The sequence below is a fragment of the Photinus pyralis genome, unplaced genomic scaffold (assembly GCF_008802855.1).
Source record: "Photinus pyralis isolate 1611_PpyrPB1 unplaced genomic scaffold, Ppyr1.3 Ppyr1.4_LG6, whole genome shotgun sequence".
In the NCBI taxonomy this organism is placed as follows: Eukaryota; Metazoa; Arthropoda; class Insecta; order Coleoptera; family Lampyridae; genus Photinus; species Photinus pyralis.
The window spans coordinates 3047842-3169737 of NW_022170663.1; the positions used below are offsets into that span (position 1 = coordinate 3047842).

Consider the following 121896-nt stretch of genomic DNA (forward strand, 5'->3'; position numbering starts at 1 on the left):
AAACTTGTTCACCTCGCGAAGGTAGAGCACCGTTCCGTTGTTGAGCTTGATCAGACTAGAGCTTTGCTCGTCGAAGGCCGTCGTCTCCTGCTCGTCCCGAACGCTGTACCTGGAACGTTGGTAAGACATACGGTGATGGAACGAACGTGTGAAGGTTACCCGTAAATCCACGAGACGTCGATGACGACGTCGATCATGTCGCAGCACAGCTCGTAGCTTTGCATGTCGACGGGCGTCGAGTCCGTGGCGATGTAGATTTTCGAGACGACGTCGAATAGGAACGATTTTTCGATTGCCGAGTTCTAGAACGATTAGTAAACAATTACCACCCCCCTACCCCCTTCCATCAACTCACCGTATTGAGTATGTTGAGAAGATTCTCTAAGGCGGGGAGTTGCGGGATGAGCTTCTGAACGACCTTCGAAAAGGCCTCGAAGATCGAATGATCGTAAATCGAGGTCAAATGGAAACTGAGATGGATCTTATCGTAACCGGCGTCCGACAGATCGTCGTTCGCCCTCTGATGAATATCCCTTTGAGATTCCATCTTAAAATCGTCGCCCAAACCGTCCACCTTGTGGATGAAGACCTCGAACTTGATGTTCTGGTTCACCTTGTACGCCTTCGTGACGGTTATGTTGAGTTTATTTAACGCGTCCATGTAGTCATCCTGCGCGTCGATGACGAAGACCAGCGCCCCGCAACCGCCGAAGATCATGTCCGAGTCGAACGTCGAATCGAAGAAGTCTATCTGTCCGGGAAAGTCCCATATTTGAAATTGCACGAAGCTCGAGTTGTTTATGTCGTCTTTTACTATTTTATTTGTACTTTCTAGGAACAGCGTTTCGTTCGGCGACATCTTGTGAAAGACCACCTTTTGTATTGACGATTTGCCGGATCTGCAAAAGGCAAAAAGGCGATTACAGGGCGACGTTTCGGAGCTGTTTACCTTCGTAAGCCCATCAGGAGAATTCGCGGCTTCTGCTCGTTGTTAGACGACAGCGTAACGTCGTGGTCGCCATCGAATGCTCCGTAACCGAACTCCTTGGGGAAGGAACCGGCGTGACCGTCGAACGGCACAACTTCCTCGTCGTCCGGATACGACGACTGCAAGTAAAAGTTAGTTGTTATCAAGAAGGATACTTGGAGTTAACCTCAAAATCGTTTTCATTTACCATTCTATTTAAACTGCCTTAGAATTACAATGAGTAATGTTTTTGTAAACTAAGCCCTTGTTTTATCGCTTCCCATGTTATCGCGACAGTTTTTTGCTGTTTTTATCATATGATAAGGATTTAGTTTTGATGGACCACTCAGTATATCAATGCGACGTTGCCACGTGCGACGTGATAAATCAAGACATCCACATAAATAGTTGCCATCTATCGAAAAAAATAAGTACTGAACCTTGACAGTATACAAGGTGCTTCAAAGATAATTTGTACTCCCTTAGGGCTCGGCAGAACATGTGTATATTTTACTCATGTGAAGTGATAGGTTAGTGCTCGAAGCTTATCGTTAGTTCTGCTACATGACATGAGAAAAATAAAAAAAACCGGGGCGGGGCGAACTTCACACTCAACTTTAATTTATCGAAATAACGAACGCACACAGCGTTAGTGCTATGTTAGTGGTGTTAAATGCCAGACAAACAGTATCTCAACATTTTTAATTAGATGTGTGTGTTTGTGTGTGTGAAAATGTTCCCTCGTGTAAATTCTATCGCTCGTAAAATTTAAATGTAAAAATTAACTTCGTGACCCATTTAAATACAAAGAGCTTCGGCGCGTTCTTAGATGCGCGATCGATAAAAATAAATGAAAGCGTCGTCCTTGGTCGCAATTTCCCACTCAAAATAAAACCACTTTATTGCGGCTAGGGAATGCAATCCCGCAGCAAAATCTCAATCCCGGTATTTGCGGGATCGTTAGAAGTTAGTCCCGCCGAATCCCGGTATTTGCGGGATCCCGCAAAATTTTAAATAAATTGGCAAATAAGCAATTTTGTGCGGTTAATTTCTGTATTAAAATAAATCGCTAATTATCACAATATTCAACAAAAAAGTGAACTTCGAATTTTTGGTCGAAAATCTGACAGCGCTAATCGATAGCGCTGGTCGTGACCTTTCCAACGAGGGGTCGAAATCTACGACGCACCGTTCTCGAGATATTACGGTTTGAAATTTTGACCAAAAATTCTGACAAACCGTAATATCTCGAGAACGGTACGTCGTAGATATTCCTGCTGAACCCTCGTTGGAAAGGTCTCGACCAGCGCTATCGATTGGCGCTGTCAGAATGTTTGGTCGAAATTTCAAACCGTAATATCTCGACACTTAAATTCCTCCATAATTTCAAACAGTTCCAAGATCGGACTACTAGATCAAAAGTTACAGCCCTTTGCATTTTTTGCCGAAATTGGTTCTTTGCCCATAACTTTTGATTGAGACGTCTAATCGAAAAAGTACGAATCGTTTTGGATTCTACGCACCAAAATTAATAAGAAAAAGTTTTTTCCCGAGAAATTTTGGTGCAGTCGATTTTTGGTAAAAAGGAAGGTTATACACTGCCTTTTTTTTGGCCCGAAAAAAAATTGTCAGATCGACCGGGAAAAATATTTTCTTATAGAATGTGGCCTGTAGAATCCATAATTTCAAACAGTTCCAAGATCGGGCGACTAGATCAAAAGTTACAGCCCTTTGAATTTTTTGTCGAAATTGGTTTTTTGATCGAAATTCTGACAGCGCTAATCGATAGCGCTGGTCGAGACCTTTCCAACGAGGGGTCGGAAGGCATATCTACGACGCACCGTTCTCAAGGTAGTACGGTTTGAAATTTCGACCAAACATTCTGACAGCGGATTGCGGCTTGTTTAAATTGTTTTCAACAAACATTTGGCACAACTGTTTGCAAATTTAGTTCATCTCTCTGGCGGTTCCTGAATTTTAAGCACTAAACTTTTCGCCATTACACGGAATGACCACCTTTTTAACACTCAAGGAGTACGTTCAACCTCGTCCCGCGTACATGGTCGCGATCCTCGCTCATCTCAGATAAGCCAGACACCTTTTACTGAAAATACACGCGTTGTTATCGCCTATTCTTTCCAGACATACTTTCGTTTCTGTTCGTTATAAAGCGGTACATGTGTAAATTTTCCAATGGTTACTAAAATATAAATTCGAAAAATTACTGTATTGCAACGAAATCGAAAGTGGCGAAGCCTGTGTTCATTTATCAGGATACAAACGAATGCAAGCCTGCTTGATAAATTAATTTTAATTAATTAATTGTTATTTAGTTATCCATTAAATTGATGCAACTTTCTTTGAAATAAATGACATGTTTACAAATGTTTCGTTTGGCGGAAATCATTTTGATTCGCGCACGTCTACCGTAAAATAAAGTTCGCAAATTCACAGAAGTATGAAAGGTCGTGTTTCCAATTTTTCATTGTGAGCGATGTATCATTATTACCCTGTTATTACGAGTGCGGTTTAAGTATTTCACTGTGTTTATAGGTGCAGGTGGCCAAACATGAAATTATATACTGTGTAGGTTCCCACAAAGACACGAACATGATAAATGACTACTGCAATCAATAATCAATATGTATGAAAAAGTTCTAGCTCCAGTTTTACTTTACCTTGCGTTATTTGTGAACGTTTTCGAAGTAAGGTCGGGTCCGTGTAATGAAACGCGGTGTTCTGCTTTGTGTTCTTCTCGCAATGTTTCTGCGTTCAGTTCACAATTTGCAAATTGGAATTAGAGCGTCGTCGCGGGTGGTAGAGGTATGTGGCGCTAAGGTTATTGAAACGCTTTTTGGAAAAGCACCCGTTTATTTCGTAAAGCATGAAATATTTACTCTACAGTCGTCAGGATATACGTAATGGACGGTTTCTAGTGATAACAGACCAAAATAATTTAGCGGAGGAGGTCTTCGAGTGGTATTGGGAGGAGGAGAAGGTCGTCTACGTCGCAGTGTTGGCGATCGACATCAACAGCACCACGAAGTCGCTTTTAATTACGGGAGATCCAAACGACGCGTTGAATTGTTGCGGACGCCAGTTAAACGTGTTCCACAATCAGAGTTGTGCAGGTTCAATCACGGACACGATTCCTAAGACCACCAGGAACTATAATGGGCGCCCTGTAACTGTCAACATCTTAAAAAAATTGCGTTACGAGTTTGATCCAAGACTGTATACCTTGAATATTGCGCGGGAAATGTTGAACATTTCTTTCGTCTTTCTTTACAGGGCCAAAGAATTTCAAGCGGCGGATATTTACGCCGATATATCACTGACGCCTGCTACTTTTCGATTTTATCGTACCAGTCATGTGTATGCAAGAGGCAATGTTGTATTCGTAGTCCCTCCAGCAACTAAAATATCGTATATCGAGGCTCTGATAGTTGGAGGAGAGAAGTTTGGTTAGCAATTCTTCTGGCTTTTGTGTCATTCGCCCTAACTTGGTACGTTATTTGTCGATTTAAGGTGAGCTTGTGTGCTATCATACTAAACACCGTCAGAATCACATTTTCTGGCAGCTCCAATTGCATTCCCAACTGTTCAATTGCAAGATTCTTAATCATGTGTTACATCGTATACAGTATACACATGCAAACCGCGTACCTTGCGGAATTGATGCTGTTGTTGGTGTCGCTACCGACGGGAGAACACATTGGCAACATGGACGAGCTGATGGGAAAGAATCTTTCTATTTGGTTAGATCTGGAGTCCATGATTATGTTTGATCAGTTTCTGATTTTTGACAGTACAATAATTCCAAGGTTGAAAAAACGATGTCACCTAGACGGTGACGCGGACAACTTAACAAAGAGCTGGTATGCTGATAAGAGTTTCTCCTTCTCCATACTTCTCAAGACATTGCAATCGATTGAAACGAGGCTGCAAATACCAACTCCACCTTATTTTGTTGTTGAAAATAAAATGTTGCCGTCTATCATGAATGTATTTGCAACTGGTTTGAGCGCTTACCTGATTGATAGTATGGACGAGATTATTGACAGGCTGACTGACAGTGGATTGTACGACAAGTTGGATAAAGATAGAAAGTTCTACACAGAGATGAAGAAGCGAGAGTTCATTTCTGAGGAGAGGGTGAGGGCTTTTTCTTTCGAGCAGCTCAGTGGTGTCTTTGTGGTATTCGGTTGTGGTTTGTTATTATCTATCGTGGCGTTTTTTGGAGAGTTAGTTGTGCATCGTTTTACGAAGTGATCTACTGTGCAATGCAATTTAAATTGTATTTTGTTCACTACTGAGTGTAAAGGCACAAACTGTTAATAAATAAAAATTTAAAAGTTCCCCAATTACCCAGAATTTGTTTGATTGGGAAATAAATGAACGTTAGGGAAACATAATTACAGAATCTGTATAGAAACTATGATTTTTCACTTGAAAACTCGCCAGCCTACGCACTTTCCAATACCTCGTTACGTTAGATCTCTCTGGGAAATTTTCTTGGCTTTCTAAAGCCTACCAAAACGGGTTTGACCATTTTTGAAACTTTCTAGAGTCAATTGGCTCCGGTAAGTGTTTAGAGTCCGGAAGAAGGGAGAAGGTTAGAAACACCATAAAGCCTCCTCATCATGTTCCAGAGCATTACATCTGCATTACCCAGCGAGGTCTGCCCCGTTGTTAAATCTCCTACTGTTAGATAGTCTCAAGGTATCTGTGATTAACCGAGACAATTTTTTTTTACTTCCACATTTTAATTTGAGTGTGTTCTATTGTCTTCAGTACAGTGACTCTATAGAAGACAGTGGTGACAATTGAACCCGTCCGCCATGTTGTCGCCAATTCAAACACGGAAACCTTGATCATACGGTGTGTATAATCAATGCACTTAGACAAGGAAAGACATAGGACAGATAATACTTTCAATAAAACTGTTACCATTTGTCACAAAGGCACGCCGCCAGTGTCGTAACATACAAATAGCACTGTTGGAAGATAAAAATTATTCCTTTTATACGACGAGTGTAAATAAAATTTATTAAAACAGTATAGAATTAATTATTTTGCTAAATATAATAGTTGAGAATTATACAGGGTGGTGCACGGTAAGTAGGAACATAGGAATTTAACATGGGAAATTAGTTTTATGCAAAATCCTGCCCTCCTGTACATTTTACAAAAAAACTGTAGAGTATAAAGTTGTTCAGAACTAAAAGATGCATACAAAACTGTTTTTACATGTTTTATTAAGCTTTTCGTATACCCGCAAATTTAAAAATAAATTTCAACATTTCTGTTATTAATGGCAATTGGCATGTTAATTCATAAAACAACAAATCAGTCATGGCTATTGCTACTAATAACAGAAATGTTGAAACTTATTTTTAAATTTGCGGGTATACGAAAAGCTTAATAAAACAATGTAAAAACAGTTTTGTATGCATCTTTTAATTATGAACAACTTTAGACTCTACAGTTTTTTCTGTAAAATGGACAGGAGAGCAAGATTTCGCATAAAACTAATTTCCCATGTTAAATCTCTATGTTCCTACTTACCGTGTACCACCCTGTATATGTCACCGAAAAATATGTGAACTACTTTCAAAATAATTCAAATTGGCAAATAGAAAGCATTTAGAACAACGCGGTACACTCCCAGTATTCTAAACTGAGCTATAATGGTACGATTTCAAATGATGAAAACAATATTTTGCTATACAGGGTGTAGCATGTAAGGACCCCTCGGATCATAATTCTTTTACCATAAAAGATAGCGAAAAAAGTCTTAGAGCAAAATTATACGCAATTACCGCAGGCATGTTTCTAAAATATTTTTGATCACCAGGGACGTGCGGTATTCCAGTGGCGTAGCAAACTTGCATTGTATTAAATGGAACACCCCATATTTTATTACTGATTTGAAGAGTACTCGAAAAATACTTATTTTTTTATACAACATGTTATACCCCTAACTTTAACGATTTCGCTGTTATAACCATTTCTCGTGAAAATTTGTCAGTTCTTTTTTGAGAGAAACTAAATCGCGTAGGTGGCTAACTTTTGGACTGAGGCGCCTCTTCCACAGTCACATATTTTTTTAGGTACTTTCTCGAAAAAATAAAATTTTTGATTGACCTCTGCCAAATGTTATATTTTTTGAAAATTTCAAGTGGCACCTGGATACCCAAAACTATAAATTTTCGACTGATATAAACAAAACCACACATTCCATAAGAAAATTGCAGAGAAAATCCAAGTCGAAACGCCCATTTGTAAAAAAAAGTTCTTTTCCGAACCCAAGTGTGCCATGATGAAACAAAAGAGGTTCAATTCTCACAATTAAGAGTACAGTGGCGGCAGTGTATAATTGTTTTTTAATCAGCGTTTCGAAAATGTTCCAAACTCAAGCAGAACTGGTTGATATGGTGTTTATTGTTGAAGATGGTTACTGGAATTGTTTCTTGGCATCAGAAGAGTACGCTGACCTGAGAGATATCCTGGCAGTACACATCCAGATCTACATGCGTTTCACGCACACTAATACTGTTAATTATGAGAATTGAACCTCTTTTGTTACATCATGGCGCACTTGGATTCGGAAAATAAGGTTTCGCCTTGGTTTTTCTCTGAAATTTTCTTATGGAATGAGTAGTTTTCTTTGTATCAGTGGAAAATTTGTAGTTTTGGCTACTCAGAGGTATAATTTGTTTAGGGAGGTGCCATTTGAAAGTTTTAAAAAGTATGACATTTAACGAAAGATTTAATTAATTAAAGATTTTTTTTTTCGATAAAGTACCTAAAAAAATTAGCTGACTGTGGAAGAGGTGTCTTAGTTCAAAAATTAACCGCCTATGCGATTTAGGTTCTCTCAAAAAAAATTTCGAAAAACTGCCAATTTTTGACGAAAGAAGGTTATAACAGCGGAAATGGTTAAAGTTAGGGGTATAACATATTACCTAAAAAATTATGTACTTTTCAAGTACTCTCCAAATCAATAGTAAAATATGGGGTGTTCCATATTAAAAAATGCAAGTTTGCTACGCCACTGGAATACAGCACGCCCCTGGTGTTCAAAAATATTTTAGAAACATGCCGGCGGTATTTGCGTACAATTTTGTTCTAAGACTTTTTCCGGTATCTTTTATAGTAATAATAATCCGAGGGGTCTTAGATGCTACACCCTGTATATTGTGGAAAGCCCCTTCAAGGTGTTGTAAGGCTTTCTATACTGCGTTCGTACCTCCAGATGCAGTATGGAGTCTTTTATAGACTAAATACCTCTCTTACTAATTTGTGTAATTCTTCGATCTTTGTTCCTCACCGCAATGATGCCAAACTGACATGTGATTGAACAATGCGCCATCTTGTGCTACTGTCATTACGTCACGTTGTTGTGCGTTTCTTTAATAAGTTTGGCAAGCATGTATACTGTATGTCCATAAGCATCTGGAGGTGCGAATGCGCTATAGGCATTTCTATACCTTAAATCTTAAGGTAAACACTCGTATGTGCTATGGTTTTGGAATAGAACAAGATGTGCTTCCGCTGTTTTTCCTCGAGTTGATGATGTCTTGACACAAAAATATTCTCTTCTTTTCAGAACATGTTAGCTCGAGGAGGGGAGGGGGCGGAGGGGGGCACAAAATTATAGAATCACTAATGTTAGCTCGAGGAGGGGAGGGGGCGGAGGGGGACACAAAATTATAGAATCACTATAGAAACTCCTTTAGTTCTTCCAGCGTCACTTAATAGATCCCTCCCAATACTTTGTAAGCTCTTCTTAAAGATAAATGCTCTGGGAAATATCTAAGCATCCGGAAAGCTTTGGACAACGCCTATAGATAATATTGAGGAAAGAAATTTTAGAAGTCTTCAGAATTTTCGCCCTTTTTCGCCTTACCGGAGTCCTCGTGTGCTATTTTAGGAGTTTGAGATTTCTCTCAAAACCTTCTGTGTGCTCTACAGAACTTTCTAGAGTTTTGTAGAACCTGTCAGAGCTTTGAAGTCCATTTTTAGAGCATTTCCACCCGTTTTTTTACATGTTACATAATTTTACACTTTTGCCGTTTGTTAACGATCCTAGAGATCGTTTATAATTTTGTATTGCTGTCTGTCGTCCGTCTGTTCCTTTGTCTGTCTGTCCATCTATCTGTCCGTGTGAACCATAACTTTGTTTAGAAATGTCCGATCGCTTTAACATCTCCGTTAGTTATTAGCGGAAACACAGCTTAAATTGTAAGTAAGCTGTGAAATTTGCCGCAAAATGGCGGCCGATCTCAACGACCAATAAAAAATTAGACACTCTATTATCGCCACTGCCACTGTAATGTTTCGAGAGTTTAAGGCCATCTATATATTTCCAGTCAAGTAAAACACAGAAAACTGCTACAAACTTTTATTAAAGATACAAACCTTTTTTTGACATTTAATACAATTTCAGTGAGTAAAGTGCAATTTGCAGATTAAGCTACACAAAAAAACGATATGCAATCAGCTCTCCAATAAACGCCAATGCAGATAATACCACACCAAAACAGTATATAATAAAAATTCCATTCAAATGCGCCAAGGATAGCGCCACCACTTCTTCCTCTTGCGGTAATTCCCTCTTTTTGGAGTCTTCGTAAAATATTCGATCTCTGTCAACTTTATCGTACATCCCGCTTTCAGTCAATCGGTCGATGATGACGTTTAAACTGTCGATAATGGAATTACTTTTCCCGGCTGCAAATGTCTGCATCAAGGGAGGTAAAATGTGATTATCAATGAAGTAATGTGGGGTACGCATTCGTAAACCCAGTGCCTGTAAGTGTAGTGTTTTCAATGGGAGGGCGATTGAGAAATTGGGACGTGCAGACCAAGCCTCCAGTAATACACGAGGATCGCGAGATTTGATGGGACACGACCTTAAATTAATCTCGATATATACTTCCTCAAGTTCTCGCAACATGTTTGAATTCGTCACGTATATGGCACTAGAATCTAAACAAATTGGAATATCGGCCGCCAACAGCTCCTTTAGGTTGCGAATAGGTTGCCTTATTGGAGGTGAAGTAATCATGCGCATTAAGTTTGAGACGTACGCTGTTTGTATGTGTACACTGTAAATAATGTAGCACACAATTAGAAATCTAAGTCTTGAAGAGTTGGTAATGCGACTCGTGCTTCCAGATAGCGTGATCCTAAGACTCTTCAGAACAATTTCGCCCAAATTTGTTTGGAATTTGTCCAAAACGTACCAAGCTAAGGAAAACAATGCGAAAATCACCGAGACTAGTATCCAAACTTCCCTATCAAAATTAACTGCTAAAATTTCCAATGCCGAAATGGCATTTGTTGGCGGAACTACCCACACCATGACGTCCCGTGTATACACGTGACTCAAACGAGAACTTTTTTTCGTAGAGGAAACTAGTCCATCATGTACATTAATCTTGGCGGGATCCTTTTGAGGTTGGTTTAAAGAGACATTCAGCATTTCAACCGCGATTGTAATTGTAAAAGTCTTGCGATTAAATTCATCCAAATACTCCGTAAGGGCAGTAGAATGAAATTGTATGGAACATCCATGGTAATTACTTATAGGATATGAAATTCTGTCAGCGATCGCTTGATCACAACTTTGCACATGAATTGTGTTCGGGACTTTGCCGCAGTAGTTCTGAACATCATGGGAATTTGCCATAAATAACAACGATCTTGCATTTTCATCTTTGTTGATCACCAAAATTGCTGCAGATGTAATGTCATGGCGCCATAGCATATGGAAAATCATTTCAACTCGCCATACGTGATCAGTTATAACAAGTAATTTTGCCTGGATGGGTCGATATGTAGTCCATATGTATGCTGATGTCAAATATGTAATACATTTTTCTAAATCGACCAAATTTATGATTTGGATTATAAAATTGTTGGAAATCATCTTTATGGGACTGCCGGGTTGACTGATGTTCATAATAATCCTTGGGTTTCTTATGTTGAACGATAATGGACTTTGGTTGAAAACGTAGTAAAGAGTTTCGTCTCAAAAAATCGCTTGGATTACTTTTTCTGTACATACCTTCCACGATGTTTGGTTATTTTTCACTAAAATGGCACTTGTGATACTTAAGAAAGAGAAAAAAATGACACATGATGCAAACGCTGTAACTTTCATCGTCGTGTTACTTCTATTACAACACTCAAACTGAATCGTTATAGGTATCTGGGTCAGAATTGAACCTACCTACTTATTTGATGTCCGGGGTAAACATGTATTCTACTTCTTACTGTATAGATACAAGGGCGGTACTTTACGGCTTAATAATAGATCACTACGTCTGATATGTATAAGTAGGTACTTTTTGTTCAGTAAAACGGTATTTTCGACAAACAATAGACATGACCTTAGTAACACGATCGATGGTTACCCGAGCGATTCGAAAATAAAGCGTAGGTATACAGTTCAACAATCCTGCTGGTCCATATTTCAAATTATGTACCGGGTGACCCAATAACACAGTTCCTCGACCATATCTCGACAACCTTTCGTCATATGACTTAGGGGTAAAAAAAATTATTGGGTAAATCGGTCATGAAGAATCGCTGGAAAATATTTTCAAGTTCTAAAAATGACCACCAGAGGGCGTAACTGCCATCTTAAATTTTAAAATTGCATTTTCTTTAAATTTCGCATTATGACTCCTTCAGTCTAACCGTTAAGGAGCAAATCAATCAAACTATGTTCAGCAACAATATAAACGAAGCTGTCAGTCAATTTACCGACTGTATAATCTCTTCCGCTAACTTGCACATAGGCAAATTCTACGTTACCTCGACAAAAAAATCCGTCCCGTGGTGGAATGAATCATGCAAACTTGCAGTTAGAAAATGTAAAACAGCACTTAATAAATATAGAAGAACCAGAAACGACCAGGATTTAATTAATTTTAAAAAACTAAGGGCACAGTCAAGACGAGTTCTCAAAACTAGCAAACAAAGAATCGTGGAACCAATATGTTAGCACAATAGCCACAGATACACCGCCAGCTCAAGTGTGGGCGAAAATGAAACAAATGAAAGGAAAAAACACAACCCACTCAATCCCGGCATTAATATATGAAGGCAAACTTATTAAAGATGATCAGCAAATAGCCAATACCCTCGCTGAACAGTTCCATGAGAAATCTGTAAATAACAACTCCCCACCCGATCATCAACGTAACATAACCAACATTCCTCAATTTAGATCTCCCGACAACACCTCAATCAACCTTCCTTTCAATCAAAATGAACTGAATTCTGCCCTCGCAACGCTAAAAAACTCAGCCCCTGGACCAGATGACATACCATCCATCTTTCTAAAACATCTACTTCCAAAATCTTTAAATAAATTACTGGAACTCTATAATAAGATATGGATCACAGAGAACTTGTTCCTTCAGACCTATCTCTTTGACATGTACATTATGCAAATTACTGGAAAAAATGATTAATAATCGACTACTCTGGTATCTCGAAAAACATCAACTTTTGGACGAAACACAATCAGGATTTAGGCCGAACCGATCTACAATCGACAACCTCGTCATCCTACAAACGGAAATTTCTCAAGCTTTTGCAAACAAGAACGTTGTCATAGCAGTATCCCTCGATATTCGCAGTGCCTTTGATGTCGTGTGGAGGCCCGCTATTTTGGAAAAGCTGAAAGGATTCGGTCTATCCGGACACTTGTACTCATTTATACAACATTTTCTCAACGATAGATCTTTTAAAGTAACTATAAATGGCAAAACCTCTGCAAGGCAATTTCCAAAAAACGGAGTCCCACAAGGATCCGTGTTAAGCCCCACTCTCTTTCTCCTCTGTATCAACAACATATGTTCTAGTGTACTACCTCCTGTAAAACATGTAATTTACGCAGATGATCTCATACTCTACTGCCAAGGCAAAATTTCAAGCACTACATCTACGTTACTGCAAAAGGCTCTAGATACAGTCCACACTTGGTCACGAAGCGCGGGCTTTAACTTTTCTCCACTGAAATCCAAAGTTATCGAATTCAGCAGAAGACACAACTCCCAACAAGCCAAATTATATCTGAATGAAATCCAACTAGAATCAGTTGACCACCTTAAACTCTTAGGAATAACATTTGATAAACGCCTCACTTGGAAACACCAGATACAGAATACAAAGGGTGAATGTCTAAAGCGAATAAATCTAATCAAGTCTCTAGCACACCACCAATGGGGGGGGCGGAAGAAGGGATGCTACTAAGAATATACAGAGCTTTGATCCGTTCGAAATTAGACTATGGAAGTATATTGTACACGTCAGCCAGCCCATCTCAACTAAAATCTACTGATACTGTGCAAAATACAGCCCTGCGAATTTGCCTCGGCGCATTCAAATCCAGTCCCTCTGAAAGCATATATGTAGAATCCTCTGAACCCCCCCTATTTATTAGAAGACAGCGTCTTCTACAATCATACTTCGCTCGAATCTCTGCACATCCTACCCATCCCGTTTATAAATTAATACATTCCACTGAACTAGTACCCACAAACAGACCGAGAACACCGCAGTCCATTATCCAAATCCTGCAAACTATACCAAATAACAATATCCATCTCACAAATACAACTCCCATCAAACTCTCAAATACTCCGCCATGGGTAAAATTGCTACCCAACTTAGACACCAGGTTAACTGTCCATAACAAGGAAACACCTGCTCCGTGCCTTAAAGCTCTCTTCAACGAAATAATAAACAGACATTCCTTTGACAAAACTCTTTATACTGATGCGTCCAAGGAAGAACATGGCGTCAGCAGTGCAATCACCACAACTAACACAATCGTGTCAACACACCGACTTCCCGAAACCTGCAGCATTTACACTGCCGAACTATACGGCATCCTAAAAGCACTACAAACCTTAACGCACACCAACAAATCCGCAAGCATATGTACCGACTCACTCTCATCTCTCCAATCCATAAAGAACATCTACACACAAAACCCAATTGTCCAAGATATTCACGAGGTATGCCATCGACTGACGTCCAATGGAACTGCGGTCACTATAATCTGGCTTCCGTCACATACCGGCATAAATGGTAACGAAAATGCAGACAAAGCCGCAAAACAAGCTCGATCATCTGACATACCCATCGAAAAATTGCAGTTGGCGTACGATCTAAAATCTCTCATCAGACGAGACAGCCTAAAAACATGGCAGCAGCACTGGAATAGGCTAAACACGAAACTGCACCAAATCCAAGTCAACGTAACTCCTACCAAAATACCACCAATGTCAAGAAGAGACAAAATCGTCATAAGAAGACTCAGAATATGCCACTCGCACCTCTCGCATGATTACCTAATGGCATCCGAAAATCCTCCAGTCTGCGAACACTGCAACACCAGATTAACAATAAGCCATGTCCTGTTAGAATGTCGCCGTTACAGTACCGCTCGACTGGACTACCACCTTAGTGAATCACTCCAGAACATCCTAAGCAACCAGATCTACGATGTAATAAACTTTCTGAAATCAACAAACTTGTACAAGTGCATCTAATGTAAATCCCTGTATTTACCTGCACCCGCTATATACGTGTCAATGGCCTTGCTGTCGAGACACAATAATAAATTAAAAAAAAAAAAAAACTAAACGTTCTTTTTTCGCATTTTTAAAGTGAATCAGTTTATCCATCATTTTCCTAAAAACAAAAACTCAGTTATTTCAAAAACAAAGATGGTTTGGGGCGTTCAATTGTTTTTGCAATGGCCTGCTTTAACTTCTTATCCGATTTTAACAAATTTGGTATGGTTGAAAAGAGCATTCCTTGGACAATGAGAATCAACCAAAACATAGTTAATTTAGTGGAATCCTTCTTAGTCAGGTGGTTAGTTTTGACACTATGACCCAAAATCCTAAAAAAATCAAATGGAAATATGATTTTCTTTATGAAAAAGTAGCCAAATAACATCCAAAGAGGACAGTGAAAACCGTTCCGTTCCTAACCTCAATTATTGGGAAAATTAGATTAATTAATTAATTAATAAAAATGCTTAAATTGTATCTTAAATTTACTTTTAATGTATTTCCGATATTTGTCGATGGCGCGAAAGAAAAGCACCCTACACTTTTAGGTAGGCCTTGGAAAATTAAACAAATGAAACACGATGTATTATAAAATAATAACAGCCGTATTTTGTAAAGTATTCTGCTGGGTTTACATTCAGAAAGTGCAGTTTCTTAAATTTGTAATCTTTTCTAAAATGCCGATTTAACCAAGAAGCATTTAATATGCTGGCGATATATTTTGAGTATTTTCAAAATGCGACCATCGCTGCCCGCATCTTCTATTTGCGTTATCCGAATCGACCACGAACCATCGCCACCAGCATATTAAATGCTTCTTGGTTAGAAATCGGCATTTTAGAAAAGATTACAAATTCAAAAAACTGCACTTTCTGAATGTAAACACAGTAGAATAATTTACAAATTACGGCTGTTATAATGCATCGTGTTTCATTTGTTTAATTTTCCAAGGCCTACCTAAAAGTGTAGGGTGGTTTTCCAAACAATCTTTCGCGCCATCGACAAAAACTGGAAATACGTAAGAAGTAAATTTAAGATACAATTTAAGCATTTTAATTTTAATTAATTAATCTAATTTTTCCAATATTTGAGGTTAGGAACGAGATTTTGAAAAACGGTTTTCATTGGCCTCTTTGGATGTGATTTGGCTACTTTTTCATGAAAAAAAAAGTCATATCATTCCATTTGATTTTTTTAGGATTTTGGATGATAGTGACAAAACTAGTTCCCTGGTGGAGAAGGGTTCAACTAAATTAACTATATGTTGCCCTATGAATGCCTTTTTCAACGATACCAAATTTGTTAAAGTCGGTCAAACGGTTAAGAAGTTAAAGCAGGTTATTGTAAAAACAATTGAAAGCCCCACGCCATCTTTGTTTTTGAAATAACTGAGTTTTTGTTTTTTTTACGAAAATGATAGATAAACTGGTTCTCTTTAAAAATGTGAAAAAAGAATGTTTAGTTTATTATTCAAAGAAAATGCAATTTTAAAATTTAAGAAGGCAAGATGACGAACGGTTCCCGAGATGTGGCCGAGGAACTGTCTTATTGGGTCACCCGGTACCTATACTGTTTTATATGTGCGCATGTCTCGCAGTGACCAGAACACGACCCAGAGGAAAAGTTTTGCATGAATAAAGTTCAGTCAGTAACGTCAGCGAGGACAATTATAGATATTTAAACTTCCTGACAAAAATCGCAACATTTATTGGTCCTTCGGGCCGGATTCTGCAGTGAATCAAATTATTTATCGAAATGTTTTAGAAATACCTACATAAGTTTGAAAATCGTTACGAAGTATGTACTTGACTGCACCCATAACCCCGAGTCAAGATTGTGCCGTTAATACCTACGATCTATTATAAGTGGTCGAAGTGGCAAATATTTTTTACCGGTATGGCTGAACTGATAAAATCTTAGTATTGTATGTATGCGTATATTATCATAAAAAAAACGGTCGTCATGCCTATGTGGATAAATTTTTTACCGGTATGTTTCACAAAAACTAAAAATCTATCGGTATGCCATACCGCCGCATACCGCCTCACTTCGACCACTGATTAACCGGTTAATCTAAATTCCATGCAATTTATGGATATTTGATTGATACCTGTGGGTTCGTTCCATCTATAAATTATTTATTTTTTATTGATCATTTACATGGTGGTTAAAATACTAGTCTACAGCCACATAAACAGACCCATAATTCCCGCTGTCATAACAACGGAAGTTATAAAATCTAATTCCCTGTCAGAACAATAGGACTACTTTGACAATTAATTGACATTTACGGTAAAGTCAAACACAATGGTTAGCTGTCAATCATGTAATATAAGTCAAAACCTACAGAAGGAACGAGAATGACATTTCATAGGTGGTAACCATGTTATATTTCTAACAATGGTCTTCTTTTACGATACTTAACTTCATTCATTTTGTAGGTTGTGATACAGATCCATTGTCGTAGCAATTGTGTGTAAAACAACATTTTGAACTACATCTAGGTACTTTTCAGATTTCCCTCAGACAGTGAATGGCGAATCTTAACTTGGAGTATTCGTTTTCATAAATGTTTTTGAAGCCGCCGGCATCACTAACTCCTTAAGAGCCTTCTTTTATTCCCCCCATGGGAACATCATCATCTTCCCTTCCAACATTTTCCGTTCTTGAACAAAGCCAAACGACACAAAAATTGCTTTCAAAATGACAGACGCAGCATTTTTTGTTGTTTATATACATAACTAGGTAACCATGGCAGTCGCAGCCAACTCCATACGCAACAACGCGAATCAGATGTGAAATTTTTATTTGCAAATTAATTTACTTTTCAACCGCAATTCTACTATTAGCAATAAAAAATAAAACGTAGAATGTACCACGGGATAAAACAGAGTATAATTCCCCTCGGGAAACGCAATACCCTCGCGACTACGTCGCTCGGAGTATTACTGTTCCCTCAGGGAATTATACTATTGTTTTATCCCTTAATACATTATCTACTATAATTTCCAGTTACCTAGTTAACACAAACCTATAACCCGTTAAGTCATTCCTTTAATATCTAATATTTAACAGAGACGGGATAAAATAACTAAAGGAGTCCTTCCATCCGCTTTCGTTCCTTATAGCTGGTGAGTAATCTTTTCTCGCGCCTCGACGGCGGCTGCTGGCGCCCCGACGCCTGATGGGATACTCGCTAGATGATAACGGAACTAGTGGGTTTAGTTTGTACGTAGGCTTCTATTGCAATTCATATCACGCAGCTCCAACAAGTTCGTGAAGTTTGCGCAATTTTAATCATGGAAGGAATTATAGAACTTCAAATTTGATTAAATGACAGCAGAATTGTTGCAATTGCAACGCTTTATTTTCTTATTACCCCGACAACCATCGATCGCATTATACTATTTCCATATCCATTACGTTATGAAAAATAGCAATTTACTAAACAAGCAGGGTAGATACCTAGGTACTACTTATAAGACGTAGTTACATATTATGCTTTCAAGTACTGCCAGTGTATACAGAACACATATTACCGTACATGTTTATCCCCACACAGCAAATAAGTAGGTAGGTAGGTACCTATGTTCAATTGTCCCTCAGCACCTAACGATTTAGTTTAAGTATTGGAATAGAAGTAGGTACTACGACAATGAAAGTTACAGCGTTTGCATCATGTGCCATTTTGCTATCTTTCGTAAGTACTACCAGTTAGTATTCAACTAAGAAATAGTCAGACATCCTGGAAGGTATGTACCGAAAAAGTAATCCAAACTATTTTTCAAGACGGAACTCTTCACTATTTGTTCAATGAAAGTAGTGACCTGTTACAGTTCAACGTACGAAATCCAAGGGTTGTTTCCAACATCGGTGATCATAATAATCGTGAGATAAAGAGGTTGGTTTCCGACAATCTCATATTCGAAGTCAGAAATTTTCATTTTATAAAAAAATGTATTGTGTATTTGAAATCAATACATAGATATAATTTCGTAAAGGGAAGGATACTTGTTATAACCGATCACGTATGGCGCGTTGAACTAATTTTCCGTACGCTATGGCGTCACGACGTTACATATTTGGCGATTTTAGTGATCAATAGGGATGAAGGTAAAGGACCGTTGCTATTTACGGCAAATCCTCATGATGGTCAGAACCAATGCGGCAAAGTCCCGAACACATTGCATGTACAAAGCTGTGATGATGCGATCGCTGACACAATTCCACGTCCTATAAGAGATCACCACGGATGTCCCATAGAATTCACTACTTCTGCCCTTACGGAGTATTTGCATAAATTTAATCGCAGAGATTTAACAATTACCATCGCGCTTGAAATGTTAAATGTCTCTTTAAAAAAACCTGAAAAGTATCAGGCCAAGATTGGTGTTAGTGATCATTTACAAATTACCTCTTTGAAGGGAAGTCTTCGTATAAGTGACGTGTATACAAGGGACGTCATGGTGTGGGTAGTCCCACCAACAAATGCCCTTTCGGCATTGGAAATTTTGGCGGTGGATTTTGATAAAGAAGTTTGGATATCAGTTTTGGTGGTGTTTGTATTATTCACCCTAGCTTGGTACGTTTTGGAGAGATTCAAAACGAGCTTCGGTGAAATTGTTCTGCAGACTTTTGGGATCACGCTATTTGGAAGCACCAGTCGCATTAACGAATCCTCAAGATTAAGATTCGTAATTCTGTGCTACATTATATACAGCGTGCACATACAAACAGCGTACCTCTCAAACCTGATGCGCCTGATGAGTTCACCCCCAACAAGGGAACCCATTCGCAATCTACAGGAATTGCTAGACGCCAACATTTCAATTTGTTTGGATTATAGCGCCCTAGGCGTGATAAATGGATACAGGCTGAAAAAATTTGACGAAACATTCAACAAGATAAGATCAAGGTCATGTCCCGTAAAATCCTACGATCCTCGTTTGTTAATGAAGAGCTGGTCTGCACATTCAAATTTTTCTATCGCTATTCCACTGCTACACGCACAGGCACTGAGTTTACGATTGCGTACTCCAAATTACTTCATTGACAATTCAACTCATGTATAAAAAATCACATAAGCCGCAGTGTAATTGTCACTTTGACAGCGGCAAAAGTTACCTGCAACTTTTCCAGCGACAAATGCACTAGTGGTTTTTTCACTTACCTATTCATTTTCGAACCAATTATCGCATTATCCTTTCCCATATGACTAGTTTGACGTCTGTCAGTAATTGATTAGTTATGTGAATTTCTTGTTCGTTAAATTGTCCTGCCGAATTACACTCGAGGTTTGTATTTAAACCGAGTAAATTTGGGTTGTGGCAATTCAAATCTGTTTCCTTTTAGCAATTGGATTCGAAAAACTGTCAACCTAAAAATGCTCCACCTGCGGTGTCGCATTTTTATTAGTTGACAGTTTTTCTCGTCTAATTACTAGGCAACAGATTTTCATTACCTAAACAACCCAAATTTACTCGGTAAAATACAAACCTCTTGTGCAATTATAAGTGATAATTACATGACACCTCCCATGATGCTGACATTTGGAGCTGGGGGAAGTACAAGTTCTATTATTGACAGTTTAAACATAATCATCGACAGATTGACCGAAAGCGGATTGTACGATAAAGTGGACCAAGATCTGAAAAATTACGAGGAGTACAAAAAGAGCGAATTGCCGGAAGAAGAAGAGGCGGTGGCGCTATCTTTTGAACATTTGAATGGAATTTTTATTATCTACTGTTTTGGTATGATATTATCTGTAATGGCGTTTGCTACAGAACTGATTGTACATCGTTTTTTGAAATAGTTTAATCTGCAAATTGCACTTTACTCACTGAAAATGCATTAAAATGTTATTGTCAAAAAGAGAGGTTTGTAATCTATAATAAAAGTTCTTAAATTTACTTAGACATCCTCTACATGGCCCCCACATCTGTTCTGGGGCCCTGTCGCTAGAAATGAGGCGGACCCCTATTTATATGTTCTTTAATAATCCACTTTTTATCGTCCAAAATTTTCGTCATCAATATAGTAGACCCCCATAACTTTGATGTACTCCAAACTTATTTAATAATACCTTCACGAAAATTTTCAATAGCAAATAGCAGGCGATCTTTAAAAAAAACTATTTCGTAAAACTTAAAATAAAAAGGTTTTCCATATGACGCCAACTTTAGTAGACCCACTGTATATAACAACATTTTTACCGACAAAGTTAATGATTTTATCAAAAGTAATTTATTTTAACAAATTTAGATCAGAATGGGCCAATCAGGGTTTATACACTGCCTTTTTTGAGCCCCGAAAAAAAATTGTCTCAGATCGACCCGGGGAAAAAATTTTCTTATAAGAATGTGGCCTTTCAAACAGTTCCAAGATTGGGCTACTAGTTCAAAAGTTACAGCCCTTTGAATTTTTTTTCGAAATTGGTTTCTAGTCTATAACTTTTGATTAAGAGGTCTGATCGAAAAAGTAAGAATTGATTTGGATTCTACGCACCAAAATTAATAAGAAAAAGTGTTTTCCCGAGAAATTTTGGTGCAGTCGATTTTTGGCAAAAAAGGAAGGTGATTTTCCCCCTACTTCCTTGATGAGATTTCAACATTTCTTTTAAAAAACCATTAATAGATCCATTTATAGTTTTCGCGTGGACACCTTGCAATGTATTCCTACCACCCAATTTGGAAATTGACAAACTGTAGTACACTTGTACTTCAATGTTAAATATTTTAGAACAATTTCGGAATGAGCTATGTCCCATCATACATGCAGATCATCAGTAGTAATTGTGAATATGATTTCAATAAGTCAATCTATTGCTTGATTATTTGTGACTATAGTTCTAATAAGTAAAATTTTGTTTAAGTGCGGCAAAAAACTAAAACATTTACCCTACTTCTGTAAGGGATGCGCATCGACACAACAATTTATTTGGTAAATACAAATCATTCTTTGCCGGCCGCCCTTCCCATAATATAATTTAGATTATTTAACGCGGTATGCATTCACTAAGCTTCATCCTTTTACGAGAAACAAAAAATATACTCGTATCGCCATAAGGAACGGAGAGAAATGAATGGAATGTGTACTCCTCGGTAACAAAAATGCAGTTTTTAGCGCCTAAAAATGTCATTATAAAACATTTGTGCCTTGTTATAGCGTTTCTATGGACGTCTTCCAACCGCAGACTGTTTCCCACACTTGATGCTAATTTGCATGGAGAAGATTTTGTTGGAGGTTAATCAATTTTTGCCTTTCCTTAAACGAAATGCAGGAAACTTGAATTTGAAGCATTTTAGAAAATGTAAATTGCGGTGGTGCATTAGTAAAGTTTTGCCAGTGCCAAAGCCATGTTATTAAGGTATTAATCTAATTAAGTACAACGGCTTTAAGCGCGAGATGCATGGAATTTCACGCTCGTTCCTGTTTTCGAGGTTTAATAATCGGGCGTATTTCAAGTTTTAAGTGACACATTTTAATGCCCCATGAATAATTCAGGACGCAATTTTTTTTATATAAATAAATCGATTCATATAGCATCACCGGGTAGATATACGATTTGAGAAAACTCGAATGTAGGTCCCATTTTAGGTAAATTTATTCCCATATAAATAAATTGACGAGACAACTTGGGCGAGCGGTTTAAAAATCTAACAAAAACAGTGACGACTTTCAGACACTCAACTGAATGTATTGTTATGAAACGCGGTGTGACAATAAAAATCCAATTTCTGCATTCTTCCAAGTCGACTTCTCGGTCTTGATGACACTCAGAATTCAGAAACCGCCGCTTACGGCGATTTCCAACTCATTGTTTTCTCGTTTTTCACCTCCGAGTCTGACTGCCTTTTACAACAAATATAATTAGTTGCTTCATCCATTATTTTATTCCACGCGACAAGGGTATATATGACTACAACGTTGCTTACAACAAACGCTACATACACTGCAAGAAACATTATATGAGATATACTCGCTTTTTACTGTTTGTTGTTTGTTGTCCTGATGCATTTATGCATGCACCACGTTGTGTTGCGCTTTTTTGTCGGTTACGATCCTTTATCTATACATTCACTGTTTTCACTACATTTTTCAAACGTTATTTATGGACGGTAAAATGGAGGGAGAGATTGTCTTAGTTATTCAAGGTAGACCATTAGCTTTACCCACTCTTTTTTTATATCACAAGCCACATTTTACCTAATACGGATTTTATTTTCGTTTTACGAGATAAAACTTTTCATAACTTAAAATAAAAATGCATCGTAAAAACCGCGGTGTATAAATGAGATTTTAAAGAGATAATACACAGCGCGCACTTGGAACTTAATTAAATTAAACCCCCTGTAAGTTAACCACTATTATTTTGTGGTATTTGGTGAGGAGAGGGTGAGAGTCGAGCGCGTTTTTCGGCCATATTCAGCGTGGGTTGTAAATCAAGGCGAGGGTCCATCGATAACGACACCTTTTTCGGTTTGAATTTTAAACGTAGACGGTTTTTTTCATGCGCCTGTTGCGGCGAAGTTGACTAATTACCTTTTGTCGTGCGAATCGCTGAATTTCGATAAAATGCAAAATATTTGCGACATGGGTCTTTGCGCACATTCTTCGCTTCCCGATGCCTATTAAGGATTCTTCCATTCGAGATTTCCTTGTTTTCAATTTATTACTTGTACAAAATTGGCTCACAGCCATAGAAATTAGGCATCATATTGTACAGCTTTAGAGTTACCTATCCATTCTGATGGGGGTTACTTATTTTCAAGAGATCCGTGTGAAAGCCCCATTTCACAGAATATGAAATTGGAATATGACGCATTCAGCGATATGGAGATCTAATCGTGCTACCGAAAACCTTTTCCATTCATTGCAAATGGGAAAAAATCGATTTTCATTGATACCTTATTGGGGAAATACTGAAAATAAGGTTTTCCGAACCTACTTACACGTGATGAATAAGAATGGGAGTCCCACATGAACTTTAATTTTAAAACGGTGTGGGTTTCTATTAGAAAGTGTTGTTCTCATAAACTAATACCCTAACTACCCCTAAATTTTCATATTTTGGGAAACGGTTTTTCATTGACATCATAAAATGATAAATTGTACATTATTTATTAAAAAAAGGTATACTTTTACGTATTAACAAAATACTAAGAAACCATTTTAGGCTCTTTCTAATGATGCAAGTGATGCAATTTTATATTTTGAGGTAAAATGGAAGAGTACAGGGAGTTGAGTTGGTAGCGAGGGTGGTAGTATTCCGTACGTTTATAGAGTGGCGCTTTCCTTCATACTATAATATTTTAACTTTAGTATTTTTTTTATAAAAATGCAATGGCGGTATATGGCTACGTTCACGTAGCAATAACAATCCCTTGAGGAAATAACGGTTCCTAATATATATCCGCAAGTTATCCATAACATTTCTAACATTAAAAACAAATTTATCTTTCAGATAGAAGAGGCCGTAAGGTTACCTTAAAGTGTTAGGTTTATCCATTTATCACACAGTTGTAGCGATTTCACCAATATTTGATATAATTAATGGCCATATTAATTCTAACGATTTTTTAAAATCTCACTATAATAAGTGGCGAGATTTGTCATCGGTTTCCAAGTCGATTCCTAAAACTAAAATGGTTTCAGCCCTTGGAACCATAATTTGCTAAAGGGGTTTGTTATTATATATTATAATGAAGTTAAAAGTCATTACGCCATTTTTAATGGGGTGGAAAATCAGTGCCTAGCGATAGGGAAAAAGAACTATCATCAAATCTCCACCTAAACATGTTTCAGAGGCGAAATAATGTTGTTTATCAAAACAGTTAATTAAAAGTTGACACTAACCTAAAATTTTAATTGAAAGAGGAAAACAAATTACCGTTAACACTAATTTTCCCCACTGCAGACGAATAAAACTAATCTCAAATTACCAATCTTTGAAAGCTTCCAGAGCTTTTAATTACAATATTGAAGGCGTAACATTCAAACCTGGGTATCAATTATAAATTACTTTTCAACAACATTGTTTCCACGTATAATTTGCAATACGAACTTAGTGGCTCGCTAATTACTTACTCAATCAATTTTGAAGTATTTATAGCGTGTAATTTAATGGTAGACGTGGTGTCTAGCTTTTCCCCCGTCGACCGTCTAGAAAAAAGGAGAGGCACACATAACTGTATCGGCGATTTAAAAAAACTCAAAAGTCGATTATTGTTAACAAACCGTAAATATCTTCACGCTTGTTTATTTTATCATTCGGTGTAAAGTTCAATTATACCTAAATTCCCCCATGGCGTAGGTAATCATTACAAAGGCCGTGGGGGCGGTCCCCATCTTCGAATTGAAATCGACCAGATTGCGAGGTTTAATCTAATAATCTAAATTCCTGCGTAAACGAGGCCGTATTTAAAGTATGATCGATTTGTTATTAAGTTAGATAATTGAATCTTATCTGAATATGAATAGGGAACGCCTTCGTTATATTGGATGTGGGAGTTCATTTTACTAATAATAGTTAGGCAATTTTAAAAAAAAGGTGCTACGGAGATGCAATCGGTAATTTTGTTAATAATCAAATTACGAAACCTCCGACAATCCACGTGTATAAGTGGCTAGAAAAAGCGCTCAGATTATGATTAGTTTCATGAGGCGATTTTCACTAGAAAAACTGTACCACCGTAAACCCCTCAACCCTTATGCTGGTTTTAATGAGATGAGAAATCGTCATGAATCTTGTTTACACTAGCTCGCTGGCATCATTAGCTCGCTCCTTGCTCGCGTTACAAAAGTGCTACTTTTTTTACTCGAAGCAATTTTGGCAAGACGGAAGAAAGTCATGTTATTATTTTATTTTTATTTATTATATTATCTACATATCCATAAATGATCCAAGATCTTGTATTCTTAATTAAACGATACCAAACAAGTAAAGATGTGTCGAGTGCAAAATAATAATCTAATGCAAAATTATTCCCCTTGCTTATTTAGCGAGACAAACCTAGACAGGTGATTTACATCATCAAAATAAATTAAACAAATTGATCGACAGCGATGCGTTAAAGACACTCGTTTAATTCCGTTAATACAGTCGAATACCTTAAAGGTAGTTATTCAAATCGTGGAAAATTAAGTTACCTCCAATGGCCGTAGCTTGACTGCTTGGATCATTAAGGTTCTTCCAAGTGTAATATTATCTTTTTATGCAAATTGGGTCTACTTTGGGTTAGGTTATGCGAAGTTGCACACACGTGCGTTTACTGCCGATTATTATCTTGAAAGTAACAGTTCTCGAGTTCGTCGATCAGTTTTCAAAAATATTCTACTATGGCGCAACGTTCTGATCGGAATCCCAATTTCATGCGTGGTAGGTGTCGGTTCTGAAAATGTCCAAACTCTTAACGAATTATCAGGTCGGAAATCTTTGACGGAAGTCAAATTTCGTGCTTCTGTATTCCTTATGTGGTTATAAACTTCTCTTTTTAAAAAAAGAGTTTATTGCTGGCCACAATCGACAACATCGGTTTCAATTCCAGAATGGAAGTAATGGAATGGAAGTGACTATGAGTGCTTTTAAAGAAACCTAACGATCGCGTTTTTTGGATATTCCATACTTGCAATTGCTCATGCAATTAAAGAATACTTAATTTTTTGATCGAGGTACCAAAATGACCGTTTTTTTTAAATGTTTATTTAGCAACCGTAACGCATCCAGACATGCAAGTAAGGGTTAGGTACCTATGGGTTTTTGGATAATATGTTCTTTTTGATTTAATAAAAAATATCTACCGTAAAATGGTATAAATGGGGGTGGGGGCAAAAGTCTAATCTCAACTAAATTTTGTACCTGGGAGTTTTTGGACATGAACATTGCGAATCCTATTTTTTAAAAATTAAGTCTAACAGCACCCATTAAACTAAAAAAAATACCAAGACATTTCATTTGCTTCACATGGGGAATTAAAAAAATTAATACCATAAATAAATTTCGAATCATAAACATAATTTTGCGGTTATAATTCTCAGTGTGAGTTTGTAGTTTTTTTTAAACATTACGTCATCTAGTTCATTGAATATTATAGTGGAGTGATTTAGACCGATCAGTTATAAATAATGTGCATGCAGTTTTTGTAGGAAATTCTATAACAGAAAAAAAGCCATTCTTTCAATTCTTCACATTCGTCCGATTTTTAGTTCTAGTATATTCTTCCATTTCTTCTGATTGTTACTTTATGATGACTGTTCGGGGTGTTTTTTTTTCGGTTTCTTCCATTTTCCAGGTTCTTTATATTCTTCGCATCCTGCGACTGTTTGGCATGCTTTGTTTTTGCTGATTCAGTGTTTTAAGTTCCAAATTTTGTCTACTCAAATGCTTCAAAATTCATCTCTGCAAATTTTGGATTCTTCAGGTTCGCCAATCTCGACGACAAACGACTTCTTTAGTCCTTTAAAGATCCTTAGTTTCCCTAGACTCCTCGCGCCCTGCGAGTATTTTGGATGCTGTCTGATTTTTCAGTGTTTTCAAGTTTATAATTCTTTCCGCAATCCATAAGGATTTTAGAAATTTCAAATTCTCCTAATTTTTCAAAATATTTTATCCTACCTAATTCTCCAGTTTCAGATGTCACAGATTATTAAATTTGTATCCCAAATCTAGATTCTTCGGATTCTGCAAACAGCTTTTTTGAGTTTTTAAAGTTCTGTAATTTCCCTCTCTTCACACTCTACGACTATTTCAGATACCTACTAGAATCTTTCATACTATTCACTGTTCCAAATTCCTTCGATTTGTAAATATGTTGGAAATTAAGATCTATTAGATTAGATTCTTCAGATTTTTCCATTACCTTAAATTCTATGGATTCTTTAAATTTCTCAGATCCATGAGATTCCTTAGGATTTTTAGTTTTGGCGAATCCTATTTTGAAGGTTGTTCAAATTCTTCAAATTCTGATAATATGAAACGCGAAAATGTATAATAATTCACCGTTTCTACAATACTAGACGAATGAATATACAAAGAAACTCCTCAATTTACTAAGTTCTGTATGTTCTTAAAGTTCTTCAGATTGTCCAGTTTCTTTAATTTCGCTAAACTCCAACTCCAAGTAGCTTCTTAGGATTTTAAGATTCTTTATATTCATTTTGTTCATTCTGTCACTGTTTCGGACACTTTTAATTGTTCTTAATTAATTCAGTATTCTTCATTCATTTCTTCGGAATTCTACAAATTCATGATTGATTAGATTCCTCAGATATTCCGATTATTCGAATCCTTCCAATTCTTTAAATTTTTAGATCCATGCGATTCTTGAGATTTTTCCGTTTCTTCGAATTCTTCATATACCTATCATCTGGATTATGAAAATTTCATTTGTTTCCCTCCCGTTTGACGGTTTTGCGATCTTAGAGTAAAGGAAATTCAAGGAAAATCATGATAACATTCAATTTACCTTGCGTCATTTTTATTAAAACTTTTGCAGGGTGGGTCAAATTCGTGGCTTACAATTGAGATCTCAGTAACGATGAGAGATACAGTGTAGGTTAAAGAGCCTTTTTGTGACTAAAAAATTGTATCTGCAATTTTTGAAAATAACTGAGATATCACCGAAAGTCTGAAAATGTCAAATTTGGTTTTCATTTTCTCTAGCTTAAACGATCGGCAATGGATGGTTCCCGTTTTGAAGTATCTGAATTTCCATAACGTTTCCATAACACACTAGACGTAGAAGCTACACCCTTCTTATTTTTTATAGGCGCCATATTGGATGACACTTTTACATAAATTTACATGAAAAATCAAATGTTTTACATTCATTTCTTAACAAATCATCCGCGGATAACTAGATGTTGCTGAATCAACATGGCTATGTTGGCGATGCATTCAGATAAATTTCTTTTTTTGTCCTTTCTTTCCGTAAAAATCCAATATGGGGCCCATAAAAATAAGATCAAGCGTGTTATGGAAATGCTGATAGGAGATTCAGATTCGAAAATAGTGCCTATAGAAGGTACTAACGGGAACCGCCCATTTCCGACCGTTCAAGCTAGGGGAAATTTTCATTTTTTCGGTAATATCTCGGTTATTTTTAAAGATATTTCAAAAAGTGCAAAAGCGTTTTTTTAGTCACAAAAAGGACAATTTTGCCCACAATTAACATACACTGTATCTCTCACAGTTACGGAGATCCCAATGGTGAGTCACGAGTTTGAATCGCCCTGTACATTGTCCTGGAAAGTTTCTCTGGTTCTTCAAATTCTTACATTTGGTACCACGTTTCGTCGATATCAGGATTTTGTCGCCCCCCCGCCACTTTTTAATCAAAAATTACAAATTCTCTGGTAGGTATGCGCTATGCTTGCAGATAAAAATTATGTGACTAAATTTGGTGTGCGTGAGGAGAGGAGACTATTTTCTGATGAGATAATCTTCATTTCGTTTCTTTGCATGTACCTTGCCACTAGTTCCGACGCTTTGAATGTTTCTTAATTTAGTGTTCTCACTTTCATCTCTTTCGTTTAATCGAATTCTTCATATTCTTATGATCTGAATTGCGAAAATTTATCAAGTTTATTTAACAGGGAGGGGGGTAAACATGCGTTCTGCTCTTTATGGTATTCTAATGAAAGGTCTCATCGAAATAAATTGGTTTGTACAAACTATAACTTTCTTGCGCGGATCCTTTTCGAGATCAGTGGATGACCCATGTTATTCTAATTGAAGATCTGAACAAAAGGAATTGTTTTCTAGCAATTACCGCTCTTCTTTCTGACCCCTTTTCAAAAGGGGGATCTGGTTTTATCCTTCACGTCGAAGGAGAGTACTCACAAAGGGAGGGAAGAACGCCTAGAGGAGACACATCTACTGGCCATGTATAAACTTAATTGTGAATATCTCGAAAATACTGGAGGAAGGTACCTACAAAGGGAAAATGCAATATTTCCGAGAATTTTTCCAAGAGGTTGATTCCTCCATCCATAGATTTTGAATGTAAGCCCGGCGGACTTTAAATGTTTATGTGTATCGACTGTAAAGAGGGCCTTCCCCATTAATCATCTGCCATCGATAAATATAGCATGCTACTACCTTATAACCCAACCATTTACTAAGCTATTTCGGTAAAAATGCGCTTTATCTGCACAAGAATTGTACAATAATTATGCTTGTTTCTAATTCTTCAGATTCCTATTGAAAATTTATAATTCAACTGGTTTTCCATTTCGGCGATCTTAGAAAAAAAGAAGTTCAAGGAAACTCACGATGTTTGTCCATTTTCAGCGAGAAAAACTTCTCTTAGGGTTCTTCATATTCTAACATTTCGTTCAATTGTTCTTTTTCATCTAATATCAGTTTAGTTCTTTCGATACTTCTGAAGAAAGAACTGTTTGTTGAAGGAAGTAATCAAGGGAAATGTTCAGGGAGAAAGGCAAAAAGGAAAAAGCAGAGGGTTGGTTGACGACCTGAAGGAGGGAGAAGAAGGTTATGAAGGAGTAAAGAAAAGAGCAGGGGATAGAGAATCGTGGAGAAGAGGCATTAGCAGAAAACTAATGATGATGAACTGTCATTCGAAAGATTTTTGTTAAATTTTAAGTTTCTGACTATAGCATTTACCATTCCTATGTTTTTTCGTTCTCGACAGACGGATAGACAGATGGACAGAACCATCACATAAGGGGAATTTTTTTTCTTTCCAAAAATTCCCCTAAAAAGGTAAAATAAATAAAATACTTAGATATTGAAACTTTTAAATTCATGAACAGTCGAATCCAATGTCTTCTTAGAGCCTTGAAAGTAATTGAGCATCCCTTAAGTCTCGGCAGAGTACATTCGCTATAACAGCCTGTGAGGCGAGCGTCGAACATTGTCTTAAAGACGCTTTTTTTATTGAAAGCTATGGAAGAACTCGTGTTAAAATAATTTAGAATGGACCAATCTTGTTTTACCTAATTTAATTAGGATCCTTAATAAAAACTATAAATTGAACTGCTGCACTTTGCAAACAAGTAATATAAAGACCGTCTTAAGAGAAGGAAACAAATTAAGCTCCCGCAACGAATCCTTCCAAATACACTTACCGTGAAAGTGAAATTTTTTAGAGAACAACACGCGGAAATAATAAATGGTTATTTATGACTGTGAAATAGTACTTGACATTTACTGATATTGCTGCTCGTTTTTCACATACCAACGTAAAAGCTCGGAATCTCATTTGAACTATTTTGAAATTACGTATTTGGAAGTTTACCTATTGCGATTTGGTAGAACCGCGTCCAATAGAAATGACAGTAGTACCTAGCTCTTTATGGCGTTAAAACCATTCAGAGACGGTTCATTTATCTTTCGATCACACGATAATCGTACACATTTTTCGAAAGATCGCAAGGTTAAACCGAATCGTGGCGGCTTTAAATAACAAGGGAAAAACAAACTCAGAAGCTTATTACGTTCGAGGCAAAATCGAGTGCTTTTAACGACAGATGCAATATCGTAAATCTAAGTACCCTTATTGTCTTTTGTCTTGATATCGTGCAGATCGGTAGAAGTACATTATATATACGCGCAGTGGTAATCAGTGGTAATCACCAAAGTGGTAATCAAGCGGCCCCGAGTGGTAATTACGATGTGGCCACCCAGGATCGGCATGCGCCAAACGCTTTCAACCTTATTAAACAATCATTTACAACTTCGCCACATTTACCAGTCAATTAAGAGAAACTGTGGCTTAGATTTTATCGGCGCGTGTGAAATTTCCATATTCGAATTTTTTCTTGGTACAATATCGCGAACAACGACGACCCCCGCGATAAACTTTGGAATCATTAATTATATGGAGAAATCGAATAGGAGGTGATTGTTAATGAAGCAATTTGCCAACTAATTCCGTAATTTAAAATCACAGTAGGCGATTAAGATTGCTTATGTGTTTTAGCATTGTTATCGTCGAGCGGGGGCAAACAATGTAACTACTTATGGAGTTTGTCTTGGAGCTTAATGTGGAGCACGCGCCAAGTCGCTGTTGTTATTAGTTTCATAAACACGATTGATACCATGCCGGTTTTAATTAATTTTTGCACAAACACGAATGGGGGAATTAATGTGGTCAACGGACGGTAGAGAGCTTGCGATCTTAATTAAATGTGACTGTAGCGTAACTGATTGTAAAGTACTCACCAAAGGAGAATAAAAGGCCGAGCTGTCTACTCCTATGCTAGGGTAAGGGTTTTGATCTGTCGAAGGATAAGGGGTACCGTAAACGCCTACGCTTCTCGGGTACTGTAGAGCTGCTAGGCGCGCCGAGTCATATTGGCACGAACATACACTTTGTCCTGTTACTGGATCTGTCACTAAAGGTCTTCCCGATTCGCAACATTGCGTTGGTCCCGAATTCGACGTACCTCCGGGCGAAAGGGCGCCCCCGGGACCACCGGCCGAACCACCTGGACTAAGCGAGCCACCTCCAGACGCAGGTGAGGACGCGGAGTTTGTCGTCGTTTGACCCGAGACTAATAACTGAAACAGAAATAGAGCCGATTTAGTGCTTCCGTGATGAAATTGATTTAAATCACGGGAAGTAAGGGCGATTAAAAGGCGATATTTATATATTATATACTTATTTTAATTGAAAAAATCTTGTGGTACATCTGAAGGATGCCCGATGCTAATTTGACAGGATCTGACTTTGCAAATCGCTCATATAAATTCCCGTTTAATTACAACCTCTTTGTGAAAATATCCTGTCAATTACACTAAATTTATATTAACAACGGCACCGAGGCCATGAATTCGCTTTGACTCCAATAAAAACAGAACAAATTGTGAAATTCCAGATTTATGGTTTATAGGTATTTTGTTACATTCGTGAGGAGGCGTCTTTGACACGGCAGAAGAATGTAGTTGTTACCTATAGATGGGAAGTGAACCGAATTGGTCAGAACTCATTGCGTTCTCTACGTTCCAAAAGAACTATGCATCTAATCAATTTGCACCTGAATTTCGATCAAAATAGCTGTTTATGACCTGCCCGTAGGAGATCCTTAGAAAGGAAGTCATAAAACGGGGGAAAATACCAGGAAAATTTAACTAATGACAAAGAAGGCGAAGAGTATGGAGCAGTACACAACGCCACTGCCATTTTTAGACAAAAACCGATCAAACTGTCCATTTCTTAAGCAATGTTGTAAGCTTCAATTATTGTCTACATTTATTTTCCTTATACATTATAGATAACCATTTTTGGCAAAACGATAATTAGTTTACTTAATTAGCTATAGGTCAGGACCACAAAATTCACAGTTCGCCCCTGAATTTCTGATAATATACAACAAAGAGTGTCCCAGATCGAGTGGGTAGTAAGTAGCGTTGGGCAAAAAAATCGATTAATCGATTATAATCAAACGATAATCGATAATCGGGTTTGATTATTCTATTAAATTAATCGATTAATCGATTATTTGATTGATCGATTATGTGATTAATCGATTATTTGATTAATCAATTATTTGATTAATGGATTATTTGATTAATCGATTGTTTGATTAATCGATTATTTGATTAATCGGTTATTTGATTAATCCATTATTAAGTAAATTTTAATTGATTATTATTAGCTGGATTATCAGTTTACGCAAAAAGGAGCACTCACAGCTCACAAGTATTATTTTATTTTATAGCGGATGTTAAAACGTCACTTTAAGCAGCTAAAATGAATTAAGATTGTATCATCAAAACTAAAGCACACCTCATCGGAGAGTAAGCTGCCTAATCATTTATTTTTATTTATTTATTTTTATTTTTGACCTTCATTTTCAAATGGGCAGGGTTTCAGCCAAGGCTGTTCTACCCACCAACCCACTATGCATTTGCAAATATCCATTCCCGAACCCGGATTCGAACCAGGGACACTTTGTTGATTATTGATTAATCGATCTGCCTAATAATGAACGATTTGATGAAAAGAGTAATGGAATTATTTTTTATTTTTATTATTAAATAATTAACGTATTAATGCATACAAACAGATATTTATCACTCCTTGTATGTGACAATCGACTTTTGATTAAACGATTAGGCGATTAATCGATTATTTGATTAATCGATTAATCAGTGTAATCGATTATTTTTCATAATCGATTATCGATTATTCAAACCCGTAATCGCCCAGCCCTAGTAGTAAGTTATTGTTAAAAATACGGAGTTAGGCTAAATCTCGGGTTAAATTGACAAAGTCTCAGCTGAGCAAAATTATCCCCATTATCATAAAAAACAAAAATACGTTCAAATCACATCTAAAGAGCTTTCTGTCTGGGAAAATTTTAGTGTGTAAGATTATCCTAGGACTAAAGCCATTCTATTAAAGAAATTCTTGGAGTATTTTGGGGAGTTTCAGAGTGGCGGTTTGTCAAAAACTCTTGAACTAATTACTGGTGTAATTCAAGGGGAGATTTTTATTATTTCTACGAAGAACGCTCTAAAAAAATGTTTGTTCAATTTAAAGAGATTTCAAATAAAATTTGTGTCCTTATGCAGGGAAATTTTGAAGGAGATTCCTAATAAGGCAATGAGGAAGAATGCGGTTAAGAGAATTGTTAGGAGGATTACCATAGAAGTACTAAAAAGTAATTGTTTTAAAGTGCCGCCTTGATTTACTTCTAAATTCCTTAAACAAATTTCCAAGGATGTTTCAACGGAAGTGATTTGTTAAAGAAACTTACATGTGTGGACATAATACAGTTTTCAGTGCGTTAATGTTGTGTAGAAGTGCACGTGTGCTTACAGCCCTTTGAATTTTCTTTCGAAATTGGTTTCTAGTCTATAACTTTTGATTGAGAAGTCTGATCGAAAAAGTACGAATTGTTTTGGATTCTACGCACCGAAATTAATAAGAAAAAGTGTTTTCCTGAGAAATTTTGGTGCAGTCGATTTTTGGTAAAAAAGGAAGGTTATACACTGCCTTTTTTTGAGCCTCGAAAAAAATTGTCTCAGATTGACCCGAAAAAAAATTTTCTTATAGAATGTAGCCTGTAGAATCCATAATTTCAAACAGTTCCAAGATTGGGCTACTGGTTCAAAAGTTACAGTCCGTGTGTTGTTTACTCTGCGAAAAAATGGCAAATAGGTCAAGAAAAATATTGGAAGTCGCTTTTTTATACACCGTGCAATCATTAAAAATAATAAAAAAATCATTTCAGAATACATTAGTATTTTATTGTCCATATTAACTCCATTTTCATTTTTCAAAAAAGTATTTAATACAGTTTGTAATTCGAAGTATTAGGGCCAAATGGTATTAACTCCGTTTAATTGACTTTTTAATAACTTTTTTGGCAAAAATAATGAAAATTTTTGAAAATTAGAAAAGGGAAAATTTAAGGACATCCATATTTTATTTTTTAGTTTAATTTTTTTTTTTAATAGTTATTAAATAAATATTTTGTATTAATTTTAATGTCTTATAAATTTTCAAATCGCTCTGCTGTAAAATTTAATTTTTTTGAGTTAATACAGTTTGGCTCTCAGGTACAGACATAGCTAATCAAGTTCTTTATGAAAATCTCCGAACATTCCAAAGGTACCCTTAAGAAAATTTTCCAGGAAGATTTCCAAGAAAACATCGAAGACGAAAATTTATAAAATGATTCCGAATAGAATTTCTAATTTAACACATTGTCAAGGAGATTTTCTGCAAATTGCTCAGATAAACTTCTACGGTGTGTCTTAAAGTAGGTGCCGAAATGGGTAAAATAGGTGTATTTCAGAGCGTTTGTTAATACGCTACGAATCCGACGCAGTTTTTCTTTAGTGCGGAATGAGGAATTCGCTCGAATTTGCTTCCGTAGTCAAATTAAGTGTTTATTAATTTAGAGCTGCAACTTGACAACTTTCAGGTTCACGTACGCACAGACAGATATGTTAAGTAATACTAATTCTTCGTATAGGTATATTAGAACGTAACTTCTCAGATTAACACCTTTTTGGAAAATTTTGCACAGGAAATTTCTCTTTTCCTGAACCACCCTGACGATTCGAAACGATCGTTCGAAAAACAGAACTAATTCCAATTTTGCACACCGAAAAATCTAAATTCCCTATTCGGTAAAATCTTGCGATCTCTCCTCTGCGGCTGAGAGACTTCATCTATAATATCTAAGCTAAGCGAAGGGCCAGTCAAAATCGACAATAAATCAACAAAGTATAATGTAACTCTGATTTTTTAGTATATTATTGGACCCATTAGGGTAGGTGTTTGCTCTATATCTCCTAAATGCTCTAAACTATGCATTTTTTGACGAACGCCATTATATACGTTTTTGATTAAATGTGTGACTAGTTATGCTCAATCTGAGCTCTGTAGTTAGTTACCGAATTACTGCACTTAGAAAATATCCCATTTTTTTTCCAAAAAGTGAAAATTATAGCTAAACCATTGATTCTTGTTGTATGCACTTTAATTTGCTTCAAATTAAGCGCAAAGTGGGGTATGTAGGCCTATCAAATAAGGTAAAATTTCTCCAGAAATGTTCCAAATCCTTTCTATCTTTTTTTTTGGCGTGGTAATGAAAAAGAAGGCATATTTAAAAAACGGTGAAATGTATTTTAATATGCAGTGATATTTATTAAGAACTAGACATAGGGATTTATGTGTATTGTTTTTCCTTATGTGTACTTTTAAAAGACAAAATCTCTTCTAAAGGGCGTCTAATTTTATGCAACCAAAATAAGAGATAAAGATCTGGCTGTCATATTAATTAATTTGTTACTTTGGCTTCACAGAAAATAATCTCTTACGCTCCTTAAACTGTTACCGGCACTATACCAATTGATAATATCAACTTTTTCTTCAGTTGAATAAATCGCATACGAAGGAATATAAAGATACGGAAGCCAAAGCAACAATATTTAAATTAATTAATGTAACAGCCAGATCTTTATTTATTTTAAGAAGTTATTTTTGTTGCATAAAATTAGGAACCCTTCAGAACAGATTTTGTCATTTAAAAGTAGGCATAGGGAAGAACAATACACATCCTATGTCTACTTCTTAATAAATCGCACTGGATACATAAGTTATGAAAATTGCAAAAATCAATCCTCTTCAAAGATGAATAAGGGCAGCGTTCTGGCACGGTTCCTCAGAGAATATTTGAGCCCTACTTTCAGGGAAGTGTAGCCACCTTTGCATCGCTTCTTGCCGGCCAGATTCTCAGCACGAAAGCGTAAATCGTTGAGGGTGTTTCGTCTTCATCATATAGGGCAACTAGGCACGTGTCGCCGCGGCTGCCGTGACTTGGTGCGTGGCATCTGGGTCGAGAAAAGCGATTGCTTGGTCCACTAGGGCTTGATTCTGTCTTAAGTGGTACCACATTTTCATCTTCCTATTCCAGAAGAGGGCAGAGGTAGTGTCGCATCCAGTAAATGCGTGGACGATCAGTTCAAATCCAGGTGGGACCTCCAGATTCGAGTTTCAAGAGGCCACAGAAATCAAACGCACCCACAAGTGATCCGACAGTTTAAACTTAAAATTGTGGCATTCCAAGGATATTTTGCCCAAGCTCTTCGTTAGAATACATCCAATAAGGTTTTAAAGGAAATCTAAAGTTTTTAATCTCAAGAGGGAACTTTAGATGGTTCTCAAGAAAATGTTCCAGGGAGGTTAAGGTACCTATGAAACAGTGTTTTAAGAAGTTTCTTAAGAAGCTGTTCAATTAAATGTCTACTAAGGGTTTACAGAATACTTCGTAGGGCTTTTCTGAACACAACAAATTCCTGAGATTATAATTAAGTGCAATATTTCCAAGAGGATTATAATTAAATTTTCCTTTAACAGAGATCTAATGAGATCTTATGAAGGTTTTCAAGAAGTTTCTAGTTTACGCTTTTAATCACAATTATATCTAAAATAGTAAAATAGATCCTTTAGAAAATGTTTTAGAAAATCTTAATTCAAATTGTATTCCAAATTTCAAAAACATTGCTAAAGAAATGTTTAAAGGAATGCGAAAGGATTTCTCTAAACGAGACTAAAAAAGATACCCGCATTCAAAGAATATTCCTCGACAGATTTTAAAAAAGAATTCCAGGAATACTTCAAGATTTTTAGAAGGGTTTTTCTAGAGGAATTCTTATTAAATTCATAGAGTGATTCAGGGGGACTTTTAAGAAGAATCCTTGAACACATTTCTTTATACCTCACCACGTAAAGCACGGAAGGCAATTTTTTTTCAGTTACTGACTCTAAGTCAGGTACAGTGGAGGAAATGAAAATAGAATTGAAAAATCTCTGTTGCGTGCATCCAACTTTATTATTTGTTTTAAAATTGGGTTCGCACTGATTTCAACAAAAGTGATACAGTTTTAATAAATCAATATCTTACAGGTAGAATATTTATTAAAAATAGTTTCGGCAAAAAAAGCTATCATCATTACGAAACAGTTGATTGTTCACTGCTGCACACCTGCTCAATTTGTTGTTACAATGGCAGTTTCGCGAGAAGGTGTTAATTTTTAAGATTGGCGAATTCAGGAAATTTCCAGATGAACTAGAATACTTTCAATATGATGGCGCTTTCAGCTTCCACTGAATCAACTTTGGCTTTTAGGCGGATCGTTACATTTTTGTTGGTGCTGTGTTTCCACTTCTCGTTCTTTTAGTCCGCTACTTATTTCCGTTGAAGTCCTTCTTTTAAAGGAGAAATTGAACGAAGCTCCGTTTCTTTAGTACGATCATGGACTATTAATCTATGGTACGATTATGCACATCTTAGATCTTCCGGAAGTGAAGCAGGTATTTTGAGCTACAGAAAAAAATATTTCTAAAGCGAGGTAGCGCAGGATATGAATCCGTAACCTTTTTCCTTGGCGACGGGCCAAATACTGGTGAAATCCACGAATTTTTGGCGAAATACTTTTCCTGTTGCTATAACATTATACTGATATTTTTCTTTGAATTGACTGAAGCTTTGTGTACGTATACAGCAAAGGACTAAAGGATCCATCCACCTAATAGAAACAAAGAGGTGGATGAAAAGAATAAAGTTTCCAGCCCTAAAAACCTAAAAATCATGTGGGTAATAAGAACAATGGTGTAACAAACTAGTCACCCGATTTTATAGTAACATCCAGAATAGTTAGGTACCTAACGCAATTCATACGAGCGCCGAGTATAGCCCAAATATTAATTCGCTCTAATGTACTTAGATAATTATAACTGCATTAGCCATTCCCGCACAAGCATTGACCATTAACTTTGGATCATAATTACATGGCCGGCAGTAAATTAAGTGCTGTTTTGGCGCAATTTTAACATCGCTTGTGAATGCCTTGAATTCAGAATGAACACGAATAATTACATATGTACATAAGTTCGATTGTATGTATATTTAAAGGTCGAAAATTGACTCTTTTGACCGTATTATAAAATGTATATACTATTATTAACATAATGGAAGCATCTAACAATGAGAAAATCCAATCAAATTCAATGACGCGAGAATAACATTATAAAACCTTCCTGGGCGTGGATTTTGCTTTTTGCGAATTTCGTGAAGACATTTTCTGACGCAGTATTGTGGGGGTGACGAATATTTTAGGGGAATTATACCTAGTACAAATTTTCCTCGGCGTTGGTTTTTGCGGACGATATTACGGTGGTTAATTTTCTTACAACCGTTCTTACTAGTAGGTACTCTGCTCCCTTTTGAAGCATCAGGTCGACAGATGTCGCGAAAGGGTGCTGTTTTTTTTGGTTACTTGGTTCAAAATGTTAGCTGTGCGATCAAAAAAGCAACACCATAGTCCATGTATTTACCAAGTAAAATGTTCTCACAGTTCTAATTTCCAAAAAAATGGTCGCCATTAATTTACCAGAAAAGACCTCTTATGCATTGATTAATGATTCCTGTTTTGAGGGAGGGTCCCCTCAGTCACGCAAATAATAACTGATATTGCTTGCCTAAGCGTCCAAATCGAGGTCCAAATGCTCCCGAGAAGTTTCTTTCCTCTGCAGTTTGTACTTTGGTGTAAGGAAACGAGGGAGCAGATACTTTTTTGATGCTCAAATCTGTGTATAGTCTTGAAAATAGTGCACCTACAGACACTCCGGCTTATTTTGCAAGTACTTCCATTTTCATCCGTCGATTAGACAGCAGTAAATATTCAACAAGTTACGGTTTCCTTAATTCTTACCCCAACCGATCTCCATTAAGTGATTCGCTACCAATATTTTACTTGAAAATAGGGCCGTTAGTACCGTACACCTGGGTCATTCCTTCGTGGATAAGTGTCACAGCATTTATAATAGCTAGATATAGATAATTCAAAAAACACCCTCGGATATTGATTTTTCCTTTAACAGAAAATTTAAAAGAACGTACGAAAAACGTTAGGCTTCTGCAATAACTAAAATTAAGGCCTCGATTGATGCTATTAAGTGCAATAGAATATTAGAATCTTTGTAAATTTGGTCGTATTATTTCTGGAAATACTAAATCTCCTTTCATACGTTTTTTAACGCACAAATTGGGATGGGATGGGACTATGTGCAATAAGATGTTTATAATGAATAAATGGATTATACACATATAGAACGCATTTGCAAATGAGTACCAAAATATATACCTACTGTTGGCGCTTGTCCGCCTGTGTGCGAAAAGGCGTATGTTGTCTGAGGTCGAACCATAACATAACAGAAATAAATAAAAACTGTTTGAATCTCAATTCACTTCATTTTTCCAATAAGCAATCACTCAAACATTTATGGAGTCCTTCATCAACAAAGTAAAGTTATGTGAGTTTGGACCCCAGTGCTGTTATCCTTAAATCCAATCTTCCAATTTGAAGAAAAATGACATTATGACCTGCGAAGCTTTCAAATTCGGGTGGGGGAAACGAGTTCGATGAGTCATCATAAAAACTGCCCAGTTTTAAAATCAAGTACCATTTAGAAAAATTTGGAAAGTGATACTGATCATTTGATCATTGTTTAGATTATTTTTTGATTAGGTATACCTAATTTGCATAGTGAAATAACTCGTAGGTACATATGAGTTTGTAATTTAATGTCATTTTGCACGTAATTTTCAGTTAGTAGTACCAATTCTGCACAAAAATTGAATCTATAATAACAAGAAACATGCAAGGATTGAGTTTCTCTTTTCTATAAGTTCCATAAACTCCCTTTATTTTTTTAAAATTTCTGGATTGATTACCTACTTGCACCCCAAAAATTCGATGCAAACGTGAAAATACATTTCCGAGTGTTCGCAATTTTTTTCGAGGGTAAATGTGGGAAAATGCCATTTTAACAGGGTAAATTAAACCTGGTAGGTTCTTGGTGTCCTCTTATGGTCTTAGCGCGGATCTTGGTAATTTTATTCCTCATTTTTTTAACTAAATAAATACAAAAATACGAAAAAAATCTCTGTTCAGCCGCGAATTGAGCTATTGTAGGATTATGGTATTGATAAATACAACAATTCCACCTGCTGACAAAGCTAATTCTAGATTTTATTGAGTAAGTTACATTCTTAGATCATATATTTTTCCATAGATATAGCCTATAGCCACTAAATCTGTGCTAACATATGCGATAGACATAACCAACATTAGAATACCGATCATGCACACTGAGCATTTCACTGGTGTGTGGGGTGTTTTTCCTTAGAACATAAAGGGGTTAACGATGATGCGGTTCACACCAGGCGCATGTAAAATTCTTCCTGGTCTTGTGTATTAACGAATGTGGTTTAAAATTGGATTTGTACTTGGTGAAAAAAATCACACCGGTCACATTTTAAATATATGACTATATAATGTTAAGATATACTTTATGTTTGGTGACGAAAGCGCACTGAGCACACTTTAAATCCTTGGTGACCGCGTATGTTAATAAACGCGTTTTATAATTAGATTTATCATTCGTTGCATAATAATACTGGACACATTTTAAATTATTGGTAGTCTCGTGTGTTAAAATGCTATTGCGCATGTGGGGTATTCTACTTACGGTGCAAAATATATCTCTGGGTCTGTTAGGTATGTTGGCACAGATGCTCCTTATTGAAAGTAAATGGGATATGTACTATTTTGGTCATTTGTGATGCCCAGATGTTCGTTAAAGCTTAAACTGGAGGACTAGTAGTGGTACAGACGGACAATTGCAGACAATAGTGTTCAGCTAAAAATTGCCCTTTTTGAGTGCTTGCAGAAAACAAAGTATATTGTTTCTATGCACCTAGAAACCACTTTCTTTCCAATCTAATCATTTTACTGTTTGCAACCCCAGTGATGGACCATTTTAGTAAAGATTTAATGATCGAATTATACGGGCATGTATATCTCCCTACTAGTACTGCAATAATTATTAAATTTGATATATTTCCGCGGGCGATGATACTTCCATTTGCAATGCTACGATTACAAAAATCAAATACGCAATTTTAATGGACATTCTTGCAAATACAACCGGGTAGAATCGGTAAGGTGACATGTACGCGTAACGAACAGCTGGACATTACAAATGACCAAAAAGGTGTGATCTTAAGCTGCATGTTACGTGGTGAGCCACTCGTCAGTCGGTTTTTAAACGCGCATCAAAGAGCCCCGCTTTCTGTTTCTCGCGTTAAAAATGAACCAGGAGGAGAGCAAGCGTCTCATTGAATTGTACGAAAGTACTGGTATTTATGGGAAAGATAAAGTTCACCATAATCGCATGAAGAGAGAGGATGCTTGGAAGGAACGACTAGTAAAAAATTTTCGGGCAGTCTAAACGCAGCTCAACATTAATATAACTGGCGGCAAATGGCTTTATATTATGTTTCCTTTGTTAATCAGAAAGGAAGTGGCGGGGTCAAATTTGGGGATTCTGCAAAACTAAAACACAGAACTCCCTTTTGAGCTTTTATTTCCATAGGACAAACTCTAAATAAAATTCAAGAAAATCTATTATTGAACACAAAATACTAAACAATTAATTATTTCTACACTTTACTATTTTAGTAATCATTATAATAATTAAGTTTACGCGTACTAATTAGTCAATCGTAAATCCTTCATCTTCGCAAAAAAAAATAAAAAATTAATATTGCGCCTATTTAAAAAAAACGTTGCCATTCATATGTCAGTAAATCGCTACCTTGAATTTTATTCTGACATCTTTTTTAACTCTGTTATTCAGAAAAAAATGTTTACGTTTACCTTTTTATAATGAGAGAATGAAATTTGTTTTTCTCAGTTTCAATCGAATTCGAATCTTTACATTTTTCAAATACGAGTTCTCTCTAATTTCCATTTTCAGTAATAACGCCCTGTATAGTATAGATACCTACAACAGACATTGAAATAAAAAAGTAATACTAAAGTTATCCATGACACCCTGTATATTTCCAATGGGAATATTTGAGAAGATTCGAATAAATCTTGCGGACTTTTGATGAATTTTTCTGAGTATTCTTTTGGAAGCTCTTTCCATAATATGGGCGTAATTACAACCGTCACCAAAGGTTTAAAATCAGTATCCCATATGAATTTTCCATATCACTGTGTTATCTTCATAAAAGTCAGCAAAATTTTACTGATTTTACATTTTTCCCGAAATTTTCTGTTTTACCTATACTTATACCTACATTTTTAATTTTCATATACGCAGAACATGTTTATTAATATTAATGTGTCAGTTTTGATCTCGGTTTTGACATACTTAGGTACACACTACATACGTACTTTTTCTGCCCCCTGTCACTTTATCAGACTCCTGTCAAAGCTATCACATTAATATTAATAAACAATTTTATATGACAATTGAAATTTGTCAAAAATGTAATGTAAAACTAGTCAGATTACTTGATGTGCCCATTTCCTGGCTTTTATATGTATATAACTATTAAATGAACTAGTGCACACGCCTTATTAACGAGCGACCCAGCTCGTTCACATGATTTTGCACTTTCCGTCCGCCCGTCTGTGTACATGATAACTCGTGAACGGTTTCGAATTTTCCAATTCTGTTTGGAGTCATAGGTAGACAATGGCCAAGAAACTGACTGATTAAATTTTGAACTGTCCGCCCGTCTGTGTTTGTCGCTCGTTGTTTATATTGGTTTGATGCAGTTTATTTATAAAAAAAAACACAAAGTTTTGTAGATTTTGTCAAAATTTAAACTAAGTATTCCTTTCATTTTGTTTCAGGATTTTGGAGAGGTTTAAATTGGACTGAATTCGCTTCGTATCAAGTGTCTCAAGGTAAAGTACATTTTTATTTTTTTCATGTAGAATCAGTCATATGTAACTGACCGAATTGTTATGGAGAAAGGAGATTATTGTCAATTGAAAATTAAGTGCCAGTTTTCAGACTGTGAAAACGAGTGAACGGACACTCTACAACTCTGATTTCGTTGTTTTTATTGATGTTATCTTAAGATGATTATAAGTTTGACGAAACAGATGCAAATTCAAATATAAAGCACATCAGGCGGGGACAACTTATATATAACAGCGCATGACCGTAGAAGTTTCTGGTTCCCCAGCATTTTTTAGAAACATATCTTCTAGGCCCATTCACTGTATTAGTAATTATAAAATTGGAGATTATAACCTAACAGCTAACCACCCACATAACATACATACATATTCAAACAGGAACCCAAAAATAAATGACCCCGTATGCATAATTGAACCACTTTTGATGAATTTAGCACCAGAACATTAGGTATTAACTGTCCAGACCATGGGCCTTCGAGAAATTTGGTTCCTTCGTACGATTAAAACCTTTCAAAATAGGTATAGAAGAAAATTCAAAAATAAAGCTACAAAATATCAAATATCGAGGTATATGACAGTAGCAATTTTATGAAAAACCTGCCTTGGTAATTTAATTAAAAGGCGAATTCATAAACATAATAAACCATTAGTTTATCTGAACGAGTATTTCAGGAAATAAAAAGCTTTTCTAAATTTGTTTTGTTTCCTCCATACATTATATTTCAATGAACTTATAGTGTTTAAAAGACAACCGATTTTTAACAGCCCCACAGAAAATAACATAAATTCTCGTTTTTAAACCACCTAAAAATCAGAGTACTGTAGTTTATTGACTTAACGATGTTTTAATAACTGTAGAAATCTTATATAATGTAGGTATAAAAACGAAACGTTATTTTTGATACCTGGACGCTCTTATTATACGCTCTGTATCGTCGAGTTACAAAGTGGCATTAGAAATCTCTTCGCATATACAAAAAGAAGATTATGAATGCGACTTAGTAGCTAATTGCCAGAGAGACGTTTATAAAAGTTTACCGCATCGCAAGCATCAGACTATCTAAAAGACTTTCACCTGCATGACATTCTCCAGGCGATTCCTTTGAGTCTGCTTGCCCTATAGCAGAGAATTATATTGATTTTGAAAAATCCCCGCCTAATTAAATAACATCATCCGTAACAGATATTTTCACACCCCCAAGGCAGTAAATCAAAATGAGATTGATACATTTCACCTACTCAAATCCTATACTTTTGTATTCAAATTTCGTGTCGCAATTATTGAATTTTAATTGATCTACGTGTAGGCTTTTAACGTATATTGTATGACATAACGTCGTATAGTTAATTGTATATTAAATCAAACCCGTTGTTTTTCTTCCATTCGCCTTTTTGATTAATGAAAACGTATTCAAAGAATTTAGTTAACATTAAAAACCGTTGCTAAGTCAAAACGTAAATCTTCATAATTTATGTTTCGAAAATGTCGCGTCACCTCTTATAACAAAATCGCGCGGATTTGGGAGGAACAGAAATGCCGACTGTAAATATTGTACAGATGTCATCTCGGGAAATATCCAAGTCCACTTAGAAGAGCAGGACCGCGAAACATATGTCGATTTTCAATAAACATTCTCGGGACAGTAGCGTAGATCGAAAAATTTAAATTGAGACAGGCGTGGGTGTTGTGAAATTGTTTATTGGGGCATTTTCACATTCCAGCGCGACTTAATTGCTTTTTAGATGAAATTTACGCTTTTACATATAAATTTTATAAAAATATCCAGAGCCGTTTTATAAATAGAGAAATATTTAGGGAGGCATTTAAGCAAGGATTAAATTTCATTGCGCCTATATGGCGTTAATTATGATAATTTATTTATGTAATATGGATCAAATACGCCTACGCCACTGTTGAAATAATTTGATGTAGATTTGTGTTTGAATAGCATAGCAGTCGGCGTATTAGATATTACAGAGCGATCCACAAGAGCTCTGTAAATGTTTGCATCCCCATTGCTTTTGTTTGCTTCGCTCTTATAACATATGATTCAATGCTAATCGCTAATTACTCGACAAAGATGCACAGCATTTTAACAACTTTCATTTTTTTTTTACATAATCCGCTCACGGAACTAGATTTGAAATAGTTTTACACAATTTTCACATTAAGAGAACTCCATACTTGTCTACTTAGATATGCAAACTGTTGGGTACTAATATTTGACATTCATGGATTGAATGATAAATCAGATTAATTACAGAGGCAAAAAAAATCATTCCGCAATCTCCCAGTTGGGCAAACGTAGTAACTGCGGGATATTTTTGAATTTTGCACATTAACGCTAATAAAATATTAATCCGGAATTCCAGAGATCGTAGTTCAAAGCTTGCCGACGCTATGCGCCATCAATGAATCATTAATTGCCCGCGCTAATTACATTATCACCTAAGGTTAATTATTAAACTAAGTCAATTAAAAAACTCGAAAAACCGGCTCAAATTTGGACATTAGAATAACGCGCGTACAAGGGGTTTGCAAAATCGATTATGGGACGAATCGATCGGTTTTCGAACGTTGACTCTTTAAACTCATTATAGAGGTGGCGAAGGGTTGCGTCGGATGGTGGAAGAGCCGGCTCCCTTATAAATATGCGAGCCCGTCGCATTAATCGTAAAAAAGGAAAGCCCCCAAAGCAAATTATAAAACGTTTCAAGACGATCTTTTAACAACTCTGGAAAGCGAGCGACGCTTTGGATTTGGGCATGGATCTAATTTACTGGCGGTTTTACCTGTGACGCCGACGGATATGGATAGCCAAACTGTGCGTAAGTTGCCATTACACCACGTCCCTTTTTAAGCACTCAAATTCACACACGCACAGAGCAGTTTTCGGTCCGCACAACACTAACTACATGTCCAGGGGTTGGTTTGCCGTCGACGGAAAGGTAACTAGCAACATTTGACAGAGTCATGCGAGGTGTGCACCGTGCCGTTTACAGAGCGACTGGGGCACACTACCTCTAGCGACAATGACGGGAAGTGTGCCACTTGGGGGAATTCCCGTTTCGGGCGGAGTTTCCGATAACAGCCACTAGTTACATGGAAAAGGTGGGATTCCGCTTCGATCCCGTACGGGAGTTCGTGCCCCACTCCTCGGGCGACAACCCGTGGGCGGGGCCCGACACCCACCGCGGGGGGCCGGAGGCGGATCGAACAACTATCTTGTTTATGGGGCTCTCAGATCCCGACAAATCCCACCTCGCACAACAAAAACACTAACTGAATTTATTGGATACAAGGTGTTTGTCTGAATGAATCGTTGGTATCATTTGTATTCTGATTCGGACGAATGATGCTCCTCTTTTTACATGAAAACCCACTTTACACCTTGTGCCGTTTGGGTCTTATTGTCACACGAGTGCTTACAGCAATAAAGATACGAACACATATGCTCTGATATGTTTATTAAATGTACAAGCACATAAAACTGTATAATCGCGATAGTGCGATTTAACTCTTTTTTTAACAGGTGTTTTCTTTCTCCGCTACAATTTTTTGCTATTTTTACAGCTTCAATTGGGGAAACTGGGTCAAACCGATACCCGACTAACTTTGCTCTTTTTTATTTGAAAACAGCGCCCCACTTTTTGGTACGACTCTATTTGCTTCAACAATAAAGTTTCTCATTCGTTCTCAGTTTAGAAGGTCGAATTGTGACGCTCTAGCTTATACTCAACATTTACAATGCTGTAAGTAGTTACAAACTGTAGATGTACTGATCATTGACGAAAGTGGCATGCACTGTACATGACTCTGGAATAGAGCTAATATAGAGTTATAAAAAAAAAATTATCTTGACATAATTATTTACATTACGCGCATCATTTATGTTTTATCTGCCTACTTCAATTTTATGGAGAAACATGGAGGAGGTTGTACATACCTAGGGTAGGTATACATTCTGTGCGTAAAAGAAGTAGGTACATTTATGCAAATTAGGCTTTGCATGAAATCTTAAGTTTAGAGATTGTAACTTGTAAAATTTCTGAGAATTTACTTACGTCCTCCAGCCTATCGGGAGTTAGGAGTGGGGAATGAAATTTTGGATAAAAGATAAAATTTCTGTTTTACATGCGATTATTTAAAATTAGGTAGGTATATTGATATTGGGAGTTTAGTTTCGCAAAAGCGTGTAGGTATACGTACACACTGTTAAGGATACGGTGTTAATTAAATTATGCGATGAAGTTGTTAAAATAAATCCAAATCAGCACGAAACTCACTTTTGCTCGGGAAAAATGATTTATTTTGAAGAGAAATAAATAAAAAACTGTAATCAAACGCGGTTTAGCATTAAGAGTAGTGTAGTAGAACTTAGAAGTGTTATTTAGCACCAAAAGAGATTTACACGAGAGGGGTGAGATCTACTCCCAAAGCGAAAATAATTTATTACGAAGTAAAATTAATCTCCATCAAACGCGGTCTAAAATTAAACACAGGAGCAGGAGGAGGTGAGATCCAGCACAAAAGAAACAAAATTTGCTGATGACCAGCACAGACACTACCCGCATGCGCAATTCTACCCAAACGCTTTGCAACGCTTTTTTTGTCTAAGAACATGTGTACCAAATTTGGTTCCAATCGCTTGAGCCGTTTGGCCGGAAATGAGAGTACCTACAAGCAGACCGCCAGACAGATCGACATCATCGAGATTTTGTTTGATTCGGTTTCCTGACACTTCAAAACATGAACTCGTATTTCCGTAAAAAATGTGAGGAGTCATTTTTGACCCCAATGCAATACCTCCCTTACTAACGCGCGGAAAATTTTATGGGGAGAGGAAAACTAAAATAGTATTTTCTGTTTCTGAATGGTTGGCAGAATTCTATTTCCCTCCCCTGCATTTTCAATCTTGTTTGTTCGCAGCTTTTTATTTATCTCACTTATTAATGAATTTTTTTGTTACCTTTTGCCCTGCCTATTGCATACCTACTACCCTAAGGTTTAATCGATGCTTCGTACCCTTATAAACGGGGGTATAAAAAAATCGGATATCACAACTTTGTTATCCGGAGGTTTTTCAACATGAAAAGCTGGTCTAAAAATTACTTATAGACGGAGAGCTGTTAGCTACGGAAAAAAGTGACTTATCGCTACATGACTGATTTTTGGTGTACCTAAAGTATGCTGATAATAGTGAAGTAGAAAAAGTCATGTCTACCAGCGAGATCCCGTGGTTTAAGGTTAGGAGGGGTGGCTAAATATGTCAAATTTTAATTAAATTTGATTAAAAACTGCCGATTTTCCGACTATAGGTATATATTTACCTCTGATGGCGCCTTTATTTTGAATCTAACCCAAAAAATGAATGAAACTTTTTTGTACAGCTTATCAAGGTACTTACATCTTTTTAGTATTTAACATTTAACACACAAAAACTGTAATGGACTTTTTTGTAGAGTTTTGTATGCCACATTTTCTAGTGTGTGCAAAAATGATTACAAAAATTTTTTTGTTATGGCCCTTTTAAACTGTACGCATGTGGTTCGTTTCTTGTGAACATGATATAGGTAACTAAAAACGCGTGAACCGATTTTGATGAAATATGGAATGTTTATAGGATTGCATAGGGAATTGCAAACAACCTATTTTGTTTTCGGTCCATTACCATCTTCAGGGTTTTTGAGGGTGTTAAAAGTTTAAAAGCGCCACAACGGCTTAAAAAAAGTTTGTGATTTTTTTCGCATACACGGGTTAATGTGGCCCAAGAAACTTCATAAGTCCAAAAGTCCATAAAATTTTTTTGTGAGTTTCTTAGTTTTTGAGAAATTTTAAACTAACAGTTAAATTCTTCATTTAAAATTTTTCTAAATTTGCACATTTCTCAAAATGTAAGCTTCATATCGAAAAATGTTAAATATGAGAAAAGAAGTGCCTCGATGAGCTGTACAAAAAAGTCTCATCCATTTTTTGCTTCAGATTCAAAATAAAAGCGCCAAATGTAGGTAAATATAGTCGGAAGATCGGCAGTTTTATTAAAATTTTACATATTTGACCACCCCTCCCACCTTAAGCCACGAGATCTCGCTGGCAGACATGACTTTTTCTACTTCACTATGTATCAGCATACTTTACACCAAAAATCAGCCATGTAGCGATAAGTCATTTTTTTCCGTAGCCACTTCTTAGACTATTATTCGAAATCAAATTCAAATTCTTGATCGAGCATAAAAATTGTAAAACTTTCACGGAATTTTCTATCCATATACACTCTTTATGTTTTTATAAGAACCAAACAGTGCAGTGCGCCATCTTCGGGTGAGAAAGTGTTTACTCAAAAACCTATGTAGAGCCCTTAATCATATCTTATACCTGTAGGTATTTCTATTTTAGGGTTGCAGAGTAAAAAAATTAAAGATGAAAAGCAAAGATAACGATTATTGGATTGGATTATTGTCCCCAAAAGAAATTCATCATTTTGAAATAATATCACCCTGTGTACCAATATCTAAGCACTTTGGGATAAGTATCACGCCAACATTAAAATTGTACGTTTAATATGAATATTTGGGATGAGTTTTCATGATGATGGTTATAATAAATAAATCAGAATTTGTAAGAGTCTATATATTTTCATACGTTCTGGCAAAATTAGGGAAACTTCCAGAAAACCCAGGGGGCAGGCACAAATTGAACGAGAGGTCGGAAAAATGGCCATTATACTTTGAATAAAGAGCCTTTTTCTCACATTAAACATTTACTTAAAAAAATTCATATTTGTCGACCTGGTATGTAACAAACAATTCGATCCCCTCCCAAACCCAACGCATTTGTCACTAAGAAGCTCGCACAGTTGAATTCGGTTTTGAAGAAAAGTAATTTCACCGCTTGGAGCTGCAGTTCCATTAATATTAATTAAATTTATACTTTTTCAATGCGATGTTCAAATTTCAAATATTTTATGACATCCAAAAAATTTCAATTGATCTATACTTTTCCACCAATATTCTTGTGACAGTTCATCAAAAATTTTACACGCATCCACTACACATTTGAACGCCAGCAATAGACAAGGTGGGTCGGGAGTGGAGAGGATCAATATAAACATTTTTTCAATAAAGCAACATGCTTGTCAAAGCGCTCTTTTCGACTTTACGTAGTATTTTTTGTAACAAATTTGTAATGTGAAAATTTCGATATTAGGGGAAAAGGGGAATTTCCTTTCGAACTCAAAAACAAAAATAAAACAAACTAAGGGTCTGTTTTTCATATTTCTGTTAAACTTCCCTGTTACATAACATCCTATATGAATATATTTGTTTCAATGAAAATTACCTGAAATTTCGGCCTCAAGTGATAAGGTGTATTAAGTACTCACATTCGAAATGATTTTCCGGAGCGGAAATCTTATTGCTTCAAATGACACACGCCTCTAACCCATAAAAGTCCCCTTACTTTCATTATAGTGTATAATCAAGTCTTTGATTTGAAAGGTACGACTCGTAGCGTAGGCCAATTATATACTAGTCTCTTTCTTTTTATTATTCCTGCAATATAATTTAAAAATAAGAGAAATAAAATGAAATCATATTGAAGTTATACTCGAATGCATTTTTAATTAAGTGGGCTGATTATTCTTAATTCCACGATTGCTATGAAAATGTCCTTTCCGTTTGTTTAAAAATCACCGTCTTTGCAAATAAAATTACTTCGGTTGAAGAAGTTAATATACCGCCCATCCAGTAGCTTGTTGCAGAAGCAGAAAATACCTGCAGAATTCAATTGCAAAAATATGAAAGGTTGTTGTTGTGGATGAATAGGAAGCATCTTTCAAACAAAGTCTTAATGCTGTCATATATGAGAGAAATTGACAGAAATCTTTCAACAAAGCATACGAGCCAAAGATATCTTTTACATTTGTAGAAAGCAATCTCAGAGGATTTTTCTATTTCAGTCCCAGATTATAGTTTCATATGTCATATTTGAAGTAACGTCTATATCTCGAAATGCCGTCCAAACTTTCTATGCCGCTTTCTTCCCGATGGTTTCAAACGCCGATACTGTATCACAACCTTTTCCACAGTGAAAAAATGCTTCCTCGTGAGACACAAGTGAAATAGTAGTTACTGATGCTGTTGAACTTAGAATTGAGTCATTGTAGTTACGCAGGAGCTATTTGCCATACATTGTTTTTTTAACAAGATTTTTCGCGAGGAAATGAAACAGTTCTTCTTTGCCTTCTTTCAGGAAGGATTGGAAGTTTTTTGAGATCGTCAATCCATTCTTAACTGCGACTCTTTTTCCACTACCTCTGAACCTTCTCGTAGTCGTATGAGCTTTCAGGCTACTGTTGCCGTATTGATCGAAAACGACAATTACTCTGGTTACTGCTGAATTAATCTTCATTTTAATATACGAATCAAAGACAGTCGCACTGTACTGTTGGAAAGTCCGATTTTCTCCATGTGCCAACATGTGCACCAGAGCAGATGCGTCTAGAATAAACGTACGCAAGTTTCTGATGAGTCTGAATATTTTGAAGTAGCTTAAGATTTAAAAATTTTCAAAAATGCGAAAGATTCCGATGATTCTGAAGGTTTGTAAAGGTTCTAAAGGTTGTCGCAGTAATACAAACGGTGGAACGATTCTAAACATTGAAAGTTTGATGCTGATAATTTATTATGAATCGTGTCATGTAATTTTGTTGTAACTTGTACCTAGTATTGTCATCTGTTCGGTATGTCCGGTCTGTTGGTAGTAGTATACAACTTACTCATTAATTAAGCTCGGTTTAAGACGAGCTTTTCACTTTTGCAAATCTTATCACAAATTTCGCTTAAAAATCAGGCAATTTATCGGCTTCGATGTTCAAGCAATTACAGAATGTCGAAAATTATTCTTAGTCTTTCGCATGGTGTACTCGAGCATGTTACATTCTGAAGAAATTCTGCCTTCTTTTTCAATTTTACGCATTTTTTTCTCGCTCAAGATCAGCCCCTTTACTCTGATTGTTTGTCTCATTTTCCAAATTGGTTACAGTTCGTAAGCTGCTTTTGATGAGAGACTGAGAGACAAGTCTCTGCTTTTGATTAAATACAAAGTAAAGTCTGTATAGACACTAGGCTCGACTCTAAGCCAATAGAGAAATATATCAAAGCCCCAGATCGCGGGGCCGCCAAAACTGCACCAGCTCAATGACTGTGTGTGTGCATAATTCGATTTTGGAAGTGCTTAGGAGACTATACGATTTTTAGAGTTGGAGCGAATTGTGGGGAGAATGTTTGTCTTTGAATGAAAGCCTTTAACGTAAAATAAAACCGTTTTGATTGCATTTGCACGTAATTAATCACTGGAAGACACGCAATGAAGAAACAAAGGCACCTAAAAATTATAATGTCTAACAATTAAAACGCATTTTGTACTAATCTATTGTAGTCTTTGTTTACTAAATCATTTCTTATTTATTCAACAAGATCCATTCATTGGAAACAATGAGGAACGTATCGTTGAATTTAAATTAGCCCTCTACGACAATAAGCTTATAAATTAGATATTTCCAAAAAAAACAAACCGGGGGGGGGGGCAATAATTACCGTAAGAAGTTCGCAAATTTCGCAGGACGGAAAGAAATTCAATCAATTGAAAGCGTGTAGAAATTGAAAAATTAAATCGGTTGTGTAAACAGTATGTCGAAAACGCTATTATTTTGAATTTCAATTCTCACTTTGTTTTGATGAGGGCATTGTTTTATTGAAGCTGTTTGACGTTTAACAATACCAAATTTTAACATATCTTGTCATTATCTCGATTTGGTAATTACCTTCAATTTACATTTTGCAAAACAACATACCGCTAGGCGATTATAAAACAGTAAACAAATCTGTGGAAGTAATAAATTCGTTTTCGAGCAAAGTGAAAATAAAGGAGAACATTAGGTAATTACTTAAATAAAAACGCGAAAAATTCCCATAATGGCATTTAATTATAAAACAATTTATTTTATTTTAATTAGCAACGAATTTTTACTTCTCATGTTTGTCTAAATGGCGATGGGATCTCTTGGGTAACGTTACGTTTTCCGCATTATGACAGGTTGGGCCGTTTTTTATAGCTTCATTTAATCCCCGTATTAATTTTAAAACGCTTCTTGGGTTAGCTTTAATAATTTCCAAATAAATTTATGTTAATGTTATTATAATCGTATGAAAATAATTATTATATTTAACAGTCGGATGGGATACGTATAGGTAGTTAATTTAAAAGAAATGAAATGCAAAAAAAATTCGAATATTGTTATCTGATCAAATTTTGTTTGTGTATTTACTCCGTTAGTCATATTTCCGTCGGCGCCAGACGCATTTTTACCTGATAGTGAAAGCCGAAATACACGGAAATACCTGCCCTATAGGAACTTAGCAATGATAGGAATTCGAAACGACAGCTCACATTATGAATGGACTCGTATTTGGTACCCCCTACGGATAAGCACCCCCTGTTAGAAGACAATAACGTTTAAACTGAAAAACATTAATCCTTCTCTTATCACTACTTACAACACGAATCTTGAGGATTTACGGTTTAGAAGTCGCGGTTGTTTTAAAAAGAACTTGCAATTACATATTCGTTGACATTTACACTTGAAGACACGCAAAATGAAAGCGCACCTGCTTTTAAATGTAAGCTGTTAAATTTTAATTTTAGAAAATTTTACTGGTAGCTGCGTGTTGAAATCTTTTTTCAGAACTACCGTTACAAATCAATAGCTATAACTTACCCTTTATTAGGCAGATAAGAAATAATTACCCTTGTATTGATTCACTAATAATAGGTTTTATTTATACGAAAATAATTTAGGCAATTAAGTAGGGAAACATATCGGAAAATGGAAAGTTTCACCACAAAATGTATAGTTAAACAAACAAAACCCCTCTTTAATTTCCTGTATGCAAGTGATCAACTTATTCAGGAAAGTTCGGAGAGTTTCCCAGAAACTTCTTCGTATAATTGGCGGAAAGTTACAACATCCTAATTGAAAGTTTCAAACTTGGAAATGCTAAAAGTTAATCTTGCAGAAATATCAAAATTGCCTATTATTATTATTCCGAAACTTTGATAAAACGGTTTTTTCTGTAAGGGGGGGGCTACATAATATGGGAATTTATTATTTAGCGGTAACGCGCGCGTTTTAAAATGCATCAAATGTTTAAGTTTGGAAGAATAGACAGTCATTTATAATTAACGCAGCAGGTGTACACCTCGAGCACGTAACCCCCACGGGGGATCATTAGTATATTAATTTAAGCCACAATAGAAAAATAAACATTTATAAATTGTACTGTTTGACTTTGATTGTCTATTTTCTTTGATTAAATTGTCGTTTATCTTAATTTATAAGTGTTTAATGTTTCGAAATTTTATCGTTTTAATTTTGAGAGTAAAATAATTTCGAAATTTATTTATAATAAAAATCTACCTACCTTTCCTATAGGTAGAATATCTAACGACTATATTACCGAAATTTACATAATAAATGGATAGGGCCTCTTTAATATTAGTTTATAGGCATATAATGTATATTTCCAATTGATTTTGCTATTAGAACTGAAACGGCACGACATCGTAGGCTCAATTTTCTTCATGTTCCTCTACGCTCACCTTTCTCTTCGATTATAAGTCACATATTTTTATATTATTACTGTACGCATACTGCAGCTCAAGGTATAGGTAGTTGAAACAGATTCTTCCAAAATCAGTGTCATTTTATTCAAATCTCTTCCGTCTCTGGATGCAGGTATCCGAAGGACTCAGGTTTTTAAAGAGAGCTTTATCAAGTTTCAGAAAATTTTATCCGATTTTAGAGAGAATTTCAAAGTTCTATACGAAGATTTAATTACGCAGTATAGTATATTTTAAAAAGTTTGGTAGTATCATATCGCTTTCTAACGTGTTCCAAGTGTTTCAGGAAGTTTTAAAAAGGGGTTTCGGGCAGCTATACAACAAGGTTTTTAAGTAAAAGACTCAAAGAATTTAATGTATTTTAGATAGCTTCAAGGAAGCTTCTGAAAATTTCAAAGAATTATACTAATTTTGAAGAGCCTTGAAAAGGTTACGGTAAAGGAATTTCGGAACGTTTCAAGCAGCTTCTGAGACGTCATTAAAGTTGGAATCCTCTATCCTCACTGGTGTGTACCCACAAGCATTTTTTAGAAATCATTTTTTTCTTTTGAAATTTGGATTTAGATTTAAATTCCAACAAACTGTGTGTTGAATTAAGGCCTAATTTCTACACAAGCATTTGCCGATAAATCTTTTCTTTTTATGAAAAATCGCCGTGGCCAATTTGTACCAACAGCGTTATTTCGTAGATTTCTCGAACTAGAAGATGGTTCAATAAGTGTAAAAGAAGACACGTGGCATAGTTTAGTAAAAAGGGCAATTTTTTGTTAATAAAAGGTTTCATAAAAAAATGTGTGTAGGTCTTTTGTTGATGTTCTGCTGTACGTATTGCCGTCTCCCTCTATTGCCTTTCTTTTCATATTCGCGTATCCTCTCCCCTCTTTCAAATGGTCTATCATCTTCACTCGTTTTCTTCCTCTTGTCCTTGTACCCTCCACGGCTCCTTCCATTACGTTCTTCTGCAAACTATTTCCTCCTAGCATTCTTTTCCTTCTCAAAAATGTTTTATACAAAGATCTTCGTTCTCTTATTTTAAGTTTTACATCCGTACACCATAACACTTCATACAAAGCACTTAGCTATTCTTTTCCTTAGATTCATGTCCTACTTGCTGCAGTATTCTACTTTTCCTGACAAATGCTTCTTTTGCCATTCCAATGGGCGTCTTTATTTAATTCCAGCGTCTCCAATCATCTGTTACAGTGGTTCCCAGATCTTTACATCTTATTACCTGTCCCAGTATTTCATCTTTCACAAACACTTTCATTTCTTCTGCATCTCAAATTCTCAGTACGTTAGCCTTAATCTGATTTATAACTAAACTATATTCCGTTTCCCCATCTCTAAGTTGTTTAATTCATATTCAGATCTGTATTTTCTACAAGAAAGTATCATCATCAAACCGAATATGGGTACAAGTCTTCTTCCTTTAGTATTTCCGCCCTTATACCCTTGGCAACACTTTGTAGCAGTGTATAATGCTGTGTAAACAATGTCAGTTGGGACGTTGGAGTTTGGTTCTGAGACATTTGGAATTAATTCGTGTCTAATCGTTTAATTATGTTCTTCTTCTTCAGGCCATTCACCCGATTCATATGTATCATTGCATAGAAATGTTAATTCCTTTATTACTTCTTCCTGAAGACAGCTTAATATCTACCAAAACGTCTATCACTTACCTACTTCATTAATATCTCTATTAGAATTCCATCTTTCGTCGTAGTTTTACCTGATCTCATATCTTTCATCACTCTTTCCACTTCGGTAAGCATAATGCTAGCATAACTATCGCTCTTTTCTTAACTCCGTATTTATTCTCGAATTGTCTTCTTCCTCCTTCGGTATTGATCATTGCCTGATTTATCCAAAGCTTCTTTGATATTATTCCTTTCTTATATGTATCCAACTTTCTCTTCAGCTGCTTTTGATTATTCCCGCCTTGATTCTGTTCCACTTACACTTTAAATCTTCCTCGACTTGTAGCGACTTCCGATTCATTATTTCTTCATCCTCGTCCATAAACTTTAATTTGCCTAAGTTTCCTTTTTTTCTTTCCTGCTCTTTTCACGATTTTAAGCATAATTCTTATATCTGCCATAAGTAGAATACGGTCACTATCGGCGCCTGGTAACTCGCATGCTCGGTTTACTCCGTTTCTGCATCTTCTTCTACAAGTATGAAATCTATTTGCTTTCGGTAATGATCTCCCGGGGATTTCCAGCAAATCTACCAGTCTATCGCCTCTCTCTTTTCTCTTTCCAAGTCCATTCATGCCAACCACACTCCCATCTCTTTCATTTTCCATCACTGCATTCCAATCGCCCATTACGAATAAATTACTTTGGTTACACACCTCTAGAAAGTTCCTTGCTGACAATCAATCCGCATTTTCCTCTTTTTTTACCACAGTAAATGAACTTTGCATCATCACATTTTCCTGCCCCCATCTTGTTCACTTAATCCAATCAAATCCAGTATGTTTATAATCATTTCCCGCCGTAGTTTCAAGGTTTCCCTCCTTTAGTAGACTTCTGGGGTTCTAAGTTTCCATCCCAGTTGGGGACCATTTTAATTCCCAAAATTTAACATTCGAAGGATTCATATTTCTTTTTATCTTTCTCGGGCACTTCTCAAGGGATACCGATAGTTCTTTAATGTCGGTCCGGTTATGTTTGTAATAATTTAAGGTTTTTCAACATTATAATTGCGAATCCAGGGTCAGTTATTGGATATTCCACTGCAAGTCTTGGTCGAACACAAAAATGGCCACAATTTCATGAAATTTGGTGGGTGGGCGTACTTCTTATTTACAAAGTCGCGCAGGTTTTGGATACCTTTTTTAATAAAAGTGTATATTTCATCGTCGAAATCGCCTAGTAGTCCAATGATTCTAGGAAATATAGAAAAAATAATTGTAGTTCAATTTTTTCAGGAATTTTATTCACACAATTTTTAGCGCATTTTTGACAAAAATACGCTATTATATTCGTTATTGCTGGCAGGCCGGCTGTCCGCGTGAGATCTCCACAACTACAATAGCTAGAGAATTCAAATTTTCACAAAAAGCTTTCTGCTATAGTGTAGATGTGCAGGCACTAGTCTATTTTGAGTTAGATTACTTGTGAGATCGATAATTGATGAAAATAAATTCGATATGGGTTTCGGAGGTGCTATAATTTTACCGTTAGATAGCGCTACCAATATAAAAACTTATTATTTACTTTGTGATTTGTTTTACAAAATGAAGACGTACCGTCAATTGAAATTAAATAAAATTAATTATTTAACGCAGCCAAAATTACTCGTGAGATCGATAATTTTAAACTTCGCTAATAAAATACTGACCTCCATTACCAAAAATGCGCTTTAATCATGCATATGCTGATTTACAACTTGTTTTCTACCATTTTCGAGATATAGACAAAAACCGCAAAACTGTACCTTCAACCCCTCCCTTTCTTTCGGCGCACAAAATCGCTCGGGACTTTATTACACAATCATCAGGAGACCAAAAAGGACACCAAAATATCACGTAAATCCGTTAATGTCCGTCTATATGTGACCTATGGTGGCTGAGAAAAAATTAAACACAAATACAAAGTGTGGGACTTTGGAGAGAATGGATCCCAAGCAAAAGATTTGGGATCTTCAGTTTGTTGGGGAAAATTTTGTTTGGCTCTTCCATACAAACCATTTTTTTTACATATTTAATTGTTACATCCTGTATAAGTTGCAGTAATAACTAGTAATCATCAGCATCACAGTTTTACCACTCGTTGATCTGCATTTCTACGTAGAACCTACACAAAATAAATAAAATAGCAAAGGGATTAAGAGACTGACACGTACACTAAAATCATAAATAGTTCACAATTTTGTGCTAATTGAATGTTAATTCTTTGCCAAAAAACCGTTCGTATTTTGTTAAAACATTTTGAACTGTGAGGAGGGGGAATGGTAGGTATACAATCCATCAATGAAATGCGAACTTAGAAACAGTGGGTCTGGGGAGCGACAAATTTGGGTATACGTTCCATTTCATATGTCATGTTGGACGTTCTAATTTTAGGTGCATTTAATGATCATGCTGAAAAATATATCCCAATTAACCAATAAATATTTTTAGTGGGTAGGTAAGGAAGTTTGTGTAAAGATTGCCGAAAAGGACAATTTGGGGTTCCACTGCAGAAACGGGGCAAAAACTAATTTTGAGGGTAAGCTAGACGTTCACTCCGAACTAGCAGAAGAATTAATTTTGAGGGCCCTAAATATCATTAAAATCCATTTGTTTGATATGTTTAGGTAATGCTGACTATATCTTTATTGTTATGGAACTCTTATCTAATTACGTGTATTTCTTATTTTGGAAACATAGCACCAATGTAACTCCTGTATCGTCCAGGGAATTATCGAATTCCTTTCTCTCATTAATTTGAGGTTTCTTCCCATCCTTTAGATTGTTTAGGAGGCTGAGAGCTAATAAATAATTACAAAGAAATTTAATTTTTCTTAAGTGGGCGGTGGTTCAGCCAAGGCTGCTCTACCAACCCAACCCACTATACTTGACTAATTATTAATAAGTGTTAATTTATTAAAATTTACTTGTTTATAATTAAGTGTAATTGTGCTCAGCTATCTATCATTTCACGTCCTTGGTTCATTTTTGGATAATATTTTTTGAAGATATGGGCTATTAAATCCATTAAAATTAATGCCGGAGCACATCAAATTTAATGATAGGATGAAAGACCCTATGAAAAATGTTGATTTGTTGGTAATTTAAAAATTTTGATAATTTATTGTTAGCACGGTAGAGAAAAATGGAGACCTATTGTCTACATTTAGGCGTCAGCAATACGTTAAATTTATTGTGGATCTATCAAATGTCCACAAGAGAAAATGGAAGATTCCGCGAAATCCGAAGCGGAAGCAAAGGATTTAAGAAATTCAAAGATATTCAGACGAGTTCAAAGATCAAGATTTTCATGTCCAAAGATTCCCAGGTACAGATCAGATTTTTTCCCCACCTCGATTTAACAGTACATATATGTATAGGTAGTATATTTACGGCAGGAAATTTGAAATGTTTTTATTGAATCAAAAAAGGACAAGCCCAAGTTCGTTGCATACGTTGCGTCTTGATTAAAGGAGAAACTAACATTTTGAAACTTTTATACAAATACTTATATGGATGGTTGGTTTCTTTGGCGTGAACCACCCACTTCAAAAATTTGAATAGCACGATGGGTCATCCCATTCTGTAATCAAATCTCACATTAATTTTGATTTGCATCACTATCAGAGATAATTCAAAACATGCAAGTGCAGATGGCTATATGGAAATCAAAACATGTGTCATTGAACTGGGGGTGGTCAACTCATTTAAGGAGATAAAAAATAAATTTAAGTTAATTTTCTGAAAATTGAAGTGCAATTTTTAGTCTGAACGCTCTGCAAAGGTCATTTGTAAACTACAAAATTATACAAAACTGAATTCCATGTCCATCGAAAGACAGTAATAAAGGATTGACGTTATCAATAATTGGTAAGATAATTAAAACTAAAAGCCTTGTACTTACATTTACTTAACAACCACCGTATCACAAACAATTTAAATAAATAATGACGGTAATGCTAAGTGTCACTTGCCGGTTTTGTAAACAGGGGATATAATTATTATATTATACTATACATTTTATTCAAAATGTCTTTCCGAATGGATCCAATTCTAAACCTTTGATTGAGACGTATTGTAATTTAGAGGGACCATTTGCCGTTGGATAATGTTTTCGGAGACTCTTTGTCATTAAGGGATTACAGGTCTAGACTTCGGCGGCTTTTCATTGCTTAGGAAAATTAGCACCCCTTTCTACCTGCGCAAATTCCCAAAAACACCCATAGCTCGGGCGCCGAGCTTTATATGGCTTAGTGTCATAGAGGACAAGCAATTATGCATTATTTAAATACACAATCCTTGTAGGCTGAAGTAATAACTGTAAAGTAACTTTTTATATCGTTCTCACACGAAACAGTCCGAATTCACATCATAGATATGGAAATAAGATTATGTTGTAAAATGTAATATGAAGTACGCGAATGCAAGTTACAATTTTTTCTTGTCAACGTTTTCGTTATTAATTGCCCCATTTTTTGCTCGTTTTTGAATGGCACATATTTTAGCTTTCTTTATTGAAGCATTTTATGTGTTTATTACCGCGGCCGTTTGCATATGATTTGCTTTTCCGAAAATGTTGGCTCTATATTGTACAATATGCTAATATTGTGCGTGAAAAGTTCTGAAAACTAGGACGCATTTTTTAGTTGAATATTTCAACAAAATATAATTGTGCTACTGATATTTCGGAGGACAGACAGGCAGAAAGTTTATTTATTGAATCATTTTTTAAGGTAAAATTTTGCAATTTCCAGAAATAGTTGTTTAATTCACAAAATAAAAGAAAAACAATTACTTAGCGGTATTAAAATTAAACGAAACCTTACTGTAATGATGTTTCCCACCAAAAAAAAAAACAATAAATGGTTTGTTATCACGTTTATAATTGCATTAAATTTTAATTGCAGCAATAATTAAAAAAAAACTTATATGAAACTTATATACACGACCTTAAAATTCAATTTTGTATATTCCCTCATTCAAGTAAACAAAATTCGAAATATTACGAGGTATCGTTACAGTTGTGCGGTTTAGAAGCTTTAAAATTAACAGCAAATAAACTGTCTTTTATTGGCCCTATTGTACGTTTATTAATTATAATATTTCCACCTAATTAAGTTTGACACTATAAACAAAAATTTTATATCCTCTCGTAGTTTATGTGGTTAAATGGGACACCATTAAAAAATCATGATTTATGTTGTTGGGGTACGGAATCAATGCATAAATAATAAAACTACCGGTTTATGGTGCGAGCGTTTTATCGTGTTGTATTTCAAAATTTTTATAGACCGTAGATATTCGAAATTAAAAGTCGATTTTGAAAAAAATGACGGAACGTATCATTGTTAAGTAGCGATATCGTACGAGCTACGTTTATAATGACACGTACGGCGGCACCTGCTGATTATCCCTCGGAGAGCCTCGCCTCATAGAACCCCTTATTACCTGACAGGTGAATGTTTCCATTTAATATTTCAAATTGTAGAATTGTGCTGCACGGCGATAATCTCTCGTAATAACGTATCACGGAAGTTTTAATGCATTTAAATAATAAATTGCCTATAAATGATTTCGGCTTTGCTTATTATACCTACCGGATGGTGGTAATTGTTACCTTAGGAAAGAATTAATGTGTCATTTAGGCTGTACCTGTGCGATTAAAAACTTCTTTCTATACTGCAGGAAATACACGATCATATGACGTCGTGTTTAACTATCCTAATCCTTTTGCACTAGTCCTGAGTAAACAATAAGTGGGTAATGTACACACGTCCATCCCCCCCGAGCGTCAAAACAAAAATTGGATAGGAATGAAGACCGTGCCCACTTAAAAATAAATAAATTCCGCAAGGATTCATCATGGGTCCTGCATATTTTAAGAAATTCTTGAGATTGTTGAATGAAATATTTTCTGAATTTTTTTAAAGACTATTCCGTTACTGCTTAAAGCATCTCCAGAGATTCTCCTGATGCTTTTAGTGGATCTACGAACTTTTTGAGAGATTCCTCGCTAATTATTCTATAGGTTTCTTCTGAAGCTGTTTGAGGAATATTTTCAGGTATTCCTGAAGCGTACAAAAGATTCTCCAAAGAATAATAAGAAAGTCTGAACAGCATGCTGAGTTGTGTTTCGATTGAAAAATTTGTCAAATATTATTTAAGATTGTTTACAGCTTACCCAGAGGATGACCAAAGGTTCTTCGGGGATTCTGCAGATTAAAAAATATAGAAATCATTGATTAAATGAGCATTGATTTTGGAAAGGTTTAGCTTTTTTCGAGTTTCTTCACTGTGGTGCTTCAGAACATCTTGAGAGACTTTTTAGCAATATTCGGTGATTATTAAAAAAATACCCCCAGAACGCCCAACGACAATATACGGCGGCACGGTTCAACTCGTACTGGAGTTCCGCTTTGTTGAAATATTGGATTTGATAGTTTGCAAAATTAGTATCGCGAATCTTTTAAAACAAGATACATTGTTGTCCATTTAATGATGGTTATGACCTAAAGCTCTTCACATAAAGTTTTTGTCATACAAGGGCGAAAAGTTCACCTAATTCTACCACGCCCTTCTTCGGCACACAAATATTTTTTTGTATCTATCTTATACATACATACAGGGTGATCCTAAATTTGAAGTACATAAGGCTTATTTTACGATTAAAAGTCATATGTCGCAAACGCTTCGTGACCGCTCTATACAAGGTGTTACGAGGGCAGTTCGATAGGTCAGTGGTCAGGTAAGCGTTTTATTTCTCAACATGGTATTCTTTTAGAGCGATACATGAGCACGGTTTTTCCAATTTTTTTATTCCTTCCAAATAATACGTTTTTTCAAGTTCCTCAAAATAGGCGTTTATTCTAACCGAATCTCATACCGCTCAACCATTCCTTCTCGTTTAGAAATAGGAAATAGGGTAGTAGCTCGGAGTCCAATGTATGGATTTTTGCCATGGTGATTACACACGTGATTTGCTTCGCCAAATGTGGACGTTTCTGCCTCAAATCAATATCGAATCTGGCCAGAAGCTCTACATAATATTGTTAATCACACTGAGCAAACAACTTACGCTTTCTAGTTTTTCAGCTGTGGAAAATCTGTTTCAGTCTTCTCCAGCACCTACATTGTTATCAAATGCTCTAAAATCTTCAATATCTGAAGAAATTAGAGATCGAATAGACAGATTTGGAGTTATTTTAATTTCAAGGGAATTCGAAAATATCGATTGTGTCATTTGAACAATACCCTTAGGCATCCAGGTCTTTAATTGCGAATGGATTGACATACCTACATCAAGGATTTTTTCGATTCGACCACAATCGCCGATTGAGTGGTTTATTCAGAAAGCGTTAGATTCTGATAAACACCTCAGAACTTTAGGAAGACCCGATGCTTATGGAAAATCATAACCAATACCAAGAGAATCACAATGATTGACGTGCCACTCACCGAGCAGGAAATGGAAAAGTAGCCTGCTGCCATAATTCTTCGGCTAACAACAAAAGACAGGGGCAGACTTTCAGTTGTATCGTAGACAAAGTGAAATATTATACAATTTCCAATTATTAATACACAAAAAAACGGAAGTGTGGGTTGAAGAATAATATGATATGCGACCTGCAACATTACTATTTAAATTAGTTCCCTAACTGTCTAATTGAAGGAAATTTATGTGCCATAAACTAACCGTTAAGATCCCTTTTCTTCGAAAAAAAGACGTTATTTTTAGTACAAGGTCATTGATTGTTCTTAAAAGAAAAGAAGAATTTTCGCACAGTAACCCCCTCGCCCCTCGCCTGAGGTGGCGGAAACGTATTAAAAAACCAGAAGGTGTTACGTTAAATAACCCAATAGCCTAAGGACAGACTTTTAACGTCTAGAGATTTCAACGCCTGCATACGATGGCAACTTTCGTTTATGAAATAAATACGCTAATTATAGCTACCGATCCTTAGATAAAATGTAAATTCTCGGTATATAAAAAAAATAAATAAACAAGGTACGTGACAGATTATTTCCCAAATTGCCTAAATTTTTTTATTTATAACTTAACTTTCGATAAAAAGATAATGGAAGCATCATAAAGAATACATAATGTTGTTGTATTTAAACAAAACTGAATATTCATGGCGTAAGTATAATTAAACATTTTCTTTGGGTATACACACTTGACTGCCGTACTTCGCGAGAGAGAGAAATAAATAATTTACGCAGTTATTAGAAACATGTCAAATATATTATTTATCACATTGTTACAAACTAATAACACATGTTCGTTTTGTTTTTAATTATTTTATTTGCATAAAAATAATTGGTCTAATATTACCATAAATATCTAAGGCGCGCGGGGCGGTGCGCGAATGAAACTTTTTTTTTAAGTTTCCGCCTTGTATTATGTCGAAAATAATAGACGAAAAGTTTTTTTTTTAATTACTTTAATTAGGTATCTTTACAAAGCAACTTGTTAGTGAAATAATTTATGATACATCGCTCGTTTGTACGTCTACAATATTATTAACAGCGCATAAATCGTAACAAAATTGTTAAAATAGACAACGTACAAAATGGCCGTTGACTTTTGGAAAAATTGGAAAAATTCGACCCCTACGATAAATGCGGGTCGTACGCGTGAGTATGTGGTCACAAAGAAATTCCTGTACAGGTGCTATTTATATGGTAGCTGCTTCTTGTTTAAACGTTTTTATTTTGTATTTACTTATAATTCACACCTACTTACGAATTTACATAATAGTAGTTGTGAGTGAATTGCCCGTATAGTGTTAATATTTATTTAAGGTAGATTATGGGTTGTAAATTTGTTCAAATAACGAACGCCACTCAATCTGCTTTATTTTTTTACAATAGCTTAATTTGGTCGACTTTGTTTATTATTTCCGTTCCGGCGCTTTTCTATTTAGTGAACTGATTTCCGTACACCAAAATACATTCTCCTAATTTAATAGATCATAAAATTGTGATTGGGTAAAATTTGCCACTTTCGGGCATTATTATTTTTTTATCCCTTTGAGATAACTTTGTTTACGTACTTTCCCTATTTACTGTAATAATACCTATGTTTATTGTCCGACATTCTACAAATATTCCTGCTTTTCTCTCTTTAACCATCATTATGGTAGCATTAAAATTGACTAACAAATTCCTAAATATTGATTTAGACTCAGTGAATTTTTCTTTTCTATTCTTTAATAGTACTTATACCTTATATGGTATTTTTTTGTTATTTTCTCTGCTTTATGACTGTTTTGTTCGATACATTTTCCATTTAAAACATGGGATTCGAAGGAGACACCCATTTAATGCGATTTTGGGGACGTGTGCATTTGTGCAAGTTTAAGCATTTGCCGTGAACAACGTAAAGCGGAACGGGCCTTCCCGACTAGAAATCTTGTTTCTTTATTATCGGGGGAATCGAGAAGAGTAGATGAGGATTATAATGAAGAAAAGTCCAAGACGCCAGCTTTCAATTTATTGTTTTTCCTCACTTGAAAAGGTTACACAACACAGAAGCTTAGAATTACATTCTACGTTACACACAATATATACAATATAATTTAATTATAAAATTAAATGAACCGTACCTAGAAAAATGACCGCTCCCACAAATTACAGATTCAAACAGATGCTCAATGGCTAAGAAAGTGAAGAAAGAAAGGATCACGTCAAGGTAAACCAAGTAATTGTAAATCCGGGAGGGATGACACTTTTATATATTGTACTAATACGGTAATCAGTCAAGGATACGAAAATATTTAATATTTTTAAACGGAGAGGGTGGTTACTTATACAGGGTGTTAATTAATTCAACGCTGATAATACAGGGTTTGAATCTTCCGGTATTTTAAGGAGCAAAGTTTATATCAACATGTCCTAAACTTAATAAAATTGTCAGTACAGACGTCACTGGTGAAAATTAAAAAAATCTTTTACGTCAAAAAATGCTCCTTAATGATGAAAAGGTGTGTACAAAATTTCATAAAAATATCTAAGAGTGATAAAAAATTATGATAAACTCACTTATTTTTCTAAAATTTTAACACCCTGTAGCTCAAAAATTAAGAGGTTTAGGACATATGTTGATATAAACTGTTCCCCTTAAATTCACCCGAGGATTCACAACCTGTATTATCAGCACTCACTTAATTAACATCCTGTATATGCACTTATCATGTAGATAGTATCATTATTGATACACCTTACAGTACGGCCAAGCAATGTTAAAATCATGCGATGGTTATTTGGGGGCCAGGAGATTAGTTCTGGGGTTCAAGGAAATTTAGTGCACCATGAAAGTTACAATCCTGGCAACAGATGGTTGTAATGTAAGGGCGAGTTTTCATGGAAAACAAGCGAGGAGAGGTTTGCATGTATTTACAGAGTAGATTATGGATTCTATAAGAATACGCAAAAAAAAAAAAAAGGTTTAATCCACCACAAAAGTGGCAACCGTTGCGGCTCTTCCACTTTCAGGAGTTATGATAACGAAAAGCGAAACCAGCCTCATTAGGTATATATTATATAATGTTACATCTATAAAAAGGATTGCCAAATTTCTCTCAATAGTATATTGTTTGTCCAAAAAGAGTTTTTTTTCAAACAAAACTGATATATGAATGCGAGAAGGAAAACATAGGGGCCAAGGTTTGGGCAATGGAAAAGGAATGAACCTTTGAGAAAAATATCCCCCAGTTAAAAATTTGTTCTCATAATAATCCGCATCGTTTTGTGCGTATGTCCCTCAAAATATTCACTTTCAATAAAATTAAGTGTACTCTTATTCATACGTCTACAACTAAAATGCATCTTCAAAAAAATGTGTCTCCGATAAATTTTTTTAAATTGGCGTCCAAGGAAAGTTCGCCTAAGGGGGGGATACCAGTACTGCGGAGTGCGGTGTGGCATGTGTGTGGGATTTTTTTACCAAACTTGGCACAAATATGTGTCAAGTGATCACAATTCTTACGTGTATGTTTTGCGATATTTGGTTAAGTTCTTATTGATTTCTTTGCTGTTGATAGTTTTTTTGAGGGCGCGATCAATGGTTAGCTAACGAAGGTCGTCCTGCAAGGAACGTGGCAATATTACATTTTCTATTGCGAGGCATGTCCACCAATCTGTGGGGATTATCGTATGGGGTGCTATAACTAATGGGAGTAGGTCTTGTTTGTTATTCATCTAAGGCCCAACGATATTGGATGATGTGATAGAAGCCCATTTTTCCATGTTTCACCAGTTGGACGACCCACTTTTCCATCAGGATAATGTCCGTGTGCATATTGCCATAGCCAACCAGACCTCCAGGTATATCGCCCATCGAGTATGTTTGGGACATTATGGGGAGAAGACTGAGGGACTTAGCGCAAGCTCTACCGAATGAATTTCAGGTTGCTTGGAACACAATACCTTAAGAGGAAATTAACCGCCTGCTAGAATCGATGCCACGAAATGTGAGGAAGTGTGTAACCAATAAGGGGGGGCCAACCCATTATTAATAAAAAATATGTTTATATTTCGTTCTTTTTCTTTTAAATTTTAATCAATTTCTCTGCCAAGTTTGATCAAAAAATCCCCACCCCCTTTTGGTGTTGCGCTTTCGATGTCTCGTCCCACTTTCTACAAAAAAACCGTTCATTTTAGATATAAGAATGTAGTTAAAAACTGCCCTTATTTTTTAAATGCATAATCTTATGGGTCTCCGAAAAAAGAGGTTCCAATTTAAGAAAATTTTCGCATTTTTCAAAAATTTAATATGAACTCTCGAGCTGTATAAATTTTTTGAGCAATTGTTATATATTATGCAAGGGCTATAACTTATTTTACCCAAAATCGTCCTGAAACCTTCATTTTCGTTCCTACATTCTGTCTGGGAATTGTGGTTTCCGTGACAGAAGTCATCTCTGACAGATTGACGTTAATCAAAAGTTCTATATAAAAATTGAGATTTTATATTACAATACGATTTCGTGTAAAATTTAGTACAAAACTCGTCCGTAAAATGACATTACCTGACTCGGAAATTAAAGTACTCGGCCCCATCACGTCAATATTTCCTCGCCAGTACCGAGGCACGTGGCGCAGTGGATGCGCTCACCGATGCTATTCGGAAGGTTGTGGGTTCGAATCCCGCTGCCGACTGCTCTGTCTGGGGTTTTGTCAGGGGGTTTTCCTCAGACATACGTAGCTTCGCATAATGCTAGCATTATGTTGAAATCTACGAGGCGAATGCTGGAGCAGTACTCTCCTCCTCAGCACCCTAACTCCGTTCCTTCCGTTCCAATCCCTAACTTTACCCATCCTTACAATCCCGTTCGCTGGCTGAAGAGGGCCAGGAAGCCCTGAGCAGCCCGCCTCCGGTATCCCTGTAGTCAGGGGTGTCGGAGGAATGAAACACGTTGGTCTTTTCCTTTTTTTTTCCTCGCCAGTAATGTATCATTTTCCGGACTTTTATGTAGGTAAATAACTATTTTTTAAATGGAACACACTCTATACCATGAACACACTCTATTTTCGTAATGCTCATATATTTCTGAATTGATATGATACGTCTAGTTTAAACCATGCTTCAGTAAATGGTGGTTATGCTATAGTCAAAAACTTACCATCTAATAAATGAAGGTAGCTGTGATCTACTAGACTCACCATGGTCATTTCGAAAATTTCCGACACGAAATTAATGAAGATTCAAGCGACAATATGTAAATACGTTCCCCTGTCTTAATTTATCAAAGTCCTACCTTAGATTTAGGAGAATACAATCGAATCCGCTATTTCGCCACCGAATAAGCAACCTTTCCTATTGTTAAAAAATTAAAAACTTTAATTAATCGACCCGAAACGCGATATTCGAAATACGGCATCCTTTTCTTTTAGGTTAGCGGTATATCAATGACAAAACACCGCGATAATCAATTAGGCAAACAATAAGTCATTGACTTCTAACCCTGTCAAGTTTGTAAAGAACCCCGCATTATAATTTTTAAGTAAGTAGGTACCGGTCTTAAAGGTGCAGGTGAGACGACGTCGTCCTTTAAGTGGGTTTTCTATTTTGACATGAAAAGGGATGTGTAGATGTCCGTGTCCATTCCGGAAGTGAGTTAATTGCGTCAATTCCTTTTTCGTCGATATCTACCGTCGAAAAGCACGTGTAGATAGTTCGTGAGAATCCCATTATAATGCAACTGAACTGAATGCCAATTAGAAAATAATATAAAATGTATATCGCTTACTATGTGTATACATAATTGCGCTATTAACAACGCATTTGTCTTCTGCTCCACTACCTTCGTGCAATTTGTTTACAACAAACTTGGTACCAATTTTATTGGAGCATTATAGTAATTGAAATTGTAGGGTAGGGTGAGTAACATTGACATAAATCTCGAAGTGAGTGATGTTACTGGTCAAAAAAACTAAACAAACCACGTAATTATTTTTCGTTTATTTGGTACGTCCCTTTTGGGTACAACTGACACGTTCTTAATTAGCATTCGCCCTATCGGTCTTTCTATTTAAGGAGGATTCCAAATTAAATTAATAGAATTTAGATAAGAAGAGCAGCTGACATTTGTCTTCATTTTCTAATCTTAAATGTTAACCACGCCACCATATTTTGTTTGGTGTAATGTCATTCCTGAATGGAATTAATGGGGTACGATATTCAATGCTAAATACCATATTTAACCCGAAACACGGTTCGAAATCAAAACCTAAATGATCAATCCATTGCAGTACAAAAACAATACTTTCATATACAGGGTGTTTCAATTTTTTTCATGATAAACATATCGAACATACTAGACCAAAACCAAACCGTTATTCAGACACTTTTTTATCGAGAATTCGAATATGGCATCCTGTTTCAATAATTTCTAAGATGACGGAGAAACACGTGGCAAGCTTTTTTTGGTTTTTGACATTTTGAGATTGTCTTTTTTCTCTCTACAACATGGTGGTTCAGTATCACATTTATCCTAAAATACAATTATTCATTTTTTGCGAAGAGTGCTTTGGATAAACAAAACGTGCTTTTGACAAAAATTTGACAGGTTGCGGTGTTGGCATGGAACTAGTGGTGTTGGGAAAATTCGATTTTCAACTGACCGTTTTGCAAAATTATAATTCAAATGACCACAAAATACGTACGTATAATAATAAAACGGCGTCGGGATGTGACGACCCCACCGCCCATCACCCTTTGGTGACGCAATCAGTCAGCTGTTGGGAAGCTAGCGATCCCACAGATACGAGATCCCCAAGTATTGCTCATAAAGCTCTCAATCGGTCATTGTGGGGCGTTAGAACCACAGATTCTGTTCATTTGCCGAAGAAATTTGTTAGAGGTGGCGAAATAAAAAAATCTCTTCAGTTACCTGAACCGCTAATTTGTAGGTTTGCATTAATACTATTTTTAGTGGTTTTGTAAGGCCTCACAAAATCTACTAGTTTTTTTTTAGAGATTCCCCTCAATTCTGGGCTTTCTCAGAAGTTTTCCGAGAGTCATTTGAAAGTTCTTCAAAAATGTTTCAGAGATATAAAAATTTTACACATGTTAAGTCAGGATTTTTTCATGCATTCCTCGGTCCTCAAATGCCCTTCAAATAAATTGTTCAAGGATTATTCAGACATTCTTAATAAAGTGCTCAAAAGCATTTAGGCGCTTTCGACTATTCAGGTCTTTTTTTAAGAATAATTTTAAAGATTCATTGAGTATTCTTTAAAAAGCTTTCAAGTATATTTTAGATACTACACAACGATTATATCCAGGGCTTTAAGGACTTCTATTGTATACTGTCTCTTTTCGTTCTCGAGGTAGACGAGGAGGGACAAAACCATCATTTTGAAAAATACCTCTAAAACTGTATATTGGTAAACAAAGAATTAAAATCCCTTTCAAATAAGGTGTCATAAAAGCTCTTTTTTATTTTAAACTTTTCGAGGCGTTGTAGTTGTTAGAGAGGGGTAATATTTTCATATTATAAATGAGGCGTATAGGATCAAAACCGAACATGTCACATATTTTAACAAAATGGAGTGAGATATACGTTTTGTACATTGAGGCGTGTTTTATAATAAAATGAAGTCAATTTAGTTGCAAATCCGTACATTTCCTATTAAAATCAGGCTTGAAAATTGCCATTAGGTTCAAAAGCGGACCATGAAATTCTGATTCAAAAACGGACATGTCCATTTGAACCAATAACGTTCTGACATTGTGTCATGTGATCATGAATTTATTGAAGAAGTTTCTTGCATATAAGTGGCGTGGCCCCTTTTTTGTGCTTTTTTTTATATAAAATTTATTTTCATTTTTAATAAATTTTTGATTATGTTGCAATTGCGTTAGTTTTTTGACTGAAAAAATAAGCATAGGTATTGTAACTCAAAAATCCGTCATATTTAGTTTCAGAACCTGACCTGTCCACATTTTGGGTGCAAATTCGGCCAAACCCTAATTAAATTATTAATAACTCATTTAATAATCAAAATATTCTTATTGTGTCTTGAGTAAGTATCATTTTTTGGATTTTTGGGTAGATCTGCAACTCAAACCAAGAATTTTTATGTTTCGAATCCACTGGACAGATTCTTCCATTTTTTTGGAATACCATAAAATCATGTGACATGTCCGGTTTTGATCTTATACGCCTCAAATTGTCAAATTTAGATAAAAAATGGACCTGTTTCGTTTTCTTCAATAGTATGAATTAATGCCATACTGTGAGCTTACAGTATTTGGCAATTTTAAATCTGAATCGTTCCCGCTTATATGGATTTCATTTAAAGAGAAACACGCAAGCTACGCCACTGATAATGTTTTACCGCGAATCTTAGCAATTCAAATTGCACAAGGACGAAGGTTTCGCGTAAACGAGAGAGATGGCTAGGGTAAGCCTTCAATCTCAAAAGCGAGCTGACGGGGCAGGGGTCTACGAATTATACTGCAATCGATTTGGGGAATTTCCATTTAGCTTAGCCAATGTTTACCATATCTTTACTACAGGGTGGATTTTATTATTTGTTAGGGGAAGATTGAAGATTAGTAGGTGTTAATACAAGTTAAGGCATAGGTATTCTTAGGCTTCGATAAGTAGGTAGGGTGGAATTTTTCCACAAGTGTAGTTATTTAAGGGTGTTGATATAATTTGGAGTATGTTTCTCGTACGTGGGGTCTTGTATTGTCATAATCTTTTATTAACTATTTATTAACGTGATTACTTTTCGAGCCAAAATAAAAGGAACAACCACCCTGATGTGCCTACTACTGATGGGATTTAAAGACACGGACAGGGTATGCGAATGAGAATCATTCCCTCTGAGCTGTATAAAACGACTCAGTAGGTTTCTTGAACAGCTTTTCTCAGACCTGACCCCTCTCTTCGAAAATGTTGGTTATCCGAAAGGAAGCCAGCTTCAAATGGTCCTGATTGAGGTCCATAGAATTAACCTTTCGAGATTGCTTTGTTCTTGTTTAGTTTACAGACCATGCTTATGATTCTATCACTAGGTCCTAGAACTGCATTCGCTTGCACCGGAAGTAAAATAAGTTTGAATGTTATATTTATTTTGCATAAATAACAAATGTAATTGTTTTAATGACTCTGGAATAGTTGAATATTGGAATACTGTTATGTCATGGGTCTCGAAACTCTACTCTGACTAAATTTCTCGCCAGGAAAGATTGTCGGTCACAGAACACTTGATCCCGGTCTACAGTATGTTTTTCTAAAGATGTGAGCGACTTCCGGTATAGTATCGGGTCAATGTTGAACAAAAAGACTTTTCGTTCAACATTGGCATGATCCTATTCCGGAAGTCGTTCGCATCTTAAGAAAAACATAGATTGTAGATCGACACAAGGTGTGCTGTGACCGGCAATCTTTCCTGGCGAGAGTTATACAAATATTATACCCCTGATTTATATAATGAGGCAGGTTAGAGCCTAATGCAGGCGCCTGAGCTCTTAGCTTCATATAAATTCATTCATCTCCGTGAAAGATGGTGCCACAATATTTTAAGTGTCGATGTAAAGTCACGATGTTGCTAAAAATTATTAACGAGCTCCTAGCGAGTTTATAATTTTGTTGTGTCTGTCCGTCCGTCCGTCCGTCCGTCCGTTAGCACGATAACTCATAAACGAATGGACCGATTACGATGAAATTTTGCAGGTGGATTCTTGATCAAATTTGTAGATCGGAGTTCGTGAATTGGCAATATAGCCCAAAAAATAAAGTAGGCCCTTTTGACATCTCCGTTAGTTATGAACCGAATTGCATGAAATTCAATATGCGCATAGCTTTAGCCATATAAAACACAATTTCAAAAGTTGAACCTAATCGATCAGCATTCACAGTGCCCTTTGCGCATCTCGACCATTTACAGACCGAATTGCAAACTTTCTTATTTATGAAGGTATTTAAATGAAATTTGATACATAGCCACTTGGAATAAAACCAAATTTAACGCCAGTTTCAAAATTTGGTTTTGCGCATACGCAGTGGCAACTTTCTTATTTATGGAGGGATTTAAATAAAATTTGATACGTAGGCACTTGAAATAAAACCAAATTTTACGCCAGTTTCAAAATTTCGTTTTGCGCATGCGCAGTGCCAACTTTCTGATTTATAGGGGGATTTAAATGAAATTTGGTACATAACCACTTGCAATAAAAGAAAATTTAACATCAGTTTCAAAATTTGGTTTTGCGCATGCGCAGCTTATTTATGGAGGCATTCAAATGAAATTTCATTCATATACATACACTTTAAATAAAAGCAAAACTAACATCAGGTTTAAAATTTGGTTTTGCACATGCTATAGCCATACCCAGGAGCTCGTTTGCTATATTTGTTTAATTTATTATAATTTATAATTATAATGTAAAGTACATAACCTGGAAGCTTTTTTTTCAATAGCTATTTTCCCATCGTTATCATTATTGAAGTCCCTAGAGCTATTCTCGTGTGATGGAAACTCTGAATTGAATTTGCGTTTGATTCGTTTTCTATTATTAACGTTTTAGGTCAATTTTTCTCTCTCCATTTCTTGCGTTTATTTATGTTGGCCGATTCTAAGAGCGACACACACACTCACATCCTCGAGCAACTCGTTTCACAACACAGCGTAGGTCTTATCACTAGACATGTTTGTTATTTGACGATCATGTGCCATTTGGTTTTTGAGTTTCGAGTGTTTTTTGATAGAACCGTAGCAACCAATTTGATCAGGCTTTAGACCATTCAACCAATTATCGCATTACACTCCACCCTGTAGTTGAAAATGTACGTGCTGTAAACGTAATTTAGGCTTAGCATTAGAAGTTTCAGGCGGGACATCTTGTACAATGTTTATTTGTTTAGGACCTGAGGGACACTTTGTCAAAATGGTCACAGAATTTTATTTAATTCTATTTAATTGCTGATGCAAATTTCTGCAAGTACCCGTTTAATCAAATTTCAATCACAATTCCGACGTTTGAGTCGTGGGAAGATTTAATTACAAATGTCATACAAAAATGTGACTTTGTTAAAGCTCTCAGTTTTTTCGTGAAAGTGTAGTTCGTCAGTAATTGCGTTTCTTTGGACAGACCAACTTAATTTTGGATATTTCTTTGCATAAACTGTGAATACTCACTTTTCATTTCTTGAGATTTCTTGAATTCATGTGTTCGTTTCGTTATGCCCGTTCTGTGTACAAGAAGGCTTTATATCGCCTTACAGGGTTTTGTAATGGTGTTACTTTTGTGTGATAATAAATGTTGTAATCTCAGGTTGTCAAATTGAAGTCCAATTTAAGAGCCAGGTCAAATTTCCACATTTTTCCTATATCTTGTAATAGAGATGCACCCCCGAATATTCAAAAATTCGCCTACAAATAAATGCAAAACCGCTCCCACACTACGCGCCCCTTGAAATTTGCACCTAGGTAAAAAATGTTTACCCCTAAAACCTTAAATAGAGGTGGAGAAGCCAAATGAAGTTTCCCTGAAAACTAATTGTTATATGTGTGAAACTAGTGTGGAAAGTATTCGACATGTTGTCATACCGTTTTATGTATTTTTGTTTTAAATTTTAATAAGGGTTTGTTTTTATGCCTTTTCAAAATATGTAAATCTGTACTTATTTCCGTAGACGAATACTCCTAAAACGAACAAGCAGTTGTTAGGAAAATGCTTAGAAAAAATTCTATTAATACACTAGCTTTAGTCAGACCAATTCAACATTCGAAAGTTGCAGATTTACCGGTACTAAATAGAACTCGAATTGCGCATTTTATATATGACAGTTGGCAATTTGGACCGAGGCAAACAACCGAAAAGGTGCTTACACTTTTGTTCGCACAATAAGATTTCGTTACAATTGAATGTCGCAATTATTTAAAATTTATTTATACTTCAGAAGTCAAGGATGGTAACCCTAAAAATCAAGTTTCTAACGAAATTTTTAGGTTAGCCGTATGCATAATAATTGCCACTGTAATCCTTGAAAGGAATTAACGCGGTTAATTCACTTTTTTTTGTTGTGCACTAAAACTGGAGTACGATCATCAAAAATAGTTCAGCTCTAATTATGTTTTTAGTCATAACCTAAAAACATTTACACGGGTTTGTTCTTTATCTTTTCAATGGGAGGCTTGTCACAAAAATAGTTAATTACATTTTAAAAGTAGTAGGAATTATAATAAATATAGGAACATACTCTGATGTTATCACTAGCCGTACTACCGTCGCGCTGTTTTCACGGAACTGCCGCTAATTTAAAGCTTTTTAAGCGCATATATCTATATACCTACGCGTAATTATAGTCGACAAAAAATTCTATTACTACGCTCGCGATCTATTAATTTTCAATTTAATATAAACATAAGAAACAAATAGCATCAGGTGTTTGAGATATTAAAAAAATTATTTTAATTAAAGCAGGTGCTTATTTTGTTTTTACAGACCACTTTTTGGTAACTGTATACGGTTAGAAGAATTTTTAAAACAAGACATCGTTCAGGGGGGGAAGTAGTCGATGTGAACGTTAAATATTCATGATAGGCTTCATGTGATCAATATGGAAAGCAAAACAGCAACAGAACGGCACGCGTGATTCGAGGCACGCAGTTTATGTTCCATTGTCCCATCTGTCATACTTAGCTAATTCAAAATGCATTTCGTGCCGGTACTGTCAAAAAAAAAACTTTCAGAAGTCCGTCACGTTTCTTTAATTAGCCATCACGTAAACTTGGATTGATTTTGTGATTAAACAAACGCGAAATTGACCATGATCGCATGAATTATAAAAAATTTTTTGATGATCATTAATATAAATAATCAGATAGTGTAATCACTGCCGGGGGCCCTGTTTCTGTTATTGATTTGCAATTTGTGTTACCTATTAATTTTCTCATTTGTTTTATGGAATTAGGAAGCGGCTCGCCGCTTTCCTAAAACACGAAATGTACCTACTTCGTTACCGCTGTTCGCGATATTGGATACCTTTTCCAAAGTGAGAGATTTCCGAATAATTTAAAGTGAGGCCAGTTTCTCACATTAACACAATAAATTAGTCAATTAATCTCTCGCCGGAATGAATATAATATACATAGCGGCGGCTAATAAAATTTACATAAATAATCAATGATTTCGATAAGCGAAGTAGAAAAAGTCATTCTTCAAATTATTTCTAAATAACAAATTTGTGTGGCCGTTAAATAATTGTGATGAAGTGCTCATTATTCCATTTTTGGCTTACTTTGAGTGCAAACTTGAAAGAAATGTTGCGTAATTAATAATTTATAAACAGCTGGCTTAGTATTATTATAATAGTATAATAATTTTTAAGGACATAAATAATTGATAGAGGACCAATGACATTCCATAAACTTTGTCGAAAGGTGTTAATTTAAAATTTATTAATCGATTCTTTAATAAATTTTTTTGAATACTATATTTTTTGTGTTGAAGGTTTGTATGCATGTTTCCGCTTCTAATTTTTAAACGTCGGCGGTTTTGAGTAGGTGGACAATTTGAAGCTAGCTTGTAATTTGTTGCAATGTTTTACATTAGGGCACCTGAAATGACTCCATTTGCGTTGTTAATAACACGAATATGATAGTCGAGGTGATGTGTGTTAAACTACAGGGGTGCCATAATAATATTGGTATTTGGCATTAATTGTCAGGTAAATGTGCTTTGCCGAAGGCTTTCAATTCTGCACAGCACCTAAGTCAGTATTGGCTGTCAACAAGGAGATCCTCTTGCCATATTGTGTGACAATTCACCCTATTATCGAGAAACTTGCCTCAAAACTTAACATTTGGTAACTAAATGATGGGATTTTAGGAGATTCATATGAAAAAGTTCTTGGAGACTTAAAAACAATCATCCATTGAATTCAAAAATATTGCTCTATCTCTGAATTTTTCCAATGGTGGATTATACTTGTGCAAGAATAAACCTAATGAACAGACAACGATGGTTCTCACGAATTCGAATATCTTACTCCTTCTATGCAAGTTTCTTCCGTAAATAATTTATATCTCCTTGGTGTTTTTTTAACTGAAGAAGCATTTCCTTGACTTGCGTCCAAAATTATGGAAAAATTTAGATTTCTGGCCAATAATCTATCTAATGCAAACCCATACTTCCTCGTAAATGTTTATGAATCCAAAAACTTAATTATTTTTTGAGAGGTTGTCCATTCTGGTAACACGATTTCTTATGGGGTCTAGGAATTCGTTCCATATCTGACCTATCTTTACCTTATTTTCTTGCTTCCATTCATTGTACGTCGGATCTTGTAAGTACTGTTTCCGAAAATGTGGAAAATGAGCCAGTTCAAAATGAAAGCTTTGGATTTTTGGGTAACACAACATCCTGATTTAATTTTTCCAAATAGAGCAGCTTTCCAAAAAAATGGGATTTACGACTTATGAGCGATAAACACCAAAACCTTGGATCACCACACAGAGCCATTTTACTTGCTACATCTGAACATGAATCTGGAGCATGGTTAGATGGTTTACCTTCTGAAAATTTAGGAATCCTTTTAGATAAATATGTTTTATAAATCGCCGCGACTTTACGGAATGGTTCAGAGAGTTGCCAATCTTATGTGTGTTTTTGTGTTATGGCATTTTCCCGCCAGAGCGATAAATAAATGATATATAGAAACGTGCTTTTGTGTCAGCTGACATTCCTTCTATACTAGAACCTTGTGGATTATTTCGGAATGATGGTAAAAGGTGGTATTATAATGGTACCTTGGAATTTTCTTAGGAAATTCTAAAAAACTATATTGTAAAAGAAAAACTTGGCAAAGATAGTTTGAATGAAATATTCACAGTTTACCTACTAACAAAAAACACCATGGTAATCATTTGTTACAAATTTATGTTACACAAAAAAGAGGGGCACATGGACCTCAGGTTGGACAATGATTTTGATAATACAGCTTGAAGCCTCCTCTTACATTGACAGTGGGTACGAAGACGAAATAACAGAAATATGTTGGAAATGCCCCAACTGTCAAATAAAGTTTTGCTAATAATAAGCATCACACTACAATTAGCAAAGTGTACCGAAACTCACAAAAGAAATGACCGCTACACCCCAATTAGTTTCCCTTGTAAAACAGTAAAACCTCAATAAATCATCTTCTGAAACTGATCTTTTCTAGGCAAAATTCTTGCTTCAAAAGTATGGTATTGTATAAACCGCTATTTATTATAGTACTGTTCCGAATTCCGTGTCTTTGTTATACTTGGACAAAAACAAAATTTACTCTTAATTAAACAAATAATTCTAATTAGTTCGCGACTTCAGTCGATAATTTTTTATCATACGTTATATCGTAAATACCCCGGGCCCCACGTTGTTGCGACTTCACGTGCTCTTATACTTTTGTTTGTGCCAGTCAAGCAACGTTGCTCCTCGTATATGAATGTGTAACCTCTAGAAAAATTCGCTCGCCAATAAAAAATGTGGGTTACTATTTGCAAAAACAGTTGTATGATTTCACGGCGCTAAAAACTCATATATTTAAAAAACAAGTTTTCGGCAGTTCCACATCTTTTATACCTAAATGTACACTGCCAAAATTTAAAGGAAATTTTTCAGATTTTTAGCTTTGAGATTCTTTTTCTCCGTTTTTTTGCAATACAACCTAGCATAACTGTAATAATGATGTGTATAATCTACCAATTATTATTATTACAGTTATGCTAGGTTGTATTGCAAAAAAAAACGGAAAAAAAGAATCTCAAAGCTAAAAAACTCAAAAATGTTTGTCGAAAAGACGGTTGCTATTTGGAAAAAAGTGCGATGCCGTTGCGGCGCTTCAAAATTTTTTTCAAAAATCTGGGTCTTTATTTTTCGTTTCTGTACCTATACCCTATACAAACTAAAAAATTTGATTGTATAAAAGTTGCTTAAAATGACCCCATTTGATGAATTTAACATGTTCAAAAAACGGTGATCGCAATAGCCATCTAGTTTGAGCTAGGAAAGTTTTACCAGCAAATACTTGCATAGTACCAATTTTATTAGCCCTTATTTTAAGGCGTTTTTAATTTTTAATTAGAAAAACTGAACATTCCATTTTGAATTTGAATGAAAATTGAAAATGCATACAGAAAAAGGTTTTCTTTACGAAAAATGGCTGGGGGGTAAGTGGACAAATTGTTCCTAAATTGGAAACACAAGCATTTCGCAGAGATTTCATTTGAATTGGCGTGTTTAATGGAAATTCAAAAAAGGCGGCAGTAAACGCCACTGGGGCAGACATTAGACCTTAATTAGAAACAAAAGTTTTTTGAGTTCCGCGTAGGTTTAATTTGTTTCGGCGTTTTTCACTAGAATACTCGAAAATTGAATCACTTTAAATGTGAAAATGTCAATTTATACACACAAAAATTATTAGTAAAAAAATGGATGTGGGTACAAGTTACTCCTAAATTCCTTCTAGTGCTTTAAAAGATTTTAAAAGAGCATACAATATTGACCACTTTGAATCTTATCAAACGTCTTCGGCATTTTAAGATTACGGAATCGAACCTTAAATTCTCTTAGTAAGTATATCTATTTTAGAAATTATGAATCTAAAAATACATATCGTGAATTTCCAGAAATTTTAGAATTACAATCCACGAGCTTAAAAGTTCTATTTTTCAGTGTTTAAAAGCTTTAAAAGATCCTTTAGCTTGTGACTGACATATTGGCAACTCAAAAAAAACACGGCCATGGTCGCAATTTTACAAATTCCGAAATGTTTTCGGAATTCAGCGTTTTAAAATTACAGGCCTGTATTTTTTGAAATCTATACGTGAAATATCGCAATTCTGAAACAATTTGCTCAAAAAATGCAGAATTTTTGCATGTTTCAAGATTTGAAAAGATTTTTGCGCATAGGAGATATTGAAAAATTTGGACTCCATAAATCGTTTTAAAAATGCAGTGTTTCATGCAATAGAAATTTGGAATTTGGCGTACATAATAATTGATATCAGTCCGAAATGAGAAAGAGAAGAAAAGAAAAAAGCCAAGAGCAAATAATTAACCCTACACAGCGACAAAATGAGTAATTCAAACACAGAAAATAAAGGTATACGATACGTACAAAATCTTTGGAAATGTCTTAGCTTGCTTTGAAACAGAAATATATGCTAAGCTTAACCTGAGGAATGTGCTCAAAATTAGGTAGGACAGTTGTTGGTGAGAGACTTCAATGCGAGACTTTCTAGTAATTGCCATTAAGAAATTGATGACTAAAAACATTTTGCCATCTTCAAAATCCACCACTTAAAAGGGTGGAAATAAACTCTAAAATCAGTGTTTAATCAGTTTCTGTGGAATTCGGACAGTAAAAAAGTGAAACAATGACACTACAGTATACTCATTAGTATAGGAAATGATATTGGCTCACAGCTTCTTCAGTGGTTTTATGAATATTCATTTCCACACAATTGGCCTTTTAAAGTGACCTTTATTTGTATTGTACCAATAGTACATGACAAGATATTTTGAACCTACAATCAAACAAAATTCTTTCTTACAAATTTGCACTTTAACACTTAAATTACAGTACGTATTCCTGCCATCCTCTGGATTATAACATACACTTTAATCGCTTACTATTGTTAATTCCAATAACGTTCATTTGATGGTAGGCATTAACAATGCGGATCAGAGTATATTGGTTTAATTACTTGCGCAATGTGCAGCATAACGAAAATTGCGTGACCCATTACATAATATTCTTAATAAATAATAAGTTGTTAGTACTTACGGTAGAAACAGAAATCCATTTACCTGAAACAAAAAACAAAGTGAACGTCCAGTTTTTAAGTTTAAAAGTAGCTCAAATATTTATCGCCAAGTAATCACCTGTTGTTGTAGACGTTTTATTACAGACTAAAGAACAAATTGACGATTATTGCATAAGGATACTCCTGCGTGCATACAAATTAACGATAATAAGACCTAATTTATCACCTATATAAAGAATGAAAAATATGTGCCTATTACTTAATAAACTAACGAGAAAATCCAGATAAGAAGAACACCTTGTAGAATGGAAATGCATAATATTAAAATTCCCCTGCAATTTCCATCTATTTAAATAATTGAAATAATGGCTCCCTATTTAGCAAGTTAATTTGTGGTATCGAGTAGTACAAATCGCTCTATATCTAATTTGCTAAGTACCTAAGCGTAAATAGTCCGGGATTTACTTTTTGTAAACTCTTTCAAGAATAGATTGATAGCTGTGCTTGTACAGTAAAACAGAACAAATTTTCCTATATTGGCATATAGATATATTGTAAACTAATAATGGCCAACGAACATCAATGTAATTGTAGTAATACTAGCAATTAACATTTAACGATTACCGTCAATTACTGTCCTTGCGGTTCGACGGCTGTAAATCAGAATTACAATTAACATAACCGGATAATTAATTAAAAACAAATGTTAACAAACAGAAATATCCATAAAAATACTTATTTAGTTCATTTAATAAATAAAGGCGTTTATCACCGATATAAACAATGGAACTTTATGATACCGGAGAGTGTTTAAAAGTTTTACTGTTACGATTATTTTTACTACCAGTCAGTAATGCGAAAAACTTTTTAACAAATAGAAATCATTTATAGATATAAATACATGTAAAAGTTTCGTTTTTATGTTACCATAAAACAAACTATTTGAAGCATTCTGCAATGGCCCAATTTACTTGGATAGTAATTAACTTGAACATTTGTAACAGTCGCCTTTACTTTCTTAATTAATTAATTTATCATTATTTCCACAGAAAAAGATGTTGAAATTGCTTTATTAACTCGAAATATTTAAATTAATTAAGTTACTTGAGTGTAGATCATTATCTGCTAATTTTCAATTTGAACTAAGTAATTTATATGACTTATTTCTATGTATCAAGCTTCGCACTATGGCGAAATTTTAGCCAAAAATGCATATTTATAGGGAGGTACCTATGTAATGGGTTTATGACTTCATTAAAAAGCTCTTGATGCGGTTGTAAGCAACAATAGCATAGCCAGTTGGTTGCATTCGTTTTAAAGATGATATTTGACTAAAGGAAAATTTTAAATAGTTTCTTTGCAAATGTGCGCAACCACCGTGCAAAACCATTTATATTTCCTAGACAAAGGGCTTTAGCCCCTTCCCCAAATGCGATCTGAAACAGAGACCTTACAAATATATTTATTTCTTAAGACGAGATTTATGTCTATGATGCACGTTAATGCCTAATTTACATGTGAAGCCGATTTGCGTCACCATGAGGTACTAATTTACATTTATAAATTAATGTAAATGGCTTTTTAGTAACTAGGCACCTAATTAGCACCTTATTTTGCATAGAACTGAATAACAAAGTTAAAAATGTAATAGCCACCTTCAATTAAATTTTTATCACCTGAGGATTCTTGTTAGGAAAACGGCCTCATGAATTTTTATTGTAAATTTGAACGATTTTCCAAAATAATTCAAAAGGAAGTATTTACCATAATTTTGCATTTTGCTTCATAACGCGTTCTCACTGAGTGTACTCAGTATTATATTTCCAAGTAATCAATAGCAATATAATTATCATATAATACTAATTGGGGACCAACGGGCTTCTGTTATTAACCGCACTCGCCCCTTAATTGTTTCAAAAAAGATGAGATTATCAGTTATGAGAACCGCACAAAAATGTCCAATTATGCCGAAGCACAAAGGCTGACTGTGGTAAAGTTGAAAATGTACAGAATAATGTTTCAAAAGGGCCAATTGGGTGGACATGAATTTGTTTATCCTTAAATCAAACAACGCCAGCCATAATCCGTACTCTAAAATTCGAATATTTCACTATTTGAACAAGTTTTGTGCGCCCCTGAAGGTGTGTAGAAAAAGTTTGAAGAAATATGTATGGCCATTTTTAACCTGTTGGATGCAGTAAAAGGTCTTTAGCTGCATTAATTTTTCAAATATTACGTATGAGGGCTAATGTATAATTTACTCAATCCAAAAGTAAGTCTGTAAGTGTGTAGAAACTGCATCAATGAAAAGTGCAAATATGGGATGTGTAGCCGTTTTATTCCTTTTGACCAGAGCTGGGCAGTATTCGATTTTGTAAATACTTTTTAGTATTCAAGTCCTTTAAAGTATTCAAATACTTTGTAATTAAATACTTTTATGGAAGCAGTATTTGTATTTGTAACTCAAATACTTTCACAAATATTTAGTACTCGAATACTTCGCAAAGTATTTGGATACTTCGTAAAGTATTCGAATACTTCGCAAGGTATTTGAATACTTTGAGAAGTATTCGAATACTTCGCATAGTATTCCTTTTTTACCAAAAATCGACTACTCCAATTTTTCTTATTAATTTTAGTGCGTAGAATCTAAAAAGATTCGTACTTTTTCGATTAGACTTCTCAATCAAAAGTTACGGATTAGAAACCAATTTCGAAAGAAAATTCAAAGGGCTGTAACTTTTGAACTAGTAGCCCAATCTTGGAACTGTTTGAAATTATGGATTCTACAGGCCACGTTATATAAGACTTCTCAATCAAAAGTTATGGACTATAGAAACCAATTTCGAAAGAAAAATTCAAAGGGCTGTAACTTTTGAACTAGTAGCCCAATCTTGGAACTGTTTGAAATTATGGATTCTACAGGCCACATTCTATAAGAATTTTTTTCTTCCGGGTCGATCTGAGACAATTTTTTTTTCGGGGCTCAAAAAAACGCAGTATATAACCTTCCTTTTTTACCAAAAATCGACTACACCAAAATTTCTCGGAAAAACACTTTTTCTTATTAATTTGGGTGCGTAGAATCCAAATCAATTCGTACTTTTTCGATCAGACTTCTCAATCAAAAGTTATAGACTAGAAACCAATTTCGAAAGAAAATTCAAAAGGCTGTAACTTTTGAACTAGTAGCCCAATCTTGGAACTGTTTAAAATTATGGATTCTACAGGCCACATTCTATAAGAAAATTTTTTTCCGGGTCGATCTGAGACAATTTTTTTTTCGGGGCTCAAAAAAAGGCAGTGTATAACCTTCCTTTTTTATCAAAAATCGACTACACCAAAATTTCTCGGGAAAACACTTTTTCTTATTAATTTGGGTGCGTAGAATCCAAAACAATTCGTACGTTTTCGATTAGACCTCTCAATAAAAAGTTATGGACAAAAAACAAATTTCGAAAAAAAATTCAAAGGGCTTTTGAATTAGTAGGCCGATCTTGTAACTGTTTGAAATTATGGATTCCTAAAGGCGATGCCAGTTTAACGCAGTACAATTTCAGTGACTCGAAACCTATTTCATAATTTTGTGCCGATTTTGTGCGCCAATCCTAAGTTTTATGTGCTTTTCGTTTTGGAGAAAATAAAAATTTTTCCTCGGTGGTCCAACTTAATGCCAAACACCAACATCCTGGTAGCAACACGACACTAATATCATAGTAGTGTACCGGTTTTGCTCTAATATGTGCGCCCATACCAAATTAAATTAAAATTGCTGTAGGAGGTTGCAAATTAACGTAACCCCTCTTACTCTCGCAAAAATCAGGAGCATTGAATGAAAATTCACAAACCGAGAAGTTTGGAATAAATCGAGAAATATAAGAAACAGGAAGAACCTTGGATATTCAGAAGAGCTATTGCAAAAATTGGCGTAAAAAATTAAAATTACAAAATAAGGCCGCTGTGGATAAGAATTCAATGTTGTCAGATATTAAAAAAATTAAATTCCATAACAATCCGCAAATAACCCTAAAATTTTAAATGTTTAGGGAATTCAAAGAAAACTTGCTCAGAAATTCGAAGAAAATATTTAAAATATGTTAAATTTAAAGTACTTCTGAAAAATTCTGAAAAAATATCAGAAACATTCATAATTTCAAATATCCACCGAAAATCTAAAAAATTCCCTTGGGCCCTCGCCTGATAACTTGATATCTATAACAAAGCCATAATGTGTTTGTGATATAATCCTTAATCGCAACAGCAGACAGTAAAAAGGAACAGTAAAAATCAGAAATTAGTAATATACTTACCTACACAATGTTGCCGACATTTGATTAAAACTATGGCATAGGTTTCAAGTCTTTCCGATTATGAGGACCCCCCTGTAGAAGTTTTAAATTCATCTGGAACGAAAGGCGCACAAAACCTAAGTATTGGCGCACAAATCAGCACAAAACTTGGGCACTAGCGCACATCAGAACCAAAATAGGCATAAAACTATGACATATGTATCAAGTCACCACAATTGTGAGGGGTGTTGCGTTAAGTTGGCACCCCCTTGAGAAATTTTGAATTATTCCGAAAGGAAAGGCGCACAAAACTATGGTATTAGTGTCATGTGGATACGAGAATGATGGTATTAAGTTGGACCCCCAATGAAAAATTTTGATGTTATCCCTCTAAAAACCTTTTAGTGCTTTGATCTACCGCTTTTCTTGTGGACTAAAATTAGACAATTGTGGAAGAGATAGGAGGATTAAGGGAAGAAATGAAGAGAAAGGAAGAGCAATGGGATAAGGAAAAAGAAGAACTTAAACTTATAGAAAAAATAAAAAACTGAGAAGAGAAAGAGAAAACAAAAATGACTACATGACGATAAAGTGAGTAGATAGAAAAAGGGAAAGAGAGAGAGAACGGAGCAATGGCCAAAAGAAAGCGTACAATTAGGGGCGAATTTAAAAGGAGCTAGGTTTGTAGTGTTTTGTTATATATTGACTTATGTATCAGCAACCCTCCAATTGCCCTCTATATAAAGTTCTTTTTCGGATTAAAATTCGTAATTTTTTTTGGAAAGATTATTATTAAATAATCTTTACTCTGCCACTGCTCTCTAAAAATAAATTTCCCTTTCATTTGCAACTTACCTAGTTTTTCAGAAAATTCACACTTACAAGTGGTCGTCAATTTATTGCAGGTTGTAACCTTTGTAGTAGTCTCCGTTTTGCACTTTGAATGAACATACAAAAATCATTTCTCAGTTTATTTGTCTATTTTTTGATTGTACGCACTTCTGCGGTTCTGGGTACTTACAAGAAAAGAGTGATGATCTCGATGGTGTTTCCATTGCCTTTACAATATGTTTGTATTGCAGTAATACCATAAGAAATTAAAGCAACAATCGATTTTGCTTGGTTGTTAGGTACAGTGGAGAGCATTGAAACATAAAATTGAACCACCCTTTTTTTTCTGGTTTTAATTTTAACTTAAAATTTAACTGCATTTTAGTCAATTCTTTTCGACTTTTTCCGTACGACCGGCAAAATGTACATGCCATTCTCATCTGACTCGTCATCGCCTTGTTTAACAATCGAAAACTATTTTTGTGCTATAATTAACTCAACAAAATACTCTTCCGTTTCTATTTCGTACACGCATTATGTATAGGTAAATATTCCATGCGAGTACCGAAAATACAGCCACGAGCCATGAAAATTAAGAGAAAATAAAACTGTACGTGTTCATTATAATCAAAATTTGAAATTTTCTCATTTTACTAGCGCTTTGTGTATTGTTTTTTAAATATTCGATGAAATGCATTGCATTACTGATTAGAACACACATGTCGATTTACAGATAATGCACGGATACGTACGGAATAATTTAATAAGTTTAGTTCGTAATGTACAATTTTTTTCCTCTTCCATTACCGATGGCCTAGTGATACCATAATTATACGGAAACACGAAAAATTTCAAACATTTATTTTACACATGGGAAAATGCCTACAACAGCAATACGAAATGCGTGATAAAGCAAGTTTCACAACCGTGTTTGCAATTTTTTCCTCCATTCGGCATCTCTCTCTAGACACACGCCGTTTTTTTTTGCCCCCGCAGTCTCAATTAGCCCCGATCGCTTTGCGATGGGTCGATTTGATTAGATTAGGTAAAAACTCGGCCGGTATACCTAAATGAAATTCCTACCGAAATTTACGATCTAATTAATTAGCCGGTTTTCCGTTATTGTTTTTACTATAAAAATTCCTGATAGATAAAGTGACGTTTGCATTAATTTGTAGTCAATTAATAGATTAAAAAGATTAGAAATTGATGTTTAGTATTAGCAATAATCGTTAGGAAAGGTTAAGAGGTTGAATTCTAAAGAGGAGTTCAGAAGTTGCTTTTAGGAATTTAATTAATTTTTCTTCGAAGTTTATGACTTTTATTTGTAATTTATACAAAGTTGCGTTAGACGTTGTTGCCCGTGAAAAGTGGTTTTAATTGATTGAAATGGAAATTCGTCATTTTGAAGGCGATGAAACTTATGATGGATCATCTCTTCCAAATTAGTTGATTAAATAATGATAATGAGTTTCCACCTGCTTTACTACGACTGTTAAAAAATTGAAGAAGAACGAGAAATGGCAATGTGTGAACGCTACCATCTAATTTAAAAAAAAGTTTAATTTAAATACAAAAGATTCCGAGATAACCTCGGAAAAACTGCAGAGATATGGCGTACGGAACTAATTATTTTAATAAACGTCGTATGTTTGACAAACGTCTTCGTTGATCTTCACATAAATATGCATTAAAACAAAAACTTATGTGAATATAAACTATAGAACTGCGCGAGAGATGGCCATTTTCCGTCTTATGACTGCATATGTAATTTGTATTTCCAGCAAATGCTTATTAAATTAATAAATTTGCATAAAAAGGCGCACTAAAGATTTTTTTTAGTACACTAATTTTTATTTTGTACATTTTTTTTGTCGGAATGTCTAACTCGCGCTCTAATGAAATTTAAATTTTAATGGATTATTAAAATTGTTCTGTTATAAGTACCGAAATTATAATTGCGTCTTATCATAGAAAATATCTGCCGCGGTGGTGGAGGTGGCTTTGATTCTTAAACCCAGTGGCCTCTAGTAAACCTTGGTAGCGTTAACCTTTTTGATCCCAGTTAAGAACACTCGATTGATCAAAATTTTGATTGCATTTCTTCATGGAAGACTTTCACAATGACAGAAAAAGAAGAAAACTGCTATATCGGTCTCCACACAATCGTAATAGAGGTATGAATGGATTTCCTATAGAGAAACGATAATCGCCTTTTTCCTCTCCCTTCCAATTTTAAAATTTAGGATTCAAGGCGAACTTTATAAATTGAAATGACGTTTCAGGACAAGACATGAAACACGTCAAGCTCCTCTCAAATTTCAAACCGAAGTATTTCGTTTCAAAATCGCAGCTTAAAATAGATATGCAATTGCAGAATTTAAACACCGGCTTGCTTTCTGGGTATATAAAATTAAAGGTTTCCCAGTTTCAAGTATTTTCAATTCAGAATTTCGACATGAAGCATTCTGCATGCATCCTTAAATTCTAAAACTTTCGCTTTCCGCATGAAATTATTTATGAAAAAGCTTTCATGCTGCAAATTTTATATTGAAATTTGACAAAATCATTGCCTGTACAGCAACTTTTAAGGGTTAGGTGTGATCAGGGCCGTTCCTACCTATAGGTCATGCGTGAAAATCCCACAGGCGGCCGAAGCAAAGGGCGGCTAAAAGTTAAAAGAGAAGAAGCGCTCCTCAAAGACTTTATAAATGTTAAACAATTGTATGATTATATACACTGTGTCCAAGATCTATCATGGGGATCTCCGAAACCATAGAAGATACGACGATTGTCAAATTAGAGAAAAGATGCGCAATAATAGGGCTAGAATTTTTTTCTTTTTTTCTGAAAGTCTGAGACATTGCTCTGTTATATGTATAAACGTGTTTCAAGATAAATTGAATCAAATGACAGCAACTTGTTGGTGCATTTTTTGGCATTCTTTGCCATTTTTGAGCAATGGGTCATTTTTTGGTCATTTTTACGATCTTTTTAGCATTTTTTGGAGTTTTTGTGCGTTTTACTTTGAATTCTTTGGATTTTTCAGGAATAGCGCTAATTTTGTTGATATTTTACAGTATTTCTGTTGGTGAACTTAGTTTTATTTTTCATGCCGTCTTAGATTTCTAAAACACAATCCAATATTTTTCTTTTCTCGGTACTTCCGGGTATCTTTACCTGTTTAGAAATGAAGCCTAAAACCTCCATTATAAGCTAAATTCATAGTTAACGTTTTCTTGGAACGTGCTTAAGTCATCCACAAACGAATGCCCGCTAAGGGATTAAATTTCTTTGGGATGCGGTAAGTGAGTCAGTACCTTACATACCTAATTTTTACGACTGACCTGCAGAGGGTGGAAATGAACCACCAATGAGATTCCTGTCTTATCTTACCTAATTTCTTCTTAACATAATTTTGCGGTCTTATTCAGTTTCATCAATAAATTTATTTGTTATTTAAAATGTCATCTTTTTAAAATTTCGTCATTTTTGCGAGATTTTCAATTCATAATAAATTGCATTTTTTATTTTGCATTTTCGCTGATTTTTAACTTCATTAAAATCCTAGCCCTAGGTATTATCACGCTTTAAAGAAAAACCGGAAAATTCCGATTACTTCCGAAGATATGTCAGAAAAACTGAAATCACTTTCTCATTGCCACTTTTTGAGCTCTACAAGACAGCGTTATGAGATTTGCAACACAACTTTCGTTTCGGAGAAATCATCATCAACTTTATTTCTTTCTAAGTGGTTGTAGAGAAGAACAGGCAAATCTTATTTCTTTATATGGTCCGTAAAAAAAGTACATACAGTATTAAATAACATTTTTAGCGCATTTTTTATTTGGGTAGCTTTTAATTTCAATTTAATTTAATTTAATTTCAATGCTATTGCATTTAAAAAAAGTTTCATATCTAGACTTCGAATAAAAGTAAAACGAATGCCCATTTCAAAATTTGTTTGTATTTCTATACGCTCCACTATTGTTCATTAAACTGTATAGGTTTCGACTATAGGCCGCTCATTTGAAAGAGAATGGGGTAAGGATCACTCGTGCCTACCATTTTTTTGCATTAATTAGTTTTTAAAATACAAGTTTATAATTAATCTCTGCATTGATAACCTGATGGATAACTCTACATTGGACAGGCTAAATGGCACTCATTGGCACTATGTTCATTTAATGAAGGAGCAATTAGTTTCAAACTTGCCATTTAGAATGGAGTAATTAAATCCAAATGTGCAATTTAGTAAGCAATTAGTATATGATGATGATTAATCCATGCGAGAACCACAGCGGCAATAAATCACTAAAGCAATTAATATGAAAGTTATAATTTATTAAGAAAATACAATAGAAGTTGCTACCAATCTTAGTTTATCTTTATTTGGAGCACAAATACATTTGCGGGGTTCCAGTTTAACATTAAGCTAGAATTCGAAATTTACAAAAAGACTCCAAACCACAATAATAAATTAGCAATAAATATGCACTTTATTATATGATGCTATTGCATTTAACAAAATCAGACCGGGTTCTAAGTTAAGGGATACTTATCTTGTTATTTATAATTGTTGCACGAAAACATTGGAAATGTTTGAATGGTTTTGAAAATAAGGAAGCTTTTTTGAAATTCGGAGGTTTTTACGATTTGGGAACTGCGCGAAAATTATCTTTAATTTAATCTAATGCAATCGTGTAATGTTCGCAAATGGCGTATTTATTTATTAGCAATAATGTTTGAATTGAATTTTTTTGTACAAAACTGAACAAAGGGCCGTTACCTTACTACGCTCGTCACCGAATTGTGTTAAACGTAGCACATAATAAAGTGCTAAATTTATTTCTGCACTGTGGAATTTATTGCTCCGTTCATTTGGGATAATTTATTTTCTTTAATTCGAAAATCGAAATTAATCACAAACAAAATTTTCAAATTTGTTGCTAACGTATTGGGACCAACCTCTACAGGGTCATTCTTGACGGGCGTAAGTTAGAAAGATATGGAGAATTGGAGAACCTTTGAAAATGAAACTAAACTGATAAGTCCCTTAAGGGTTTTGGCACATGATGCATTGAACTAAAATATTTGCAGCTTTGTTATTTTAAATCGGGACGCCCTATTTTTTCTACATTTCCGGATTCTACGTCGAATTTGGAGTACGACCATACCCGATAGTTGACCCTTTGCTCCAAGGGCTTCGTCGATATTCAAGTTTTTATGTCAAAAATTGAATTTGCAGGGGTAATTTGAAAAATTTATTATTCGAAAACGGTAAGAGATATTGCAAAACAGTTTTCACGACTTTATTAAGGAAAGATCGAATTTTCTTATGGTATACGAAACCGTTTAAAAAAGTGAAACTACGTCACTTTTTCAAACCTCTCAACTTTTAAATTTTTAAATATCCCTCCTGGCCCCCCCCCCATTTTTCCTTTTCCGAGACCTTTAATTTGATACAAAATGTCAAAGGCTGCGGTTGCAAACGGTTTCCGAGATATTCGTTTTCGAGATATTCATTTTCGTCGCCAATAGATATATGTCTCGTCTAGCTCTAGACGATTCATTTTGCCTTTGTGGGTACCCGCTCCGACACACCGTTTTTGAGATATTCGCTCTTAAAGTTTTAACATCACCAATGGATATATTTCGTCCAGAAGTTTCAAACGCACGACACTCCGCTGTTAAGATGTGAAAACTATCCATGATAAGGGCCCTAGGAGGAGGACTGTGGGTGCTAGAAATAAACCCCTTTTTTGAGACCTTTCATTAGAGTACTATGAAGGTTTTCCCCCTCCCCAACTTTGAATTTTGGTAAGGGCGGTAGTTGGTGGAAAACAATATTCCTTTCGTTTATACTGATAGTAAATATTGCGTTGTACACAGTTACGATCCATATAGGAGTGACAGCGCAAGTTGCTCTCAAACTATATGAGGCGTACGACATGCCTGGGGAGGGGGGGGCTTCAATGAATTCTCTTGCGATTATGAGCTTCAGCAATTAGAATACCATGAAAGATAAAGGCAATATCTGCCCCACCCCCCTTTAATTATCTTTAAAAACAGTCACGGGGGAAAGTTTTAATTTGAATAAACCAATTCCTTTCGACGAAATCTTTAATTAGAATATAGGGAAGGTAAAACTTTCAATTCAAATTTTCTAAAATTTTATTTGGCACTACTAGAGGCATCCGTACCTATGCAAAATGTGAGACAAATTGGATTGCAAATTGCATCTCGGGAAATGACTCATTTAATTCTTAAAAATTCGTTACGCCGCTTGTGAGCAAGAGGCGAAGGGTACACTTTCAAATTTGTTTTTTCGATTTTAATAGCCCTTATGTACCTTTCATAATTTTTAATTTCTGATCGAATGACCCCAATACCACGTCTGCAAGTGGTGGAGTTCTGGACTCAGACAGACAAACAGACAGAGCGCAAAAGTGCACTTTTTATTTTTTGAAAATGAAAGTGCACTAAAAAATAAGCTAAAAAGCACAGAGTGTGAAGGAGAAATATTATGCACATACAAAGACGGCTAAAATACTATGAATAGCTTCTTAAGATATTTAAATAGCTTACAAACGCGCAGTATTTATAGCCATTTCTTTGCCAAGTGTGTCATAAGATTCTTTATCCAAGCGAGAAAAGTTTAATTTCTCAAGTGGATAAAGAACCAATGGCACACAAGTCAAATTTAACATTTTTTTCCAAAACCGCTTAGTGAGCAAGTTATTACTATTAAAACCTGTTTCTGTACAGAGGTCTCATCATTTTAAAACATTTAATAATAATAATAATAATAATGGTCATTTATTGAAGGATAACACTGTACATACTAATAAACAGAATTCATTACTATTAAATAGAAAATAGAAACTAACGTCAGAGTCACCTTCAATAGGGCGAAGTTCAGATTTATGAATAGGAAGTTTTATACTCTGCTCTTCCACTTAACCCTAATACTTAACAATAATTTTTAATGAAAGAAAGAATACGTCCTGAGTATAAAATTGAAATTATATTAGTTAATTTACTATGAATTAGTTGATTGTTTAATTGATTCGTGGCGCGCCATTTGCAATAAATGGCAATAATAATTTATAGATGAAGAAGAGAGGAAGTTAATTAATAAAAAAAAGAAAAAAATATAAAGATAAATAAAAAATTAAAAAAAAACAAAAAAAAAAGAAAATTTTATTTTATTTTTTTATTTTCATAAATAGTTTTAGTAAGGCGATGTCTGAAAGTTGCAGTTCTAAGTGTCTTTACACATTCAGGCAGTGAGATACAGAGTGGCCCAACGAGAAGTATACAGAGGGCTTTTAGGGTATTAAATTTAGAAATTTCGAAAAATCCTCCAACAAGTCAATTTTGTATTCGAGGGGGACAACTTTTGGAATACAAATCACGAACCCAAGTCTTCACCCCTCTACATAGGGAACTTAACCCCTAAAATTTTAAATGGAATACTATGGCAAATGGCACATTATTTGAAATCCAATGTAATCGTGATTACTAATCTGCTTTGCTTTTTAAATTCTATTGATTCGTTTCGGAGAACTGACAGGTTCACTTAAGTTTAACAAACAAATTGAAGCGTCAAAATAAAATTTTAATACAAGGTGACTTAGATCGCATTTGTTTTGGTTTAGAAAAAACCATTTCAAATGCGAATTATCTCCGAAACGAATCAATAGAATTTAAAAAGCAAAGCAGATTAGTAATCATAATTAAATTGGCTTTCAAATAATGTGCCATTTGCCATAGGATTCCATTTAAAATTTTAGAGGGTAAGCTCCCTACGTAGAGGGGTGAAGACTTGGGTTCGTGATTTGTATTCCAAAAGTTGTCCCCCTTGAATACAAAATTGACGTGTTCAAGGATTTTTCGAAATTTCTAAATTTAATACCCTAAAAGCCCTCTGTGTACTTCTCGTTGGGCCACTCTGTATAAATTACTAACGGTATATGAGAATGACGTTTTAAACAAATGCGATTTCTGAATTGGAGGTGTGATAAAACTTTTATATACTTTTTTCTCTAGGCGTACAAAAATCGAACAGAATGCGATGGTGGAATGCACCACTTTTTTTCCTAGTAGGTATATAAAGTATGTACTTTTTTCCTAGGTAGATACATACTAAAGTGAAAGGTGTAACATTTTCAGAGTCGCATAAAAAATGTATCTACTATGTAACTGGGATAAGAAACGCCATTTTTCAGTATAGGTATCGCCGAATGTCGGAGGAACTTTCCAAAGCTTTGAGAAATGTAAGATCGGGGTTTGGAGATCATTCTGAGGAGCACACTCGTTACTTTAGTTTAGACCTTATTGAGCTCTTATTAATCATTCAACTTTAGAGTCATTTGATCAAATTTGTGGGTAGCACAGAGTGAAAGTTTCACGAATTTATTTTTGCATGAAAAATTGTGGTTTCTTGTTAAAACATTCAGTTTACCGAGTGTTAGGGGTACAAACTCCGTGTAGATGGCCTAAGACCGCATTTTTGAAATTGTTTAAATCATGTTATATGTTATGCTATACAAAAACACCAGATTTATAGGTGTTTAATATCTATCCAACTGCTAATCTTTATAAATTAGTGAACGTTATTTGTCTCGGAAAACATCCCCCGTGAAGGTTAGCACTAACTAATAATTGGGGAGGTTTGTTAGAACTTTGGCTAATTATCTCTACGAGAGTTGTTCACATTGTGCCTCCTATTTTCTTTTAATTCGCGTTTCTCCTTCTTGGTCCTTTAACGGTAACTAGAAGCTTAACATTAAAAGTGCAGAGATTTTTCTCCTCTTTCTCATTTTATTTATTTAACTGCAGAAGCGGGTAGATGAATCCGCAGACTGTTTCAGCACAAAGTGCTCCATAAACGTAAACCTAAATTTAGCCGCATTGACAAATCTCGGAAAGAGCGTTTATTGCGTAACAAACGATCTTAATATTCCGTTTCGATTTGGCCACTTTGGAGGAAAACGATCCTAGTTCCGTTACGAATCGCTCAGGAAATGCGTATTCATATACGCTACACGCGTGTAAAATCTAAATACGTGGACGGTGTAGTGTAAAGCCTGTGCATTTTTTCGCAAATTCGTTCAAGACGTAATTACGATCCGAGATTATGAATTACACTGGCAGCTTTGTGCTTTCGGGAAGTCCAAGCTTTGTCGGTACACCGTCGCGACGTCATCCCCTTGCGTGCGCTATTACGATTTACATTAAAATCACGGCGTCTTTTAAATCCTCCGGCTTGATCGTGTTATCATTAATCGACCGAACATAAATAACGCACTGTATTGTTAATTAACGAGCTGCCTCCTAGCGAAACCTATTCGTAATCTTTTAAGGATAGTCTCACAAACTCGTTCAATTTTAATTACGGTTAAATAAACGTCCTACTGGGTTACGTGTTACAGTGATACCTAATCCATTAATCACATCGCAATTAGCTATCAAAAAGCCCCAGAGAAAGTTCAGGCGTACCCTATACAAACATAGTCATTGTAAAACATTTCCTTTTTTTTTCTGCAGTCTCATACCTGATTTGTGAAATAATCGCCGTGATGATGATGGTGCAAATCCTGATTAAGGTCTCTCCCCATGTCTTGGTTGATGGTTTGGTGAATGTCAGAGTTCATATCCTGGGTTACATCCGCGCTCGGCTGTAACTCCCGATGATGTTGCATACTTTGATGGTTAAGTTCCCGGGGTATTGTTTGGCCCGAACATGAGGGTTGAATATCCCCTATTACTCGCATATCATTCATCCCCACTCCTAACATCATCGAAGATTCCCAGGTGTCCTCCATTTTGAATATTTACCACCTACGACACGCTCCCAATTTGATTTTGGATTAGTTAGACTGTAATTAGGAATTAATTGAGTTCCGACGACGGAAACTAAAACGACTCAATCACCGCAAATTAAGTCTTTTGTAATCTTAAAATGCTTGAAAAGTTCTTATTGGGAGGTATTTGTAAAACAAGATTTCGCTCTTTAGGAAATACGTGTGTAATAAAATGTTTAGGATGCTACAGGTGTTCTTTTTATTTGCCGCGATGCTTTCGAAGAGACGCGCCGCCGCCCCGCTCGCACTTCATATTCATAATCACGGCTCGTCGCTTTTAATATTTATAAACCTCCCCTTTTCTTTGATTTAAAAAAAGACCCCGAAGAGTAGGTATAGGTATTGTGGTAGGTATCCGGAGTAGACGAGCGTAACTTTTTCAGAAATTAAGGGGTTACGCACAAGACACAAATTGAACCACTTAATCACTCTTGTCGAACTCGCGTGGTTTACGAACTGCGTGTGTACATAGAGGGAAGGTTGAGTATAACAATGAGGATTGAGGACCCCGTGTGCGGACAGCGGTACCGTAGGCAACGCGAGGAGACTGCGTGAGGTCGGTGGTGACCGCCTTCCGCCTACCCCCACCGTGATGCACCGTTCCAACCCTACAAACACTATTATAATTAGCTGCACCGTGTTATACCGTCCAACGAAGCCAAATTATTATTATTACCATTACAACTACCAAACGGATTTGCCAACATATTTTTTATCTATTCTTGACAATTAATTCTACAAAATGATCCAGGAAGTTTCGAAATTAATTTGTGGTAAAACTATCTGCTGTGATACGACCACATACGCTTAATTCCGAAAAAAGTCACAATCTAACGCCCAGTTAATCATACTTTATTAAGTAATTTTTGAGTGGGCATTAAAAATATGTTCCATTTTTTCTTTTTCATTGTATGAGAACAACGCAAAAAGAGAATAAGGCTGTATAACATACGCTGTTATTTAAATAATTAATTAAAAATTTTACTTTTACATGACTACGCCTTGTTTTCATTTCTATGCATTAATAACGGAACGTACAGTATCCTATTTTTCATTTCCAAATTATTCATTTAACAAACAACTGTTCCTTTATTATTAACAGCCTTGCGAATAATGCTGCTTCATTTTTACATCAAAGGCAATAGATTTGCATATAAAGATATTTGTATCGGCGCTCAAAAATTCGCCACCTGCCGAACCGCCTCCATAAAGTTGGCCCTAGGACGATTCAGTCCCCGGAATGCTTATCCCACTCCGGATTATTCGCACTGTAATTATGCGCCACCTGAAGATTCGCTCCCGGAACAACTAGTTCCAAAAAAAAATCGGCTCGGAAAGATTCACCCCCGGAATTTTGGTCTGCTCCCGTCCCATTTATGGCATCATTCGCCACGGTAAATTCGTCACAAGAAAACTCTCTTTCAAGCAGATTCGCCTTCAAAATTTTCGCACCCCAACTCCCCCACTGGAATACTCAAAAACCTGCTCCAAAAACACTATACGTTTGAAATGCTCGACTTACAAAGAAGTTCCTTTAAGAAAAAGTGCGACAAAGAAAATGCTTAAGGATAGTATAGCTACTTTTAATAATCCGTATTTTCAGCGTCCACTGGGAAGTTCTTCTCGGCAAAATCGTCTTTAAACTTGGTCCTCGAACATGCGACAAAGGACAAAAAGACTACAAAGTGAAAGTTTCAAATTATAAACCGACAGTAATCCTTCCTTTTTCTAGCAATTAACTATAAAAAAATCTAATGAAAATATACGCTTTCCATACCTCAGCAAAGCTATGACTGTTTAACACCGGAAAATTCGTCTTCGAAAATTCGTCCCTGGAATACTCATGCCCTAGAAAGTAAATTCGCTTCTGGAACATTTGCTTCCTAAATAGTCGCCCAGGAAAACTGGGACCCTGAACATTCGTTCTGGGATATCTATGGTGGGTTTATACAATAATTATCATGATCTAATGCCTTAGAAACAAAGGTATGGTTTCTTTGGTTAGCAACGCACAATAAACCTTTGTTTCTATTAGCTATTGCCTATTGTTATTAACGATACAAGTTCCGTCCGTGTATTCACATTTTAGAAGCACTCCGCTCTGCTAAAAAGAACCTGTACTTATCTTATTTTATTCTGCCAAGTTTAAGTGCCGCAGAAAAAGTTAAGCAATCTTAATAAAGGATTTAAGTTATCGTCAATTGCAGTAGTACAAGTTTGTGGAAATTTTTTAAAAACGGTTGGCCTGTATTTAGAAAAAAGCCGGTTCGAGTCATTGAGTTCAGTTTAATACAGAAAAAGTGAAGTTTCCTTAAGCTGATAGCGAGTGCTTTTGTGTGAGTAAAGTGCCCGAATGCCGCAAACCTTGTACGTCCAGATAATTTGGATTTAAGATTTTTAATGATTAACCGTCTGTGTGCGGGGTATTATATCTAAAAAAGCTTTTCTTTCTTTTAGGGATTTTTCTAATTGTTTCATGTATATCGGAATTAGTTCTGTCAAATTGTGGGTTCAAGTAGACCTTGCTACCACAGGATGATTCACCCCTAGAATATCCTGCTACAGAATATTCCCACTACAATTATTTGCGTTTGAAACCAACCGTGGTCAAAAATTAGCCCTCAAAAGATTCACCTTCGTTTTTAATTTAATCCGTCAAGTTTTCTTGACTTGACCATTTGAAACATTTGCCGACAAAAAAACCGGGTCGAGTTCAATTCGCCACCTGTAGAAAACTCGCCTCGAAAAATTGTCTTTGAAAATTCACCCCCACGTTTCATTTTCCACGTAAATTCGGCCCTGGAACATTTGCGTCCTAAATATTGGCGGTCGGAATATTCATTCGTAAAAAAACTCTCGCCCATGAAAATGGCCCCTGAAGCACGAAACAAGGGCCCCCACAAAATTTTCCACCAAAAGATTCATCATCGGAATTTTCGTCGATAAGGAAAAGAAAACTCACCAGGAACTTGTTCCAAAGGCAAATCTATCTACTGAATTAAACCTTTCAGTTCCCGATACAAAAAATATTACCATATTAACTACAACGGGTTCTAAAAATCCACGAGCCGATTATTGCACAACTTCATCTCAGAAATTGACTAAATAAAGAAATGTCAACCGACAAAATTAAAAAAAAATGTGCACGAAACTTTCATATTTATTTCTGTCGATTGACGTTGAATAGCTATCGTCGTAAAACTGGCCCCAAATGTGGTAAATTCACCCCTGTGGTTTTCCCGTTTGGAATATACGCCATCGGAATATTAGTTTCCAGGAAATTTGCCTTAATTTAATTTCGATACTGTATCTCCCAAAATCGCTTCCAGAATATTCATTTCCAATATTTGCTTCCGAATAGAAGCCTGAAAGAAAACCCGCCCTATTTAAATTTCGACAGGTTCTCTTGCGGAAATTCAAAGGGTGTGCACGTCTGTGGAAAACAGGAAAAAAAGGTGTTGGTAATTGCAACGCAAATTCTGTAATGGGTCTTACAACGCAGAGCGTATAATTTATAACATTCGCTAGACGTTGCCCTGCAATATTTTTCCAACAGAAAATTCGCCTGCTCCTGGAATATTACGCAAAAAAAATCGCACTCACGTAAATTAGCCTGGGTAACTTCGGACCTCATCTGCGAGAAGAAACCTGGGCCCGATAAATTTGCTCATGAGAATTTTTGCGTCTCGGTAACTCGGTAACTTAGCGAAGATTCATCTAAGAAACATTCGCCATCAAGTAACTCCTCCGAGACTAGAATTCTTCCCGCTATATTTTGTTATAAAAAATTCGTACTACGCTATTTTTTTAGACTATTTATTTATTTATTATTCCTGGCTGAACCTAGGGACGAATATTACGAGAGCAAATTCTATTCACGGAGAATGTTTCTTTCAAAATTAGTTTTATAATTCGGCGTGGGCAACTTTACCGTGAATTCAATTTCTCTTGGTGAGGCGAATATTCCAGAAGAGAAGCTTAGGGGCCAAATTTACCTGAGATGAATTTCCGTGCAGGTGAAAATTTCGTACGGAGCATTTCATTGCCATTGCTTATACAGGGTGATTCCTATAGTACCTGCCACCGTTTGGGAGCGTATAGGGGGTGCCTAGGGGAGTATTTTGATATAGGACACTTGGGGTCGGAAATCTAAAATAAGGGCGCCAGAACCAAATTTATCTTCTGGAATTTCACGCCTGTATGTAGGCAACCCAACCGACCGACGTTTCGCGCGGAGCGATGCAGAGCGAGTTAGCGCGAGGAAGCGACATGGGAGGGAAGGAGGGAAAACGACAGTCAAAAGCAATAACGTTTACAAGTGTTCAACGTGGCCACCGTTGTTCTCAATGCACTTCCTACATCTAGCCAACTATTATTATACTATTGCCATAGTGTTTATTCACTTGATACGCGTCGTTGCAGACGGGATTTCGTGGGTTTAAACAAAATTCTGATCAAGTGTCAGCCACACATCGCCGCCTGAGATCGCTCCGTGTGCACCGCCGGCCGGTTGGGTTGCCTACCTACAGGCGCGAAATTCCAGAAGGTAAATTTGGCTCTGGCACCCTTATTTTAGATTTCCGACCCCAAGTGTCCTATATCAAAATACTCCCCTACGCACCACCTACACGCTCCCAAACGGTGGCAGGTACTATAGGAATCACCCTGTATACTAGGTAAACAGAGTTTTTTAAGGGCCGAAACTTTATAATACGATTTTTTCTCATCTGAAGGCGAGTTTTCATTTGGAAAATTTTTCTTGTGGATGAATATTTGAACCTAGGCCTGGGAAAGGGTTTGTAGGTTGAGTTCATAGAGAACACTTTGCTGAAACTGCTCCCGTGTATAAGCAAAGGTAGATCAGGAGTAAGACATTTTTTAGTACGAAAGGAGGGAAATCCTTTATGGAAAGAGGTGTAGTGTGAGAGTCTCCAAGAGTCATACCCACTCTCTTGCTACCGTTCAATTTGTACCTGAAAAATTCAAAGAAATAGATTCTATCCAATTCATAAAATTCAATTTTGATCTTTCACAATAGGTAATTCTATTTTTTATATTTAAATATTATTTTGTTTAAATAGAATTACCTATTCATTTAAAATTAAACGTAAATCGCCAAAGTATTCTTCAGTACGTGAGTTGCTCGCCTTATGCTCTATGTGATTTTTCTTATTTGAAAGCTTTTTCTTTTGTTTTTAATATTAAATTAACAAAAAAAAATAAAAATTAAACCATGCCTATGTTCAAGATGTGGTCGCTAAATTGGAAGAAACGGGATCTGTTATCAATAAAAAAAGAAAGCAACCAAGATTATGCAATGAAGCAGCTCAGGTTGAAGTCCTTGGCCAATTTGACATAAATCCCTCAATGTCAACATTTAGTTTTTTTTGTTAATTAAAAATTTTTGTTTAATTGTCTTAATGAATATTAACTTCATTGGTACCGCTGGAAAAGCATTTTTCAGTAGCTTTCCAACGATATGTCACAAGTATGGGGTTGCCATTTAGGATTTTTGAAGAGGGAGGGCTGGGGGGTTAAGGGGGAATGGGGGGTTGTCACTCATAACGTCATTCTGGTTCCCCTCGATACCCCCGAAACGGTTTTTGTTAAAAAATGACACGCAACAACTAAAAATATACAAGGTGTTGGTGTTCCATTAAAAAAACAAAGTTTTGTATTGACATCATAAAACTGGGACACCCTGTAGGTACATTCAAAAATAATTTCTGCAGTCATTTGCACAAAGGTTTTTTTTGATATTTTGCTATGAGCTAGGAAAGACTAATGCACTGTTGCAGGACCCTGTATATCTCGATATTGACCGTTTTTACTCTTATTTTGTGTTAGGTTTTGTCTGATTTTTTGTATTGCGTCTAACGGTGATTGTTTCTTTCTAAAGTAAAGTTGGTTCACTGATAGCGATTTCTTTTGCTACTCTGTCTGCTAGAAATTGTTCAAATAGCTTATTAATACTCGGTTTCGCAAACGATGATTAACTTTAATCTTTGATTAAAAGTATTAGAATATTAGCTGCCTTCGATTATAAGGTAAGATGTTACCCATTCTAGTATTTTTAATCATTGATTAACCTTAATAATCGTTTGTGAAACCGGGCATAAGGCCCAGTTGTACAATGGTAGTTTAACTTCAGTTTATAGTTAAATTGTGGGTTAAAAGATTTGACTGGTCAATATTTCAGAAGTTAACCAATCGTATTTCTGAAATCTGTCAGTTAAACTAAACTGAAGTTTAAACTGACGTTGAACAACCAGGCCTTATAGTGTTAAGTGCTGTAGGATATGTTCATATCTGGTACCTTTGTATGTTTCTCTATCAATTTCCCTGCTTTCCACAGGCTGGAGAATACGTTTTCTTCCAGTACCTATCTCATTGAAAAGCTTCACCACGACATGCGAGTTTTCTTCTGTTAATATTTCTATTTGTTTCGCAATTACCATTTGTATGATGTCATCGCTAAACTTAATTTTTGGTGTTTGCCCGTACTTTTTTGTAACAATTTAGTAGCCATTTCCCATAAAAATACAGCAACTTACATTTACATATGGGCGATTTATTACCTTGTGAACAGATATTTCGAATGCTCGTTTTCTTAAGCGGATCTGCTGCAACTTACCTGGAAGCGATTATTTTGGATCAAATTCCCAAATCAAATTTAACTGATCGAACTTTTTTGATACCGAATATTCCAAAACCGAAGGTTTTAGGGGCACATTTACTGCTACCCGTTTTGGTAATTGTAAAGTTTTTATGTACCTACTCATGTTATTTCTGACACGAATTTTCGACCTTAATTCGCTCAAAAACGACTTCTATGTCTAATATCTTAAGTAGCTCTGTATCCGTCTTCTCGAATCAGCAGTGCAAAAACGAAAAATGTTAACAATGCCGGTATATCCTTTTTTTTAGCTACGTTACACCAAAAGCTAATTAGGTACTACCGTATATGACGAATATTAGAAATTAATCATTTTGACACCTACAATCTGAACCATCTTCATGCCCATGGCTTTAAATTTCACACACGCATACAATAGTTTTTTTTATAAAACCTTTAATATTTATTATTATTTAAATTATTTACATTTGGTAAATGAATCGCCATTTTCTTCGCCGCGGAAGAATGACTTCAGAAATTCTCACAAAAACCATTTTCTTTTACCTTTTCACATTAATAACGACGCGTACATGTAGAAGTAGTAAATCGAAAACATTTATTGATGTTTACATTTAAGGAACATATATTTCCTTAAATAAATGACTGTAAAATTAAACCGTAAAAGTGTGTTACCATAAATTTGAATGCAAAATTAGCGTAACAACTATAATACTTCGCTTTATTGCTCATTTTTCTGTTTTTGGAATATTTGGTGGGAATGGGAACCCGAAAATTGAATGTAAGAATGTACTAACAAACGAATTGGAGATCGGTAGATAACGTTATGGCCATGGATATCTTTTTGATGGGATAAAAACAGAAAGGTAGTACGAAATGTTTAACAAACACATGTAATTGAGTGACCTTCATGAACAGAAAGGAAACATCTAATTCGATAAACTTTTACATGGGTACATTGACAATACCTATTACGTTATCTAAGTTCAAACCCGTTTAACTGATAATTCGAAGACTGATTCAATTACCACCAGTTCATTGTCGAAAGTAACGCGTTGCGTGCGGTGTTCGTTAACGTAAGATAAATGTAGTGCAGAAGTGTTAAGAAATTAAAGGGCTCAAAAATTCCTTCATCCTAAGTAGGTGGGTAAGTGAACTGTCATCCCCTTACGTTACCACTTATGATGTATGTTATGGTGTCTTCGATAGAACTGGGGAGTATTTTATGATTCCCTATAATTCTATATGTCTACAAGGCAATTAAAACTACTAACTAAAATTTAGTTAGGAATCCAGAAATAATAAACGAACAAAAACCTCTGTGGAATGCGTACTGGAGCTACTGGAGTGTGAATTTAGGGGCGAACAAACCTTTACAATGGGGTTGATAAAGTTTTCTGGAAAACAAGGATAGTTACCTACCTTTTTATTCCTTTACAATTATTCCTTCGTGATTTTAGAAAACCTTAATCATGTCCTTTTCTTAAAAATAAATCCGTGACCTTCCTACCTTATATCTCTGCATGCCCTCTTACCATAAGTTTCAACATGTAGAAATGTAATTTGTTTGTTTTCGAAAAGTTCATGTACAAATTTGAACTTTTGTCTAACCAACTTCCTTCACAAATCGCACTACATAAATCAAGTAATTCAGCTTTTGACGCAGAAAGCGTTACAGAAATTTGTATTTTAATAACCTAGTTACCCACTTAATGATACCTAAAAATCTCCCTCATCTAATATCTAAAACATAATATGCTTTTAAACGTTCCTGAATAATTTCCTAACAACCCGCAAAGCGCTTTCCCAAGTGTACGTCCAAAGAAACCCGGAAGAATCAGTGAAGATTTTCTGAAAAAGTTACAGTCTCGGAAGAATAGTTCAAAATAGTGTATTGTGTCATTGTGTTACAGTGGGTAGAAAACTGCGCACGATACGGGAGAGTCCGGCAATTTACGAACCTGTAATACGCAAATAACAACCGAATTATGTACCATACTTTTCCTACGACCTCCGTGAATTTCGAAATGAAAATAAGGCAAAACCTAAAACGGCGTCTGTTGACAGTTTTGACAATTCCAAACGTACATGATCTATTCTAATTTTTTTATTACTCACGGGTGTAGGTAATGGGCACTATATCATGCCTCTAAATTATACGTTATAACCTTATCAATAAACATATTTTTAGCGCATTTCCACAAAAATAATAAAATGCGCTATTCTGGTCACTTAATCCGTCCGTCTGTCGGTCCCTACGGTTGTGTTGCTACTAGATCTTTAGTTTAAGAGCTATTGTTCTACTTTTTTCGCTATTTGGTTCGTTACGACATCGAGCCTTGCACCAAGAAAAGATTAGCATAACCCCATAATTTTACACATTTGCCGTTGTGCTTATAAATTTTATACGCTAAGATGCATCTTACAATGACATCAAAGAATAGGTTCAGATTTTTCTAAAATTTTAGAAGAAGGAAGGACTGTATTAAATGTACAGGGAGAGTCAACGATTGCGCGGAGTAACTTAATGCCTTGAAGATAAGATGCCCAATTTTTCTTACAAATCGAATTATCTTTAAAACTACTAGTTTTTCGGATATTAACCGTATAATAAAAAAAAGGCATACAATTACACGTATAATTCAAAAATGCATTCAAATACAGGGGTTCTATTTAAAAAAATGTACCATTTTGGTGCCCTACTTAAAGGCGCACCCTGTATAATTCCAAATTTTTTTAAAATGTGAAGAATATTTAACCATATCATAATACAAAAGCACTCTATCAAAAAATCTTATATTCAAGGCATTAAGTTACTCCCTGTACATGAAAAAATAAATTGTACAGGATCGTTCAAATTCGTACAAATTGGTATTTCGATAGCGGTGTGAGATACAGTGTAGGTTAAATGAGGCGACTTTTTGTGACTTAAAAAAATCATTTGAATTTTTTTTTAAATCTTTGAAAATAACTGAGTAACCGTAAAGCTGAAAACGTCAGATCTTGTTTTCATTCAGCATCTCATTTTTCAAAAATTGCAAATGCGTTTTTTTAGTCACGTCATTTAACCATTGAATTTTATAAATTCAATGATTTAACCTGTACTGTATCTCACATCGTTACAGAGACCCCAATGGAGAGCGGGTTCCCAGACCCACATTCGTTATTTTTGTCAACTAATCCTTCTGAAATTGTATAAGGTAGGATTCTTCTTATAAAATGAAATTGAAGTAGTGCGTCAAAGATGGATTGTCCAACCCTAACTTTCTTATTTGTGGTCGGATTTTTATTTATGCACAGATCTAACTTTCTTTCTTGTGTACCACTGATTTCCGAAATTGTAACTGAATATACTTCTTACCAAAGGAATTGAAAACACACGTCAAGGCATGGATCGCGGTTGCGCAGAGTCAATTTCCTTATTTATACACTCATTTTACGAAAATTTTAACCAAACTAAATTGAGCGCATAGGTATATAAAAAAACAATTGAAAACGTAAGTCGGAATACGGATTGCCCGTACGCAAAGCCAAGGCGCCCACAAAAATAATAAATGTTATACTTATTGTGACCACTTTCTGTGGCCGTCCGTGGGTCCGACCGTTAGTTTGTCCGTCCATACGGCTGTGGTGCTGTCAGATCTATACCTTAAGACCTACTTTTTTAGCTATTTGGTTCGTTATGCTGTCGAGTCTGGCACCAAGGAAGGAATTTTTTTTGGTCTTTTACAAAGACAGTTATAGCAAAAAACCTATTTTTTCGCTTCTCATAATTTTACGGTTTTGTCGCTTATTGTGCTTGTGCAGATTAAAAGGCGCAATAAAATTATTACGCATCCTCAGCCTTACATTGTTTATTTATGACCCAATTCTCCTGAAATTTCAGATACTCTTGTAAAAGCAAATTGAAATCACGTCTCCGAGAGTAACTAATTTTTTCGGATTTTTTTGTATTGTATTGTATGGGTGGTACTCCCTAGGTACAGACGTTTTCAGGTCTCATCAACAGCCGTGATCTAACGGCAGTCGCCGGGACCGCCATCAGATTTTCATGCCCGAAGCATTTATCGGATAAAAACTGTTAATACGGAAATGCGCTTTTTGTAAATCGTTTACGATTATTTTTAGCGCATTCTTTAAGAATTAAACAAAAATTTGCTATTGTTTGCGTTTTGTCCGTTCGTCCGCCTGTCTGTTCGTCCGGACCCTATTCTGCGATTTTGAACTACTTTTAGGGGATTTTGCCAGAGTCCTGGAATTTTTTGCAATAGGTAGCCTATACCTTACAGGTGTGCCAGACGCCCATCAAATTTTGTTGTCTTAAGAGAGCCCCCCCCCCCCTCCATGAATTCTTTCCTGAGACACTGTTTTTGAAATAAAACGGGCATAACTTTTAAATGCGGCAACCAATTGATCTGAGATTTTGCATACGCATGCCTTTAGTGGTGCCAAGTACAACTTTTTAAAATTGGGGAGGGACACATGTTCTATCCTTCATGGTATTCTAATGAAAGGCCGCATTAAAATAAATTGGTTTGTACAAAATATAACTTTCGTGGATTTTATCCGTCATGGTATTGTAATTAATTAATTGCCGGTTTTTAGTGGTGCAGAACATCTCCTGACTATTATGCTTTGGAGGGCATGTAAAGCTGGCGGTCCCGGCAGTCATACCACGACTGTCGTTAAGTCACACAGACGACTGTTGATGCGGCTTGAAAACGCCTGTACCTAGGGAGTGCCACCCATACGACACGATACGAATTAAAGGTCCCAACAAAAGGAACTGTTTTCCACCAACTACTTCTATACCCTTATCAAAAGAGAGAGTGGGGGTGGAACTGGTTTTAACCTGCAACCTCTACAGTGACTTTATAAGGACAGTGGCGACAACTTATCATAATCCGCCATATTGGAGCTAAAAAATTGATTGTAAGATCAATATACCTTGTCATGTCAAATTGTGAGCGTAGAATAATAAATGTCAGTTTCATTTAAGTAAAGATTCTTGTTCAAAACGAACGGCGCAGAAATGATCGTTTAAAGCTTTGCAGAACAACCTATGGGAAAACAAATGCCTCCCAAATTCAAAAAGGTATGGGTATATGGAAAACAGTATAATAAGTATGAAATATGGTGCAATATCCAAAATGTACATATAAATAATCATTAAATTGTGTTTGACATTTCAGTGTCTTCTGTCACTTCTTGTCCCCTGTCGCGTGTTGCTCCTTCCGGACTTAAAAGTATTTCTTTAGTCTCTTAAATGGAAGACAAAACACGTTGATCTAGTCCACGGAGTACAAGAGATCAATATTCCATGTGCTCCAGCAAACATGAAACCAATTCAAACGTATTTACGATCACAAATGAATTTGCTGCTAAATTTCGGATAAGCTGCTTCTCTAACCAGTTTTCTATCTAAACTCATTAGGTATTTAGGGCTCCTGAAAAAAATTTTACATCAATTACCAGTCGTAAGGTTAGGCACAGTTTTACATCTAAAAACACTAAGCGAATTACATACCTTATAATATCGTAATAAATCCAAACTATATGCGTCTTTAAAAATCGAGTTTATATAAAACTGGAGACGGAAAACGTAAAATAAAGCAAATACAAGAAGCAAAGTGTAAACTAGTAACATGAAGCCGTGACAATTACAGGTGACACTGTCAAAACAGTATAATTAATAATTATAGCACGGAGTGCACCGCGTCGTTTTGAAGGCTTTCTATTGGCCAGTTTGGAATTTAGCTCCAATATGGCGACCGGAACCAACGACCAATCAAAAACGAGATACCCTGTTGTCGCCACTGTCTCTATAAAGTCACTGTAGCAACCTCTAATGAAAGGTCTCAACGAAATTAATTAATTTCTACGATAGTCCTTCTTCTCGACCCCTTATCCTGATCGGTTGTATTTCCTTATATCTAAAGAGCGGATTGTTGGAGAAGGGGACTCACATACAATCGTCTGTGGGGGCCTTTAAATGTTTATGTGTCCCCTCCACATTAATCCTCTAGTAAAAAGGTAAACGGTTAACATCGATAAATATAGGATGCTACTATCTTATAATCCAACTATTGTATAAGCTATTTCGTTTTAAAAATGCGCTTTATCTGCAAAAGATTTGTGCATAGTTTATCCTTGTTTAACTTGTTCAGAGTCGCTACAGTTTTTTAAAATATAATCTTCGGCACACAATCTGAATTTCTGCAAAAAATCAGTAATAACATACTGGAGGATCTTTTTGTTATTTGTGCTAACATTTTACTTAAAAGGACGGGGTTTCAGTCCAAGGTGTCTCTTTTGTGTTTTTTACTGCTTTAATTAATTATGCATAATTAGTCCATTTGGAATCAGGTAAATACAAACATAAAGTTGACACCGTAACGGTTACGGAATTACGTATTCTCATGTGCTAAACACTAATTTTCTGCAAGGGATGTTTTCTTTGTGGCGCATCAAAGTTTATCGCTTAGAGAATACATTTGCAACACTGTAGACATAATTTACTTCCTAGCGGTTTTAAAATTATTATTAAAGCAGATTCTTGCTCATTACCCACACTTCCTGAAAGGGATGTCGCTTGGTGGCACATGGAATGTTGTGTTTCTTTGATTAATTACACTTAAAGAAATCCTTTGCAACCCTGTTGACGCAAACATACAAATTCAATCCCTAGTCGTTTTGAAATGAAATATTTTTTATTTAATACAAATTCACATTTACTAATCAGTTCTCCTCTGCGAGGAATGTCTCATTTGTGGCACATCAACATTTTTATTTTTTTATGGATAATACTTAAAGAGTCAATTTGCCACCCCGTACATGCTAACGTAAAAATTTAACCCCTATTCGGTTTGAGAATACCTACCTATTTTTTAAAACAAATTCTGTTTTACTAAGCACTTTTCATCTGCAAGGGGTGTCTGTTTTGCGACGCATGAAAACTGTTTTGACTTAAAGATTTAAAAGGGTCAGGCGATTAAGAAATCCCAAAATGCTTACAATTTGAGTAATAGACCCAAAAGCTCAAATGATAAAAAGGTCAAGAGGCTCTCGAAATTTAAATCGACCAAGAAGGTTCAACCCACTTCAAAGAAAATAAAAAGGAGATTTAAATGGCCCAGTGTTCATGGAATTCGGAGCATTCACGAGTTTTAAGAGATTCAAAGCACTCGGAAAATCCAAGTGGTCCAAAAGGATTCAGAAACTGACGGGCTTCAAGCACACAAGTCAATCAAGATAACAAAAATTCAAGAAATTCTAGACGCTGAAACAGCACAATAAACCCCACATATTAGAAGAGTTAACCTAGTAAAGAAACTCAAAAGATTAAAGACACCCAAAAGGCTCTAGAGCCTCTAGAGATATAAATTAGTCAAGTAAGCCAACAGTATTAAGATGCTCAAGGTGCTCAAGAGTCCCAAGAGACTTAAGATCTTTAGGTACTTCTTTAAAGACTCTTGTAACATTTTTCCAAAGATTTCTTACAAAATATCTTGAGCTTTTAATGCGTAGCTTAAGAATTTCTTGAGGAAGCCGAGAAGAAAAAAAAGAAGAGAATCTCGTTAAAAACTTTTGCAGATATCATAAGAATTCTGTTAAAAAAGATTCTTTCAAGTGAAACAAAACACTCAAGAGGTTTAAGTAGCTCAAGAATGTCAAAAATACTCAGTAAACTAAAATGATATAATGCCTTAAGAAATTAAAAACATATTTAAAAAATGCTTAAAATATCCAATAGACCCATGAAAATTATATAACAAAGGTCAAGAGGCTCCCGAGATTCAAAACGATCAGAAAACTCCAAAGACGCAAGTGAAGTTCAAGCCATTCCAAAGATTAATGGAATTGAAGGAAATAAAAAGGTTTGGGAGACAATAAACTTAAAAAGAAGAACCCAGAGGCACATGGTTCAAGGAATTCGGGACAGTCAAGGGTTTTAAGAGATTCAAAGCACTCAGAAGATCCAAGTGGCTTAAAAGATTCAAGAAACCCCAGAGATTAGAAGACTTAACTTGTTAAAGAAACAAAGATCAAGACACCCAAAATGCTCGAGAGTTTTAACTTAAGGGGATCAATAATAGTCTTAGGCGGATAAAAGGAGCTCAAGACTCCCAAGAGACTTAAGCTGCGGACCTAAGATCTTCTTTATAGGCTTTTGAAATATTTTACCAATCATTTCCTAAAAAATATCTTGAACTTTAAATACGGATATAAAGAATTTCTTGAGCAATCCTTGAGAGAATCGCTAGAAAATGAAGAGAATCTTGTTAAGAACTATCTTAAGAATTCTGTTAAAAAGATCTTGGAAAATCTCTTTAAAGATCTGTAGAGGAATACCTTGAGGAATTGTATTTGAAGAACTTCCTAACGCTAACCTAATACCACGAAGAGGAAATCTTTAAAAAAGCTTCTTCAACGGATTTTCGAACTGTCACTGGACGGATCTCGAATTGAATCCATCTAATCAATATCTGTAAAATTCTATATAAAATTTTACATTTTCAGTTTTTCGGTGACATGCCAGTTACTTCCAAAGATTTTTTTATAACTTTCAATTACTTTTTTTATTTGCAAAAAGGGGCAACTTTGCCCCCATTTAATTTTGTGTAAAAATCTCATCAGTCGTCCAAACATTTACTCTATAGTCAGTAATACTGAGTCTAGGAGAACAAAAGTTTTCTGATTCGGAGCATTTTACAGAAATGATTTGTGTAAAACAGTTAACTAACCCAAACATTCATTTTTGTGCGAAATGTGCAGTTTTACTTCTTGTTACATTTTTGCAACGACGCCGGCAAAAATACAATAATTTAAAAGACCCTTACACCACCTGTTGTTCTTAATCCTTAGAACGATTTAATTGTTCAAGTCAAATTTTTTTCTGATACTAACAAGCAATTAATTCTGTTAGAAGAACCTTTCCGATGCGCAAGTTGACGTTGACCGAAAAGGAGGAAGAAAAATTATCCCCGGTTCTCCTTGCAAAAATGCAAAATGAATCGTGCTCTAAGTATCTACAAGGATTAAGCAATTTTTAGGCAAACCTGTTTTTCATGGAAATTGTATATTTTTTTGAAAGTAGAAATAAGTATATAGTATTTGAATTAATATAATTACAAGCACGTAACTTAGACTTAGGAGAAAACTGCATGTCATAGGTCACTAAAACATGAAAAACTTGATTTAAATATGACATGAATAAGGACACATGTCTGAGTAAGAATTCAAGTTTTTTTTTTTGTTAATATATAACTAGTACCTCACACGTTTTGGCAATTATATGGCATTACACAAAATCGTTTCTTTCTCCTGCGCTGCGAGTTCACGATTTTCCTGAAATTGCGTTAGGTTTTGTTAATGAAGTACGCATTTACATTTACCGCATTTTTATTTAGTCGCATACAAAGAAGCTCAATTACAAGTTCTTAGTGCTTGACAAAATCACATTAGCTGGCAAAGTTTGCAGGGCATGGCGAAAATGTATGTACGAACGGTTCTTGTTTCTTGATCATTTTCTTTGGTGTACCTATCCATCGTATTAAAATTTGTAGAAGTACACGATCTATCAAACATAATTTATGAAAGATGCTTGAAGAATTATTAAGATTGTATAATTGTTCATTTTGGTACAAAGAGAAGATTGGAATCAAGATATAGCAAACGGGAGTAAGGGGGAGAGGGTGATAGTAGGTTTGCTTTTGTTGTAGTACTTACCCTCGTATACCCACCTACCTCTCATAGTCATGTTCTAGTACCATAAAATTATCTGTACAAAAAAGCGTATAAAGCAGATAATGAAGGTATTTTCCAATTCGCGATTGATGTTATACCAGTTTTTGAAAAACCTTTTGATTTCTTCCTTGTGTGTCGTGTCTCGTATTGTGCATTAGCTATGGGTTTCTATTTTTTGTTATTTAAGGTGTAATAATACACAAAAACATAGATATTTTTATAGTTAGTTATGATATTATGAAATAGTTATAGTTATTTAGCTAATTTTAAGCATAAACTTTAAAAAGTGTTTGTTTCAGGTAAATGGATTTCAATGTCTACAATGAGTATCAGATGGCTGTTAGTAATCCACCATCCTACCGTACCAAACCAAGCTATTCGGTAATATACTAAGGTAGGTAATTTAACTCGTTGCTTTCTAAATGGAAATTTTTAATAATTAGATCATTATTATTTACGTTAATTTCCCCTTCTTCTTCTGCACTTAAAAGGTAAAGGCACAAAAAACGAAAAGGTTTATGAGTGAAAAAACTCACAATGCGCCGATCTCTCTTGTAAACGTTCATAACACGATACGTAGATAACGGTACTTTTAATAAAATCCAGTCAAAAAGACCACATTGCGAAATTGTCACTAGTAGCAAAAACCATCACGCGTTCTCAACCTGCGTCCATATTTCGATGGCTAGCTTGTTTTGTAGAATTCTGAGCTGATTTCAGATCTTTTAAAATTTAATCTCATTTTTTTCATTTCGTTTTGGTGAACAAGATGAAAACCATTAACTTCCTCTATTGTTTCCTTGCTCATTATTATTTTCATTATTTTGGTGTCAACTAAAGGGTAAATTCGGCCAACTAAAGGGTGTAGGTATCGTAGTATTTGAGAAACCAATATTATTAACATAACATTCCCATAAACATAATTCGCTTTAATGCAGTGCGTACGCATATGCCACTGTTATCACTACTAGTGATTTAAGAAATCTATTTTTAAACCAGGAATGGCGCACTACCCGTAGGTACATTCGGTATCCATGTCGGAGAAGTACTACAAACAAAACTCGGTCGTAATTAAATAAGCGGACATTTAAATCGTGACATTTTACATACTCAAATAACTCAAATACGTAGCGAAATAATTAATGAATTCAGTGTAAAATTACGTGAGTTTGGCCTATTGTTTTCTTAAGATATTACTACAATTGTGTCAACGAAGCCGGATTTGAATGCGATCGAGATCAGTAAAAAGTCATTATCCAGAAATTTCCATACTACAAGAGGCAATTTTGTACCAAAGTGGGTCTCGAAAGTTTAACTGTAGGTATCATCCCAAGGGCGATCCAGTTTTCAATTTTTCTTGGAGAGAGCCTTTTCCAGGGAGGGCCGTAGCATTTGCTACACCGATTCCAGCAATATCGATTAAGTTACTTAAATTTTTTTGAATTGTATAAAGCATTGCTGGGTTATCTTTCAGCGGATGTTTATTTAACGTAATCATAATATCCATCTGTGGGGATTCATCGCATGAAACTAATTTGTATTGCATTGAATTATTATAAGTGGATTCATACAAAGGAATTTGGTTATTTTTTATTAGTTATTTGTATTTCATTTAAGTGATAATATTCCTTTGCATGAATTCAAATTTTGTTTAGCCAAAGGTCTGTATAACTATCTTGTGTAAAAAATTGCCAGGCGTGTATTGTGCATAAAAAATGTAGTCAAGGGAAATTAGGACGAAACGTGGCCACGAGATAGGGGCTGCATTTTCTGTATTTAAAGGAAACAAATCAATATTTTAAATTAGATTAATGTAAGGGAAATGGAATTGGATCGACTTTAGTTTGTCAATATATTCGATTATTTATTATGGAATTGTATTTGTTCGTATGCAGTCAAACCAGGGCGTTAAGTTTTGATTTCAGAATTTAAAAAAAGCCAAACTTCCGCAAGGTAAATGGTGTTTAGTTCATATGTAAAATAATTCATATCAAAAGGATAGTACACACACCATTGGGAAAGACCCAGCCAATATATAGAAAGACACAGTCGGATGCGTGCGTGCTATTTGCTCGTATTAAAAATAATTTTCATTTTACGTAACGTTTTAAGGTATTACCAGTGCGTAGCAGGGTGATTTGTGCCCTTAACTGTCAGTATACATCGTTCAAATACTATTGTCAACTTGTCCCTCATTTTTCCCTCTTACCACCTTTCCCTATACCTACTTTGCAGGAGATCCAGGCCTTGACAAAAGGGTAAGTTGATAATTATTTTATTTTATTGCTTTGATGGTAATTTCAAAACTACAGTCCATTATTATTTAGAAACATTTGGTCCTTCGAGCCGGATTAGTTATCGCATTTTACAAATAGCACAAATCATATTGTTGCGCGCTCGTTTTCACATTGCAGATTGTTAGCTAACGTACTTAATTGTTATCGTATTTATTTAGAATGGTATCAAAACAGCAACAATTAAGTATTTTAACTTCAAACAAAGAGCAATATTTCGCACGTATCCAACGATTATATAGTAATAGTCGCGATTTAAATACAACGGAAAAAGTTAGTCATTTTCGAATTAGATATGAAACCCTGGAGGACACAAAGTCAAAATTTTTAGACGTGTTGGATGAGATTACAAAATTAGAGTATCAAATTAACGATGATCATGTTCCTAATTATCAGGTATTGGAAAGCTTCGATGAGTTGATTTGCCACATAGAATCGGTTGCAAAGAAGGTAATTGTTGCAACGCGACCCGAACAATCTCAATCAACGCAACGCGAAATGGTTACCCCCAAAACAATTAGGAAGTTACCCGAATTGCCTTTGCCCAAATTTAACGAGAATCTCAAAGACTGGCCTCTATTCATTGAATGCTATAACAATATTATTCATAATAATAAGGACCTGAACGATGTAGACCGGGTAAATTATTTGATGGGATGCTTAAGTGGCAGCGCTGTGAGTGTGTGTTCAGGCATATCCCCTACAGGGGATAATTACCGAATTATTCTCCAAACGTTGATCGATAAATTTGATGACCCTCGTTTGATAGCGAATACCTACCTGGATCAATTGCATACTTTTAAGCAAGCGCAAACCGAAACCCTATACACATTGAATTCATTTATAGAAATATTTCATGCATCTGTAACGGCCCTACAAAAGTTAAAGATTGACGATTTGGCGGATTACATGTTAGCTTATCTTGCTTTCTCAAAATTAAACCCCGAAACACAAAGATTATTTGAAAACATGCGTAGGAAATCGGCACTCCCGTCCTATAACGACATTGTGTCGTTTGTTAAGGAACAAGCAAAAATATGTGCGCGCACCCCAACTTCCCAAAAGACGAATTTAGTCCAAAACAGTAGGGTTAGTATTAATACTATGGGTGGACCTGGTAAAACGAAATCACCCCACGCATTTGTAGTACAAAGTGGTACAAACACAAAATGTGGGATCTGTAAAGCGACTTCTCACGGAACTTACAATTGTTCCAAATTATTAGATGTTGACCCTCAGGAACGATATAAATTGGTTAGATCCAACAACTTATGCATGAACTGTTTCGCACATCACAAAATAGCCGATTGTACCACTACCAGTAGATATGCGTGTAGAATTTGTCGTTCACGACATCACACTTTACTACATTTTAAATCGCCAGGCAATCCTTTAGAAATTTCGACTTCGTCGAATTCAGCTGTGCAAGCCAACGTTGAAGATTCTAATACTAGTTCGTCAGCAGCCACTGGTTCTATTACGAATTGTTGCTCCATAGCAAATGATAGTAGTCTTCATACTGCCACCCTATTAGCCACTGCCACAGTTTGCATTTCAATTGATCAGTACGGTCCAAAGGAAGCACGTTTTCTTATTGATAGTTGTAGCCAAGCCAATTTTTTGACTTTGGAAATGTGCCGTAGATTAAAGATAAATATTTCAAAATACATTGGTTCAGTTCATGGTATTGGGTCTATAAGCAGTAAAATAATTGGTTCCGCACAAGTAGTAATTAGTTCCAGATTTGATACCAGCAAACGCTACCCATTACAGGTGTTTGTAGTAGATAGCATTACTAGCCCATTGGCTAATTTTCAAATTAACTTAGATACGTTAAAACATTTAAAATCGTTGCCCTTAGCCGATGATAAACTTCACATTCCCTCAAAGGGTGACGGCATTATTGGTGCGGAATTGTTTCCGTATTTATTGACAGACACGCGAGTAATTGGGCCTCCCAATTTACCAATTGCCGTAAGTACCACGTTAGGATATGTAGTTATGGGTAATGTTCCCTTTAGCGCCTCTGCGAGACCCACGCCTTCCAACTTTTGTTCTGTGATGGAACCATCTTTGGATAAACTAGTAAAAAAATTCTGGGAAATAGAAGACATTCCGTCAGTCTCAGTAGCAGAGCCAGAAGAAGTAGCTTGTGAACACATTTTCAAATCAACTTATAAACGTGAACCCGATGGCAGATTTACAGTTGCGTTACCATTTCAATATGATTGTAGTTATTTAGGCGATTCATATTCAACCGCCTTACGCAGATTCGTTTCGTTAGAAAATAAATTGGTTAAGAACCCAAAGTTTCATGAACAATATTGTGATATAATGTGTGATTATATAAAGCAAGGGCACATGTCACTCGTTTCTCCAAATGACACTTTTTCGATAAATTATTTTATTCCGCATCACGCTGTAGTCAAGTCAGAGTCTACTAGCACACCAATTCGTATAGTCTTTGACGCCAGTTGCAAAACCGAAAGTAACTATTCCCTAAATGATCTGTTATACACGGGTGCAAAAATGCAGTCGGATATTTTAACTACACTACTAAATTTTAGATTATTTGATATAGCTTTTACCGCGGATATAAAACAAATGTACCGCCAAATTATGATAAGAGACTGCGATCGAAGGTTTCAGCGAGTGTTATGGCGATTTTCCACTAGTGAACCCGTCAAAGTATATGAATTAAATACCGTAACCTTTGGAATTAGGTCGTCACCTTTTTTGGCTCTTAGATGTGTCCAGCAATTAGTGAAAGATGAAAGGGAATCCTTTCCTGTTGCAGCAGATATTGTAAAAAGGGACATGTATGTTGACGATTTAGTATCGAGCGTCAATTCCATTGAGGTAGCAATACCTGTTTTTCATGAATTAACTGAGCTCTTCCGTCGAGGGAGATTTCATCTAACCAAATGGGCTACAAACTCGCATGACCTTTTAAAAGAAATACCCATTGAAAATCGTTCTACGCAAGTAGTGAATTTTGATTCTGATTCTCTAAAGGTTTTAGGATTACAATGGCATCCTGCTACGGATCACTTTTCTTTCTCATTTAAGTCAATCAATTCAAAATGCACAAAGCGTAACGTTTTGTCCCTCATCGCACGGTGTTATGATCCCGTTGGTTTTTTAGCTCCACTAACCTTATTTGCAAAATTAATTATAAAAGAGCTTTGGCTTCTTAGGCTAGATTGGGACGAAGCGCCTCCTTATAGCATAGTGCAACGTTGGGAGCAGTTTCAAAGTGGCTTATCTTGTTTATCAAAATTTAGCGTTCCTCGTCATATTAGCACTAGCATTCATAGTTCGGTTATCTTGATAGGATTTTGCGATGCCTGCGTTACGTCTTTTGGGGCGGTTATATACTTACGAACTGTTACTGGTGATGGAACAATATCAACTCATCTATTGTGCGCCAAGTCCAAAGTCTCGTCATTGAAGTTTCTATCCATTCCACGTTTAGAACTTTGTGCAGCTCACCTTTTGTCGAAATTGATTTACTATATTGTAGAATGTTACCAATCGCGTTTGAGAATTATGGATATTTACGCATTGTCTGATTCGACCGTAGCTCTTAGTTGGATTGCAACACATCCATCAAAGTTAAAAACTTTTGTCGGTAACAGAGTAACGCAAATTCAAACATTATCAAAAACCGCTCGTTGGCATCATATAAATGGAAAAGACAATATTAGTGACGTTTTATCGCGAGGTACAACTCCCTCACAATTTGTAGATCATGAAGCTTGGAAAACCGGTCCAGGGTGGCTTAAAAGGGACCCGGAACACTGGCCAATTAGACTCCCTCCTTTCGTCTCGGAGGTTCCTGAGACAATTCCGGTAGTATTAGTTGTGACAGAAAGAGAACCAAATCCTTTATATGTGGTAATTACTAGATGTTCTTCGTGGGTTAGGCTGTTACGTATCACTACGTATGTTCTTCGATTTGTTAAACGTTTGAATAGTAAAGGGAACATCACTGCAATTGACCTGGAAATGTCCGAAAGTACTTTGTTAAAAATCATACAAAAAAAACATTTCTCGAAGGAATTAGCTTTGTTGAATAATACGGGTTCTTGTTCACCACCCTTTCGCAAATATCGACCGTTTCTTAAGGATGGTTTGTTGAGAGTCGGTGGACGATTAGACAATTCTCTACTAGATTTCGATAGTCAACACCCGGTTCTTCTTCCGAAACGGGACCTATTAGTGAACCTGTTAATTACATATTTCCATCGCAAGAATTTTCACACCGGACCACACCTGTTGATGTCGCTACTTCGACAAAGATACTGGATTTTGGCGGCTCGTAGTGTCGTTCGTCACATCATTAGTAAATGTACCATCTGTTTCAAATGGCGACCTAAACCAGAATCCCCGTTAATGGGAAGTTTACCTGCTTGTCGTGTGCAACAAGCAAAGCCTTTTTTAAAAACCGGCGTGGATTACGCTGGTCCATTACAAATCGTACTGCATCGTCGTAAAGGTGCTCGATCTCAAAAGGCATATATATGTTTATTTATATGTCTCGCAGTGAAAGCCGTTCATTTGGAACTAGTGTCAGATCTTTCCACCCCTAATTTTATTCAAGCGCTTAAACGTTTTTTAGCTCGAAGAGGCCTATGTACTATGTAGTACGCTATATTCCGATAGAGGTAGTAATTTCGTGGGGGCGAAAGGGTACTTAAAGGAACTCTCAGACTTAGTTACGTCTCATGAGTTTTAAAGAGAGGTTCAGACAGAATTAAGTCATAAAGGGGTACAGTGGAATTTCATTGCGCCTGGTGCACCTCAAATGGGAGGATTGTGGGAGGCCACTGTTAAAAGTATGAAATCTCATTTGTTTAAGTGATCGGCGATCAGTTACTCACCTATGAAGAGTTGAATACACTATTAATCCAAATAGAATGTTTGCTCAATTCCCGTCCATTGTGCGCTCTCTCCGATGACCCTTCGGAATCGTCTGCACTTACACCTGCGCATTTTCTTACTCTCACCCCATTAGATAAGTTACCTGCTGCAACTGTTTTAGATGTTAAACTTAACAGACTCGATAGATACCAACTAATTGATCAAATGGTTCAACAGTTTTGGAAGCGTTGGCACGTCGAGTATCTACATACTTTACAAGCACGGGAAAAATGGAATACCGTAACGAATCCAATTAAAGTCGGTACCCTTGTTATTCTTCAGCAACCATATATTGCACCATTACGTTGGCCATTAGGTCGAATAGTTAATGTTTTTCCTGATGCTGATCAAATTATAAGAGTAGTCGAGGTCCGAACAAAAGATGGAATTTATCGACGACCCGTCACGAAAGTGTGCCCCTTACCAACTCAATGATAGATTTCTAATACCTTAAAGGCTTAATATTTTTTTTCTTTTTCTTTAATGAATTTTGTTTTGCTTTTCTTATGGATTCATGGATATAGTTAACAGAAAATGTTTGTTTATTTAGCAACTACAATTAAATAGTTTTTTTTTAAATTTTACTTGATTTCTGAAGTGTTCTTCAGGGTGGCGGGAAATGTTTAGTTCATATGTAAAATAATTCATATCAAAAGGATAGTACACACACCATTGGGAAAGACCCAGCCAATATATAGAAAGACACAGTCGGATGCGTGCGTGCTATTTGCTCGTATTAAAAATAATTTTCATTTTACGTAACGTTTTAAGGTATTACCAGTGCGTAGCAGGGTGATTTGTGCCCTTAACTGTCAGTATACATCGTTCAAATACTATTGTCAACT

General features: G+C 35.6%; 2 protein-coding genes across 3 annotated transcripts in view; both read right to left on the reverse strand.

Annotated features, from left to right (window-relative positions):
- Window positions 1-1341, reverse strand: part of LOC116174718 (ras-related GTP-binding protein C) — a 1687-nt gene extending 346 nt beyond the window's left edge. Inside the window, exons 1-5 of one of the 2 annotated variants that reach the window (XM_031492690.1) lie at window positions 1176-1341; window positions 950-1107; window positions 356-899; window positions 160-302; window positions 1-109 (exon numbers count right to left, since the gene is read on the reverse strand). The exon at window positions 1-109 is cut by the window's left edge and continues 46 nt beyond it. In XM_031492690.1, coding sequence (XP_031348550.1) covers window positions 1-109; window positions 160-302; window positions 356-899; window positions 950-1107; window positions 1176-1178 — 957 coding nt within the window. In that variant the 5' untranslated portion in view covers window positions 1179-1341. Of the gene's footprint in view, window positions 110-159; window positions 303-355; window positions 900-949; window positions 1108-1154 lie in introns of both variants that reach the window. The other variant, XM_031492689.1, reaches the window with a different exon arrangement.
- Window positions 1342-31642: 30301 nt separating this feature from the next.
- LOC116173478 (homeobox protein araucan-like) lies at window positions 31643-97977 on the reverse strand. The gene is made up of 2 exons (XM_031490974.1): window positions 97145-97977; window positions 31643-32095 (listed from the first exon to the last, which is right to left on the reverse strand). Exons 1-2 carry the CDS (start codon window positions 97412-97414, stop codon window positions 31643-31645), a joined length of 723 nt encoding a protein of 240 aa, XP_031346834.1. The 5' UTR covers window positions 97415-97977.
- Between the last annotated feature and the right edge of the window lie 23919 nt (window positions 97978-121896).

Coding starts and splice junctions, on each gene's coding strand:
- LOC116173478 (XM_031490974.1), bottom strand. CDS start 97,414: ATGGAGGACACCTGGGAATCTTCGATGATGTTAGGAGTGGGGATGAAT. Junction 32,096..97,144: donor GCGATTATTTCACAAATCAG/GTATGAGACTGC, acceptor TTTCTGTTTCAG/TTATTAGTCTCGGGTCAAAC.